The 131,772-nt window shown below is 41.6% G+C and overlaps 2 protein-coding genes across 12 annotated transcripts; one reads left to right on the top strand and one right to left on the bottom strand.

Annotated features, from left to right (window-relative positions):
- Positions 1–1,736: 1,736 nt before the first annotated feature.
- CKB (creatine kinase B) lies at positions 1,737–4,809 on the top strand. The gene is made up of 7 exons (XM_058567783.1): positions 1,737–1,962; positions 2,127–2,281; positions 2,355–2,487; positions 2,838–3,009; positions 3,783–3,906; positions 4,152–4,341; positions 4,424–4,809. Exons 1-7 carry the CDS (start codon positions 1,770–1,772, stop codon positions 4,600–4,602), a joined length of 1,146 nt encoding a protein of 381 aa, XP_058423766.1. The 5' UTR covers positions 1,737–1,769; the 3' UTR covers positions 4,603–4,809.
- Positions 4,810–18,073: 13,264 nt separating this feature from the next.
- Positions 18,074–128,726, bottom strand: MARK3 (microtubule affinity regulating kinase 3). 11 transcript variants are annotated; one of them, XM_058567774.1, is made up of 19 exons: positions 128,078–128,142; positions 121,599–121,713; positions 108,663–108,854; positions 85,682–85,735; positions 62,214–62,262; positions 59,349–59,414; positions 54,873–54,943; positions 49,647–49,703; positions 46,589–46,825; positions 46,295–46,414; positions 45,945–46,056; positions 45,520–45,632; positions 44,574–44,727; positions 40,275–40,492; positions 37,049–37,152; positions 27,978–28,235; positions 23,442–23,468; positions 22,032–22,076; positions 18,074–18,618 (listed from the first exon to the last, which is right to left on the bottom strand). In XM_058567774.1, exons 2-19 carry the CDS (start codon positions 121,599–121,601, stop codon positions 18,273–18,275), a joined length of 2,226 nt encoding a protein of 741 aa, XP_058423757.1. In that variant the 5' UTR covers positions 121,602–121,713; positions 128,078–128,142; the 3' UTR covers positions 18,074–18,272. The 11 variants fall into 11 exon arrangements, with proteins under 11 accessions (XP_058423757.1, XP_058423751.1, XP_058423758.1 ...); XM_058567768.1 differs by lacking the exon at positions 121,599–121,713 and having other exon boundaries at positions 128,078–128,726; XM_058567775.1 differs by lacking the exon at positions 121,599–121,713 and having other exon boundaries at positions 44,574–44,679; positions 128,078–128,726.
- Positions 128,727–131,772: the final 3,046 nt, after the last annotated feature.

The following is a 131,772-nucleotide window of genomic DNA, read 5'->3' as shown; positions in this document are numbered from 1 at the left end:
AGTGATTTTGTTAAATATACACATAGATAAGGGTTTCTGCCTTTCTTGCTTTATTCATGAAGCAACGTATGATGGACATTAACCACACAAGCTCCAATTAGCTCTTTGTAATAGCTGCATAATATTCCGCACCGGGTACATGCCTTCCTACCACCGCCAGTCTCCAAGTGATGGGCATCGCGTTATATCCAGGTTTGTTTTTCCCGCTGCACATCTCTCAGTCTGTCTGCAAAGAGAAATGCGACTGTCCTTTCTAGAGGCTGGATTCCTAGAAGTGGGACTGCTGGGTCATGGAGTCCGAACATCTTTAATTTTAGTAGATACTGCCAAATTACTTTCCAAAAAAGGATGTAGCAATTCACAGTTGCAGTGTGAATGCCTGTCTCCCCATATTCCAACCCATAGCCAACACTGGCTGGTGTCTGTCTTTTACATTTTTGCCAATCTGGGTGTGTTGGGGGTAGTGGAAGGTATAGTTATTGTTGTTTTAATTTGCAAGATTCTGATTTTTGATGAGTTTTTTTTTTAAAAACTCGCATATGCTTATTGTTTGTTAGCGTTTTCTCCCTTCTTTGCTAAGTCTCTGGGAACTGCCTTTGGGGGTAGAGTGGAGAGATGAACATGTCCCCTGCGGAGAGGGCCCCTGGCTAGGGTCTGGAGACTGAGACTGCGCACTCCCCAGCGACCTCTCTGGGCCATAGGGTTCTCTCATCTACCAGGAGGCGCTGGGCCCGGGGGTCTCTGGCTCGGATCCCCAGAGCCCAGGGACTTGCCCAAGGTCAAGGTACCGTGGGTGCCGGCGGGCTGGGCCGCAGCCAGTCTGTGCCTCCCGCGCGCCTTCGCTCTGCACCAACATCGCCCGGGAGATGGCTGCGGGCACCTTGAGGAAGGTCGGCGGCTCGGGGCCAGCTCGGACGGGGCTGGGGGCGGGGAGGTGGGGCATGGAGAGGCAGTACCTGCTGTGCAAGCCCAGGACGCTGTCGCCCGGCCCCTCGCCGCGGCCGCCGCGGGGACTGGCGGGACGAGGAAAGGCCGGAGCCGGGTGCAGACGAGCCTGGGCGTCCTCAAGTGCCGGGTGGCTCTCCTGCCTCAGTTTCCCGCCCAGAGGCAGTGGGGGTAGGGGGGGTAACTCCAGGATGTCCAAGGGCCTGAGGTTCTGATTTCGGGGTCCTGGGCGGGCGGCGGGCGGGGTAGGCTGTCTGCGCGGCGTCCCGGCGAGGAGACAGCTAGGGTGGGCTGCCTAGGGGGTTGTCGGGGGCTGCGGACGGCGGACAAAGCGGCGGCACCACCCCGCAGTGCAGGCCAATGGAATGAATGGGCTATAAATAGCGGCCAATGGGCGGCCCGCGTCGCGCCCCTTAAGAGCCGCGGGAGCGCGGAGCGGCCGCTGTTCGCCTGCGCCGCGCCCTGAGCCGCCGACGGAGAGAGCGCCCCTGCCTCCGCCCGGCCGCCCGGTGAGTGGGCCCTAGGGCCGCGCTCGGCGCGGGGCCGGGGGCGCTGTGCATGAAGGGGACGCGGGGTCCCCGGCGTCACGCGCTCCAGGAGCGCCGGGGCTCGCCGCCTTCCCGCGCGCGCCGGCTATGTCGGGGGTCCTGGGCAGTGCGGGCCCCCCTGCGCGCGCTGCGGACCCCGCTGACCTTGGCCGCATCCCAGGGTGGCCGGAGGCTGCGGCTGCCGGGCCCTGGGTGGTTTGCAGGTCTCCGGGAGGCTCGATGCGCCGGGTCCCCGCTGACCCCCGCGTCTCCCGCAGCCCGCCGCCCGCCGCCGCCATGCCCTTCTCCAACAGCCACAACACGCTAAAGCTGCGCTTCCCGGCCGAGGACGAGTTCCCCGACCTCAGCGGCCACAATAACCACATGGCCAAGGTGCTGACCCCCGAGTTGTACGCTGAGCTGCGCGCCAAGAGCACGCCGAGCGGCTTCACCCTGGACGACGTCATCCAGACCGGCGTGGACAACCCAGGTACGCGCACCCCAGACCCAGGGTCAGGGTGCCCGTGCCTTATCCGCAAGGCACCCCGGGGGCGAAAGTCCAGTGACCCCCGTTCCCGTGAGCAGCCGCAGGGTCCTTAGCTGCTCACTCAGGCCTGGCAGTGACGTCACTGTCTCCATTCCGCGCCCCCCCAGGCCACCCCTATATCATGACTGTGGGCTGCGTGGCGGGCGACGAGGAGTCGTACGACGTGTTCAAGGAGCTCTTTGACCCCATCATCGAGGACCGGCACGGCGGCTACAAGCCCAGCGACGAGCACAAGACCGACCTCAATCCCGACAACCTGCAGGTGCGGGGCGGCCCAGGGCAGCGGGGCGGGCTGGGGAGGGGTCTCCCGGCGCTCACCGCCGCTCGGCCCCCAGGGCGGCGACGACCTGGACCCCAACTACGTGCTGAGCTCGCGGGTGCGCACGGGCCGCAGCATCCGCGGCTTCTGCCTCCCCCCGCACTGCAGCCGCGGGGAGCGCCGAGCCATCGAGAAGCTCGCCGTGGAAGGTAGGGGTCGGCAGGCCAGGCGCCCCTCCTCGTCCCCGTCCCGGACCCCGTTCCAGTCCCCGCCCGGCTTGTTTACCAGTCACCCGAGCCGCCGCCGCCACCGCCGCGCTCTTATCTGCGCGCCGGGTTCGGTTTCCCGGAGGGCCAGAGGGACCGGCCCCGCGCCCACGGCGGCCCGGGACCCAGCGAGGGCCAGGGTCACCGCCTCTGGCCGCCGCCCGGACCGCGTGGACTGGGGTCCCACAGAGCCGGGTTGGCATGGGGAGGTGGGGCGGGTCCGTACCGCTGGGGTGGTGGGGGTGTGGGGTAGGGGCTTGGCCGCCTGTCCACCTGAGCGCGCCCCTCCGCAGCCCTGTCAAGTCTGGACGGCGACCTGACGGGCAGGTACTACGCGCTCAAGAGCATGACCGAGGCGGAGCAGCAGCAGCTTATCGACGACCACTTCCTCTTTGACAAGCCCGTGTCGCCCCTGCTCCTGGCCTCGGGCATGGCCCGCGACTGGCCAGACGCCCGCGGCATCTGGTGCGTGCCCCCTCCCGCGGGCCCCCCCCTTTACCGTCTCACTCCTCTCCCCTACCCTCCCCCCACGGAGGCCGAGGAGGAAGAGGGAGGGGCCTCGCTCCCGGTACAGGTTTTGGTGCCGCCCAGGCCTCCTCGAAGGTGACCTTGACCTGACCACGCAGGTGCGTAAAGGGATCCCGGCTGGTGGAGGCCTCAGCCTCTCGGGATCTTAGAGAGGGGGGTGACGGGTTCTATTGGCTTCTCTTCTCCACCCCGTCTTGGGAGCTGGAGCTTTTTGTTTTCTCCCTTTCTCACCCCGCTTCCCCGCCGGGACTCTGCCGGGTGCTGGGTGACGCAGATGCTTCCTCAAGTGGCGGCGGGGGTGGAGGGGGGGCGCTTACAGCCTCCTGCCCGCACTGTGTAGCGCGGGCTTCAGCACCTATATAGCGCTTCCCCGCCTCCGGGGGGCGCTGTCCTGGCTGCCCTTGCCGCTTACCTCCTAGGTGGGGACCTTGCCCCGTCCACCGCACTTGGGCCACACAGCACCTGACTGGCAGGCTGAGAAGCAGCTCACGGCTCTTTTTATACCCTGAGGTGTCCTGGCCTCTCTGCCTGCCCCTAGAATGTGGACTGGGCTGGGGTCCTAGCAGCAGCCCATGCTCCTGGGTACAGCTGGAATCAGAGCCTTAGGCACTTGGGAAGTTCTTCAGGTTTGGGGACCCCCTAAAGATTTTTTCTGGATGTGCCCTGAGACCACAGTCCAGGGAGGAAGCTTGATTGTGCTCCTCCTCCAGGCACAATGACAATAAGACCTTCTTGGTGTGGATCAATGAGGAGGACCACCTGCGGGTCATCTCCATGCAGAAGGGGGGCAACATGAAGGAGGTGTTCACCCGCTTCTGCAACGGCCTCACCCAGGTCAGGCCTGGTCACCCCCAATCCAGGCTGGCACCATAGGGGCTTGGTGCCAGGGAGGGGGCAGGGCAGGACCCCAGAGCTCAGGCAGGGATGTCGGTGCCCCATCTGTCTCCCTGGGGATCCCAGGTCTCAGTCACCTCCGGGTCCTGCCAGAGGGCTCCTGGGTCCCAGTCTCACCTTCTCCACTGGTCCCCTGGGGGTTTGTCTTAGCCAGGCCTCCCCTCTCACGCCTTCTCCACCTCCAGATTGAAACGCTCTTCAAGTCTAAGAACTATGAGTTCATGTGGAACCCTCACCTGGGCTACATCCTCACCTGCCCGTCCAACCTGGGCACAGGGCTGCGGGCAGGTGTCCACATCAAGCTGCCCCACCTGGGCAAGCATGAGAAGTTCCCTGAAGTGCTCAAGAGGCTGCGGCTTCAGAAGCGAGGCACAGGTGAGTGGAGCAGGGGCAGCAGGCAGTCCTCTTCCCTTGGGGCAGCCCCCTGCCAGCCCTGCTGACCTTCCTGTTTCCCCAGGTGGTGTGGACACAGCTGCCGTGGGTGGGGTCTTCGACGTCTCCAATGCAGACCGCCTGGGCTTCTCGGAGGTGGAGCTGGTGCAGATGGTGGTGGACGGCGTGAAGCTGCTCATTGAGATGGAGCAGCGGCTGGAGCAGGGCCAGGCCATCGATGACCTCGTGCCCGCCCAAAAGTGAAGTCCTGGCCTGCACCTGCCATCGCCACCAGCCCTGCTGCTTCCTAACTTATTGCCCGGGCAGTGCCCGCCATGCACCCCTGATGCTCACTGCCTGGCAGCTGAGCCTTTAGCCTCGCTGTAGAGACTTCCGTCACCCTTGGTAGAGTTTATTTTTGTGATGGCTAAGATGTTGCTGATGCTGAAATAAACTAGGGTTTTGGCCTGCCCTGAGTCTCTGAGTGGTACTTCCCCTTTCCAGGGGCAGCCCTGGGGAGACCAGCAGCCAGGCCACGGGGGCCTGAGTCCTGGGTCTGCCCTTTTTGCAAGATGGGATAGTAACCAGGAGGCCGTCACCCTGCTATGCCTGCCCAGTCCTATTCCATGACCTCCTCCTTGCCATCCTGTCTACTTGGCTTCCCTGCAGGCTTGGGGTGGGCTGGTGGAGGAGGGACAGGGAGAGGGAGGAGATCCAGGATGGAAGAGCCCCAATCTGAGCATCTAAGGGCATTTGGCCCTGGTGGGTGGAGCCTGTCACTTTGCTCAGCCCCATCCTGCTGCATGGGGGAGGTGTAATGGCTATAAGGGGGGCGGGGCCAGAAGCCCAGAAACTTGATACCTTTCCCGTCCTCCACTCTCCAAATCACACCCCCCACAAACCCCGTGCCACCGCCTCTCCTCCCCTCCCCAACACCTACTCTATCTCATAAATGATCTCTCCCCACAGCTTCCCTCTCTCTCAGCCTCCACTCAGGGTGAACTGTTCCCTCGCTGACCCCCAAGCCCAGCCCTCCAGTCCCTTCCAGGAAACCCAGGGGCCCTTTTGGTTTCCCCCCCTCACTTGCAGCCTCCTCTCCAGGGCCCTCAGGTGCCCCAGCCCCTTAGCCTCCCATGGTGTGTCCCCACCATAGGCTCCCCAGGCACGAGGGACGTTGGGGCTGTTCAGGGTGTGGTCTCCTTGGTCTAGGTCCCAGCCCAGCCCCCCAGCTGCCAGTCCCACCTGGCCTCTCACTCAGGGGCCCCACCACGGGTGGGCACCCTGAGGGACTCTGCCAGGGCTTGGGGAATGCAGGTGGGACCACTGAGCCAGCCAGGGGCCCAGCCTTGTCTTCCTTCTCCAGCTCAGCTCTGTGGACAGTCTGTGCTGCCACCTGCTGGCCAGAGCTGCCTCTGTCCTTCCACACCCCCACCCTCCAACAGGGTCTGGGGCGCCCCAACTCTTTGTGCTTTGGCCAGGCATGCCTTATCCTCCCAAAGCTACTCCATAACTGGAAGGAGAGATGCCAGGCATGGCCTCCATGCCCACCGCATTCTGCGCTGGGCAGTCTTGCCCACCAGAGATTGTGGATTAATGGACTCTCATGTCCCAGGGCTGGGGGCAGCTTGTTAACCCAGGACAAGCAGGTTAGGGGGTAGCAATGGAGTATGAACTGCAGGAGGTGCGTCCTGGCATTTGCCTCAGTGGCAGTCTAGGTCTGGGGAGCCTATCCAGGCAGTGTCCAGGCTGGGGAGCGCTCTAAGGAGCTTTTGCCAGGGGAGGGGCATGGGCCCAGAGGCTGGGCTGAGTGAACACCTGGGTGGGCTAGGCATAGTAGGAGACAAGGGCCCCTGGTGCACAAGGCTGGTGGAGTGGGGCGTCTCCACCCCCATCCTTTGGGTCCTAGGCTGGCACCCTGCCCCTGCCTCTGGGAGCCAGGGGCAGTTCCAGGCTTGCCCTTTTGCCTTGAAGGTCAGGCGAGGGGCACACATCAGGCAGGGCTGGAGGCTGGCTCACACGGTGGTGTGTAAACTGTAGAGTCTGGTGACTCAGGAGGAAGGGTTGTGATGAGCACAGGAAGTGTGCCCCTCTGGAAAGGCCTCGCCCTGCAGCAAGGGGAGGCTGAGGGTAGTGCAAAAGCAACGGCAGGAGCAGTGGGAAGCCCTCTCCAGCTAGTCCTGGAGCTGCCCAGTCTTGCTGTCACCATCATCTGAGGCTCTGCTGTGCCCTGTGAGCTGCACAGTTGACAGCACACGGGCTGGTCTACCTGTGCCCACCCCAAGGAATGTGCCCAAGCTCCCTCCAGCTGAAAGCCCTCACCACCCTTGGGCTGAGCCTGGGGGCACAGGGGATGGGCGACTGTCTCCACCCTGCCCTGAGGGGTGAACTGGCACCTGAGGGGCATGGTCAGGCAGGCACAACACTTCTTGATAGAGAATGTTTCAACACCCCTCACCGTGGGGACTGTCAGAACAGGGCACTCCCAGAAATACCAGTGGTCATGTCAAATGAGCTGAAATCGCAAATCGTGCTGTGCAGGCCTCGCAACACATCACTCAGGAAGACCTAGAACGTGCAGGGCTTGGCTGGGGATTTCTTCTGAGGCAGTAAAGCCACTCCCCTCAGAGCTGGAAAGGCAGAGGCAGGAGCCCCACCCTCGTCACCTGGCCCTCAGCTGTCTGAGGCACCTGGACCCAGCCACCTGGGCCTCTCAGGAACCTGGAGGGGCAAGTGCACTCCCCAGGGCCAGTGCGGGCCCTGCTCCCTGGGGCCCTGCGGGAGAAGCGTCTTTCACAGGGCTTAGAGCTACATCTGACTTCCTGGCTTGCACTCAAAACCACTGCCGCTCTCCTGGGCCACTTGCTTTTCTACCCATAGTTTTCCCTTTGCCTCAATTTTATTTCTTATTTTATCTTGCTGTATCGAATGCACTTTTTTTTTTTTTTGCTGAGGAAGACCGGCTCTGAGCTAAAATCTATTGCCAATCCTCCTCTTTTCCGCGCCCCCACCAAAGCCCCAGTAGATAGCTATACGTCATAGTTGCACATCCCTCTAGTTGCTGTATGTGGGACGCAACCTCAGCATGGCTGGAGAAGCGGTGCGACGGTGCGCGCCCGGGATCCAAACCTGGGCTGCTAGTAGCGGAGCGCGCGCACTTAACCGCTAAGCCATGGGGCCGGCCCCTTGAATGCAGTCTTGTAACCTGTGTTAGTTCTTTTTGTGACAAGGCAGGGCTTACTATACACTCAGTGGGGGCGTCTCTGCTCAGCAGTCCATAGACCCTTTGACCAGAGTCCCTACAACCTCCCCCTTTCCTCTGAATTCCAGAGATCTTTAAACAGGGTGAGTTTAATTTTCCTTGAAATCAGTCAAACATGGGCAATCTTAAGAAACGCCCCACCACATGGCAATATTGTGAGAACACACTTTTATTCGTTCACTGTCTCAGGTGATGTATACCCACCAGTAACACTGACAGTGTTCACATCTGCGATTCGGCCTTGGCCTGGTTGGAAATGATCCTGCAGCAGGTTTCTCAACTGCAGCACCACTGACACCCGGCGGGATGATTCTCTGGGGGGCATCCCAGGCCTCCAACCTCCAGATGCCAGCAGTATTATCCACTCCTCCTTATGACAACGGAAAACATCTCCAGACACTGCCAAATGTCCCCTGGGGGCCAAAATCACCCCCCACCCCTTTGAGAACCACTGCCCTACAGAAATAATTAAGACATACAATTACTTAGAATAGGGATGAACTGGTCAGGACTGCCAACAATAAAGGCTTGGTTTAAAAACCAGGACATCTCCTCCCTTGATGAGGCACCACGCAGGCATCCCCAACTGTGAAGAACTCAGTGAGATGGCGACATGCTTAAAAAAGCTGGAGTGTAAAAGCAGGTTATAAAACAGCTTGTCCTCTGAGATCCCACACACAACACGTATGGAAAAATCCCCGAGAACAGTAGTTAACTGTGGGCGGTCGGGGAACAGGTGATTTCCTTCTTTATACTTCCCAAATTTTCTGCAGTGAACATGTACTACTTATATAAAGCCAAAAAATAATTCTTTTTTTAAGTCGTGTTTTAAAAAAAATGCTCTAATGTGTTGCAGTCCGTGAGAGACCATTGAGGCTGCAGGACCTCACTGCCACCACCCCTCATTTGCTCTGCCCGAATCTCTCACCACTCTGGAGGCTTCCCCACAGACGGGGAAACTGAGGCAAAGAGAGGAGAGAGGACTGGCTCAGGGTCACCAGTGAGACCACCCAGTTCCAAGTCCTGGGCTCTTTTCACTGCTCTTTGACTTTTCAGAACATTCTAGATCTCCTATGTGCAGGACTCGCTTCTCTTAGCAGTAGCTGAGCAGGTGGCAGTTGCCTGGAAAGTCCCTTATTCTGCATTTCTATTTGGAGCCAACAGTGCCTATATGAAAGCCTCCTAAAGCCCCCTGGGGGCTGCACATTGTACTCACATTAATTTCCTTTTCCACAGGTAACAAAGAGAAACCATCTTTTTGGCAAGAAGTCATCTTTCCGGCTGTGACGTTTTGCAGCAGGGGACAGTTTGGAGAAGTGAGGCTTTTTACATGTGAACTGGATGACAAAAATCCTGGTTCCCATGTCTGGCTAGAGGCTTTCTGCAGGGATCCTTCACAGTGTCTGAACTCTTTCCACTTTTCTCTCCAAACCTGTCTTTGTGTAACTAGTTCTGCTTTGCTAAAGACACAGAGAAGTGAAGATGCTCTGCTTGGTTTCAGAAGTCCCAACTTGCACACCCTTCTGAGAGTTGGGGGCTTGTCGTAATTTAAGCCCTGACTTAACCTTAAGACCCAGAAAAGCTAAAAGCACTCCTTCCAGCTCCTCATGTTTCTGATGAATTTTGAGCAGAGACGGTTGCTTTCTCTCCCAGCAGCCATTTTCCCCTTCTGTTTTCGTTTTTGAGCAAAACCCTGGTTTTGAGCCTGGCACACAGCTGCCCAGTTAGAGGAGCATATTTCCAAGACGCCCTGACAGTAGCCGTGGCCATCTTGGGATGTGAGGACAAGGGCCACCCAAGCCCGACAGGCGGAACACCTGCCTGTGTGCAACCTGGTGCACACACGTGACGGCCAACACTACTTCTGACTTGGCGATGAGGACTGGGGCCGGGACCCTGCTCTGTTGTTCGCTAACCCTACCACAAAGTGAGGCCCGACTTGGTGCTCGCTGGTCTGCTTGGGGTCCTGCAGGGCCTGAAGGTGAATCTGTCCAGGAATTTAGTTGGAACTGAGACCAGTGGCTTTGTTTCCCCCCATGCCAATGTGCACTCAGGACAGCACACGCAAGACCAGAGACTGAGGGCAGGGGCACTGACACCTCCAGACTTGCTTTCGTTTGCTGTTTTGGTCTAACGTGGGGCTCCCTTCTGCATGTCTGCTCTCTGCTTTCCACGCTCCGTGCTGCCCACCCAAGGCCCAGAGCCCAGCCATACCCAAATCTCCAGGGAAGACCTTCCCGCCTGGCCTAGTCCTCCTTTTAGGAAGGATCTCAGTGCTCATCCATCACGCTCCTTGGGCTTTATCCTGTCACTCTCCCCTGTCACACAACTGTTTCACTGTAAATCTTCTGAGAATGCCAACTGTGGGGTCAGGCTTTGGGTCTTCCCTCATTCATCCCACCCCAAATGAACTGGGTACAGGTGGCCTGCGTTAACACGTGCCCAGGTTATTCCATAAATACACAATATAGCAAAACCCCCAAAACTTCTATTAAATTTTCACTAAAGTGAAAAGTCTAGTTTTGTCAATACTTTTTTTTTTTTTGGCAAGGAAGATCAGCCCTACGCTAACATCCATTACCAATCTTCCTCTTTTTTGCTGAGGAAGATTTGCCCTGAGCTAACATCTGTGCCCATCTTCCTCCATTTTGTATGTGGGATGCCGCCACAGCATGGCTTGATGAGCAGTGTGTAGGTCCACGCCCAGGATCCGAACCCGTGAACCCCGGGCCGCCGAAGCGGAGTGCATGAACTCAACCGCTATGCCACTAGGCCAGCCTCTTGTCAATACTTTTGACGCATCAACTGCCCAACACATTAAGTAGCACTTCAAATGCATTACATTTTCAAAAAGAAATAATAAAGGTGGTACATAAAAGTCCATACTTGAAATTGTTGACTCTGAGCCTGACAGGAGCCACCTGCCCTGCTGCACAAGTCATGGCAATAGTGCCTATCTTGGAGAGGAACTGCACAGAACAGAGGGAGGCCAGAGCTCTTGCCACTTCCTCCTCATTCTTTCTTGACACCAGAAAGGAGGATCCAGGTGCTGACTGCTTTTCTCCGTTCTCCTAGCCTCGAGGACATAGGATAACTCGACCTTGCTTTTCCAGCCCAGTTTCAGTGTTTTGGTTCAATTTATTAATGATATGATACTAGGAAATGCAACCCAACAATACGTGTCCTACACATTTGATGAAGTCAGGACAAAAAGATGTCCAGCATGGCCTTTCTGGGAAACAGGAACTCTCATCCACCACAGACAGGCTGGGTTGATATTTGACGAGACATCAGACAAGCCCACCAGGATTCTCCAGAGCTCAGAGAATGCAGAGAAAGGACCCAGGAACACAGGGCACTGGGGCAGCCAAGAAGAGAGGCCGGCTGGGCTGGGGCTGAGAGAGCGAGAACCTCGAGGACTGGAGGCAGCAGGTGACGGCTGAGCTGGGTGCTGAAGAGTGAGTAGAAGCTGGCCTGAGGACACGAGCCAAGGAGGGACCAGCCCAAGTAGCGCCCCAGAGTGCACAGTGCATTCGGGGCTAGTGGAGGGGTGCAGCTCCCGGTGTTGAGAAATGGCTCTCAAGGGCACTCTCTACCAAAGGACTTCTGGTGACACATTAATAAACATGGCTACATATGCTCCTACTTCCCAGCTTATTTCCATGCAAAACACGCCTGCTTTGAGAATGTATTCACACCAACCCACGCCTGCCGGCAGCTCCCTCCCGAGAGGGAGGGAGAGACAAGTCAGTGCAGACTTCACTCCGGAAGAAGCCGGCAAGCCAGGTGCCCCAGGCCAGGATGTTTCCTCTCTAGTCCCCAGGACCTGCCTTCCCAGTGCAGTGGAGTCTGTTTTGGTCTGGCAGCAGCAGAACTCTACCCTGAAGTCCGCCAGGTCACTCCCTAAATAAGTCCCCTTAACAGAACAGAGGTGCATTGTCTGAGACACGCTTTACTGTGATGGTAACAAGACAGAGCCTGTCCAGCAGCGCCATAGCCCCGTCACTGCCGCCACCACACTCCGAGTCTGAGACAGGATGGGCCCCTCTGTACCTGCCTTTGCAGGCACTACTCCTTCCTCTTCCACTGCGCAGACTACGGGGTGCTTCAGGCTGTCCCTGTCACCTTTACCTATCTGTCTCCTCCACCCACACCAGGCTTCCTGCTCAGCCTTGAGCCCCGGCATTCCTTCATGCAGCACTGGCCATATCAGGTTTTGAGACTGTGTCTGTACCCCTCTTCCTGTGAGACTGAGCTCCTGGAGAACACGGGTCTTACCTTGTTTATTTTTGGATCCCCAGAGTTCAGCACAGGGTCCTCTGCAGTAGCTTCCCCACCCTAACTCCCTCAAAATATGCAGTTCCATGAATGAACACACGAACAAACAACGATGAAAAAAGTCTTCATGTCTTGTCCTGAAACATCTGAAAAGAACTGGGTCAGTTTAACTTGGAGAAGCAGAATTCAGGGACGGAAGACAATTTTTATCTTCAAATACTTGAGCTTTGACTAGTTAAAGCTCCCGAGAGCAGGAGATAACCACCAGGGTGGTGTAAGAAGCTGATCTGCATCAGGAAAATGCAGAACCAGCCAAAACTCTTCCCCAGCTCCCTGGGGTGTGCACGTGTGTGAGCACCCTGGACTGCAGGTGCCTTAGCAGAAGCTAGAGAAGTTCCTGATGAGCAACTGTAGACTTTCCTTCTGGTGGAGGGATGAGTTCTACAGTGCTGGCTTAAAATAACACTTAGAGGTGGGTTAGGTGGGTGGGATGCAGATAGAGAGAGCAGGAAACTGCAAAAGGCACAGGCTGGGGGGAAGAGCTGCACTGTGATCAGTTGTCTCTTTTCTCAGTGACACCCCCATGATGCCTCCTATTTATCAACCCACTTGGTAAGAGGGTATTTCACCACAGCTAGAAACCATAGGAATGAATATCCAGGGAGCTGGAAAAGATGTGAGAACCTCAGAATTGGTAACCTATCAGCCCCACCACACACACAATAACAACAAAAAACAAAATAAACCAACAAAACAATCAAACTAAAGCCAACGGCAACATAAGTGCCGATGTGGCCTCCAGTTTCCCCAGCCTTCATCCTTAGAGATCCTTGGTCATCTTAGCAAGTGGTGGTCTACTCTCTGGCCCAAGGTGAGCCCGAGAACCAGCTTCCCTATCTCTGGTGGGAGACACGTGTGGGCTCCATGAACCAGGACTCCCACTCAGCACATCTCCCCTTCGGCTTGGTGCCCAAGACAGAGCACTCAGAGGTGAGGGCTAGTGTTAATACCAGCTGACTTCCTGATTAAACACCAGCTCACACACTGCTGTCAAGCCTCGGGCTGCTACTCTTTTAACAGACTGAAATCCAAACATTATGCTGACCATGTGACTCTTTGTGGTGTGGGAGAAAGATTAAGGTGTTAAGCCAAGTGTTTCAACTCCCAGTTCTCACATCTGATGGCAAATGTCATGTGATGCAGGACCTATTCCTGTACGTCCACAGCACTCACAGGGACTTGCACGGTCTATGCCTGACTTGAGCTGACTGACACAATATGGGCATCAGCTGTACAGGCAGCTCGATGAAGAGAAAAGCACACTGGCCCAACCTGGAAACTGTGGGCTTCATTCTCATCCCACCTCTGAGCCCTGTCTGTAATGGGAGACCAAGTAGGTTGGGCCACAAACCAAAACACAGCTTCCCAAAGCCAGTGCCTGTCTCGTCCTTGGCTGTCTGGGCTCAGGGCAGCTATGGGCAAACCTCAGCAACAGTTTTGACTGAAGCCACTAAAGCTGCCTTGCGCTCTCTAGGTTATCTCTCTCGCCTGCGCTTCAACATCATCACCATCATCACCATCACCACCATCATCATTATTAAATGAATACTTACTTTCTACTATGTACCAGGCACTATTCCAGGTACTTGGGATTCCAGAAAAAAAAGAGATGAAGATCCTTGCCCCATAGGGCTTACTATATTCTAGTAAGGGCAGGGAGGGTAGACATAAGAGACAAAATAAATTTGTAAATGATGTCGACTGCTGGTGTGATAAGAGCAGCAGATAGGAAAGGGCCGAGTTGGACAAGCAGGCCTGGGAGAGCTGGGTGCAATTTTAAATGTGATGGCCAGCGTAGGCCTCTTTGAGGAGGAGACATGAGCAAAAGCTTGGAGGAGGAGAGGGCACCATCAGCCTCCCTCTGTCTGCGCCCTTATACCAGACTCCCTGCTCTTTCTTGTCCTCAGGGAACACCAGCAAAGACTTGTGGCCAGGAAGGTAGCGGCACAGGCCTGTCAACTTTCCTAATAGCAGGCTCAGAGACCAGAGCTCTACACTTCAGAAATTGGGGGAATTTCCTTATTAAGTCTTTGCTGGGAGGGCAGTGTCCTCTCCTGAGAGCCAGACTCCACTGTTCAAGGAATTCTGTGCCCTGGGTAAGCTGGGAGGGGAGGAAGAGAAGGCTAGCTTACGTTCTTGTTTAAAAAGACGCATGCCTGTTTGAGCTGCCATATTTGCTAACATTTGCCAGGGGCCCTGCTCTGCACTTGCCGTCTGGTGGACTCTGCCAACAACCCAGAGTGAGATATTACTACTACCATGCTGACTTGATAGAGGAGGAAACCCAAGGTCACGAAGCTGGAGTATGGAAACCAGGCTGCTTCGGTCAAGGGCATACACCTCAACAACTAGGCAACTAGGCTGCCTAATTCACTTTTTTTTTTTTAATAATTTTATTTATTTTTTTAATTCTTTTCCCCCAAAGCCCCAATAGATAGTTGTATGTCATAGCTGCACATCCTTCTAGTTGCTGTATGTGGGACGCGGCCTCAGCATGGCCAGAGAAGCAGTGCGTAGGTGCGCACCCAGGATCCGAACCGGGCCGCCAGTAGTGGAGAGCACACACTCAACCACTAAGCCACGGGGCCGGCCCGCCTAATTCACTTCTAAAAACAGCTCCAACGTCTGGGTGAAGTGAACCTAAGAGGTCCTGCTTCAGAATGAAACCCACCGGACACCGGCCTTCACAGTCATCCAGACTCTGCTTCAGGAACTAGTGGGCGGAGCCTCAGCACCTGCGCTATAGCCGGGGGCTCACTTAATGGCAGAGTACTTTCTTATGAGTTCACTTAGGCATCCTTGCAGTGTCCACTCTGCTTCTGAAAGTTAGTCAAGTTTCTTAACAGTTTTCTGCACGGGTCTTCACTTTTAGAAATGAAAGGACGACCTGAGAGCCAGGTATGTCATTAAGGAACACTGTCTTGGTTCCTGTGATTTGCCTGATCCAGACGAGAGCAAAGTCAGCATAACTGGAACATCAACTTTATTTTCAGGAGTAGAACACCACTCTGGTTGTTGGGTAAATAAGACCAGCAGAACCGCCCCCACAGGTACTTTACCTCACCTCAGAGGAATTCCAGGGGAGTGGAACAGGAGAAAATGTGGCATGTGGCCTTGTCTTTCCATCTCAAGTGATTTTCAAGTACTCTAAAATAGTCCTTTTCTTTTTTTTTTGTGAGGAGGACCAGCCCTGAGCTAACATCCAATGCCAATCCTCCTCTTTTTTGCTGAGGAAGACTGGCCCTGGGCTAACATCCGTGCCCATCTTCCTCTACTTTATATGGGATGCCGCCACAGCATGGCTTGACAAGTGGTGCGTTGGTGCGCGCCCGGGATCCGAACCGGCGAACCCCGGGGCCGCTGCAGCGGAGCGTGCGCACTTAACCACTTGCGCCACCAGGCCGGCCCTAAAATAGTCCTTGTCAAAATTCATTGTACATAGAATAAAAATGCCATATCCTGAGAATATAGTATCTAAAGGAAGGGCATGGGCCCCTTAATAATAGATGAGATTTCATGTTTTAACCTCAGTAAAGGTAATACTAACTATGTTGCCACTAAAATCAAATCAATGTCAATTAGTAATAGAGCCTTTTAAATATGACCAACTCAGCTGACTTCTGTGGGTGAGTATTAATCTTACAGATACATACTCATTTCTCACTAGATCAGTAATGTATTAACATGCAGATACTGCTTATGACAAATAAGCAATTGAAAGTAATATGAACATTTGTGCCTGCATACGGATTAGCCATTTCATCAGGGCATGTGGTAAATTAATTTCTCTTAAAGGAGTTTACCTTCTAGTATTCAATTTGTCCTTGAGAAGATAAATATGAAAAAGAACTTAAAACGTGTCCTAGGCATAAAACGTGTCCTAGGCGTAAAGGTAAGAAGGAACCAGGCTGTAGCCACACCTTTATTTGGCAGAGCTCCCTTCATCTCTGCACTTCTGCAGGGCGATCATGGACAGGAACCCTTGCACACTGAGCTCTATTAGAGAAGTGCAGGCTGAAAGGAACTGGGTCTAGAGAAGGAAGAAAGATGCCTCAAGTGAAAGGCATTATTCCTACTATTATTTTTTAAATAAATGTTTGAAAGTTCCAGTTAGGTGAAAATGATGCGCTGTACTGTTAGGTCAAAGGGCATTTGCCCCAGCCATCCTCCCTGCCCCCAGGCTCTGGGCTGCAGGCCTGGCGCTCCTCCTGCCTCACTGCTCCTTTGCCCGCTCCATCTCTTCTCCCTGGCCTCGCCTCGCTGTGTTTGGGGGCTCAGTGCTGGTCCTTTCCTCTTCTCTGGTGAGCTTCTCTCCCAGCTTTAAATAGGAACCATCCACCTGTGGAGGGCTCCTGGGGTCTCTCCCCAGTCTCCATCTGGTGTCTAAAGGCATCTCAAACTCAACACATCCAAACCTGCTCCACACAGCCTGCTCCATTTCTACAGGCAGCAACCCCATCCTTTCTGCGGCTCAGGCCAAAATCACACAGTTGTTCTCGGCTTTTTCTCACTCACTGTACCCAATCCAAGAGCAAACGCAGCTGACTCTTGTTTCAAAGCATAATCCAGAATCCAATCACCATCTCACCAGGCCAGCATCACCTCTTGCCCAATTCCTGCCAACAGCCTCCCAATGGCTTTCCTGGCTTCTCCTTACTTCCTACAATGAATCTGCAACATAGCCGCTAGAGCAATTCTTTGAAAACCTGAGGCATTGTCACTCTTCTGTTCGAACTCCCCCAGTAGCTCCCATTTCAGAGTAAAAGACACGTCTGGGCAATGGCCTTCAAGGCCCAGTTGGTGTTCTGACTGCATCTCCCACAACTCCTGCTCCAGCATGCTGGTGCGCTCTGGCCTCAGGCCTCTGCCAGCCACTCTTCCCAGACATCTGTGTGGATGCCTCCCTTGCAGCCAAGTCTCTGCTCAAGCAACCCATCCCCACCCGTCACCCTATACAATACCTACTTGGCCCCAGGACCTCTGCAACGCCTTACCCCACTCTGTGACTTTTTCATGGCAGTTACTACTTTGTTCCATACTAGATACTTATTAGTGTTTACTGACAGCCATCCTATCAGAACAGAAGCTTCAAGAGGCTAGGGATCTCTGTTGGGTTCACTGATGTGTCCCAAACACCTAGAACAGTGCCCGGCCCTGGTAGACAAGAAGGATTTGTGACTGCTTGACCGTCTATCCAGACTTTCATACTCTGACCACCACCAACAAACCCAGAACCCAAACAGTATACCAATCAAGTGACAATTTCCCCATGAGATTAAAGTGTCAAACTGACTGACAGAGTTCATTACCCCCTCTATATAACCATGTAGGTGTTGGAAAAAAGCTGTAAGTCTGATTCATGTACTGAATCACAAAAAACAAGAGAGGAAAATTACATACTTCATGGAGAACAAACCCAGAACCGTCAAGACCTGGCGTTTCTCCACACAGGGGCATGCTGGGGCTCCTGAGGCTCAGGCTGCCAGCCACTCCCGATTCCCTTCCTTCTCAGGTCACCAGGAGGGCCGTCTTCTCCCTTTATTGCCTTTGGGGAAAAAAGATGCTAGTAATCACAAAATGCCAGGACCCACACTAAGGACACAGAGGCCCCAGGCCTTCATGCATTTTCCATTTGCTTGCGATCAAACTTGACGGTGGAGGCAAAAACATATACTTTTAGTCACTGCCTTAATCTGAGTCTTAAATACAGTATTAGGAGACAATGCAAGATTTTACTGAGAAAAAGTGAATTTTTAATTATCTTGTGCATCTACTTAGAAAAACACACACAAGCAAGGTTCACAACTATAAATTTAAACCTTTTGCACTAAAAAAACACAAAACAACAAACACAAAACCACAGGCATGAACTGTAAACCTGTATTAACTATCAACTATTCTTAAGGTTAATTCTTAGTAGTAATTCATTATTTTCCTCCTTGGCAATTTTAATGTTTTAGCACCAAATGATCTCCTGCAGAGGTACTTGTAACAACTCTGGCTGCCAGTGTCAGGAGATGCTTCCATATGCACTACTTCATACACACACAGTCCACTCTCACACCCACACAGACAGGAGGCACATGGAGATGGATGTCACACGCTGACTTTCAGGGTAATGGAAATAAGACAGAGGGCACACGTGTCACACATCTTTAATGTAGTGCATTCGTAGAAAAAAGGCCAGCTTTCGCTCCCAGGCGTGCTCTCATCCTTGTATTTTAATATCATGATTTAGAAGATGCAGACGTTATTGCCTAAATATTATTCTATACATTTCCATCAGTGTTCAGGAAAACACTTTAAAATGCTACTTAATTTACACCATAATTACTGGTTACAGCTTTAGCTCATTGGCAATTTTGGAAGCAATATTTTTGAAAGCTATGGATGTCCCTGATATCCGCTTAAACCGGACCCCGTTCAGAGACAGTCTTGGCAGCTTGCACACCTCCATCTCCCACTGCACGAGGTTCTCTGCATGCCCATCGCCGTGGACACAGAAGAGTAAGAAGCGCTCTCTCTGCTCATAGTCGCAGTTATTGGCGTCCAGCACTTTGCGGATTTCCCGCATCATGTCATTGGGATCCATGGAACTAGTGGTTTTCATGCTCCAGGTAAAGCGCAGGGAACGAGGTTTTGCCTCTTTGTTTTCATCCTTTTGCTCAGCAGATACGTTGCGACTGAAAAGCACAGTGGCAGGTTTATTTTTAATTGTACAGGAAAACCAACCTTTTCTACTCTAGCTAGTTTATAATTAACATCTTCAAAATAGCATAATAACCGATCTCCACATTTTTCCTACACAGGCTCACATTTGGTAACCTGTTCCTTTACTAAGAAGTATTCATCTATTTTCTCCCCCACCTCCCAAAATCATAAGCCACACACGCAAAAAATCTACTTGGCTGAGAAATCTTCACCAGCCCTCTGTACTCACTAAAATTAAGAAAATAACTTGTTAAATTTGTTAAACAGAATCCTTGGATATCAGGCAAAGTAGAGAGAGTTGATCACATCTCCAGGAGCCCAGCTCTCCCTCTCCAGGCTGACTGCAGGTGGCAAGGAGGCGTCAGGGCCCCTCGCAGACCCAGTTCAGCGGAGAGGGGTCAGCAGGCCAGCCTCCGACTCTGCTCAGCCTGGCTGCTTCTCCTCTACCAATTTTCCTTCTTAATTCAATTGATCATAACCTCCACTGTAACTGTTAACTCAGGATAACCAGTGACTCAACATAGTTTAAAATCACTTTCCCTGCAAACAGCCCCAGATGCTGAGTGCACAACTGGGTGGGGAGCGGGCTATTCTCTCAGTTCCCCCCACCCACATCGATATTTTTCCTTCTATTTTGTTAATTTAAACTTCTAATTTCACAGTTAAAAGGAATTCTTACATGACCTTGTCTTACTACTGAAATAGAAAAATGAAATGTTAAGGCTTATTTGCTACTGAGCACTGAAACCAGCAGTTTGAACGCAAACTGTATGGATTCACAAAATGGAAGCTCTTGTCCCAATATCCACGAGGAGGGGTCCTAGGCACGGTTCTCTCACAAACTCCAGAAAAGGCATCTACTATCTTACTGTTCCGAAGCATTTCATCATTATTTCTGCAAACTTATTTACATTCTCATGTGTGCATCTGGATGCTTCAATTAGGATGTTGAATGCCTAACAGTCTCATGCATTAAAAACACCCAGTACATATATGTTAAGGACACTTAATCCTGTGGCAAATTCATCAGGGCTGAAGGTGGGCTCTAGCTTTTACTACGCATATAGGTTTCCCTGTCACCAACCTGTTAGTAAAATATTCAATTTGGTTCACATCCACCAAAACTGACTGGAAGCTTCCTATGTATAAAATGCTGTGTTAGATACTAAACAGGTTACAAAAATGAGCAAAAGCTCTCAAACTAAGTTGGAGTGGGGGAAGGGAAGACTTAAGGGAACAGCAGCAGGACAGGAAAGGTATAGGCAGCCTGCTAGAGGGGTAGAGGAGGGAGGTGCGACCCAGCTAACAGGAGGAGTGCAAGTGAAATGCAGGGCAGGGTCATGCGGGATGAGGGCATCTGTGAAGAACTCTGAAGAGCCCATGGGATTTCAACAACACGATGGAGGTGGGGGAAGAGTTTCTGTGTGTTGAGCAGAGGGAACATCATAAGCAAAGGCAATGAGGTATAGAAAGTACAGAATGTGTTTAGGGCATAATCAAAGGTACAGACAGACTGGAACCGGGGGCAAAGTGTCACACCACGACAGCTGCTGGCATTACTGAGCACCTCTGTGTGCAAGCCAAGTGTACTTGATCCTTATCACACTAGGAGCTAGGTCCTATTACGGATGGGGAAACAAATTCAGGACAGCTAGAGCCTGCTCAAGGCCGAGATGGGCAGGCCCAGGGGTGGGAATGCTGCCTGACTCTCACCCCAACACACTGTCTCAACTGGTTGGGGGGGTGGGGTGCCAGGGAGCTGGGGCTGCTGAGGCTACAGAGGGGCTCGCATGAATGTGGCCAGTCAGGCAATGGGGCCACTGCAGCTTTTCATTCAGAAAAGTCCTAACGATTAGAGCTGTGCTTTAGAAAGACCACGAAGAGAGCAAATGGGTTAACAAGGACCTGAAACAGCATGGTGATGACTGGTATAAAAAAGGACACAAGTGGAAGAGATCTTGAACTATGACAGAGTCCTGAGCCTATGTGGTGACTCCCCCTGCTTCCAAATCCATGTACAATGACAGCTTATACAAAATTTAAAAGCAAAACACTTGGCTACATAATCATACTTTTTTTTTGGTGAGGAAGAGTGGCCCTGAACTAACACGTGTTGCCAATCTTCCTCTTTTCGCTTGAGGAAGAGTGGCCCTGAGCTAACACCCGTGCCCATCTTCCTTTATTTTGTATGTGGGTCACTGCCACAGCGTGGCTGGATGAGTGGTGTATGTTCACGCCTGGCATCTAAACCCACGAACCTGGGCCACCGAAGCGGAGCACGCCGAACATGATCACTATGCCACTGGGCCGGCCTCTACATAATTGTTGTTCTTTTTTTTTTTTTGTGAGGAAGATTAGCCCTGAGCTAACATCCATGCCAATCCTCCTCTTTTTGCTGAGGGAGACTGCCTGGCCCTGAGCTAACATCCGTGCCCATCTTCCTCCACTTTATGTGGGATGCCACCACAGCATGGCCTGACAAGTGGTGCGCCGGTGCGCGCTTGGGATCCGAACCCGGGTCGCCAGCAGCGGAGCACACGCACTTAACCACTAGCCCATGGGGCCAGCCCCTCTACATAATTGTTCTTAAAAAAAATCTAATTTGAAATATGAAAATTCTACTCAACATTCTGCTTTCACTCCTTGAGGCTAGAACCATTCTAAGAGTTATTGACGTGTACAGAGTGGTCCTACAGACTCCCAGACCTCATATTTCAGGTTGTTAGTGCCCACGTAGGAGAGATGTGTATTTTATTTTATTTATTTATTTTTTTTGTGAGGAAGATCAACCCTGAGCTAACATCCATGCTAATCCTCCTCTTTTTTTTGCTGAGGAAGACTGGTTCCGAGCTAACATCTATTGCCAATCCTCCTCCTTTTCTTCCCCCAAAGCCCCAGTAGATAGTTGTATGTCATAGTTGCACATCCTTCTAGTTGCTGTATGTGGGACGCGGCCTCAGCATGGCCAGAGAAGAGGTGCCTCGGTGTGTGTCCAGGATCCGAACCTGGGCCACCAGCAGCGGAGCGCGCGCACTTAACCGCTAAGCCACGCGGCCGGCCCGAGATGTGTATTTTAACATCCAAATACCAATGTAAAGCCCAGGTCAGGCTGGAATCAGGCAGGCTTTCACCAGTGGGCAGAAGTGAGACTCTGGCGCCCTCATGTGACCAGAGGGGCACAGTGTAGCTTGTGGGTCCAGGTGCACAAGGAGGCAGCAGCAGTGACACACAAACGCTCCTCAAACCACATAATGCTGACCTAACTAAGCAATCCTACATGGAAAGCAGGAATGTGATGCAGAACATTCAGAAAAGAGTGTTGCCTCTGCCACAGAAATGAGGTAAATACCTATAAAATATTTTAAGTAAAAATCATTTCCCTCACCTTGAGCCCTCATATCTCCCGTTCCTCTCATATTCAGTTGGAAGCCTCAACGAATAGAATGTAGAAGCACAGAGAAGTGGGAAAGAGAAAAGAAATCTTACATACCAGTACATGACCACCCATATACAAATAAAAACATCATAAAATGAAGAAGCACTTTTTGTTCAACAGATGAGCTTATTAAAACTCTTACTCTCACAGCTGTGACTTAACCAGCGACTATTCTCCATGTATCCACAAAGGCCATGCAGGAGGCTGGCTGCACACAACAGGTATTCCTGCTTAGCTCTAGAGTCTGAGCACACTCATGGCCTTTGAATGAAGGTATTCCGATGTTTTAAATCACTTCCCCAAAGTATAACGGGTTTCCAATTAAAGGAAATGAATTCTATCAGTTGAATTCTACATTCTACTATAAAATTTTCTGTCTAACGAAAAATTTGGGAACTGAGAAGATCAATTAAAAAATAATCATGGAGAGGAATTTCCCACAGGAAGAAAGCACTCTTCCCACAGTTTTTGATAAAGAGCTCATGTTAATAAAGCCCTTCACTGACCCAGTGATTTCATCAACACAAAAAACCGTAGCCTGGCCTTCCAGTGAGTTGAGAGGCACAGGCACAATGTGGCCTCAGTGGCAGATTTTCTGCCTCATGTGTGTGCATTCCAAGCCACTGAGCACCATTTTTGGTCTCTTGACTGCCAAAGTCCAAAAATATTCATCTGGTAGGAATAACATTTACTATAGTGATTTAAGTAAAAATAATGATATGCTTTCTTCAGTGGTTGGTAGAAAGTGGCTTTTAGACAGAATACTATTTACTCTTCCATTCTCTGAAAATACTAAAACATTTCTGCTACGTAGCTGTTCACATCTTAATTTCTGAAAAACCCAAACTGAATGAGGCTGTGTGAATGAATTTTATGCTTGTTTCAAGCATCAGAATATTAGCTAATTTCCCTGTCATTTTAAAGCCTTTTGCTAATTCAATCCTCTGTGAAATAAAAAATGACTAACACAATTACCACTTACCTTTCGAATGCTTGAGGCTAATCATTAATTGTACATTAATGTTACTGAACATCTCATTCTTCAAACAAAAGCATGCTAAGTGTTATTAGTATGAAGACAGAATTATTTGGATGCTAAATAATTCTACCAAAGAAAGAAAATGCACAGAGCATGCGCAGGCCTCTTGTTACATGGGTGCCAGAGTCCCTTTAAAAATGCCCAACAGAGTTAATCTATTTCTTTCCACAGTTTCCTTTCAAAGAAATAAGTATTTAGTTCTCAGCAGAAAGTTTAGTTTTTAAGGGAAAAAACAGGGCTAGAAAGCCAATCCTGATGTTAATTGCAGGAGCCATTTTGGGATGAGGATTGAAAAAAAAATGTGCATACATAAATCCTACCTTTTGATAAACCTGAATGACATGTTTCTAAAAGAAATTAAGTCAAAAAAAAAAAATTAACAAAAATGACTTGCACAAATTAAAGAGAAATTCTAGTCAATTATAGAGAAAAAGAAAAATAACAAATAAAACAGGGCTCCTCTTCTGTCTAATGAACAATGAAACAGTGACATTTGTTGAAAAAGTAAAATTATTGCAGGTAATTGAGTATGTGATCTTTTAACTAGAAACTCAACATCTTGTGTTAAAGAAATGACTTAAGTCATTCACAATGTACTAGTAATAAAAAAACATTTCTCAATTTTCTTCAGAATATCTTATGAACAAAAATCTTACCTTTTTATACAACATTAAAAATTCCATTATAAAATGTTTAACCATTAAGAGAATCATTACTTACTTCAGGAAGATGAGTTTAATATTAACAGAATGTCTGTCACAGGGGTATGATATAAATCACTTTTTAAGAAAAAACTAAGCTATTGGGGTTTAAAATGAAGTAGGCTTTTCAGAGTTTTAGATATCAAAATGAATGAAAATTAAATGACAAGATAATAAGGGGGGTTTCATTTTTGTTTTATGTAAAAACAGGAAGAGTTGTATTTAAAAGAAGTAACTCTATTCACTAAGAAAATTTAAGAAGATGCTAAGGTTGTACTCAACAGAATCTGACAAAAAAAAATTTCAAACTATGGATCAGGCTTGTATGATCATGCGATCAGCGTTCCTGGGCAAGTGCAGGCTGGGCCTGTCAAACTATTTCTAAAACCCAGTTCTGTTTGAACCCAGCAGGCACTCACAGGTATTTGCTGAGTGACTGACCGAATTAATGAATTCCTTGGATTCTTCTCCCTAATTGGGGATAACTTTGGCATTGCTTCAGATACTGAGCTGCCAACCACTTTCATAATCAGATCAAAAGTGGTACACAGCAGGGTTATGCACAGTAGAGAAGACCATGCATGTGAAAATATTTTGTAAATAATTAAGCACTACATAAAATATAAAGCAGTATTATTCAAAAGATTATTTTAGTCGAAAATCGATTAAAAGGTCTTGAAAACATATTTTCATTTTCGAGTTTTCTACCTGAGAAAAGTCAGGGTTTATTGGTCAAGTACCACAGGACTGTTTTTCTTAACTTTTCCTTCCAGAATCCCTTGAGGTATAAATGCGAGGAAGCTGCAGGACGAGGCCCTCGCACTCCACCTGGGGCCACATGGATGAATCTTGGGTGCACAGAGGCACCTGCATCTGTGCCAGGACTATTCTGCCTACAAGATATGAGCGACTCTGAGCAGGCCAGGGCGCTGGCCCCCGGAAGGGAAAGCCCCACTCCTTCTGACTGCAAAGGGCCTCCGAGCTCAAGCTCTCTAAGCCACAAATATCCAGGGCAGAGCTACAAGCAGTGCAGGTTTTCTGATGCCGGCCCTCTTCCCACCAAGTCATGGCAGGTCTCCTGTGTAGCATCTAAGTGCAAAACACCTGAGCCTTTCAGACACGAGAACTGTAATCCTAGCAATTATTGTTAGGGGAGGATAAGAAACTGACACAACAGCAAGGACTTTGTTTTTAAGAATTAACTGTCTATAACTGAAGGGAGACTACAGACCTCAGCCTGAAAACTTTAACAAATAGAAGACTATCTTTCTGTAAAAATTTAGCGATGGAAATTGCCTGGAAATTACAAAATAAGATGACACCCTAGAATTTTTGTTTTTTTGAAGATCTAATTGGTTTTATTAAGCAATTCATGATTCAGGGAGCACCCTATCTGACAAATAGAAGGGCATTCCCTAGAATTTTTGTTTCAACAAGAAACCTCGGTCTCCAATAAATCTAATTAGAAAATGAGGGAGGGGCCAGCCTGGTGGCACAAGTGGTTAGGTGCGCGCGCTCTGCTGTGGTGGCCTGGGGTTCGCAGGTTCGGATTCCAGGTGCACACGGACACACCGCTTGTCGAGCCATGCTGTGGTGGCGTCCCATATAAAGTGGAGGAAGATGGGCACAGATATTAGCCCAGGGCTGGCCTTCCTCAGCCAAAAAAGTGGAGGATTGGCAGATATTAGCTCAGAGCCGATCTTCCTCACACACACAAAAAATAAAATAAAAATAATTAAAAAAGAAAACGAGGGAAAAGGACTCCTGCCTGCAACAGTCCTTTACAGTGTTCTGCAGAGGAGCACAATGTAGTGGTTTCAAGGGCTTCTTCTGGAGTCACAGACCTGGCTCAGCACTTTTTTGCTATAGGATCCTGAACACGTGCCTTAATCTCTCTGAACCTCATCTCCAGTTTCTTCTATAAAACTGGGATAATATCTATTTCACAGGATAGACTGTGGAGATTAAATGAGTGTGTGAGAGAGAATGTGTGTATAGACACACACACAAATTTATATATGTAAAATGAGTATATCTATACCTATAAATCTATAAATGTCTATTTAACTTAGCATATACAGTAAGAATTCAATAAATGGCAGCTGATTTTTTTTTTATCACTGACAGTCAGTATCAAGATGACCAAAAAATGCTCACAAAGGAGGCAATTAGATAAACTCAAGAATTTTAGGGGCCGGCCCCGTGGCGTAGCAGTTAAGTGCACACGCTCCGCTGCTGGCAGCCCAGGTTCAGATCCCGGGCGCGCACCGACGCACCACTTGTCAGGCCATGCTGTGGCGGCGTCCCACATAAAGTGGAGGAAGATCGGCCGGGTGTTAGCTCAGGGCCAGTCTTCCTCAGCAAAAAGAGGAGGATCGGCATGGATGTTAGCTCAGGGCTGATCTCCCCACAAAAAAAAGAATTTCAATGATGTGCAACGTTTTATCTAAAGAGCCTGTTAAAGACCAAAGAATAAGGACACAAAACTGACTGTCTTATAACTAAAGCTCAGACAGAGCTGACTGCTGGACATCCCTTTTGTGCTCAGGGCTAAGAGAGCAAAACACCTGTCGACATTAAGCAGGATCAGGGAGGTAAACAGTCAGGTGAATGATACCTGGCTCTATCTGCTACCACCCAAGTTTCAGAAGCAGATTCCATTTCAGCCTAGTCCCTAAGAAAGGAGCTGGGGGACAGGGAGGCCTGGGATAGGCCATGGGATAACCCTGAAGGGAAGGAATGAATTCTTCTGGGAGTCACCAGACTTTTCTTGGATTGAACTCACTTTCTCTCTCACTGGTCATGAGTGGGTGCTGCAAACCTGGCAAGGCCCTTAGACCACTCCGTTCTTCTGCCCAGTCTGGAATGGGGTGTCTCAGCAAAGGGGCTGAGAAGAGAATAAGAAGGCAGACTGGAACCTTTCGACTCCTCTGACCTCTAGTCAATGCTGATAACAGATGCCCTCCCTAATATGGTATTCAATGTCCCAACAACAAACAGATCATCTGGGGAAAGTCAGTTTAATGTGACTCGTCTAAGTTTTAGATGATTGCTCTAAAATAAAATTACCAGAGGAATTAAGGGGACTGAAAAGTGGTATTTAGCTTACAGGTTAAATAACAAAGATGGCATGAAATAGAGCAGTAGGCTCATGGGCCAGAGGGAGTGCCGAGAAACAAAGAGGAGGGCATCATTCATTTTAGATTCTGAGAAGACCCTACTGTTGTTCTGGGAGTAAGATACAGAAGATGAAAAGAGGGTCTACAACAGACAAACCGGCAGGATACCTTGGACATGCTCATCCACAGGCTTAATTTCAAAGAATTCCTCTGGGAGTCCTAGAACTGCAGGGGCTCTCAGGTTTCCTGGGTGTGGTCCTGGCTAAAGATGCCTTTGGCTATTTGCTTATGGTGCAAAGTGGTATCTTTTCTTTTTTCTCTTGTAGCAGTCGATGTTTCTAGGCCTTTGCAATCTCCAAACTAGATTATGGAAATAAAGTTACCATACCTCAGGGACCTTTAGAGATTTCCCAAGGCCCAAAATGACAGCCTAATGGATACATGAAGGCTTTTATACACGATCAGATAATAGTTTCTTTCTGAGAATAAACCAGAGATTTTATCTCCAAAACTATACCATTTAAGAAAGTTACCTTGTTCTCACTATAACTTACTGAGACCAACAGAGAGAACAATTTCAAGATTTAGACTCTAAGAAACTCAGTGCTCCTCAATGACAATGAAATGAGAGAAGAGGAAATGTCTTTTTCCTCCGTGTCTGGGGATGATCACACGTTACAATGTCTTCCTCAGTGACTGCTTACAGAGCACCAGGCCTCCGCGTACACTGGATCTGGGGTTTTGCTAAACTGCAATTTACAATGCCATGTGGAGAGAAGTGTAATCAAAAGGAAGGATAATTAAAGAACAACCACCTCCCAAGTGCTAGAGAACTTTGAGTGTTGTGAAAATACTCTGAGCTCTGTAATTTCTATTCTAAGAGGTTTTCCAGTATAAAGTTAGATAAATAAACCAGAAAAACATGAGCTAAAGACAAAACGAACAGCATCCGGGCAGTGGCTTCACACAACAGAGAAGACATTTCTCCTTTTGCTCTCGTGTTTGCTCCAAACAACCGGCGCCACCTGGCACTTACCTCCTTGTGAGTTTTGAAGTTAATTTACTAAAAAGATTAGTAGAGCCTCGGCTTCGAGTTTGCGACAATGGTGTGGCTTCGTGGGACAGACTGGGCGAGGCTGGTGGGCCATTATATGTTGCAGTTCGCCGCTCCCGGGGCTGGCCATGGAAAGTGCTACGACTGGCAGTGCCTCTTGGGAAGCGGATTCGATCCGGGGTGGTGGCACTGCTAATACTGTGTGTTGAAGCAACTGGAGTTCTCTGATCAGACACAGCGCTATGAGATCAGAAAATAACAGATTCTTACACCTTTGTTCACAAAATCCTGGCTTTGCGGCAAACGTGGCAGACAAAAATTTACAATCACAATATACCTTTTATATTATATTCTCTCTCTCTAAAATATATTATATTATATTTTATATTATATATATATATTCTCCAGTTATATTATAACTGTAGAAAAGCAGTTATAATAAATCCAGATCCAAGGGGTATTTTACAGGACTTAGGAGCAAAAGGTAAGTTAAACGGGAAAGGGTACCAAAGGAATAGTATCTAATGAAGCAAAGCCTCATGGAGTTTAAGGGAAGAGTACATACATATTTCCTAGGACAAAATTAATGCAGGGAAATTCTAGGACAAAAAATGGCTAACTCAAGCTTTTTTCCTTTGCTTCCCTCTCAAATTGCTTACATGCAGAGAACCTTGCCAATATAAAAGAAATAAAAGGCTATGCAGGTGAAATTGAAGAAGAGGCAACTAAAAAGTTTTGGAAGCACACAAATGGCATAAGTATTATAAAATTCCACATGCTGAAAGCAACTTGGAGAGGAGGGGGAATTTCTTACACCCTTTGTAGTATGTAAAGGCATGAAGACACACACAAATGACCAAGAACACCATGAGACAGGATATGCTTAACTAAAACCACACACAGGAAGGACACTTTGTGGACAACTGTAACAAAATCTTGGCCTATAATCCACAGCACAAAATTAAGAAGCAGTGAGTACACATTAGTTTCACAAGGAATGTGCATTGTTCTTACATAGCCTTGAAGTTATCTGCTTCACTGTCTATTGGAGGTAACATCATCTTGGGGTGCCCAGAGGCTGACATGGACATCGACTTCAGATGTCTCAGCCGACAGGTGGAAGATGTGGTACAAACTGAGGCAGGGCTAGCTGCGTAAGCGAACATTTCTGTCAGGCTGGGAGGGGGTTTGGGTTCAGGCAAAGGCAGAAACAACAGTATGATGGACCAGTGACAAAGAGCAACCTGTTGTTTAAAGCACATACCTTCCTCCCCAAACCATCTCATTTTTGTCAAAGAACAAAAACTTCTTAAACTTGTTTTGGGGATTCTGGAGCAACTGCTAACCTGTAGCTGTTTTTTTTCAAACAGTAATTTAAAAAGTTTACTAGCTTTAAAGAAAAGAAAATAACATCTCACGTGTTTGATTATTTACACAAGAGGGACAATGTCTTCCGAGCTAGGTATAAAATAAAGCCCATCCTAAAAGAGATGTTGCCATTCAAATCAAACTCATAAAGTCAATCTATAATATAAGCACACTGTACTCTTAACCTGTTTCCAAAGCATACTGACATATTTTAAATGGACTAGTAAAATTATGGGTATAGTAACTAGTTATTTATCAAAGTATCCTACGTGTTGTTTAAATATAGTTGAGAATCTTCCTACTCAAAGGACATTTACTCCTGTATAAACAACAGTCAAAATTCCTAAGAGGTCAACAGAGTCCCCTTTTTCAAGGTGGGAAAAATAGCGAAAGCAAATTAGCTGTTTGTAGACAGAGAAACAGAGTGACAGAAGTGGCTGGAAGTCTGCAGTTTCACTTGGCACAGACAGCTACAGGACAAAACTACCTACGGAATCTCACCATGACCACGCTATTCCTTAATTCCAGCTCAGTCATCGTGTCCTTGGAATTCCAAAGGGGCAGTTTCTTTCCTTTAAGGATAATCAGGGATTTAGAATTCTGATCATACTCTTTCAGTGTCCTTCTTTCTGCAGAAATCCTTTCAAAGCCTGAAATCTAGAAACCATCAAGTTTTTTCCCTCATGCCCATATCCAGAGCAACTGTGACATCTTGTTGGTGTCAACTTCCTAACCTCCACTTCTACTCCCAGGGTCTTAGTGCAGAGCCTCATCTCTCTGACAGGCCCATTCTTCAGCACCTGTCTTCACTGGTCTCCTGGCCTTTACCCGGCCAATCTGCCCACCATACAGCTGTGAACTCCTAAAATATAAACCTGACCTTGTCACTCATTTGCTTATAACTTTTCAAAAGCACACTGAGACTTCAGGAAAAAGTTCAAACTTCTCACCTTGGCATCCAAGTCACATCCTCAGGCACCACCAGCCTGGCCCCTGCCATCTCTCCACGCTTTACTCTCTATTGTTACCTCACAAAACTCCACGTTCTGGCCCTCCTGACAATGTGCAGTCCCTTGGTCATGCATCAGGTCAAGAACTTTTGCAGGAGCTATTCTCTGTGCCTGGAGAGCCGGCATCTTTCTGTTTTCATCAAAATTCAACCCAGAAGTCATCCTGTCCACAAAGTCTTCCCTGATACCCTCTTGCATCAAGAGTTCATCACTTCCTCTTGTGTACTTAGCACATGCACTTGCTGCTGCACACCACACTGTATCATAGTGACCCTTCCCTGCTTGAGTGCCCTGAAGGCATGGCCTGCAATCTCATCAATGTGTTCCCAGTGCCAGCAGAAAGCCTTCAGACAGAGCAGGCACTCAATAAATGCTCACCCAACAGAAGGTAAGTTAATGAAGTGAGCCACTAGAATTCTGACAGTCCCAACATGAGGGAGATGGGTCTTTATAATATATTGCTCAAGAAGATCTGCTTGTCCCTGCACTTTTGTTTGGGAATTCTGCCCTCTGACTTGGAAGAGTGGCTCTAATATAGTCACAGAAGAACTGAAAACAAATGTCTCATAAAGATAAAAATAGATTCAGCTTTGTGTTTTTGCCACTCAGCATCTACTCTTTTCCTGTGGCAACAATACTTGGGAGAAGCAGGTTCCTGGGTTTAGATGTTGCTGATTCTACCCCAGACTTTCCCAGCTAATGACAAGTTTAGCACCAGGCATATGGCCAGAACCAGACCAACACAGACTGAGGAGATAACCCCAGGGCTTCTGTTTGGACAGAGCAGAGTGTGGGAAGTCAAGCGTGAGGCTGCCGAGCCCAACCAGGGAAGTACTACAGAGGAAGCAGAACAATGAGATGGACCCGGACTCTATCCCTGGACTTTTTTAGTTATAGGAACTCACAGATGACCTTTTTAATTTAGGCTTGTTTGGACTGGGTTTCTGTCACCTGCAACACAGACAGTCCTAACTGATTCAACTATGTGAAGAAATGCCTGGTTGTTCCCAATACATACATACAGACATACACATACATATATACACATAATTTTATTTTTTTAACAAGTTACAGATAAATACAACAGTCTTTTGTGCTCTATTATCTGTTCAAGGCATGTCAAAGGTCAACACACTTTATTCTCTGCCTAGCTGCTGACATTCTCTTGCCCAAACAAGGAGCAGGAATCAGTGGATGCATTAAGAAAAGCAGGGAAGAAGGGGAGGAAGAGTATTTGGCTTCTTCCCTGGAGAATATATGGTCTCAAAGACTCTGGAGAAGGAAAGGCTTTTAGTCAGGGTACCGAGCAAGGAGACATTCCACCTATTCCCCGCAAGGCACACTGCTCGCTGGTGGGACAGTGTAGATAAGATCTAAGAGGTATATAAGCAGGGCAAGACTATTGGGACAGACACTTTGCAGCAAAAAACTGACCCTCCTTCAAGTTACAGACCTTTCTAAAAAGGAAGTGTAAAGTGATATTTTCAATATAAATTATTAAATTTCTTGACATACTAACCTTAAAGGCAGTTAAATGAATTATTTCTTTAGAAATTTAATCCATGTGACATCATGAATTCCACAAAGCAAGCAATAAAACAGATTTTTTTTTGACTTCTACAGTAGGCCTAGGACATTGATTTAGGAAACAGCAAACTCAGTAACTGTTTGCTGAACTTCATGTTTGTACAATCAAACTCACAAAAATTCTATTTACAATACACAATCCCAACATTACAACTGGCTGCATATTCTGAAAGTTCATCAAGTTGGTTGTTGTGAAAGCTAGACAAAATTTTCTCTCCACCAAAGTGTTAAAAATGATGGTCCTATTTCATAGACTAGCCCACAACAATCTACATAAGCTGCACTACATTTTTAGTAGTTCTGGGTCTAAGGAAGAACCATTTTCTAAACCTTAACTTACAGAAATAGCAATGAGTTTCTTAGAATTCAAGTTGCATGAAGTTCCTATTAATCTTCCTAACTGCTTTATATTTATGTCTGATTATCTTTTTTATTTTTTAACTCTAATCCACTTATGGTTACTAAAGGACAGGTATTTTCAATTTGTTTGATATGACACCTATCCTATATCAGAACATTCTGATATGAAATGTTTTGGTTGCTGATTCAAAGCATACTCAGTGATTGGGCAAAAGCAGAATTAAAAATATAATCCAAAAGATACATGTGTTAATTGTGATCAAACCTTCTCGGCTCAATCCCTGTGTCTTGATGCAGGACACGTGGATAAATGGATAAAATAATAGAGCCACTTTACCATTTTAAAATTTTACCTATGATATCAAATACCTAAAATTTCTTTGAAAAGATTCTGTTGTGCTTTATTATAACAACATCACACTACTTCTTTGGGATTCCTCAAATCAATACATTTTCTTTTTTTTTTTTGGTGAGGGAGATCAGCCCTGAACTAATATCCGTGCTAATCCTCCTCTTTTTGCTGAGGAAGACCCGCTCTGAGCTAACATCTATTGCCAATCCTCCTCCTTTTTTTTTTTTTTTTCCTTCCCCAAAGCCCCAGTAGATTGTTGTATGTCATAGTTGCACATCCTTCTAGTTGCTGTATGTGGGACTCGGCCTCAGCATGGCCAGAGAAGCGGGGCGTCAGTGCGTGCCTGGGATCTGAACTCGGGCTGCCAGTAGCAGAGCGCGTGCACTTAACCGCTAAGCCATGGGGCCGGCCCTCAATACATTTTCAGTAGTCTCCTATAGATATCTAAAAGCATATGAAAAAGGAGGACAGAGCGTCTGTGTTATACGGCTTGGTTAGCAACATTAATAAATTGAGAGATTAGGTATAGTCAATGTAAACTAAGAAAATTCTTCACGGGGCTGGCCCGGTGGTTTAGTGGTTAAGTTCAGCACACTCCGCTTTGGCAGCTTGGGTTCGGGGTTTTGGATCCCAGGTGCGGACCTATACTACTCATCAGCCATGCTGAGGCAATGACTCATATATAAAACAAAGGAAGACTGGCACAGACGTTAGCTCAGGGCTAATCCTCCTCAAGCAAAAAAAAAAAAAGAGGAAGATTGGCAACAGATGTTAACTCACGGTGAATCTTCTTCACCAAAAAAAAAAAAGAAAGAAAGAAAAGAAAATTCTTCACATTCACATCTGAACAGTTTATTATAATAATGAAAGCTAATATTTGTTGAGCACTGTGTGTCAGTGTCTGTGCTAAGTGGTTTAAGACTCACTATAAACGTACATGATTTTGACAGAATTACACAACTGAAGATGTAATTACACTTTCTCCTGCCTATTAGTTAATGTTGGAATTGGGCAAGTTTCAGAGACTGCCATCAGAAGGAGGTAGAATAATTAAATCAGGAGGATTACAGCAGAAAGTAGGCTGGATTTCAGCATGTGTCGTTTCAAAACAGTCTTACTTAGAAAATTAGTCATGTGTGCTCCTGCCAATGCAACAATTTGCCAAAATCTATACCTCCCCCTATCCCAGACACCACTGACTAGCTTTATTTTTCACACAGCAGAGCTGACAAAACAGAAAGACTGCATTAGTAAGAATCAATAAATAAAATTAATTTTAAAATGAAAAAACTACTTAGTAAAAATCAATTATGGGGCCTGCGCGGTGGCGTAGTGGTTAAGTGCACGTGCTCTGCTGTGGCGGCCGGGGGTGCGCACTGACAAACCGCTTGCTAGGCCATGCTGTGGCGGTGTCCCAAATAAAGTAGAGGAGGATGGGCATGGATGTTAGCCCAAGGCCAATCTTCCTCAAGGAAAAAGGGGAAGATTGGCATTGGATGTTAGCTCAGAGCTAGTCCTCCTCACACACACACACACACACACACACAAAAAATCAATTATACTGCTGGTGGCAATATAGAGAATACATTTGGTGAGGCTTTTAAAACATCACCCCATGTTCAAAGTAGGATTTTGAAGATAGCTGAAGAAGGGCTTTTAAGATATGTAGCTTTTGGTTTAAACTTTCATACAGGTTTTATTAGTCATGATCATTCTCATGTTGGAATTCTATATAAACACTCATATATATAAGAAAAAGTTCAACATATTCAAGGCTAAAAATGGAAATTAATGTCCTTCTTTCAGAATTTAAAATAAATCCAGGCATCCTGTAGCTCACTAGTATTTTAGTCAAGGAATAAGATATGTATATGGAAGAAGAAAAAGCAACAATCTGCCTAAGAAGTCATCTATGCATCTAATTTATGACTCAAGCATCTATTTTAAGGATGAGAAAGTTGTCACACTTAGTGCCTTAACTGAAAGTAAAAAATATGACCACGAGTTTGGCACTCAAATCTCCAATAATTTTCCAGTTTTTCAATTCATTCATAAGATAGAAAGAAAAAGAAAATCTAGATATTATTACAATTATAGGCCCTGGTCTTATGTGGTTTGGCCCTGAGGCTCTGTTTGACTAAAGATAAAGACAACACTTTCAAAAGCAAAGTATTTAAATGATTGATCTAACAGAGGCAAAGGCCCAGGTCAGGATAAGGAGGAGTCAGCCCTAAGGAGGCAGATGTCTGCACTTAGAACATAGACAGCCCTAATGAGGAAGGTGTCTGCAGGTAGAAAATAGACAGGTAATGACTCCAAAGAAGTTAGAGAATTCTTAAAACCGTTTCCAAAGAGTGAATTGAATAATTGTAGGGAAGGAGAATTAGAAAAGCATGTGCTCTGGGGCTGGCCCGGTGGCAGAGTGGTTAAGTGTGCATGCTCCGCTGTGGCAGCCTGGGGTTCAGATCCCAGGCGTGCACTGACGCACCGCTTGTCAAGTCATGCTGTGGCGGCATCCCATATAAAGTGGAGGAAGATGGGCACAGATGTGAGCCCAAGGCCAGTCTTCCTCAGCAAAAAGAGGAGGATTGGTGACAGATGTTAGCTCAGGGCTGATCTTCCTCAAAAAAAAAAAAAGAAAGCAAGAAAAGCATGTGCTCGCACACACACAAACACAAAGCAGGGGAGCAGATAGCAGATCTTGGTCTTAACAGTTTTCTAAAAAGTCTGAGTCTGTACCTCAGAAAATCGCACATTCTAAGTTTAAAAGGAATCTGATAGTTCAACAATTTAGAAGAATTTGTAAAAAGTCATGAAACAAGATTTTTCTAGTTCTATAGACTAAAACCCATAACATATTAGAAACTTCTGTCTAATGAAATCTTCTACTAAATCACTTTGAACTAGAAGTAATTTGATAGATTTGAGAATGTAACTGTAATAAAGGAAAATTTACCAGAGAATAGACTACTTATTAAGGAATAAATATATCAATCATTACTTGTAAGCTATCTAGCCCAGTTGCTATACTCAAGTTATTAACAGTTTTTAATCATAAGGAAAAAGACAATGTTAAAACAATACACACACAGGAATCAGAAAAGAGAATACTGGAATATAAATATTTCTAAAAATTCAATGGATCATCAACATAATCTTACATAACAAGCTTTCACCTTCATATCAATTCAAACTTAAGTGGTCTGTGGAAAAGGGAAATGAGAGTCTGGTTTTCAAGGAAGAGGAGGAAAGAAGAATTTTTGCTTCAGGCTGTCATAGCAGTTAATGATCAAACATTTCATTTGACTAATGAAGTCTAAAGGAAACAGAAACCTTACAATGCAATTTCAGAAAGTAAATGTCAGAAAAAAAGAAAGAAACAATTTTGATGCTAGACATGGGAAGGTGACATGATCAAACAATGTTCAAGTCAAGAGGCCAAGGGACAATGAAAGATGATGTGAATTTATTTTATGATTTCTACTCCAGAACCTTATCTGCTCACTTTGACCTTATCTTACCACTATGAATTTAGTTTATACACTATTTCAAAAAGAAAGAAGATCCATGCTAGCCTGGGAAATTTGTTTTATACACAATATATCTAATTACTCTACCAATCCAACTTCTCTTTTTTCTCTTCCCCCAAACTAACTCTACCCCATGGTCTCTAGACTTACTTCATCACCTTAATCACACTTTTCTGACTCTACATATCTCTTATTTTGTAACCCCAAAAGTTGTTTGCATACGACTCACTCCTTATTGACATACTACTTTGTTAGAATTTTAAATCACATTTATCCTATGTATGCTTGCCTCTCTACCAGATTAAAATCATTCAGATGACTGCACTCTCCATTTCTTTGGGATTAAGTGTGTCTCTTTTAAGGTGGAGCCTGTGTTACTACTTGTCCACCTGGTCCCTCTGGCAAACTGCTGACCTGTAACTGAAGGCTCACCCACCTTACCTCGTGCTCTACATCCTCCAGAGGCGTGGCTCCCTGCCTCAGGTCCTTACCCTTCTCCCTTTCAGCCTTTGTTCAAGTTACTAATGTACACAAAATAATCTCCACTTCCCTATTCACTATTCGACAAGTAAAATATAGTTTACTATCTATCTCCTCTGGGAAAGCTCCCTGGTTTAACTCAATCCTTTCAATCATCATGCACAGCTAGCCAGGAGGATAAGCTCTGGATAATGAGAGAAATTTGGAATTCTAGCGTCTCATTAAAAATTTGCATTCAAATTTAACTTACCATTAGAGAATACTTACCATTATTATTTGAATTTTGATTATAAAAACTGAGAAATAACATGCTTCAATTTCTCTTGGGAAAAACAAATTTTCTTGGAAACAGGTGAAATTTCATACCTGTTTTCTTTGCCATTCTGAATTACTGAATGTCTATCAGTTGTAGTTCTTTCACTGCAAACATAAGTATTTCGCCGTGTCATTCCGCCAGATGCTGTATTACTCTATTAAAAAAAGGGCATTTTTGTCTTAAACTATTTAGTAATACAATGAGGAAAAAAAAAACCCTCATCTAAATAAACACAAATAGTCTTCAGATAAACCTACACTAAAATATCAATAGTATTGGCCAAAAGATCAGAAAAGGGAGTGGAGGCAGCAACCGCTGCCCTCTCTCTTGGCAGAAAGAATGAAAAATGGCTGTGGCAGAGGAATTCTGAAAAGTTGGCTGTAATAATCCAGAAAGTGATAACTCATGGATTACTTACTTATGAACACAAAGTAGGAAGACAGAGAGAGCAACTGTTTTTAAAAGCTAATACTTTCGGACCGGCCTGGTGGCACAAGCAGTTAAGTGTGCGCACTCCACTGCTGCGGCCCGGGGTTTCGCCGGTTTGGATCCCGGGCGCTCACCAACACACTGCTTGGCAAGCCATGCTGTGGCGGCGTCCCATATAAAGTGGAGGAAGATGGGCACGGATGTTAGCCCAGGGCCAGTCTTCCTCAGCAAAAAAAAGAAGAGGATTGGCAGACGTTAGCACAGGGCTTATCTCCTCACACACACACAAAAAAAGCTAATACTTTCAAAATAAAAAATTAAAAAGCAAGGATTATAAATATAAGGTAAATATAAATAAAATAAAAAGTAATAAAAATCAATATGAGTTAAAACTACAAAACTACTAGGAAAAAACATAGGGGTAAATCTGCATGACCCTGGATTTGACAAGAGATTCATAGATATGACACACCCAAAGCATGAGTAACAAAAGGAAAAAATAGATAAACTGGACTTTATCAAAATTAGAAACTTCTGGGCATCAAAGGACATCATTAAGAATGTGAAATGAGAACCTACAAAATAGGAGAAAATATTTGCAAATCATGTATTTGGTAAAGGTTTACTATCCAGAATATATAAAGAACTCTTATAACTCAACTACAAAATGACAACCCAATTTAAAAATGGGCAAAGGATTTGAATAGACATTTCTCCAAACAAGGCATACAAATGGCCAACAAGCACACGGAAAGATGCAAATTGACGAAATGCAAATCAAAATCACAATGAAGTATTTCACACCCACTAGGACAGTTGTAATAAAAAAGCAGAAAATAACAAGTATTGGCAAGGATGTGGAATATAGGACTCTCATATATGGTAGGAATGTAAAACGGTGCAGTAGCTGTATAAAACAGTTTGGCAGCCCCTTACAAAGTTAAACATAGAATTACCATATGACTCAGCAATTTCATTCCTAGATATATATCCAAGAGAAATGAAAACATAAGTCCACATAGAAACTTGTACACAAATGTTTATAGCAATATTATTCATTATAACCAAAAGGTAGAAACAATCTAAATGTCCATCAATAGACAGATAAACTGTGGCATATAAAAATGAATGAAGTACTGATACATACTACAACTTGGATGAACCTTGAAAATATTATGCTAAGTGAAAGAAGCCAGTCACAAAAGGCTGCATATTATATGAGTCCATTTATATAAAATATCCAGAATAGCAAATCCATCAAGAGAGAAAGCAGATTAGAGGTTGCCAGGTGATGGGAGAGGGGGGATTGGAGAGTCATTATTTAATGGGTATAGGGTGTTCTTCTGGGGTGTTGAAAAGTTTTGGAACCAGAGAGAGGTGGTGGTTGCACAACACTGTGAATGTACTAGAGGCCACTGAATAGTATGCCTCAAAATGGTTAACTATATGTCATGTGAATTTCACATCAATTTTTAAAAAGCTAATACTTTCAAAATTAAAAAGCAAGGAACAAAAGTCACAGCTAAGGAATTTTATCGGGTAAGAACAATTTTAAGCAAAGATAAAAGTAGCTATCTTTAATACAGCATGAGCAGACCATGTATAGGGAAACTCCTAAGACTAACAGGAAAAAATTATAATAATCTTACTTTTTTCCTTCATAAATAATCAAATATGGGTGACTGTTAATGCTTGGGATATATTTTCAAAAGGGTAGTGTGCAGATGAGTAGGGTGATAGGGATGGAAAGTTATGAAGGCAGAGAACAGGTCCTTACCTTCCTTTGGTAACTGTCAACCAATGGTAGAGGCTGAATTTAAATTGTAGGGCTATGGAATGACAATCCAATTTTATGGCATTAGGAAGCCCAAATAAAAAATCTTTCACACAGCATTTAGTCTGATAAAGCACAACGTCAGAGGATGGAGCAGACAAAACCCTCTGGGCTCCTTTATGAACTCTTATCCCCAGAATAGTCAAATGAAAGACTCCCAAAGGGAGCAGCAGACCTTCCACATGAGTTCCTCACTCTAGGATTTTTTTGGAGTGGGGGAGGGCTGTGTCATTGTCAACTTTGTAGGAAAAAATGTGGTTACAGAATATCCTTAAGATTGTTCATTATCTCCAAATTCTTTCTAAAATTGCTTTAGGAGTCCTAGGTCAGATAGAACACATTTCAATTCATGGAAAAGTTTCTGAAACTCAATGGATTCAATTTAATTTAACAAATACTACCTACTTACTGGGAAGATTTTGTTAAGGGTAGGGATTATGAGATGGATTCAGGTTAACACTGTAATTTTAGGCAGTTATCTAACTTTTCTTCATCTTAAAATTTACCGAAGACATGGAAAAGCACTTGGCACAGTCCCTGGCACATGGTATGGACTCAGTCAACATTTTTTATTGTTAGAGCCCTTTAAAGATGCAATGCAAACACCACATCCCTGGACCACAGGCAGTCAGACCTCCCAGTGCCCTGTACAGATTCTGTTAGGCTCCTGTCTACAGTCACCTGTCTGCATGGTCATCATTTGGTTTTATTTATTTCCTCTGTTAGACTATGAGGTCTTTCCATCCCTCAGTGCCTGACACAATCTAAAGCTCAGCAGATGTTTGTGGAATAACCAGAAATAGCCCTTGACATAAAAGATCTGATCACTTATCTAGTGGGATGGGGCTCTACAAGAAATACCTTCAAGGCAGTAACTGATCTCTACAGGTTGAGATTGGGCATGGTGGCCTAGTGGAGAGGGCATTCCAGACAGACGAGAACACAGGAGCAAAACGTCTGTCTCATTTCAACCCTACAATCCTAAGAATGCTCTACAGTTCAAAAACACTTACACTAGGGACAGTGGAGCTTTTCTTGCGTTCAGGAATATCCGCCTTATTGGGATTACTTGCATTCCCAAGCATGGGACTGGCTGGAGCAATTCCCTTTCCTCCAACAGCACTGCTGCTTGATTTCCGGGAGGGAATTCCGTCTTCTTTGAGGTCACTATCCGCAGTGCTGGTCTGACTCCTTTTCGGATATGCCACAACTGAAGGAATAGCTGGTCCAGCTAAAATAAAGAGTTCACTTTTTAAAAGTCAGAATATAGTTTTACATTTTATTCTGTGAAAATAAATATATTTTGTAAGATGACCTAAGATCACTATTCATCTAAGAAAATATAAAGACAGTAAAATCCTCTAAGATGTTTCCCATTCATGTATAATGTTCTCCCTGGGCAATGAATTCAATTTTGAAATTTTACTTATTAGTCCTTAACTTTCTAAAGTTTCTTTTATTATTAATAAGCTTGTACAGTTGTCCTTTGGAAATATCTTCAGGGACAGTTGTCCACTGGAAACATCTTCAGGGGGTGTTACTGTACAGATAACTAATCAAACTAACTTGATGCACACACATCATGCAGAATGAACTGCTTCACCTGGTACATCTGAGTGAATCACATCCTTTTTTGTACAAGAGATGCCTTCACCTTTTGGAACAGAACAGTACAGACTTATGGGCCTTTCTTTTGAAGTTTTATCTTGGATTTTTTTTAAAGCACTCATAATCTTCTAGATAAACAGGAATGTGAGTAGACAGGGAAAGGTGATACTAAGAGAGAGAGGAAAGCATGTTCCCCATGCAAGCAACAGGGAGGAAGTGGGCGGAGGCTCCCAGTCACACCCCAGGAGGGGTGTGCCTAGGGACATCCTGGGTGAACAATTAACTGCTGTCCTGCAATAAACCATCTGGAGACCCTGACAGTAGCACAGGAGATTCAGAATGCAAAGAATTTTGGAAACGAACAAGATTCACTATATAGGATGCCCAGTGGTAATCTTAAGGAATGGCACCAAATGCTCATCCTTTATTCTACAGAAGCGACTTTACATTTTAGGTCTAAAAGGGGGTAGGTGTGGGGTACAGAAAAGCTACTTCTTGGACAAAAATCTAAATGGTAAATCTATTTGGAACAGAGTTAAAAGTAAACAAGGGTTTGATTTTATTTATAGGATGAGAACAATTAACCTCTTAGTTTGGCAATTTTAACACATAAACCAAAGAATTAACCAAGTATAAAGTGATATTACCCTTAATGCTTATCTTTCTTCTTAATATCATGAGATGTCTAATAATATTCTGAACTTTTAGGATTACTATTGATTTACTTTGAAACTTTCATTTCTATTTAGAAAATACAAAATCTTTTAAGATTTGAGATTCTGAATAGAAATGGACATTGATATAATCCACTGACCTCATTCATTCAGACTGCCCCAGTTGTACTTGCATCATTTGTGTGTCTGTGTGTATTTAGTTCTACACACTTTTAATCACATATGCAGATTCTTGTGACCACCACCAGTCAAGACACAGAACAGTTTCATCCTCAAGGATCTTGTGGGCTACCCTTTCATGGCAATAGCCACCTGTCTTCCACTCCAACCCCTTTCCCTAAACCCTAGCAACCACCAATCTGCTCTCCATCTCTGTAATTCTGTCATTTCAAGAATGTTATATGAATGGAATCAACTTTATGTAGCCTTTTGAGATTTTTTTTTTTCCACTCAGCATAATTTCCTTGAGATTCATCCAAATTGTTGCATGTATCAATAGTCTGTTTCTTTTTATTGTGAGTAGTATTCCATGGTGTGGATGTATCACACAGAAATGTGATTTTTATGTACTAGTCAAATTTGTTAAGTCTTTTCTTTCATGGCTTTTAGTGTTTGGGGCCATAGTTAGAAAGACCTTCATTAGACCAAGTTAAAAGCAAATTATCTCATGTTTTCTTTTAATATTCCTGCGGCTTTATTTTTTTATATTCACATCTTCCTTCCAACTGGAATCCACCCTTGTATAAGATGTGAGAAAAATGGATGCAAATTTATTTGTTTTTTGATAACTACCAAATTGCCCTAGTACCACTTACTGATTAATAAACAAGTGTTTTTCACCTTTTTTTATATATATAAGACAAAGAACTCCTTGAAAATCTGATGAAGATCACCTTTCCTAGAAAAACATGTACACACATACAGGGGGTTCACATGAGACCCAAATTAAGAACCACAGATAAAAATTAAGTTGTGATTTTACAGAAGCAGACATATATAAATCATTGGCATTTAGAGGTAGGGAACAAGGAGAGAGATGAGAGGAGGTGGGAGGACAAGCTAAAAGCTGGTCTGGTTATAGGCTCATCTGCCTTCACTTGGTATCAAGTAGAAGTGCTTTACTAGACATAGTATTTAGAACCTATCCCATTTTTAGCACTTAAAACAACAGTGCCAGAGGCATAATCAGATCTTTCCTTTGCTGACCACACTACCTTCATCCCTCTAAAGAATAAAAAAGAATGTGGAATTGGGTCAGTGATTTTCTATGTACATGGATTTCTGGAAATATGCTTTTATGAACTTCTTTTTAATATTAGAGGCTCCAAGAAGGAGGGATAACTGTTATTATAAAAAGACTACTCCAAGAGGAAATGGGTGGGTTAGTGGACAGAGCCAAAGGAACGATCAGGAGTCCTGGCTTCTTTCCCAGGTGTTCTAATTTGTATGTAATCTCAGGAGACTTGGTGAGCTCTCCTATTCTTAATGATAAAATGGGGGTTTGGTGAGAGTATGACACCATGTCTAAAGCTCTTTTTAGCTCTAAAATTTTCTGAGCTGGGGAAAAAAGGCATCATCAATCCAGATGGAATCTATGTGCTTAAGGAAGAATTAACTTATTAAAGATAGACACTAGAGATATGAGAAAACTCCACTACCAGGTTTTTTTCTAGGATTTAGGAACAATTTCCATTAAACTAGGCAGTTTACAGCATTATGTAGGCACTTTGCCAATTGCCCTGCAGTCCACAAGGCACTGAAAACCCCTCCTTTTTAGCAATTAACATGAACACAAAAGAGACAGAGACCCAGATCAACACTTGATTTACCAATGCCATGAGCACAAATCCTGGCGTCAGAACAGGTTCTGAGCTCTCAGTTATAGCAGACATGTAGACAGTTTACTGACAGTATCAGTAAAACGTGCTTCAGCCCAAACCACATAGAGAGGTGGCATCAGCAGGAAGAGAAATGGAAACCGAGCACAGTGTCATCACTTTTGGTACAAAACCAAAGCTGTCCACACCTGGAATGCTCTGTGCAGTTCTAAGTGCCAAATCTCAAGATGAAAGAATGGAGGTGGACAATGTCCAGAGAAGGGAAATGACCTGAATAAGAGATAAATGGGTGTTCCACGTGAGGATGTATTTTTAAAACTTAGGACCAGGCCAACATAGATTTGGTTTCTTAATCCTAGAATTAAAGGAAATACCTGCACTATTAATATTCACAGTTACAGGCGAATAAACATACACACGCTAGAGTCTCTGGATTCCAATATATGGGGGTGCCCGGAAGACAGAATAACGTCAAGTTTGGTAAGCATACCAGTACTTTAGGGTCCTAAGTCTCATAAAAGATTCACCTCTATGTGAATCTTTGAGTGAATCTCTATGGTGAAAATTTTAAGTGTGAGAGTGTTTAGACATTCCAACAGCTAGAGTGTGGCTGAAAATGACACAGGTCAGAAATTCAAATCAATTAAGGCAAAACTGGGGTACTATACATTCTCCAGGGCTGTGCTGTCCAATGTGGTAGCCACTGGCAACATGTGGCTATATAAATTTAAAGTTAAACAAAACTGAAAATCATTTCCTCAGTACAAGTGCTCAATATCCACATGTGGTTAGTGGCTACTCTATTGGACAGCACAGATATAGAACATTTTCATCAACATAGAAAGTTCTACTAGACAGTGCTGTTCTAGAAAGTAAATTTGATGCAGAGATGGGGAAGAGAGTGAACAGAGAACTCGAGACTGAAGCAGGGGTTGCAGAGGAGCGAATGCTAAGGTTTCCACCCAGCTAAGCCTTACCCAGCAAAAGCCCAGTGAATGTACCAAGGAGATCAGAGCCTTGAGATAACCACGCTAGCACCTATAGGGCTGTTATGAAAGAAATGCCAAGAAGAGAAATCAAGGCAATCCCCAGCCCCTACAGGCCCTAAGCAAAAGGATGCTTTCCAACATTAGGAGGCCTCTTGTGTAAGGGGAGACTCCAAGTGAACACACTGGAATGGTCTCAAACTTACCATGGTCACTGTACCGCCTCTGCTTCTGGCTTGAAGAAACACTTCTCTGCACTTTGTGGTGAGGAGACTGGCCAGTACTGTTGTTGAGGTCACTGCTTGGCCTAACCTTAGCAAGTGAAAGATTGCTGCTAGAACTGGAATCACTAGCATCCAGCTAAGAGAAAATGAGAAAAACAGAGCAAACCACAACACGAACCCAAATAGTTTATTAGGAAACTAAACTTCTCATAACACACAAACCGCTCATAAACAGTTTATTTAGAGAGAAGAATTACAATGTACCAAAATGACAACCCTAAACTCAGGCAAAAGTATTTTTCTGACCACTGGAAAAACTCACAAAAGGATAGGTATTTATGATCTTCTTTATAGGCTTTTTCAAATAACTTAAAATGTTCTATTTACTTCATGTGATACCTGATATCATTTCTAAACTATTAATGACTATAGGTTAACTTATGAAAGCCAAGTTTGTGACAATAACCACCATTAAGTTTATTATCTTAGGGCCGGCCCGGTGGCGCAAGCAGTTAAGTGTGCATGTTCCACAGCGGCAGCCTGGGGTTCGCTGGTTCGGATCCCGGGTGCGCACCAACACACTGCTTGGCAAGGCATGCAGTGGTGGCATCCCATATAAAGTGGAGGAAGATGGGCATGGATGTTAGCCTAGGGCCAGTCTTCCTCAGCAAAAAAAGAGGAGGATTGGCAGATGTTAGCTCAGGGTTGATATTCCCCACCAAAAAAAAAAAAAAAAAAAAGTTTATCATCTTAGAGTTAAAATAGTGGCTCATAATGGTCATAGGAGTTAAATTTGTTATTTGTAGGTAAGTTAAAAAACAACGTACTACATGTTATACATATTTAAAAAATGAAAACTAAGAAAAGAGTTTACATAAACTGATAATTTACATAAAGGACATTTTAGCTTTTTCTCTATTACTCTTACCTCTGAAGATTTTCGCCCCAACAACAAATATGTAGCTGTGATTTCATCATATTTCATTTTACTAAGAGATTCTTGAATTTCTTCTTGTGAATATCCCATTCCTACCATAATATCTAAAAGAAGGGCATAATATAGTTTATGTGTTTCATTTGGGTAGGAAATCAGTGTTACAGGGTAAAATAGTTTCCTTTATTTGACCCCCAAAATTATACATTTTCTAACATAAATGGGCAGTTGGCTTATTTCTGAATTACTGACTGCTATTACAAGGAAACTGTAGGTTAAGTTCCTAAATATAACAAACAGATAGGCTGATTGATATAACATGTGTAACTTCTCATTATTCCCATTTTAGGCATATACATGAGTCAAAACAGAAATATGTTACTTGTACACATACAAGCATGCAGGCACAGAGTAATTACCTATTCTTTTCTGGTCTGAGATGTTTAGTTCTGGTTCAACAAATGGTTTAAGTTCATCTTCCTCATGCCCTGCATTGATCCACCTGTCCTTCATGATTTGCTGAAAGGTGAACTGTTCATTAGCAGCATAAAATAAAACATTCTGATAATCACAGAATACTTAGGAAAACTTATTTTCAACATTTCACTGATTATAAGTCAAAGGTAACTTAAAAAAATGTTTTTAATGTCTCAATTGCTGCTTAGAAAGCCTCAGGATAGTATTCAATATGTCATACAAACCAAGCAAAGTTCTAAAAATAGTTTAAAGACTCTTCAAAGTTGTCATTTATTTCCACATATGCAATTACCTCTAGAGTGCCTCGTTTTATTGGATTTAGCACCAGGAAACGTTTTAGAAGGTTTTCACAGTCTGTGGACATGTAGAAAGGGATTCTGTATTTCCCTCTTAACACTCTCTCTCTCAGTTCCTTTGGGGAAGTAGACAGGAAAGAAAATTAGTGAGTCAACTTTTAGGTTAAAAAAGAAACTCAAAAAACAGACTGAAACCCCTCATATTGATATAACATTAAAATATTAACCCTTATTGTTTTATAAAATTCTTTTAGCTTTTTGAAGAAGATGAATGCAACTGGTTCTTATACCTTTAGGTTCTGTCCATCAAAGGGGAGTGACCCACTGACTAGAGTGTAAAGAATGACACCGAGGCTCCACACGTCCACTTCTGGCCCATCGTATTTCTTGCCCTGGAAGAGCTCTGGGGCTGCGTACGGAGGACTGCCACAAAACGTATCCAGTTTACTGCCAACAGTAAATTCATTGCTAAAACCAAAGTCAGCTATTTTAATGTTCATATCAGCATCTAACAATAGATTTTCAGCCTAGAGGGAAAACATCAAGAAAAAAATGCAATTTAACCAAAATATAATTAGAACTGTGACAGAATTAGGCATTTCATAAAAGCTTCTTATAATGATAAAAAGCTGATAAATCCTAATGAACAAAATGAGAAAAAAACAAGAGAGAAATCAGAATTCCTAATTTTACACATTAATAACCAATAACAGACACAAGGTATAGATTAATTCTAGCACTAATTTAAACAACAAATGCCCACAATCAAAAAAACCTTTAAATAGCTCTTTGAATTAAGAATACTAAGGGGGGCCAGCCTGGTGGTGTAGTGGTTAAATTCATGCGCTCCACTTCAGCAGCCTAGCGTTTGCAGGTTCGGGTCCCAGGCACAGACCTGCACACTGCTCATCAAGACATGCTGTGGCGGCACCTCATATACAAAAAATGGAGGAAGATGGGCACAGATGTTAGCTCAGGGCTAATCTTCCGCAGCAAAGAGAGGAAGACTGGCAGCAGATGTTAGCTCAGGGCTGATCTTTCTCACCAAAAAATAAAAAAAAAGAATACTAAGGGGTTTTAAAAAAATGGATAGGAGCCGGCCCCGTGGCATAGCGGTTAAGTGTGCACGCTCCGCTGCTGGCAGCCTGGGTTCGGATCCCGAGCACACACCAAGGCACCACTTGTCAGGCCATGCTGTGGCGGCGTCCCATATAACGTGGAGGAAGATGGGCACAGATGTTAGCCCAGGGCCAGTCTTCCTCAGCAAAAAGAGGAGGACTGGCATGGATGTTAGCTCAGGGCTGATCTTCCTCAAAAAAAAAAAAAAGATAATCCCTGTAAGCAGATAGCCACATTTCACAAAAACTGCTAAATAGCTGTTTAATGGCTATTATTCAGTAGGGGAGAATCCTAAACCTCATTTGAGATACAAATCACAGTCATTTTCATTTATTTCAATAAACACTTACTACGTGGCAATTACACACCAGGTGTTATATTAGTGTCTGGATTATAATGACAAACAGGACAGACAGGGTCCTACCCTCAAGGAGCTCACAGTTTAGAAGGGGAGAGACAGAAAAATAAGCAGCTACACTCTCTGACCTAAGTGCTGTGGCAGAGGAGGTGTGGGGAGTTGGGGGGCCAGCACTGCAAGGTGCGGGATGATTTCCTAGAGGGGGTGAAATCGAAGCTGCTGCCTGGAGGTTTAGCTGACAGTAGTGGGTGAGTTGATGAAAGGTATTTCAGGCCGAATAAAGAGGCTGAAAACCCAGAAAGTGAGAGGATATGTTTTGCTCAAGAAAGTGCAAGACAGCTGTGGGAGAGAGATGCAGAGAGAGAGATGGCTGGGGATGTGGCCATGGCTGAATCACACTGGGCCAGTTGAATGACTTGTAGTCAGGGAATTTGAGTTTTCAACCTAACGGAAATGGGAAGCCACTGAAGAGTCATCTCAGCAGGGAAATGACAATCTTATTTGTGTTTGTAAAAGCCCATTCTGGTTGCAATACAGAAAACAGACATGGGAGGGAAAGGCAAAATTGGAAGCAGGGAAGACCAGGCAAGGAGCTAGTGTAGTAATCAAGTACGAGATGCTGGTAGTCTGGACTAGGATAGTGGTAATGGGGACAGAGCACATTTAAGAGATATTTAGGAACCAGTAGCAAAAGGACCTCGGGACTGAGTGGATGGCACAGCAGAGAAGAGAGAGGGACCTGAGGGACATCAACCACCAGAATGAGAAATGAATATTCACGTTTAGGAAGGAAGTGTTTAAGCTGTGAACTTGCTAAACCTGAGGTGCCTGGGGAACACTTACGCAAAGCTGTCCTTTTGTCAGCTGGATACTGCATTCTAGAAGAGAGCTCTGGCTGCGGGCATGGATTTAGGGGTCATCAACATATAGGCAGTCACTGCAGCTACTAGAGTGGATGTGAAAGTGACAAGGGGGGGTGAGGAGAGGCACAAGCAAATCGATGACAATTATGTGAGGAGAGAGAGGAAGTAAGGACCAAGTTAAGACAGAATCTAGACAATGTTTAGAGAAATACGGCTGTGAAGCTGAAGAGAGAAAAAGTGGGTATGGAAGGGGAGCTGAGGTGAAGAGGTTTTTTGGCAAAAGATGGTATAGACTTGAGCATATTTTTGTAAATGCTGTTGCTCGGAAGCCAGTAGAGAGAGGGTGGATGAAGAAACGGGAGATAGCAGGCAACAAACAGAGTGCAGCAGCCCCTGGCAGGAGACAGGACTCAGAACACAGTGGCAAGGTTGGCAGAGGCACCCCCACTGTCCTGTTAATAGGAGGAAAGTTCTGAGAGGTGAAGGATGGGTATAGGTACAGCTAAGTTTGTGGGCCTCCTGGGAAATTGAGGGAGTTTTTGCCTGGTGTTTCTATCTTCTCTGCGAAATAGGAAACTTTATCCTATGCCAAGAGTGAGGGCAGAGGTAGAGGACTGCGAAGTAGGTCTCAAATAGCCACCCCTGTTAACAGGAGAGAATGATGACTAGAGAGACAGAGAAGGGTGGGTGCCAGGCGGCCTTGAGGACACTGTCCAGTGAGAGCACATATTTTCAGAGGCCCCCATCTGTTTGGCGGTATGATGATTTTTCTGCAAAGACCAACTACAAGCTACCTTAACTGAAATGTAAAATACTTTAATAAATCTCATTTTTCTTTATTTTTAATGCTCTTTACCATAACTTAATTAAAAGGATTTAATTGTTAAAGGATTTATTTCTTTCTTATTTAATAACACGATCTAATCTGTGCCTCATCTGTGTCATGCCCACCGGGAGACTTGAACACACACAAATAGAACATACACTAGTAAGGACACCACGACTCACCTTGAGGTCTCTGTGAACAATCCGCTTCTGGTGGCAGTACTGGACTGCAGACACTATCTGGATAGGAGAGGTGCAAGGTTAATAGTCATCACTGGTGCAGATTCACAATTAGGATGAAAATACTTCATTAATGTTCACACATGCAAAATACTCAGTGAGCACTTGAATGTCTGTGTGGATCTCTGTAATTTTCTTTCTTTTTTTTTTGTGAGGAAGATCAGCCCTGAGCTAACATCCAATGCCAAGCCTCCTCTTTTTTGCTTAGGAAGACTGGCCCTGGGCTAACATCTATGCCCATCTTCCTCTACTTTATATGAGATGCCGCCACAGCATGGCTTGACAAGCAGTGCGTCAGTGCGCACCCGGGATCCAAACCTGCGAACCCCAGGCCGCTGAAGTGGAGCGTGAGCACTTAACCACTGTGCCACCAGGTGGCCCCCTCTATAATTTTCTTATGCTTTGAACTTTTCAATTTGGAGAAATTCAGGGGTAAAGGCAAGAAGAGAGAGGTGAGAATCTTCTTCCTGTTCTCTCTAGTTTTAAGTGGAAAGTCTCTTCTCGGGCCCTACCGCTGACATTCCCGTTATTTTTTAGTGTGGTGCCAGGGCCAAACAGATCACCAGGATCTAGAGGACACTGGTTGCCGCAGGGGCCCAGGATCTGATGGCTGTGGTGCAACCTTTCCATGCCCATGTAATCAACTCAAAACCAAAGTGGCAGTTATAGACTATCCATGGCCAGGTGTTCTTCTAGGTTGGATATCCTCTGTTAATTACTTCTCTTTCCAGTCAGTCTGCGCCCTACAACACTCTATTCCTTTTAGCTGATGTGGGTTCAAGGACAGCAGAAGTTACTTCACTTCTCTGAGGACCAGTTTATTCTTCCTTAAAACAGAAGAATGAATGTTGTAGTGTATGTGAACTACTAACCATGAAAACTATTATGTGCTCTATCAATACGGATCCCTCCTTTTTTTTTTTTTGTGAGGAAGATCAGCCCTGAGCTAACATCCATGCTAATCCTCCTCTTTTTGCTGAGGAAGACGGGCTCTGAGCTAACATCTATTGCCAATCCTCCTCGTTTTTTTTTTTTTCTCCCCAAAGCCCCAGTAGATAGTTGTATGTCATAGTTGCACATCCTTCTAGTTGCTGTTTGTGGGACGCGGCCTCAGCATGGCTGGAGAAGCAGTGCGTTGGTGCGCGCCCAGGATCCGAACCCGGGCCGCCAGTAGCGGAGCACACGCACTTAACCGCTAAGCCACGGGGCCGGCCCAAGGATCCCTCCTACTCTCAGCAAATGGTATGCTCTTATTACTATTTTTTTAAATAATTTTATTTATTTATTTTTCCTCCCAAAGCCCCAGTAGATAGTTGTATGTCATAGCTGCACATCCTTCTAGCTGCCGTATGTGGGATGCGGCCTCAGTGTGGCCAGAGAAGCGGTGCGTCGGTGTGTACCTGGGATCTGAACCCGGGCTGCCAGCAGCAGAGGGCGCGCACTTAACCGCTAAGCCATGGGGCCGGCCCGTGGTATGTTCTTATTTAGTCAACTTTTGATTATTCCTGTGATTAGCACTGTTAATTAAACAATTGTTTTGCTGAAATTTCACACTACTAGTCATTTTTTAAGTCTTCTTTTCTAATTATAAAATTTTTTATATGCTCACTATAGAAATTTTAGGAAATACAGAAAAGTATATACAAGTATATATGCCTGTATTACCACCAAAGAGAGATAACATCTCGTTATTTTGGCGTCTTTGCTTCTAGTCTTTTCCTTGGTATTATGCATATGTATTTAAATATACACAATTACATATATACAAAACTGGGGTTATAATGAAAATAACTGCTTTTTTCTCCAAAGCATCATCAACTTTTAATTGTAAGTCACAGGCACCCACCTACATCGGACGTAACTCAGAGAGGGCTGTTCTATCAGGCAATATTTTGGTTCAGAATAAGCAGCAAGGAGAAATTGGGCTAGGGTCAGGGTGGGATGATGCCAAAATCAGGGATTCACTAAGCAGCTTCATATTTTATAAATTAAATATTCAGAAGATCAGATCTACTCATACTCAATTGGAAAGGTACAAAAATTCCAATGCCAAAGTAAGGGTTTTACAGCATCTGTTACTTTGGATTATCGCTTATGGTGTTGTTCTATTTTGTCAACATGAAAACTGCGTAAGAGAAATAGCTTTGTTTTCCCCAAAGTAATATGTTTATTGCCTAAGGCAATAGGTAAATTTTATCCAAATTTCCTCTTTTTTTGCCCCTCATACTGAGATTTATAGGTTATTTTCAAATTCTGCTTTTGAATCAGATTTGACAATTTTCTAGCCTTTCTCAAAGAGATCAAAGAACTTCTCTTCTTTTACCTTCAAATAGCTCAAAGCTAACCTAATGCTACAATAACCTGAAAACATTCAACTTTAAATTACTGCTTTTTTGCATTCTGCTTTTAAGCTAAAAGTAGTTATTTCTAAAGAAGGTTGAGAACGTGGGTTTTCCAGATTAAACTATGAATGCAAGCCTAATTCACTTCTAGTCATACATGAAAGAACAGAGGCAGCAATATTACCAACCCACCAAGAAAGAGGTGAGGAAAGAAGATGGAACCATGAATCTACTCTCTTTCTTTGAAAAGAATAAGAGCTCAGCCAAAAAATTAAAACGATGTAAGTGGTAACTAGGATGAGAATGGGGAAGGAAGTGGGAAGAAGTAAAACCATCTGCTGATGAACATGGAGAGAAGGGCCTATTTTTGACAGAAAACAGATCATGCATACTGTACTTCGTGTGTGGCATATGTTCCTCTTTGTCATAAATAGGAAAACTTTTTATTTAGTCAAAGTTATGATGACATAAATTTTGGAAAGCATGGCAATTAGAAATGGAGAAAAATAGAAACACCAATATCATGCTCCATCCTTTCAGGTTTAAATAAGCTGTCTTGAGGAATGGGCTGGTCCCGTGGCTTAGCGGTTAAGTGTGCGCACTCCCCTGCTGGCGGCCCGGGTTCGGATCCCGGGTGCGCACAGACGCACCGCTTCTCCAGCCATACTGAGGCCACATCCCACATACAGCAACTAGAAGGAAATGCAGCTATGACATACAACTATCTACTGGGGCTTTGGGGGAAAAAATAAATAAAATTAAAATAAATAAATAAATAAATAAGCTGTCTTGAGGAAATACTATGGCAAGGAGAAAGGATTACGTTATTTGTAAGCACTGTAAATCAAGTCATTAATTGTAAAAGCACATAAACCATCTTTCCTAGACCAACTAATAGGTTCTTGCAAATAAAGGCTTCAGAATTTCTGCAGGGAATTTAAAATAAAAATCTGAGTAACTTCCTCAAGATTTAGGTTAGTAAATGTTCAAGTCCCCCTAACAAGTTGGGTCCTACCAGGAGGACGGGTGGAGACAGAAGTAGAGAGGAGTTACGGGTTTACATGCTAAACTTCTTCCCTGGAGAGGGTCCCGGCTCAAACCTGTTGCGGGCCAGCTCTAGGCTTTTCCTCATAGTCAATAAACCATATTTACATACACATTTGCAAGTCAGATTCATCTGAATGGGAGGGAATTTAAATTTTATGAGGCAAAAAAAATCTTGGCTTTTAGATGGCCAATTTACAAAAATTAAGAGTATAGTTATGGAGAGAGCCAACGAGACTTGGTTTTGTAATAAAAAGAAACTAGAGTTTCCTTCCATAGACCACAGAATAAAATGGTATCAGAACTGGAAAGAACTTCAGAATTCATCAAGTATAACATCATCTTTTTACAGCTATAAAAGCTGAGGATGAGAGAAGTTAAATGATAGCCAAAAGTTAGTTTCAACTTTGACATTATTTAAAGTTTTAATTACAAGTACCACTAGTATTTCTTAAGCTTTTAAATTAAATTTAAGCAACAGCAAAAGTTAAGAAACTTATAAATGAGTCCTTAACGGTAAACACTAGACTAAGCAAATCAAAAGACGCAATTGTTAAGAGAAATCTTGAAAATCAGCTAAAACTGCTTTTCCAAATATTGTGAAACCTTAAAGATGGCTGTCTATACCTCTACCTTGACAACCTTATATGTGAATAAAACAAAAATTTAAAAGTTCTGAGAGAAATGAAGCTGTATGACATTTAAATACAGAATTTATAACTATGGGATTACAGAGTCAATTTAAAAGTAATCAAGTACCTGCTCCTTCCCTTCATCTAAATTAGGTGTGGACAAATTATGCCCTGTAAGCTAAATCCAGCCCACCACTTGTTTTTGTAAATAAAGTTTTGTTGGAAAACAACCATGTGAGTACTTTCATTTACATATCGTCTACAGCTGCTTCTGTGTTACAACAGCAGAGTTAAATAGTTGAGACAGAGACTGTATGGCCCACAAAACCTAAAATATTTACTATCTGGCACGTTACAGAAAGAGTTTGCTGATTCCTAGTCTAAATAATTGCACAACATAATGATTAAGAATCTTGAGTTTCGGAGTCAGAGGACCTGGGTCTGAATCAATGACAGGCCTGCCACTTGCCCAACATCAAATTTCCGGCAAATTATTTAATCTTCCTGTGCCTCAGTTTCCTTATCTTTAGCAAATGGGCATTATTATAATCTTTAACTCACAAGGCCTCTGCAAGATTTACATTAATGTAGGTAAAGCACTTATCTCAATGTCTGACAGGTAATGATCAATCAATAAGTAGTAATTATTATCAATAAAGACAGGAGAGTTAAGTCACCTTTACGTTTAAAATGTGGTTATTAAAATGAGTGTTTCTTTAAAGAGCAGGGTAAAGAAAAAGCAAGAAGGTAAGTCATTAACAGATTAAGTTCTGTTTGGTTTCAGCTTATGTAAGACAAAACTAATAATGAATTTTGGGATTGTGACACTCTTCTTGCTAAAAACTCGGAAATGAATGCAATCACAGGTGTTTTGAAAGGCTCTAATTTTTTAAGGCTCAACTGTTAAACAGTAAGGTTAAGTGTGAGACTAAAATCCCAATCACAAAGCCAGAAATAGAACCAATGGTTGCTTCTAGCACAGTGCCTTAGGCATAAAAGGTACTTAATAAATTTTTGTTGAACTGAATGGCCAACCCCTGCACCATCTAATGGGCCTTATGACCATTTACAAAGGCAAACACTTGTTTGCCTCAGGGTTTAAGGGAGATAAATTTATTAAATTAATAAACTAAAGGTGTATTAATTCATACCTGTCTAAATTTAGCTCTTGCTTCTTTTTCCTTCATTCTTCCATGTGCAACCAAATAGTCAAACACTTCACCTATAATTGAGAGAAATAAAAGTAAGCAGAAGTCCTACTTCTGAGGATTAATTTTCCCATAAATTGATGATGTTTCACTTTTAGCAATGCTCTAATTTTTATTTTTAAATATAGATATGAAGATAAACAGAAAAAAGTGGAATTTGAACTAAACTAGCCTTAAGTTTAACTACAGGCAAAGTTCACCGATAAAATCTTTAAGAGAAAAGCCTTATAATTAAATTCTCCTATGTTTAAATTATACAACTTCTATTTTAAAAGGTGATGTTTTCCATATGCTTTAATCAAAACTTAGCAACAAAAATTGAAAGTTAAAATGGATGTTATTTGTATTAAAAGAGGATGTCTTCACTGTAGGATTATGAGAAATAAGCATTTCTTGAATATATTCATTCATTCAACAAATATTTATTGAGTGCCTACTAACTGCCAGGCACTGTTCTAGGCTATGGGGAAATACAGCAGTGAACAAAGCAAGGTCCCATTCCTTTAGAGTTTACATTCTAGTAGAGGAGATAGATAATAAACAAACAAATGAACTTAGTAGGTCAGATGATAAGAAGTACTACGGAGAAAAAGCAGAGGTAAGAAACAGGAAGTATGTGTGTGTAAGTGCCTTGCTGACTACCGTGAGGCAGTGGACAATGTAGTTATCTGGGAGAAAGATTCTAGGACAATGTAGTTATCTGGGAGAAAGATTCTAGGCAGAGAAAAGAGAAAGGAGGCCATATGGCTGGAGAAGCATGAACGAGGGGAAGGGAGGTAGTGGATAAGCACAGAGATAGGTAGGAGGGGTGAGGTCATGAAGAGTCCTGTAGGCTTTGGTAAGGACTCGGGCTTTGCTCTAAGTGAGAGGAGAAGCAGAGGAGAATATGAGACTGACCTCTTAAAAGGATTATTGTCTGCTAGACGGAGCAGAGGATTAGGATTGGGAAAGGGACAGGGAGACCAATTGGGAGCAGTGCAATAATCAAGACAGTGAGGGTGGCTGGGCCTACAGTGGGAAGTGGCTGTGGTGGGGAGAAGTGGGGGGATTCAGGACTCGGTGTGAAGACAAAGCCAATAGAACATGCTGGCGGACATCTAGGTGGTAGTTTACATAGTATTAATTCCTCAGGAAAAAGAGGTGACACTTCAGGAAATATATCAGTATTGCCAATTGCTTATCAATTTGGAGTAAAGAACCAACACCTCTGAAATCAACAGAAAAGAGTACTAATTTAGCAAATTAGATATAAAATGAATTTGAGAAAGAATCACGTCTATTTCACACAAATAAAGACTACTTCCATCAGCTTAGTGACAATACCTAACTAAAATATTTTGATACTTAAAAAAAGTTTAGTTTGAGAACATAATTTAAATATTTTTGAGGAAAAAGTCACTCTGAATTGTACATTAATATCTCTGACTTTTAAATTTTTAGCTCTAACTCTGAATAAATTTTTAAATAATGATGGGCATAAATATTTTCAAGTTATCACTTGAGTGCATAATAATCTTTTAAAAGGCATTACATATTGCTAACTTACAGTATACAATTCATTTAACTATGTGAATTATGAAGTTAAATGTCAACTCAGTAAAATGTCAGCATTTTCTAAGTGAATGACCTTTCTATTTGCAGAATAGTATACAATGTCAAAACAAGTGGTTAAAAAGTGAAAACAACTGAAGATGTGTGCGTATCATATGGAAAACAGTTTTGACTAAAAAAAAAATTAATGGATTAAACCCACAGTTGTAGAGTAACACAGATAAAGTCCAAGTCTGTCAACATAATTTAAAAATATTTTTATAAATTCAAATGCAATATAAACCTCTTAAAAGATTTTGGAATCATGAAGTCACACTCACAATTCCTAAGTTATAAATCAGGAATTTAACTTACAAATCAGGAATTCATCCCAGATCTCTTTTTTTTCCTTATTAAAAATGTATTAGCACTCAGATTAAGCAGCTGAACTGCAAATCTCTAAAGGCTATTTATTAGAGGAAAAAGAGCAAACAATGGCTCTCCTCACCCAGGTCAGGCACTGTGTGGGTTGATGGAAGGACACCGGCCAGACAGTTCAGAAAGCCCTTAGTTCTACTTCAGGTCCTGCCACTAACTAGCGATGGAACCACTGGCACTGAACAACTTTTCAGAGCTTTAGTTTCATCTGTTAAAATTAGGCAGTTGTCCTGGATGATTTCTAAGATTCTTTCCAATTCTAAAATTCTATGATTTTACCAAATTGAAAAATACCAGGCTGGGGAGAGAAGCAGGTAGTCAACTTAATGAAACTTTCGTTGTTCAAAATAGCAAACGTATCAACAATAAAACAGATGTCCTGGAGATTGACAGTGCTTTGTTGACTGATTAAAACAAACAGCCCAAGCCAATTAACCACCACCATCATTGATTAGTGCTGTTATAATGCTGAGCAATGGCACCGAGTCCTCAAATGAAGGCTGTGTTAGCAAGTCCACTAAAAGCTCAGAGACATATAACTTATCAGGTCACACTGCCAGCGAATAAGGGGCACTGGCTAGATTGACCCCACATCTGTGTTTTCCAAAAGCCATCCTCTTTCTACTAAAACCAGATGCTTCTCAGATGTTTTTGTCTCGCCCCTATATAAGAGCAATCTCTATGACCCTGTTACCTAAAATAGATGGGAAGAGAAAGCCATGACTGACTGACCAATCAGGAGAGACTATATGGTGTCAGAAGGCTGGGACTCCAGACCTGGCAGCATGACCACCCATTTCCCAGCCTCCATTTCCTCAAGGGTAAAAGCCCATCACTCGCTGCCTGACAACATCATGAAGTCATTGTAAAGGTCAAAGGAGATCAGGTAAGACAAAGCATTTGTGCACTGCGCAGGCTATACAAATGAAAAGGTTATGAACGTTATTCTGTAAGATGACTAGAAAGTATTAGAACTCCATACAGATTTCTGGTACTGGAATTAACCTTCAGCTCTTCCTACTCCTCCTCAATTGTGAATTAAATTCTCAAATCACACATTTAAAATATAAATCACACAACTAATAATGATTAGGAGTGCAAAAAAGCAGTGTCAGAAGTGAGCCTACTATAACTCATTCTTGCCCAAAACAGGTTTATAATCTTTTATTTAATAGTTAACTCACTACAGTGAGGCTGTGATTCAACTTTCTGTCTCCAGGTTTTGCAACCTGGATCAAAGTGCTAAAGATAAAAAAAAAAAACTCCATTGTAATCAAAATTATTTAAACTAAACTGTAGAGTTAAAAAGAATATGTTCCCAGTAATTTATAATTTCATAAATTCAGTTCAATTCTTATTTGTTGAGTATCTGCTACGTGCCAAGCACTGTGCTAGAGGTAGGGAACAAAGAGAGACTGGCAGGAAAGCTTCTGCCCTCCACAGACGATGAAACTCACATGCGGTCCAAAAACTACAAGCCTTGCCCAACCTCATCCCTAAAATGAAAATCTTTATAAAAAATAACAGCTATTCAGATTCATTTCAGAAAAATGTCTACATTTGTATAACCTTGTAAGCGAACAGTTACTAGCCCTTAATCTTTATTTTAAGGAAAATCTAACCATATGTACTGTAACCACCATTTCTGGCCTTGAGAAAGATGGACACCAATGATGTTAAAATCTGATAAAGAAAACTATCCAACATGCAGTACACATTTATTTCAAACAGGCTAATGCACTGATATATTTAAAAATCCAAGTACTTGGAACAAACAAAATGTGGTGTGTGTGTGTGTGTGTATATATATATATATATATATATATATATACACACACACACATATATAAGGAAATATTATTCAGCCTTAAAAAGGAAGGAAATTTTGACACATGCTACAACATGGATGAACTTCGAGGGCATTATGTCAAATGAAACAGGCAGTCACAAAAGGACAAATACCATATGATTCCACTCATATGAGATACCTAGAGTAGCCAAATTCATAGAGACAGCAAGCAGAATGGTGGTTGCCAGGGTCTGGGGGGAGGCGAAATAGCGAGTTATTGTTTAATGGAGGTAGAGTTTCAATTTGGGAAAATGAAAAAGTTCTGGAGATAGATGGTGGTAATGGTTACAAAACAATGTGAATGTACTTAATGCTATAGAACTGTACACTTGAAATGGTTAAAATGGTAAATTTTGTTATGTATATTTTACCACAATAAAAAAAATCCAAGTATTTGGATATCATTAGTCAATAATGCTAATAGTGAAACATTTCATAGCAACTCACAGAACTGCTAAGAGTCAGCTTTTCTGATTCTCATCCTTGTGTATTATGACTCTGGATGTTAAACGAAATCTTAACAGTTATCCACGTGGGTAGTGTGGCTGTGTATTCTTCAAAAGAGAAGAAAGAAAGAAAAACAATATATTTAAATTTCTTACCTCCACTCGCATACTCCATGATTAGGTAGAGTGTTTTGTCAGTTTCAATGACTTCGAATAACTTCACTGGGGGAGGAGAGAGGATACAGGAGAAAAAGAAACAAATGTCTGCATGCATATATCATGTACATATAAACTGTAACTATGAAAAGTAACTTTTCCTCTGTTAAAAATTTTGGATTTAGATTTTTGGCCCCCTAAAAAAATGCTTTTAGGAAATTTTATCATATATTACAATTACAAGAGAAAAGATTCTATAAAAGCATGGAATTCCATAAAAATAAAGATTATTTCTGGGTGCTCAAACTATCTAACTTCAGTATGCACTCAGCAGTCTAGTGAAGTGTGGCTATTCTCACTTCCTCTATCACTGTCCTATAATGTCTATATTGGCTAGTTGCCCTCCCAGCAGCTCATCCTTTGCACTCAGGAAAAGCGTTCTTATTTCGCATTCAACGTGTGGGAAATGCTCAGATCTCTCTATTCCCACAAGTCCAAATCCATTTGCTTGTCGTTATGGCTTTAAGGATATACATAATTCCCCTTGAGACTTCTGTTGCTTGGAAAACTTATCACAACTCTCAGAGAACAAGGTTCCTTTGTTATTATTTTGAAGCCAAAGATGGCAAGAAGTAGAAGGGATTATACTATAATTAATTGAAAAGAACTTTTTTAAAGAATTATTTTCAATGAGTCAGTGTGACTTCGATATAGCAGTCCCTTTTTACAGAGAGAAATAATATTTCTATTACTGGTAATTCATAAAACAGTAATGAATCAATCAGAAATATATATATTTTTAAATGAAAGTGAAGTAAATTTCTAAAGCTATCAAATCACTACTTTGCGTATCTACTTTATTTCGATAACATACTTTGAAATTAAATTTACCAAAGCGCAAGGGGGGGTGGGGTGGGAATGCTAGTCTCTTACATTTCTCTTGCTATTTTCTTTTCTTTTTTTTTTTCTTGTGAGGAAGATCAGCCCTGAGCTAACATTCACGCCAATCCTCCTCTTTTTGCCGAGGAAGACTGGCCCTGAGCTAACATCCGTGCCCATCTTCCTCCACTTTATGTGGGACCCCGCCACAGCATGGCCTGACAAGCGGTGTGTCAGTGCGTGCCCGGGATCTGAACCCAGGCTGCCAGCAGCAGGGCGTGTGCATTTAACTGCTATGCCACAGGGCCGGCCCCTCTCTTGCTATTTTCTGATGCTTTAATATAAAGTATTAGACCAAATAAAGTGCCTAACGTAGTATTTAAGATATGTTTGTTGAACTGATGTATAAAAGTATCATATCATTTCTAAGATGATATGTTCAGATTGTCAAGAAAAATCATTTAAAGAAATTTAAGGTACATATGCTGGTAAGCCATCAACATATAAATAAAACCTTTCTAAAATTCCAATGCAAATATTGGCTCTTTTGGAAAAACTATTTTAATCCAATAAAAATTTAAATTTTAGAAATTTAAATCTATTATCAAAGATATGTCATTTAGTAGTAAGTAGAGAGAACTCTAATCATGGTACAATTTAAGTAACTAAAAAACAAAATAAATATGTTTAAGTTAGCTAGTTCTAGGGAGTAGTGATACAATATTTTTTTGTTGAAAAGTTGGAATTTGAAATCTAGAGTTGGCTAGCTAACCCCAAAGGGCTGAAATAAACAGTGAAGAAAAGTTTTCTTCCTACTATTATATTTCATGTTATTTTTCTTTTCTCCAAATGTATCATTATTTCATTGATTCTAAGATGTATATTTTTTCATATTTTAACTAATATCATGACAATGGGATGATAGTTTAGTAGCATTTTTTTTCTTAGTAGTATGTAAAATAATAATGCTTTTTAAATGATGGTGGCTTAGATTTGATGAAACAAGGTACAAGTTTTTTCCCTCCTGTGGTTCCACTTTATTCTTCTATTCTTGTATCTCAAGAATTCTTGATAGGATATCCTTAATATCAAACATCACCCCTCCCATTTCCTAGAACTGATTTTGATAGTAAACTGATACAACTGGCAGTCTTAAGAGCTATTTCACTCTTGAAATAATATTTTTATTTATTTATTTACTGATAACATATAACTGACATACAATATTCTATTAGTTTCAGGTGTACATCATAGGAATAATATTTTTAGAATGTAGAAGCTATCACTGTGTAAAAAGGTAGTTATATTATTTAAAAAGCGCTCTATTATGATACATGTGGGATCAAAAGTTTTCATTGAGATGTATATATAACAGGGTCAGTATTAAGTAATTTGCATACTTTCATCTTATTCCGACAATTACGATAAGGGCAGGACCACGACGGTTCCCATCTTTAAATCCACTTCATCACACCTAGCAAAGAGCTATGCACACAGAGGACACACAAAACAAATCTGTGCTGTATAAAACAATTCATATCAAAATTCCATTAGATAGCAAGTATCCTATATCCTTTAAAATATGGTTCAATGTACAAGTATTTTCTTAGGAACACAGCCACAGCAAAAAGTGTTATACGTTTGAAAATCTTCACTCTGACTTACTATAATTCCCTTCTATCTACGAATTAAATACAATTATGATATTTTTCTAATACATTAAAAATTATAACCTGATTACAGATATTTCTACTGCATTAAAGCTTTAAATTTAAATGTTTAATACCTAAGCTTTTAACCTGTCTTTAGTAATTTCAAAAGGTTAATACATACGATCAACAATTTGTATATATATTTTATTAAAAGTGTACCTGGGCTGGGAGGAGGGAAGGAATCTCCTATCACTCCTGGAATATATGTTTAGCTTTATGACATACTTTCAAAAATGCATTTAGACCCAAAAGGATTGAAGAAAGCAGAAAGTACCTATGTTTGGATGATTTAAAATCTTCATTATTCTTACTTCTCTGAAGAGCTAAAAAAAAAACACACAATCCCCCCAACACAGGTTATTAAACATTATATTTCACTGTTACAATATAAATTTAAATTTTCTCTTAGATAACTGACTCACTGATAAAGTTTAGTAGTCCACATCTTAGACTAACATGGAAGTCTAGGTTAACTACGAAGTAGCTTTATAACCTAATACTAAATGCTTCAATTTTATCTTATGAAAAGCAGAGGTCCCAGAGGAGAGTGATACCACAATCTGAATTATATTTTGCTATCTTGAACACATAAGATCAAGTTTAGGCAAGAATAATTTGTGATTAAACTCACTCTGATTCAATATCTCCCCAGGGGTTCTAATTCCACAAATCAAAACCTGTAGAGTCCCAACAAACTACATCATGAATGTATTAGATTCATAATTCCAAGTAATTCTATGACAAGATTTTATTTTATTTTATTTATTTTTTGTTTTTGTGAGGAAGATCAGCGCTGAGCTAACATCCGTGCTAATCCTCCTCTTTTTTTGCTGAGGAAGACCGGCTCTGAGCTAACATCTATTGCCAATCCTCCTCCTTTTTTTCCCCCAAAGCCCCAGCAGATAGTTCTATGTCATAGTTGCACATCCTTCTAGTTGCTATATGTGGGACGTGGCCTCAGCATGGCTGGAGAAGCGGTGCGTCAGTGCACGCCTGGGATCCGAACCCGGGCTGCCAGTAGCGGGGCACATGCACTTAACCGCTAAGCCACGGGGCTGGCCCTACGACAAGATTTTAAATAAAACCACTTCAGGAAATCTTCACTGGAGAAGGTAGGTAATTTAGTATGGAGGTTGTGGTAGACTGTTACATTAATGGCCCTAAAGTATCCTGCCTCTCATTGGTTCTGTTCATACTTTAGTACTGGCTGTGTCACTTGCTTTGGCCAATGGGACCTTAGAAGCAAGCAGAGGCTGGGTAAAATGCTCATGCATTGGATGTTGCCATAATAGGAAGAAGCCAGTGTAACGAGCGGGGGGGGGGGGGGGGGGAGGGAGGGAGGGGGGACAAGGGGAGGGGGAGAGAGGGAGGGGGAGAGAGGAGGAGAGGGGGAGGGGGGAGGAGAGGGAGAGAGAAGGGGAGAGGGAGAGACGGGGGGGGGGGGGGGGAGAGAGGGGGGGGGGAGAGAGAGAGAGAGAGAGAGATGAAGCCACTGTTCCAACTGAGTGCAGCCCCCGCCAACTCACAAGCTGAATGCTGCCACACAAGTGAACTCAGGGGAGACCACGAGAAAAACTGCCCAGTCAAGACCAGCAGAGCTGCCCAGCCATCACAGAGAATAAGGAGAAATATTAAATTGTTGTTGTATAAACACATGCTGTGAATTCAGAGGAGGATCACAGCATTATAGCCTGGGCTAATGTGAGAAAATAACAGAATTTTAGAGGTCATCTTATCCAGCCCTCTTGCAAACAAGTGGGAACCAGAAACAGAGAGGAAAAGATCTTTCAAGGTCCTGCTATCTTTCTGTGGGCAATTTGGCCAGAACTAGGTTTCCCAACACCTAGTATACTTCCACCTACAGGAGGCAAGGGTGGGGAAGAGCTTTGGGAGATGAGGAGCAGCTGGCTATGTGGAAAGGAAGTTGGTGAGAAATCATGGAGCTCTCACCGCATTTGTCCTTGTCCATATGTCTAATCTGGAATTGAGTCAGCAGCTAACAACTGAGAGCATGGAGAGATGGACATGGACGTATCTGATCTACAAACAGAGCTCCGAACTTAAAAAGATGGAATCAGATGAATAACCTTCCTTTCTAGAATACTGGATCATCTCTAAAGGCAAGAGCACTCTTCTCTCCCACATAAATACCTCCTGTTGCTGTTGTGGTCATTCCCACATTTTATGTTCTGAGATGAGAAGACAGCCACCCTGACAACCATTCAGGCTTGAGTTCTTTCTTAGCTTCCCTCTGTCAAGCTAACACAGAAATCCTGTTTTCCAATCTGTTATAGCCGGATTTGTAGCTAGAATTTGAATCTCCCAGTTATTTCCACAGCTGCCAAATTAGAAAAGCTCCAAGTTGGATACCATACCAACAAAACTTACAACACTGCATTTAGAATGAAACCCTGACCATGGCCATGGTAGCCTCTCTTGCCCCTTCAACCACCCCGATTCCTCTCAGGTATTAGAACATACTAACCTTTTTACTTTCTAAAGAGTCTTTTTCTCCTCTCGATCCTTCAAATCTCAGGCAGATTCTCTAAAAACCTTATCTAAATAGGTCTTTTTCGTTTTACATCATAGCAGTCTGTTCATTTCTTCCCTAGAATGTGTTTCAAGTTGTGATGACATATTTTTGTGTACCTATATACCGTCACCTCTTCATCTACAAGGAGCACATCTGGTCTCCTTTCACTACTGTATGCTTGAAACCAAGCCTCGCACACAACAGAAACTCATTTCTTTGATAAATGCCTGCATCCAAGTACTAGCTAACAGGAAGTGTGGTTTAAGCCAGCTTCCTTAGCATTCTAGTGATCACACTGCTTTTAAATCCTGAGTAGCAGAATGCTTGTTGTCAGAGTTCTGCTGGCAGGAGAGCAGGTCAGATGAAGGCAATCATTTTTTTAAAATTCCTACTAGCAATGCAGCATTGAACAAGGTAATTAGAGCCAAAGAGCAGGAAAAAAATGGAATATTATAGGAATTCAAAGCAGGGAGAGCTCAATTCTGTCTGGGGTAGCAGGAACCATAGAGGTAACGACTTACCCAGGTCTAAAAAAGGATATCTACAGTTGAAAACAGGCTACGTGTGCTCTGTAAAGATATGGGGGTGTGGCCAATTAAGACTACTTAAGGAAGACCAAGTGATCCATCTGGCAGAGCAGTGTGTTTCCAAGTGTGGACTTCAGGACACTTGCATCAGAATCATTAGGGTGCTTATGCAAACTATAGGTTCCCGGGCCCTCCCTATCACTAAATTTGAAATGGGCCTCAAGATTCTTACTTTTCAACAAGCACCCCAGGTATGGTGGTTTTAAAATATGTTCATCAATTCTTTGACAATCCTCCCCTCAAAAGGTAGAACTTAATAGCCCTCCTTTTGAGCGTGGGCTGCCCTTAGTGACTTGCTTCTAACGAACAGAGTAAGGTAGAAGCGATGTAGAGGATTTCAGAGACTAACTAGGCAATAAAAGGCACTGTGGCTCCCTCCTTGCTCTCACAGATCACTTGTCTGCGTGTTGTGAGGACATTAAACACGTCGATGGACAAGCCCAGATGGCAAAGTTCTAAGGCCTCATGCCCACACTCTGTGAGGAACTGCATCTCTCGACAACAGCCAGGTGAGAGGGACCTTTTGGAAGTGAATCCGCAAGCCCCAATCAAATCTTTGGATGCCTGCAGCTGTGGCTCTTAACCAAAACCTCTTGAAAGTGCCTGAGCCAGAACCATCCAGCTAAGTCACTCCCAAACATATGACACTCAGAAACTGTGAGATAACAAATAGTTTTAAGTTGCTAAGTTTTGGTGTAATTTGTTAGAGAGCAGTAAATAACTAATACACTACAGACAACATATTACAGTTTGAGAACTCTCAAGTTTTAATAGCAGAGGTCATACCAAGGGATACGTTGTGAAAACACAGAGGAAAGGTAAATGGGACCAGACAGAGGGATGAGTAGCACAAGTTTAATTTAGTAGGCAGAAGGAGTAGCCGACGAGTCCCTAGTAGGGGAGTGTCAGGATATCACCAAAATAACTTGACATATTTACCTCTATCAGAAATATGTATCAAGTACAAATGAGTTAATAAACTCTATACCAATTTAATCAAAGAGGTGTGGAGGAAGCCAGAAGCTAACAGTTATAAAGTGTCTACTGTGTCTGAAGCACAGAGCTAGATGCTTCACATCTATGACAGTATCTAACTTAATTTTCACAACTCAGTCAAGTGACTATGATCATCTCCAATGTATAGGGAAGGAGGACTGAGGAAGTTAAGAAACTTGTCCAAGGACTCCCAGCTGGTAGGTGCTGGAGCCAGGTCTCCTGAGTTGTCTGACTCCAAAGTCCACACTCATCTCACACAGCCACCTTCAAAATTTACAAGTAAAATAATTGATAGATTACAAGATGCTGATATAGAAAACTCTAGGGCAACCGCTAGGCACTGGCACAGCACTTTTTAAGAAGTTGACAATTTGCATGTAAGTGATAAAAATGCCAGAGATTTCACATATTCGTATCAACTGCGAACTTGATGGCTGAAGATAGTTCAATTTGGATAGAAATAATTTATTGAAAAGAAAACATGAACTTCAAGGAAAGTCCCTAACTAGGATTATATAACATATTTTTAAAGTTTTGTTATTATAAAAGGACATTTAAATAAGAGAAATTCACCTATTACTATTATCTTAATTCAACTTATTTCTCTACACTCCCTTTCAATCAGATGCTAAACGCAGATGCTAGTTGTAAAACATAAAATGAAATAACACAGAAATGTATATAGTGAAAGAATTCTCTCCTCATTGATCAATCTGCATCCTGTACACACCTTAACACCTTTATGTCCCCTAGAAAGTGGTACACAGGAGGAGAACAAACATCTTCGAAGGCAAAGATTTGGGATCCTGGTGATCAGTATACCAAGGACACCAAACCTACAGCACCACAGAGAAAGAAATGTCCCAATAGCCAGGGCTTGGGATGTATAGGAATTATCTTTGGAAAAAAGACAATTTTACCAAGCAATATAAAAATAAAATGAGCACATAAAAGAGAGCACGGGGGGGGGGGGGGGAGTTACAGACATCAAACTATGATCTAAATCATCATGATGAAAGTGTTCAGACTCCCTTCTCCAGACATATGGGTATGAGACAGAAGAAACAGGCTAGAACATTGAGAGCCTGTGCTTTTTATGGCAGCTGTGAGGCAGGCTGAATGACAACTTAACGTGTTAGAAATAATGGAAGGGAATATAATGACCGCCCTCTATTTTAATAGGAAATAGCCATACTGTAAGTCCAAGATTAATGAATTATCTCTTGGATGAAGAGAAGGAGACACAGTTAAGAAATATTCAGGGGGTAAGGGAAAGGGAGGCTGAGTCGAAGCTGACACCCATGTTTGTGGATACGGCGCCACTCTGAGACAGAGAAGACACAACAGGTTGCAGTAAGGAATGACAGGGCAGGCTGAATCTGGTTCTGCACATGCCATGGGAAGAACAGTTAAGTGAGGATACTGAAAGCGCAGCTTGATATTTGGTATTTGGGTCTGAAGCTCAGGAAAGAAATCTGGGCTACAGATACATTCTATAGAATTATCAGCATAGAGATGGCAACTTTGGAAGGAAATGACACCACCTAACTGTGTAGGATGAAAAGACAAAACCAAAAAGGACAGATATTTCAGAGAGAAAAGAGCTCGGGTCCACAATGGAGACTCAGACAAGGCAGCCAGAGAGAGAAAACGAAATCCAGACACTGTAGTCTAATGCCTACCACAGACCTACACGTGTGGCCAGAAATCTCTATTTATAAACAGTTTGCCAGATCCTGGAGCGTCTTTGGGGTGCTTCATGAAGGAAAGAGGGAAGGATGATGTACCTGTTTTTCCTCATCACCAAATTCACCCTGCTCCTTTCTTCTTTGCAGACTTTTCAGGAGCAATCCTTTCAACTCCTTTAGCTATTTTACCTATTGTTTAACTACCTATGTCTAAAAAGTCGAAAATACTGCCTTCCTTGATTTTCCACTTCAGACACTGTCTTGTGGCTTTCTACTTTGGATTTAGCTTTCCTAAGCCCTTCCAAACACACACTTATGCTGCCTTCTCTATCCTCATGAGGTTCTATCACAGTTTTGGCTAAATAAATATTGTTTTTAATTTTTATTTACGAAAGTAGTACATATACATAGCTTTAAAAGTCAAACTGTGTAATTGAATGTCTCTCCCTTCACCCTCAATCCTTGTTCATAATGGCAAGCACTTTCAACTCTGGAATCTGCTGCCTTACTTCTAAACAGCATGCTTGTGTTACCGGTCAATGATTCTTTAGGCCCTCTCCTCCATTATTTATTAACTTCTTAATATGAGCAGTAAAAGTTTAGCTCTCTGACATCCTGTCCCCCACCTAATATCCCTTCCTTCCTTCCTCCTAATCAGTTATCATAATATTTGGCTAAATTATTCAGTTTACATTACGTAAATATTCTTTACAGCCACACTAGGAATGCATTTTCATTCTTTTTATTTATTTTTTAATGTTTTTGGTTTCCTCGGAGCTAATTTTGTACACTTATGTTTTCTATGTATCTCTCACTTTACTAATTCATCCTTAAACTTCGAGGCAGAAGTGTAAATTTCCTCTCAAATATTTTCAAATAATCAAGTAATCTTTTTGTTTTTCTTGTAGATATTCATAACTGGAGGCCTCTGTCCTGTTCTCAAGGCCTGCTATGTTGGATTTCCTGTTCTGGATCCTATGCTTTTCTCTTTCTTGGTATTCTCTCTTGTTGTGGTGAAATATATCCCACAAATAGCTCCTGAGGAAGGGTAAGTAAATGGTTAATTTTAAGATGTCACATGACTCAGAATGTTTCGATTCCGTCCTCACATTTGATTGATAGTTTGGCTGGGTAAAGAATTCTAAGTTAGAATCATTTTCTCGCAGAAAATCCCCCCATCTTTAATGAGAGATAATTGACATATAATCTTGTATAAGTTTAAGGTGTACAATCTGACAATTTGATACACATACATACTGTGAAATCTTTACCACAATAAGGCTAATTAACACATCCTTCACCTCACATAATTACCATTTTGTTGTTGTTATGGTGAAAACAATTAAGATTTATTTACTCTATTACAACTTTCAAGTACATAAGCCAGTATTGTTAACTGTAGTCACCCCGCTGTATATTAGAACAATCTACCTTATAACCAGAAGTTTGTACTCTTTGATCAACATCTCCCCATTTCTTCCACTCTCCAGCCCCTGGCAACCACCATCTACTCTCTGCTTCTATACGAGTTTGGTTTTCTAAGATTCCACATACGAATGATATCATACAATATTTGTCTTTCTCTGACTCATTGAACTTAGCATAATGTCCTCAAGGTTCATCCATGTTGTTGCAAATAGCAGGGTTTCCTTCTTTTTACCGCTGAATAACATTCTATTACGGGTGTGCACACATACATATATACATGCACACACACCCCACATTTTCTTTATCTACTCATCTGTCAATGGACACTTAGGTTATTTCCATGTCTTGGCTATTGCAAATAAGGCTATAATGAACATAGGGAGGTCGGATATCTCTCCAAGATAGAGACTTCATTTCCTATGAATATATACCCAGAAGTAGGACTGCTGGATCATATGGTAGCTCTATTTTTAATTTTTTGAGGAACCTCCATACTGTTTTCCACAGCAGCTGTGCCAATTTACATCCCCACCAACAATGCACAAGGAGTTCCCATTTCTCCACATCCTTGCTAGCATTTGTCTCGTCTTTTTGATAACAGGCATTCTAATAGGTGTGAGGTGATATCTCATTGTGGTTTTGATTTGCATTTCTCTGATGATTAGTAATGCTGAGCACCTTTCCATGTGCTTACTGGCTATTTGTATGTCTTCTTTGGAAAAATGTCTATTCAGATCCTTTGCCCATTTTTTAATTGGATTATTTGGTGGGGTTTTTTTGCTCTTGTGTTGTAGGAGTTCCTATATATTTTGGATATTAATCCCTTATCAGATATGTGATTTGCCAAATATTTTCTCCCACTCTGTAGGCTGCCTTTTCATTTTGCTTTTGTTGCTTGTGGTTTTGGTGTGACATCCAAAAAATCATTGCCAAGACCCATGTCTATGACTTTTCCCCCATCTCTTCTTCCAAGAGCTCTACTGTTTCAGGTCTTCCATTTAAGTCCTTAATCCATATTAAGTTTATTTTTGTGGGTTGTATAAGACAGGGGTCCAATTTCATTCTTTCGTATGTGAATAGTCAGTTGTTTCAGAATTTTAAAGGCCTTGATCCATTTTCTTCCAGTTTACAGTGATGTGGAATAGTATGATGCCATTCTGTTACAATCCTTTGTGACCTATTTTTTCCTCTTCCTTCTTGTTAACCTTGGATGTATTTAAATTTTAACGTACCACAGATTCAGTATCTGTGGTATATTAGCATTCAGTGCAGATATATTGTGCATCTTCTGTCATGTACTGCACTGGGCACTGAGCCTCTTAATCTGGAAATGCAGGTGCTACAGTTCTGGGAAATCACCTGCTGTTAGTCTTTGATAATTTCCCCTCCTATCCTCAGTTCTTGTTACAACGCCTCTTTATCACAAACTAGACCTCCTAGAGAGAGACTTCAATTTTATATCGTATCTTTCTTAATTTTCATCTCTTTGAATTTTTATACTACTTTCTAAGAGATTTCCTTGACTTTATTTTCCAACCCTTTAATTGAATTTCTTTCCGATACCATAAATTACCCCCTCCCCAATGGTCTTTTTCCAATGCATCATGTTCTTCTTACATGAACATAATGGTGGTGGTTGTACTGTCTTCCTCTTTTTTATATCTTTGAAAACACAAATTATTTTTTCTCTTTTTTTAAAAAAAAAGTAGTCTAAAATAGCTTCTGCAAGGCAAAGGAAACCATCAACAAAACGAAAAGGCAACCCACCAACTGGGAGAAAATATTTGCAAATCATATATCCGACAAGGGGTTAATCTCCAAAATATATAATCAACTCATACAACCCAACAAAAAAAAAAATAAACAACCCAATCAAAAAATAGGCAGAGGGTATGAACAGACATTTTTCCAAAGAAGATATACAGATGTCCAACAGGCACATGAAAAGATGTTCAACATCACCAATCATTAGGGAAATACAAATCAAAACTACAATGAGATTAACACCTTACACCTGTTAGAATCGCTATAATTACCAAGACAAAAAATAACCAATGTTGGCAAGAATGTGGGCACCCTCATACACTGCTGGTGGGAATGCAGGCTGGTGCAGCCCCTACGGAAAACAGTATGGAGATTTCTCAAAAAATTAAAAATAGAAATACCATACAATCCAGCTATCCCACTACTGGGTATCTATCCAAAGACCTTGAAAACAACAATCCAAAGAGATCTATGCATCCCTATGTTCACTGCAGCATTATTCACAATAGCCAAGACGTGGAAGCAACCAAGTGCCCATCAACTGATGAATGGATAAAGTGGTATATACATACACATACATACATATATATATAATAGAATACTACTCAGCCATACAAAAAGACAAAATTGTCCTATTTGCAACAACATGAATGGACCTTGAGGGTACTGTGCTAAGCGAAATAAGCCAGACAGAGAAAGACAAACACCACATAATTTCACTCATATGTGGAAGGTAAACAAACACACGGATAAAGAGAACAGATTAGTGGTTACCAGAGGGGAAGGAGGTTGGGGGGTGAGCAAAAGGGGTAAAGGGGCACATATATATGGTGACAGATAAAAATTAGACTATTGGTGGTGAGCACGATGCAGTCTATACAGAAATTGATAAATAATAATGTACACCTGAAATTTCATGATGTTATAAACCATTATGACCTCAATAAAATAAAAAAAAAGTAGTCTAGTTTCCTCTTCAGGTTTTTCTTTCTCTCTTTTTTTACTTCTGTTTGTTTCCATCTCTGGTTATCCTTAAATACCTGGAGATTCTTGGTTGTTCTTCCATGTTTAAGAGAGGCACCAAAATGCTGGACTGAGTGTTACGTAAGTGTGAGGGTTGGACCACAGGATGACTGGGCAGAGATTAATTAGCTTCACTGGAAGACACCCAAACGTCTGTATCTATATTTTGTTTAAGCCAATTTTCCCAGATGAGAATCCTCCAATCTCCTTTTCAGGCAATAAACAAGGGGCTAACAGAGTTTTGGAAGGCGAGCAAAGAAAGGGGATGGAGAAAGGATCTCATCACTGAGTGGGTCCCTGTTTTCAGTATGCAGTCCCCAGGTCTAGATGCTTTTTAATTCAACCTCTTCAGAAAACAAACAGCCCAGTTTCAACCGGGGCAGAGAGGGGGCAGTTGCCTGACTGGGCAGGCTGCAGGAGGTGATATGGGGCCCTTGTACAGATACTCAGTCAATCCTGTTTCCTGTTCTACTTGTACCTCCACCCACAAAAGGAGCCAGCAGAACTCATTCCTAAACTTTCTGAATCCCGTGGCATGACTCAGCAAGATTCTTGTTACTACCAGCCCACCACTGCCCCCTCTAACTCCTCCCCTTCGGGACTTGGTTTCAACTCACTCTGGTTTGCTAAGTCTACTATATATTATATTGCATTGTGTAGTATAGCGTTATATATATATACACACATGCGCACACACTAATTCATCCACGTGTTTTCCATCTGGCAAAACTAGGTTTAATTCTTTGTCAGCTACTCTTCTCTCTTATTTTTTTTTTTTGAGGAAGACTGGTCCTGAGCTAACAACTGTTGCCAATCTTCCTCCTTTTTTCCTTTTTTCTCCCTAAAGCCCCAGTAGATAGTTGTATATCATAGTTGTACATCCTTCTAGTTGCTCTATGTGGGGTGATGCCTCAGCATGGCTTGATGAGCGGTGCGTAGGTCCAAGCTCAGGATCCAAACCGGTGAACCCCAGGCCGAGAACTGGAGCTCGAGAACTTAACCACTATGCCACCGGGCAGACTCCCTCTTCTCTAGTACTTTTGACACTCCCTTTTTAATTCCTTTACCACTATTTAGTGAATGGGGGAAGGAACAAAGATAAATGTACTAATGTTTACCTGGAAGTCCTATATGCTAATACTTTTAATTTCCAATTTTTGAAAGGATATTATAAGTGAGATTGAACTATAGTTCTCTTCCCTGTTTCCAAAACATTTTGATAGCAGTGTTTCTGAATTTAAGAAAAGAATTTGGAAGTTTCCCTTCTTTCTTAAGTTCTGGAACAGCTGGACAGAAGTAGAACTATTTATTCACTGAAGGTTTGAAACAAGTCAATCATGAAATTCTGAGTCTGGCAATCTGAAGTGGGCAGCTGGTATTTTTACCACTTTCTCAATTTCTTCTTTTTTTAAAAATATTTATTTATTGTGTGTGTGTGTGTGTGTGACAGAGAGAGAGAGAGAGAGAGAGAGAGAGAGAGAGAGACAGAGAGAGAGAGACAGAGAGAGAGAGAGAGAGAGAGAGAGAGAGAGAGAGAGAGAGAGAGAGAGAGGAAGATCAGCCCTGAGCTAACATCCATGCCAATCCTCCTCTTTCTGCCGAGGAAGACTGGCCCTGGGCTAACATCCATGCCTATCTTCTTCCACGTTATATGGGACGCCGCCACAGCGTGGCCTGACAAGTGGTGTGTCGGTGCACGCCAGGGATCTGAACCCAGGCCGCCAGCAGCGGAGCGTGCGCACTTAACCGGTACGCCATGGGGCCAGCCCCTCTCAATTTCTTCTATAGTTACTGATGTATATGGATTCTTTTCTAAAGTTAATTTTTATAATGTATGTTTTCCTAGAAAATTATCCATTTCTTTAGGTTGGTTCTAATTTATATGCACAAAAGGTTCCCTTATAATAATTTTAATTCTCCTCTATCTGGTCTTTTCCCCACCCCTCATTTCATTCTCTGTCCTTTCCCTTCCTTTCCCCTGGATTAAGTCACTAGTGGTTTATCTATTTTATTGCCTCCCTTCTCACCCTCCCTCAAAAAAACCAAAGCTTTAGATTTATTATTTCTATTGTTTTTCAAATTCATTAACTTCTGCCTTTAATTTTATTAGTTCCTCACCTTATTGTTACTTCCTGAGATTTATTTTGTTCCCTTTTCTAACCTATTAGTTTAATATTTAATGTATTCATTGTCATTCTTTCTTGTTTAATAATGTGTTTAAGGCTACAAATTTTCTTGATAACCAAAAGCAGTATTCTATAGGTTCTGATACATAGTTTATTAGTGTTAATTTCTAGACATACTGCAATTTGGTTTGCATTCTCTCTCTTTTTTTTGTGAGGAAGATCAGCCCTGAGCTCACATCTGATGCCAATCCTCCTCTTTTTGCTGAGGAAGATTGGCCCTGGGCTAACATTCGTGCCCATCTTCCTCTATTTTATACAGGAAGCTGCCACAGCATGACTTGACAAGCGGTGCATCAGTGTATACCCGGGATCCGTACCCGTGAACCCCGGGCCACCGAAGCGGAGCGTGTGCACTTAACCGCTATGGCACCAGGCCGGCCCCTGCATTTTCTCTTTGATCCATGAATTCCGTGAGTGTGTTTTATTTATTTATTTATTTATTTATTTATTTTGTGAGGAAGATCGGCCCTGAACTAACATCTGCCAATCTTCCTCTTTTTTTGCTGAGGAAGACTGGCCCTAGGCTAACATCCATGCCCATCTTCCTCCACTTTATATGGGACGCCTGCCACAGCATGGCCTGACAAGCGGTGCGTCGGTGCGCGCCCAGGATCCGAACCCAGTGAACCCCGGGCCGCCGCAGCGGAGCGCACACACTTAACTGCTTGCACCACCGGGCCAGCCCCCTGTGAGTGTGTTTTAAGTCCTACATGTTTGTACTTTTTTCTTGTTTCTATTATTATTGCTCTTCATTCAGAAAATGTATCTGGAAAGATCGGTTAGTTAGGCTTATTAATCATATTAACAGGACCACCGCTTAAAGTTGTACAAGTTGTGTACTGCCCAACCCCAAGGAAATCATTTACCTTGTAGTCATCGCAGATTTGAATAGTTATTACAACAATTTCCTGGCACACAGCTGTAATGTATCCTGCTGTTGCAGTAACCCACATACAAAATAGAGGAAGAGTGGCACAGATGTTAGCACAGGGCGAATCTGCCTCAGCAAAAAAATAAATAAAATAAAATAAAATAAAAATTTAAAATATGAAAATAAATTTAAAATAACTGCCTTTAAAATAGCAACTGTTAAGTGAACCAGAATAACTACTTTTGCAGAACAAAGAGAGAGAGAGAGAGTATGTGTGTGTGTGCATGTGTATGTGCGCGCGCGCACGCGCGTGTGTATAGGGAGGTATGGAAATTCTGCACTGCAGATCAGTGGGGAAAGGAGACTAGGGAACAAGTTGTAACACATACAAAAAAACATGAAATTGGATCCCTACCGCACAATACACACAATTTCCAAGTGGATTAAAGATTATGAAAACTTTAAGACAATAGATAAGAATATCTTTAGGGCCCCAAGTAGGGAAGAATTTCTTTAAAAAGACACAAAAAGTACAAACCATATAAGAAAAGACTGATAAATTCAGGTGCATTAAAAATAAGAACCTCTTCATCAAAAGACAACATCAACAGAATGAAAGGATATACCATCAACTGGGAGAGGATATCTGCCACATACGTTAGTATCTAGAATATATAATCTCCTAAAATGATTAAGAAAAAAACATCCACTAGAAACTGAATAAAAGACTTGAGCAGGCACTTCACAGAAGAAACAAAAGCCAATTAAAAATATGAAAAGATGTAATGTAATACCTCATCAGTAATGAAGGAAATATAAATTAAAATTACAATGAAATATTATTTTTATACCTACCAGACTGGGAAGAATTAAAAGATCAGACAAAATCAAATTTTGATGAGGATGTCACATCACTTGACCGTTTTCTTATATGCTACCGGTGGGAATATAAATTAGCACAGCTGCTTTGAAAACAATTTGGCCTCCTCTAATGAAGGAGGACGTACATACTCTGTGAACCAATAATTTTACTACTGGATATATACCTTAAGAAACTCTTGCACAACTGCACCAGGACATATATAGGACAATTCACAGCAGCAACATTCGTAACACAAATAGCTATAAGCAACCCAAACATCTCTGAACCAGAGAATGGATAAATAAATTGTGGCCTATTCATATAACAGGATACTATATAATCATGAAAATCAGTATGGTAGTGAAAGTGAATTAGCTAGTCAACATGGAACATAATTTGGGCAAAAGAAAGCAAACAGGAGAAGAATACACATAATATAATTCCATTTATATAATAGTTAAAACCTTTACACTATATTGATGAGGGATCCATACATGGTAAAACTATAAAGACAATCAAGAAAGTAATAACACCAAATTCTTGTTAGTGGTTACCTGGTAGGTGGGAAATGAAGAAGGGGAATCAGGTTGAGGGGGCCACAATGTGATTGATTTTAAGGTATTGTTGATCCATTTCTTGAACCAAAAGGCTGTTCATTTCCTATACATATTTACACTGCAAACATGTAATATTCCTTTGTATGTAAAGCATTTAATAAAAATTAAAACTGCATTTTAAATAATTGCTCAGATTTAGCTGATTAATAAAATTAAGTAGTTTTTTAAAATTTAAAATAAGAGTGGCAGCAACATGGATTTTTATGATCAAATAATTCAAAGACAAATTCTTCCACTCCTCCAAACCCAAAGTTCTTGTGGTCAAGATTCTCGGAATCAGGGCAATATGAGGAAATATTAATTTAGTGTTAAAATAAATTTGGTACTTATAAAATAAGGAACAGATTTTGTTGGGTATCTACCACATGCAATGAGAACTTCAGTATGCTCCTTTGCTATCCTTCCAATATGGAAGGGGCTGGGCCCAATTTCTCCCAAGGGGACATGTTGGAAAAAGGCTATTTGAAGTCAGGGCTTTAGGTTCTAAGGCAAATTCAGTCGCTTTCTCACTGGATGACTGAAGGAGCTACAAAATCTTAGAAAGCTTCAGTCTGCCCATCTGTAAAATATAGATAAAAACAGCTACGCCACAGGGCTGCTGTAAGAAAGAGGCCACGAATGATGCAGGTAGTGTGCAAAGTCATTAAGAATTTGACCTCTAGAGTACACTACCTGGCCCCAGCCCGGCTCTAGCACTCACTGACTGGCGGAGTCTAGGTGATCTGACCTCCCTGGGCCTCTGGTACCTCCACAGTTACAGGAGCCTGACATGTAAAGGGCTTGGAACAGTACCTGGCACACAATAAGGACTTGATATGTGATTGTGATTCCGGCTGTTGTTGTTACTATGGTTCTCTCCCAAAGATATAATTTGTGCCCCATTTTCAATTCTCTGCAAATGGGGCCATGCTATGCTCTAAGTTAAACCTACTTAAAATATTTCGTTCTATGATGACTTATCTAAAATAGCATAATGAATCACTGGTACAATTAAAAATAAATTCTAATATTCTCAATTCACAATCTACTCTAAATATCAAGCTGTATTATTTCCTGCCAAAGTGAAAATAAGTCTGGCAATAAATTTAAAAGTTCCCCATAAAGCAGCAGCAACACTGAAGCCGTAGTTTCTTCTATTTCTATTACTGTTTTTGAAATCTAACAATAAAGAAATATACATGCATTTTTATTCTCAATATTTTAAATATATATAATCAAGAAGGATGTGTCTTAGATTTCATTTACCATACCCCGTTTGTATTAGTTTACCAGATCCATTACACTGATCTGAATGTAGATGCTAGATTGTAAATAAGTCAGAACTCTAATAATTACTTTTATTAATGGCCTGAACTGTTACAGTCAATATGGAAAAAGGAAGGTATTAAGAAATGAAAAGATGAACAGAGCTGTTCAATGAAAAAGATACCCCAAATGATTTGTGCTTCACCTGATGGGGAAGGGGAAGGAAAGAAGGCCAGAAATTAGGTATTGAGGCATTCCCAGGAAAAGAGTTCAAGAGAGGGAGGAAATATTCAGCAGTGGCAGTGGCAGCAGTCTGTAAGACTCAGAACACCGGGGGAAGGGGTCATCTTTGAAACACGTTACTTTTAGGAAGAGAAGAGAAATTAAGAAATTTTGAGAGGAACCAAAGGAAGTCTAGGAGCATTCTCACCTGGGCTGTGCACTTGGGATCCCTCTGCCTCACCCTATAGTCCCATCAAGCCAGGACCTCTTGGGGGTGGGAGTGGGGGAGCATTTTGAAGGAAACAAAGGCTTTTTTGAAGGCTTTTTTTTAACTCCACAGATGATTCTAATGCACAGCAAGGGTTGAAAAATGACTGGTTTAAGGAGGCTGAAGCAAAACTACCCCAAATAACCCAGTGCGGGTAGCAGTAAAAGTAATTACATTGTAGACCACATGAAAAGCATAAACTGGTTTTCTTTGCCTTCAAATTATACAGTTCTCTGATTTGTCCCACAACTAAGATTCCTTGGGATGCCAAAAAATGCCACTACTGTTACAGAGCTCTAAGCATTAACAGTGGGTCCAAAAAAAACACCGGCTTTAAAAAGAAAACAGACTGAGTGGGTGTAAGCAGGATTTCCCGACAAAATACCCTAATAAAAGGAATCTATACTCAATAATGCTTCAACAATCATTTGGCAACCTACTGTATATTTTGCATATACTTGAATTTAATGTTCATTCTTTTTTTTTTCAGTAATTTTGATTAAATTTTTTAAAACACAGAGATTTTCCCTTTCTCACTTAAAGTCTGGATTTAAGAGTGGTGCTTGAATCTTACTCATAAAATGCTTTACTACTGGGTCAGGAGGATCAACCAAAGGATGAATTCTCCATTGAAGGGCCTTGTCCCTGCCTTGTTAGATATTTTAATTGGATGAAGACATCCTTATCCAATCTGTACAGCACCAAACTAGAAGTGATAGCTAATACAAAGACTCATTCTTCAAAAATAGCCCAATAGACTGGAATTATAGCAGATAATTGATTAAATGCTCTTTAGCAGGAATCAAATTCAGGTAAGGACAAAAAAATCAATTCTAGGTATGGAATAAACTAGGCCTATGTTGAGGGCGATTCCTGTGGCTGGCCCAAGAGGCTATTTACTCTGGAGAAGGGACCACGAAGACCCAAAATAACTGGCTGTGTTTGAAGTGGTAGATTTAACCTTTATAGCTTCATATGGCAGAACAGAGAATAGAACAGAGAACAGTGTTGTAGAAGTTTCTAGAAGACAGATGTTAATGCAAACTAAAGAAAAAAAAAACCCTGTCTAATAATCAGAGGCCTCCAACACTGGAACAAGATGGCACAGAAAGGAGTGTGCCTCCATCCCTAGATGTGTTTAAAGTTGGCTAACTAACCAGCTATCATAAATATATATTTAAAAAATCGATTATTTCATTATATGTTACAAATTTCTTATTTTTAATTAAGTATTTCCAGTTAAAAAAAAGAGATTCCTGTTTAAATCAACTGTATCACAGTATGGTGACAATTAAGTTTCTGCCACTGAGAAGACTGACTTTTTTTTTTTAAGCTTTTTTCTTTCTTCCTTTTTTTTTTTGAGGAAGACTGGCCCTAACATCTGTTGCCAATCTTTCTCTTTTTCTTTTTTCTCCCCAAAGCCCCAGTACATAGTTGTATATCCTAGTTGTAGGTCCTTCTAGTTCTTCTATGTGGGATGCCACCTCAGCCTGATTTTGATGAGCGACGAGTAGGTCTGCGCCCAGGATCCAAACTGGCGAACCCCGGGCCCCCGAACCAGAATGCGTGAACTTAACTGCTACGCCACCGGGCTGGCCCCGAGACTGAATATTTCTAAGATAACAAAATTTTAGTCAGGAGAAGATTAGGGAATCACTGAAAACTTTATTACAGCCGACTGTTCCTTAAAAGAGCTGGGGCATTCAAGGCTCCTGGCATGGCCTGATCTAACTTCCGGCTCATCTTTCTCCAGCTCAGGGCCCTGCACTGCCCTGCACACTCACAGGCCTCTGTAGCCCATTGCTGCTGCTGCTGCTCCTCAGGCTATGAAAATCTTCCCACCAATACTTAAGTGAATACACCCATGTCAACACTGCAATGAGGACTGCAAAAGTCTTTCCATTCTTCATTACTTGGTGAAAAATATTTAGATCCTTCAAGGCCTAGGTAAAATTTTACTGCAAACCCACATGGGTGGGTTCACCCAGAGTCCGCTGCACTTATCTGACTCTTCAGACACAAAACAGAACTTGGTTCAGGAGGACAAGGATGTTTCTTAAATGAATTACTAAGAGGACACTCCTACTTTTCATTTGAAATCTACGTGTTCCCTGCAACACTATCTCCTTACCTTGTGTTTTAAAATGTAGGTTTTATCATTTTTCAGGTATGGTGAGCCAAGAGATCAGGAGGGGACTGCCACTGAAAGGATAGTTTGTTACTCACAGCTCCCAAGAAAAGTGGGCACGCAGCACCATGCAGGGCCACACAGGGAAGAACTAGGGTCAGTCAGAAGGCAGAAAAAGCAAAGGCAAAGCATGGTAAGGAGTCTTTATCATGGTTCCCACAAGAAAGATAAGGCCAGGCAGGGTAAGCAAGCTGAGGATTGGCTCATTTGAATAATTCCAGCAGGCTCCGGGGGATAAATGCATTCTCTAGTTGTCTGTTACCTAGCCCTGGGATGATAAGGGCAGAGGAATATTGCCTCCTGGAGTTTAAGAGCCAGATATATGAGGTGGTTTGGAGTATGGGCTCTGGATTAGTTGGTTAGCATATGAACAGGGTGCTCAAAGGGAAATAGTTTGCTATTTCTAGGAATTAGCTAGCCGTGGGAGGGGCAGTCTCTCCCAGGTCAGCAAGGCCCCAGATGCCAGAGCATCAAGAGTAGAGAAAAAAAGAAAATATAGTTAATACATCTTGCTTTATTTTTCTTCACAGCACTGACATGACATTATATATTTGTTTACTGCTGCCTGGCCACTAGGATATCAATTTCATGAAAACGGAAACTTCATTTGTTTCAATGTAATATCCATAGTGCTTAGAACAGTGCCTGGCATACAGCAGGTGTTTAATAACACGTGTTTGTTAAATGAATGAGGAAATAACTAAACAAACCTGCATAAAAACATGGCTTATACAACGTTTGTAAGGGGAGGTAAGGTACAAGGTCTTCTCTCAAGTACTTGAAATATTCCCCCAAACTTCAAACTGTTAACCAACTTCTTTGTAGCTACTACAAAGGAAAGCCTCAAGTTAGTTCTCATCCAATTTTTCATAAATCCTGAATTAAGGAAATTTAAATAATTACAGTAAGGTGGCATAATGGAATGGAAAGTGCCACATTTTGGAGTCAGACCAAAATTTACATCTTTGCTCTATCACTTACTAGCTGGAGAGCTTGACTACATCAACTTCTCAGTCTGTCTCCTCACCAGAAAATCAAGATGGTAATAATATACTCACGTAACAGAGTGTAAAGATGAAAAGATACCTATCAGACTAGCTAATGTGAAAAAGTTTAACGTTTTTATGTGTAAGAACATGGGACGCACATGCTCTAGTATCTAATGACAATGAATTCCTATGTAACTAATATACAATAGCGACCTTAGGACATTGCTTACCACAAGTGCTCTACTATCTGAACTGTGGCAAAAATGTTTTCATTTAGAGATCAACAATGCTTGACTCAATGCTAACTATACCTATGATAGAATGACTTCCCAAGAATCCACCACTTATTAATTAGGGGACTCTGGGTAGGTATCTCCCCGGCCTCTCTTTCTTGAATAATAGAACTTACCTCACGAAGTTGTAAAGATTAAATAAATGAACGCTATGGGATGAACTACGTTCCCCCAAAATTCATACGTTGAAACCGTGACCCATAATGTGATGGTATCGGGAGACGGGACATTTGGGAATTAAGTAGGTTTAGATGAGATCACGAGGGTAGGTTCTCATGATGGGATTGGTGCCCTTATGAGTAGAGACACCAGAGAGAGCGTGAGCACGCTCACTTCGCACATGCTTGCTCTCTCTGTCTCTCTGCCACATGTGAAGACACAGTGAGATGGAAGCCAGAAAGAGAGTTCTCACCAGAACCCGCCATGCTGGCACGCTGATCTTGGACTTTCCAGCATCTAGAACCGTGTGAAATAAATGTCTGTTGTTTAAGCGACCCAGTCTATAGTATTTTGTTATAGCAGCTTGAGCAAACTAATACAATCAGTGAATATACGTAATATGCTTATAAAAGTGCTCAGAATATACTAAATGCTCAAATATCAGCCGTTATCAGAAGTAGTCTACTGCGATTAAGCCCTACAAAAGAGACCTAGCCAGAACCTATCATTCAATTCTTAAGCTTTACTTACTTTCAGTGAGAGTAAAATTTTAAACAAACAAACAAAAAGCATCTTTCACCCACAAAAACCAAGCAAATAAAAAACTAATATTCAGCAGGACACACAATAATGGCAAACATTCAGTCCTTACCATGTGCCAGGTACTATTCTCAGCTCTTCTAAGGGCTTTTAAATGTTAAATTCTCACTACAGCCCTATGAGGTACTGTTATTATTGCCATTTTGCAAATGAGGAAACTAAGACCTAGGAGGTTAAGTGACTTGTCACACAGCTAGGCTGGGTTGAAGCCTGGGTTTGAATCCAGGCAGTCTGGCTTCACCATGTTCCTAACCACTACTCTATACTCCCTCTTGATGTTAACAGTCTACTCCAAGACTGAAAAGGAACATTAACAACTTTAGACGGGTTACACTTAGTGTACTGGACTGGCATGTCTTAATAAAGTCTAGTATTTTTGAATAGGTAAACACATTTAAAAAAAATGAGCCATGACTTGCTTCTTAATGACAGACTCAGACTTAATAAAACAAGACCCCGGAAGATTACCTGCATATAATCAAATCAAAGCTAAAAATGACTCTGTAAAACCAGGAGGAACACTAACTTTTTTGTTATTACTGTTGTTTTCAAAACCATTACAGGTATACAACATGATGAGAGTTCTTTAAAGGCTGACCTAAAAGACATCTATGAGCAGAAAACGTCTCAGGAATAACAGAAGTTGAGAAGTACCAAAACAATGGAGAAAAATATATCTCTTATTAGAATCTAACATTTATTAACTCAATGGCTAGAAAAATAAAAAGGAAAAATGAAAAACTTATCTGTGAAAATAACATCAGTTTGCAAATATGCAGTCAACTCAGGTTTACTTACATGCATTTATTAAATGTACCTGATTCAATGTGCAAGCCTGAATATTGTGAACATTTTGAAATTGACACTATTTTAACACTCGTGTTTAAACACTGCCTGAAGGAGCCAGTCCACATTTTTTGCAAGTTGCAGTACAAAAAGATTACATATGTTGATGGCAGAATGTTTCTTAAAGTGGATGTTAGCTTCTAAGGCAGTGCCCAAAGCTCCAGGACTTAAAATCACAATATAAAGAGAGCTGTTCCTGATGCAGGTGTGATACAATTGTGAATGGTGGTGAGGAAGAAAAAAGGCTGCAAGAACTACGACCCCAAAGGCAAAAGATGCCAGGCACACTCCACCCTGCTGCTACTTTTCCATGGAAAAGGAACTCAGTGAAAAAGAATTTGAAAGAAACATATATAGAATGCTTCTAATTTATAAGAAAAGAATACGAACTTATATACATGATTTAAAACAATGCCCTATAAAATGAAAACATTACACTTATCAAGTTAACTTGGACATATCTGGCTTTAGTATAAGTCTTTTGTGTATGCTTCATACTTGAACTACACCACAAACAAATCTTAAAGTCTTACCTATTAGACTATTACGTGCTAAAATTAATGCTGATGCAAATTTGCATAATCACACTATCAGGCTAACCAGACAATCTACCACATACTAAATTGATAATGACATGACAAACAGTAATCTGTAATAACAATAATAATAATAAAGTAGCAGCAATTAAAAACTATAACCAAAAATAATGAAAACAAGCAAGCAAGGAAGAAAAATTACAACCAACTCAAGACAATACTATGATAAAATTCTTCCTAGAAAACTGCTAGAATTCCAGGTATCTGCAAGTACACTTGAATAGTGGAAGATCTGTAACATATCAGAATATTGAACTAGAATCCTCAGTAAATTCTTTATATGCTAATTTTAGTTCTGAATACTAAATTTCAGTAACCCCTAATTTACTTATCAGTACGAAGTCCATAGATATATGAAGAAATGAAAGTTTATGGAAATGGATACAATTTCATCTTCAGAACAAAAGACTGGAATTTTTGGATCCTTCCATTGCCACCTTGAGAACCCTTAAGACTCACTATGTCCTGCAGAACCACTTGTTTAAATATCATTTTTAGTGCAAGATAAAGTCTATCTCCCTCACCATCTCACACACACACAGAGAGGGTTTCAAAATTACAACGATATAAATGGAAAATAACCATTAGGAACATACACACAGGGCATTATACTTATAATATCTTACATGTGCAGTGCTCTGCGGTTTACAAAACTCTTTTATATGCATTATATCTTTAATACATCCATCCTGAGAAGATGAAATTATCTCCATTTTAAAGATGACAAATCCGATGTCCAGAAAGTTAAGTGACTTAATTTTCTCAAGGTCAAGTTAGACATTCGGTTAAGTGGCAGAGCCAGGACTTAAATTCAGGACTTTCTGTTCCTAGTTCAAGGTCTTTGTACCCCCAACAAATCTAGAAATCAAATAAAGTACATAAAAAGGCTTTGCAAAACTAAAAAGAACTAGAAGATCTTATTATGAAGACCATTAATCATTTGATGACGAGCCAGTGAAATACCTCTGGCCTGGCCCTACCTGAGCAATTCAATCTCGCCTGTGGGCTAGTCATCAGGACTTTGAAAACAGGCCCAGGTGATTCTAACATGCCCCAGGGTTGAGAACTTCTGATCTATATCAGATGATAGAAATATCAACAGTGCACTACCAACATGTTTAACTATCATTCAGTTTTATTTTTATATTTTCCTCTTACATGAATTAATCATCACTCCTTAATTAGACGAAGTGGGACAGTTTAGCCAAAGTACTGACTTTAAAGATCTCAGTATTAGCTATAAGAAAGGTATATAACTCTGCTAATCACATGAAAACACGGCGTTCTGTCTTATTTTTAAAAACTCTATTCTAGGGCCGGTCCCGTGGCTTAGCGGTTAAGTGCGCACGCTCTGCTACTGGCGGCCCAGGTTTGGATCCCGGGTGCGCACCAACGCACTGCTTCTCCTGGCACGCTGAGGCTGCGTGCCACATACAGCAACTAGCAGGCTGTGCAACTATGACATACAACTATCTACTGGAGCTTTGGTGGGGGGGGGGACACTCTATTCTAGTCAATATTTAGAATATTCAATTTTAACGTACAGCCTCAGTCTGCGCTATTAAGAACATTTAAAAACCATTATCTTAAACTGAAGGAAAAAATCCAACAATACTACTTTTAAACAATACTACATTTAAGTTGCATTCATATGAGGACTAAAGTTTTACTGTACTAAACATAATAAATAAAAATTATAGTAGAGGTATTTAAGAAACAAATTAGATGGCAATTAGCACAGAAAATAATTTAAAAAATACTGGATACTGGACCAATCTTACCTTTTGTAGACTTGTTGGATTCAACTGAGTTTTGTCAATTATTTTTATTGCAACCTAGAAAAAAAAATTAACAAATATTCATGGATTTTAAGAATTTGGTAATTACAGACTAAGTGGTAATAGTTTTCTAAATGCCCAGACAGTGGCACTGTTAAAAAGCAAGCAAGTAAACAAACCTCAAAACCTAAAACTCAACTAGTTACAATGATATTTTATATTTTATAAATATTTTATAATAGAAAAGAGGGGCTTCATGCAAATAAGGGTGTTATTGTAACATTTTATATTTAAGTTAACTATAGACACTGGGAAAAAAATCCCCCACAACAGCCGCCCCCCCCAAAAAAGAGAGAGAGACTACACAAAACACTTCTAAAAACATATGGCAATGTAGCAAATCTATTCACTATTTACCGACACTTTAATTTTATCTGAATCTGAGACTCAAGGGCAGAAACTACAGCTTTTCTAGGTTTATATAGCCAAGAAAGGCTCCCAGAGTGTCTTGCACACAGTGGGACCTTGATAATTGAGTAAATACACAAACAAATAGGTTGTTGTTAAATATGAAAACTTTAAAAACATTTTATTAAAAAAATAAATTAAAAAGCCCTTTAGGGCCGGCCCCGTGGCTTAGCGCTTAAGTGCGCGCGCTCCGCTGCTGGAGGCCCGGGGTTCGGATCCTGGGCACACACCGACACACCGCTTCTCAGGCCATGCTGAGGCCACGTCCCACATACAGCAACTAGAAGGATGTGCAACTATGACATACAACTGCTACTGGGGCTTTGGGGGAAAAAAATAAAGAAATAAAATTATAAAAAAATAAATAAATAAATAAAATAAAAAGCCCTTTAGGGGGTTAAAGAAGGAAAAGGGACGAGTTCCAGACCAATCTGTAGGCTAACCAAGTGAAATGTACAGAGGCAATGAATGGGTCACCTGAGAGCCTTTGCTCAAAAAGGGGTGAGTACACCCTGGGCAGTCTAAAACAAGCCACTAAGATACAGAAAAAAGGAACTATAGTTTCTAGTTATATGCACTTCTTAGTTTAAACAAAGAAAAAAAAATCAGTTTTACTAATATTTACTAAGTGGACCTGCACCAGCATCCTCATCTAGTCGGTTCACCATTTTTCGCATACAAGTGATTTCTAAGAACTATGGACATCCAGAATGAGGGGATGGGAATGACAATAGGGGATGGAAGGGAACATAACTGAAGAGAGTGGCTTTGCCATGAACTGGGCAATGTAATTAACTCAGCTTTGTACCTGAGGTCCAGAACAACACATGATCTTGCCCCATACTGGCGAGGCTGTGTTTCCTCCTCTGCATCCTTCAGAACACAGATCCAATAAGAAGCACCACTGAAGAAAGGGACTATAGTCCAAGTCTGGGGAAAGCAGCTCAGAGATTCTCTGTGTCAACAGTTCTCAAACTTTTTGGTCCCCTTTATACTCTTGAAGATTACTGATGACCCAAAATGTGGGTTATATCTATCAATATTTACCACACTACAAGTGAAAACTGAGAAAGTGTAAAAATAAGTGCTGAATAATTCATTTCAACATAATATTCAACAAAATGGTGCTGGGAAAACTGGATATCCATATGCAAAAAAATGAAGTTGGACTCTTACCTAACATCATATACAAAAATTAGCTCAAAGTGGATCAGAGATCTAAATGTAAGATCTAAAACTATCAAACTCTTAGAAGAAAATATAGGGCAAAAACTTCATGACACTGGATTGACAATGATAACTTACATATGATACAAAAGGCACAGGCAACAAAAGAAAAAGATAAACAAATTGGACTTTGAAAATTTTTAAATTTTGTGCATCGAAAGATCATACCAACAGAATAAAAATGAAACCCACAGAATCAGAGAAAATATTTACAAATCATAGATCTGCTAAGAGATTAATATCCAGAATATAGACAGAACTCCTAAAACTCAACAACAAAAAAACAACCCAACTCAAAACTGGCCAAAAGACTTGAAGAGACATTTCTCCAAAGAAGATATACAAATGATTAGTAAGCACATGAAAAAGATGCTCAACATCACTTATCTTTAGGGAAATGCAAATCAAAACTACGAGATACCACTTCATACCCATCAGGACGGGCACTATAAAAAAAAAAATGAAAATAACAAGCCTTGGTGAGGATGTGGAGAAACTGGAACCCTTGTGCACTGTTAGTAGGAATGTAAAATGGTAATTTTTTCTCAAAAAATTAGAAATAGAATTACCACATGATTTCAGCAATTCCACCCAGAAGAATGGAAAGCAGGGACTTAAATAGATATTTGTACACCCATGTTCACAGCAGCATTACTCGTAATAGCTAACACATGGAAGCAACCCAAGTGTCCATCAAGGGATGCATGGATAAGCCTAATGTGGTATACCCATATAAGGGAATATTAGTCAGACTTAAAAAGGAAATTCTGTCACATGCTACAACATGGGTGAATCTAGGACACTATGCTATGTGAAATAAGCCAGTCACAAAAGGACAAATATTGTATGATTCCACTCACATGACGTACCCAGAGTTTTCAAAATCATAGAAACAGAAAAGTTGAATGGTGGTTGCCAGGGGCTGGGGGGAGGGGAGAATGGGGAGTTAGTGTTTAATGGGTACAGAGTTTCAGTTTCACAAGACGAAAAAAGTTGTGGAGATAGACAGTGGTGATGGTTGTACAACATTATGAATGTATTTAATACCACTGAAATATACACTTAAAAACCGTTAAGATGATACATTTTATGTTATGTGTATTTTATCACAATAAAAAGTTTGGAAAAAAGCCCATTACACATTAATATAAATAAATTTTTACAGAATTCTCATCTGTCTTTCTGTATTCAATCTGTTGTGTTATCACACGTCACGCAGCCTCTGGAAATTGTACTTCACGCTTGTGAGGATAGAAAAAGCAAATAATGTCTTAATAGCATTACAAAAATAGTTTTAACTTTGCAGACCGTCTCAAATGGTCTCAGAAAACCTCAAGGGGTCCCCATGCCTACTTCAAGAATTGCTGCACTATTCATATTAACACTTTTTTTAAAAAAACTTGCTTAACTTGGTCACAAGCCTCCATCTGCCCAAGTTATATGATTACTTCCTACGAACCTATTAACCTGCAGAGGAGCTACAGAAAGGGAAATGCTGCAGCAAGGCCTCCAGTGAGTCTCTCTGGAGTGAAAGGAACTCACCACCTCTTGCTCCCACCTTGGGAAGGAACAAAATCAGAATTGGAGGAGGAGCAGAGAGTTAATGAGTGTGTATGCTTGAAAAAAGCAAAGTCAGAATTCTAATTCTGGGTCGGCCCCGTGGCTTAGCGGTTAAGTGCGCGCACGCTACACTACTGGCAGCCCCGGTTCGGATCCCGGGCGCACACCGACGCACCGCTTCTCCGGCCATGCTGAGGCCGTGTCTCACATACAGCAACTAGAAGGATGTGCAACTATGACATACAACTATCTGCTGGGGCTTTCGGGGCGGGGGGGGGGGAAAGGAGGAGGATTGGCAATAGATGTTAGCTCAGAGCTGGTCTTCCTCAGCAAAAAGAGGAGGATTAGCATGGATGTTAGCTCAGGGCTGATCTTCCTCAAAAAAAATAAATAAATAAATAAAAGAGAAAGCTGGCAACATTTAAAAAAAAAGAATTCTAATTCTGTATTTGGAAAATATAAGTCTTGACAGAAATTATAGCAAATAAAGCAAAAGAACATATTGGCTACCGAAATATGCAAACAATGACCACCTTGTGCATATCTCAACTGGGGAGAAAGACATCTTACTCATTGTTACAGCCCTAGCACACTACCAGGTACACTAGAAGCATTCAATAAACACTTGCTGAGTTGATCTGAGGCCTTGAACACTCACATCAGTAACCACACACACATACATTAGAAATGGAGATAGAAGAGTGAAGTAGTACAGTTTCTGTGTTTTAACAAACAACACGGTTTTAAAAAATTACATCATTTCAAAGTTGAATGAATTAATTTTCTTCGAACTTTACTTTTATAATTTTATGTGGTACACGTGGATCTCCCAACTTCCAAAGAAACCTCTTAGACATACTATTCTTTTCTAGCCACCACTCTATTTTCTTCCTCCTTCTCATGGCCCAATTCATCAAATATGCTCCCTTTCCAGCTCCTCTTCCCTCTGATCTTCTGAGACCTGGCTTCTATTCTCATGACTGGACTCTTGATCACTAGTTTTTTCTGGTTCTGCTTAATATCTGCCTTCTAAAGATTCTATTCTGATTCTGTTCTTACACATTTTCAAGTACTGCTATTCAAATAGTGTCTAAAGCAAAAACAGGAGCTCAAAATACGTTGCATTCAGCTAAATCCATCTGTAGATGAGAGCCATTTTATCAAAATCAAGTGTCCTCAGAGTAAAACATTACCATTTAACATGATGTATATGTGTGTCAATGAAGCCTGAGGGGGAAGCTCCTAACCCACTCTTCCTTCCAGCTCCCTTCTGGAATGACTCATCTACAAAACAACCTTGACCCATAGACGGGGCCTGGAGGAGAGCTTAGATCTCAAGGTCACCAAAAGAGGTAACTGTTGGGCATTGCTAGGCGCCTCAGAAAGATGGCAACTACAGAGAGGACCACCCACTCATTCACAAGGCTGTGGAGTTTTGTTGGCTGGTGTGTGTGTGTGTGTGTGTGTGTGTGTGTGTGTGGCCAGCGGGGTGCACACAGCAAAAGCCTAGGGAGTTCACTAGGCAAGGAGAGGAGTGTCCCTGCCACTTGTGTAAAGTTCTGGGAAATTCCATTTAGTCACCCTGATGCCAGAAGCAAAGTGGAAAATTAAAAAATAGGGATAAAGAGAACACATACATTAGAAGGGCTTCTCCCAACATTCCTTGACTGAAAGGGCCCAACAAACCTATAGCAAATACCCACAGGAGAAAAATCCTTATCCCCCATTTCCTGTCAACTCACTACTGGTCAAAAGATCATAATACTCTGCTCCTGGCAGTTATTAAAGCATCCACAACCAATAAGGAGCAGGCAAAAAAAGATCCCAAATCCTTTAAGAGGAGGGAAAAAAATAAATAAATAAAATCTTTAAAAAAAAAAAAAAAAATCCTTTAAGAGGACACAGTAGCTGGAAGAATGGTCTATTAGTCAGCTCAGGCTGCCATAACAAAAAATACCATAGACTGTGTGGCTTAAACAGCAGAAATTCACTTTCTCACATTTTGGGAGATAATACGATAATAAAAAATAGCCTCGGGGCTGGCCCTGTGGCATAGTGGTTAAGTTCGTGAGCTCCGCTTTGGCGGCCCAAGGGTTCACAGGCTCGGATCCTGGGCATGGACCGACACATCGCTTGTCAAACCATGCTGTGGCAGTGTCCCACATAAACTAGAGGAAGATGGGCACAGACCTTAGCCCAGGGCTGATCTTCCTCACCAAAAAAAAAAAGAAAAAATAGCCTCAATTAAGTATCAAATGACAAATACAAGTGAGTTCTTTTGTAGTTCATGTGAGGGGAGAGATCCCTGGGAAGCTATGAAAATAAGTTGAGAAAAAAAACAATGAGCTTGAAAGAAAACCTGAGGCTAAAAGAAAACTGTAGTATAGAAACAGACAATATTTCAGAAACCAAAATAACCTTCAGCTGTGAAAAACTGGATAAAAACAAGATAGTAAATGCATCTAACATCCCCAAATCCATAGTAAATATGGGATAGATGCTTCCATGACAATAAGGAATGGGCAGTATTTTCACTAAAGAGCTAAATCAGATGAATTTTATGACTGGTGCTTGTGTTTTTAAAGATATGATTTTGGTGTCTACTTCTGATTAGCTCATGGTCTAAAAATTAAGAATCATCCTAGAGAGAAGGGTCTCGTCTAAACTGGACTTATACCACAATTCATTCTATTTAAAGACTTGATTAGAAACTGTTCTCTAGCTGTACATAGTATATACCTTGGTTATAATTCATTAATCTAATTTATCTGTTCAGTAAAAATCCCATTCTTCCAATGAATGCATAAATTTTCTTGTGTATCCTTTATGTTCCCAATATCCTTGTGATATAAGTGCATGATACAGATTACCTCCCTTCTTTCGGGGAATTCTTTCCACTATATAATTCCACCTCATCTCTATTCTTACCCCAAGGATAGCAGTTAAAATGGTCTCTTAACATAATACATAACTCTTTATCTTATACTGACTCAGAATGAACTAAGTCTCCGAATCACCAATACCACTTCCTGCAACACTCTGGGTTTTCTTTAGTGGTCTTAGTTACCTCAATAGGCAAGACACATCACATGTCCATCAAAGGGCAAGAGAATGCTGACAGAAATAAAGATTTTAGCTTTGAGTGGGCTGAGAACAGTACCAAGTGATAAAAATACAATAATAAATAGACTAGAGATTTTAAGTTTCCTTCTATCTATTAGGAATATTATACTGTAATAAACTTACAAGAAAACCAACTTTCTAGTAAAAATTCACTTAGTTTTTTACCATATGACCCAGCAATCTGACTCCTGGTTAATTATCCTAGAGAAATTAAAATTTATGTTCACATGAGAACCTGTACAAGAATGCTTATGCAGTTCTATTCATAACTGCCAAATAATGGAAACAACTCAAATGTCCTTCAGCAGGGGAATGAAAAAAACTGCGCTCCAGCCATACCATGGTATACAGTCATGCACTGCTTAATGACATGGACACATTCTGAGCAATGCATCATTAGGTGATTTCGTTGTTGTGCGAACACCGTAGCATGTACCTACACAAACCCAGATGGTATAGCCTACTGTATACTAAGGCTATATGGCACTAATCTTATGGGACCCCCATGGTATATGTGGTCCACTGCTGATGGAAGAAGCTACCAACATATACAATAACTTGGATGAATCTCAAAGGCATTATGCTGAGTGAGAAGTTGTTAATTTCAAAAGGTTACATATTATATGATCCCACTTACTTGGATGAAGAACAGACATGTGGTTGCAGGAGGTTATGTTGGAGGAGGGGGCAACCATCAAGAGATCACAAGGGAGTTTTCTGAAGTAATGGGACTGTTCTGTATCTCAATTATGGTGGCGGTAACATAAGTCTATAAAATGTGTTAAAATCCATAGAATTATATGCCAAAAGAAAAAATGATGTATAATTTAAAAAATAACATCAACTTCCTTAATTTTGATGTCCAAAATGAGAATGAGTTCAAAAGGTGCTCGGATACAAGATGTTATACAAATGTTATAGCCTTCCCATGTATTCACAACAGCTAGGGAAAAAATCCCACTCACAATAGCAACAAAAATTATAAAATACCTTGATGTGAACTTAACAAGAATTATGCAAAACGCAGACAAAGGCAATTACCAATCTTGAAAAAAAACTGAGACATATTTCATATTCCTGGATAGAAAGATGTGGCTGGCATTATTAAAATAGCAAATTTCCCCCAAATCAGCTTATAAATTCAATTAATTCCAATCAAAACTAATCTAATCAAAATTCCAGTAAGGTTATTTTTAGAACATGGCAACTTGATTCTAAAATTTATCTGACTTGGGCCGGCCCCGTGGCTTAGCGGTTGAGTGTGCACACTCTGCTGCTGGCTGCCTGCGTTCGGATCCTGGGCGCACACCAACACACCGCTTCTCCAGCCATGCTGAGGCTGCGTCCCACATGCAGCAACTAGAAGGATGTGCAGCTATGACATACTACTATCTACTGGGGCTTTGGGGGGAAAATAAATAAATAAATAAAATCTAGAAATAAAAAAAAAAAAAACTAAAATTCATCTGACTGAGTAAATGGCAAGAAGAGCCATGAAATTTTTGAAAAATAAGAATAATCAGTAGGGACTTTAGGTACCTACTCCAAAAAAAAATCAAAATGTACGATCAAAAGCTACAGTAATAAAAAGACCACAGTATAGGTACAAGACTAAATTTAAATAAATCAGAGAAACAAAAGGACATATATGGGAATTTAGTATGTGATAAAGCAGGTATCTTCAATCAGCGGGAAAGAACAGATCATCCTGGGACAAGTGGTAATCCACATGAAAAAAATAAAAATTCCTATACCTCATACTAATCCCTCAAAATATATATATCAAATAAATTAAGTATTCAAATGTGACCCATAGGAGTATATGCAGAAAACACAAAATCATTTTAAAAATCTTCAAAGTAAACCTTTCTTACCAAGACAGAAACCATGATCAGACGTGAAACCCAGACAACTCAGACTGATGTCTGAAACACATAAACGGTTTAAATCATTAAGATTTAAAAGAGAAAAGAAAAGACAAATGGATAAAGGATATAAACAGGACACATTTTAAAAAGAAAATATAAATGACTAAAATACATGAAAATACTATTAACCTAAGTAGTTATCAGGAAAAAGCATGGTTTTTTTTTTAATACCATTTTTCATTCATCAGACAAAAATTATCTACAGTGTTAGCAAGGGTATAGAAAAATGGACACTGGGGGCTGGGCCCGATGGCGTAGTGGCTAACCTCGTGCACTCCACCTCAGTGGCCCGGAATTCACGAGTTCAGATCCTGGGCACAGACCTAAACACCACGCATCAACCCATGCTGTTATGGCAACCCACATACAAAATAGAGGAAGACTGGCACAGATGTTAGCTCAGGGCCAATCTTCCTCACCAAAAAATAAATTAATTAATAAGAATAAAAGAAAAATGGACACTCATTCATTTTGGTAGGATAATAAAGTAGTATGACATTTTCTCAAAACCAATTTAGCAGTACCTATTACAATGTCAAATATTCATTCCCTTTGACCCAGGATTTCCACTTCTAGGAATTTATCCTATAGAAACACTCTATTTTATTTTTTTAATTTTTATTTATTTATTTTTTTCCCCCAAAGCCCCAGTCATAGTATGTCATAGTTGCACAGCCTTCTAGTTGCTGTATGTGGGATGCGGCCTCAGCATGGCTGGAGAAGTGGTGCGTCGGTGCGCGCCCGGGATCCGAACCTGGGCCACCAGCAGCGGAGCGTGCGCACTTAACCGCTAAGCCACAGGGCCGGCCCAGAAACACTCTTAACAAGAGCACAGAGAATCATGTTAAAGAATGTTCACTGCAAATGTTTGTAATACCAAAAATTCAGAAACCACCCAACGCCCAATGACAGGGGATAGACTATGGTGCCAGCACACACTGGAAGATGACATTCAATTAAACAGAACGTGAGGATCTATGAGCAAGCACTAAGATCCAGACGTGGTCAAGTATGTTGCTAAGAAAAATTACCCTTATGTCTCATGAGTTCTTTTTTGTTAAAATAAACAAAAAGTTAACGTCTATATAAAAAACTATGGGAATCAACACCAAACTGCTGAAAGTAATCCTCTTTGAGGACAGAAATTTCAAGAAACTTTTACTTTCTACATAACGAACTTCTATAATGTTTGTATTTTATATGATTCTGGGTAATAACTACAACAGGAAAAAAAAAGAAAAATGGTTTTGTTCAAAGTTTAAAAAAACTGAAAAAAATTTAAATTTAGCCACTATCTAGTCAGAATCAAGCATTTCTGGAGAGAGAAGCAACTAGATGTAAACACCACATGCCAGACTCCAGCCATGTACGTTAAGTCAAAGAGGAGAGGCTCTGTTTGTCCCACTCCTCTTCTAACCTACCATCTCTGCCCACCGGCCAAGTAACCACCTGAGATTGGTGGAAACTAAACTCAGAGGTTTTATTTCTTATTTCAACGAGCTTTGATCAAGGACATCAAGGAAAGCTCAAAGATTTTAAAATATGAAGAAATTCTTCAAGAAATATCCAACTCAATTAAGAAAAGCAACATAGGGATTATAGGTATTTTAGAGGGAGAAAGGAGTAGACAGTTTGTTCAAAGAAATAATAGCTGAGAACTTCCCAAATCTGGGAAAGGAACTAGAGTTATAAGTACATGAAGCCAATAGAACTCCTAATTACATCAATGCAAAAAGACCTTCTCCAAGGCATATACTATTACAACTGGCAAAAGTCAATGACGAAGAAAAAATATTAACGGCAGCAAGGCAAAAGAAAATAACCTACAAAGGAACCCCTACCAGGCTTTCAGCAGATCTCTCAGCAGAAACCTTATAGGCTAGAAGAGAATGGAATGATACCTTCAAAATAATGAAAGACAAAAGCTTTCAGCCAAGCATACTCTATCCAGTGAAACTATCCTTCAGATACGATGGAGAAATAAAAGCTTTCCCAGATAAACAAAAGCTGAGGGGGTTCATCGCCACTAGGCCTGCCTTAGAAGAAATGCTGAAAGGAGCCCTCCCACCTGAAACTAAAAAGCAAAAGTTTACAAAACCTTGAGCAAGGAGATAAAGATACAGAATCAGAAAACCGCAGCTCTATATCAGACCAGGTTAGTAAATACTTAATTATAACATAAAAAGACAAGGGGAAGGAAAGGATCAAAAATAACTGTCAACACTTCAATTTAGTCACAAACTCACAACAAAGAAAAGAACAATTTGCGACAACAATAACTTAGAAGGGGAAGAGGAAAGAGATGGAACCTGCTTAGGCTAATGGAAATAAGAGGCTATGAGAAAATGGACTATCATCTAGGAGATCTTTTATACACACCTCATGGCAACCACTAAACAAAAAATCAGAGCAGAGCCACAAATCATAAATAAGAAAAAACCATCATAGAAAACCACCAAACTGCAATGGCAGTCAGAAATATAACGGAAAAGAAACAACGGAAATATAGAACAACTGGAAAACAAGAGATAAAATGGCAACATTAAGCCCTCATATATCAATAACCACTCTGAATGTAGACAAATGGAATTCTCCAATCAAAAGACACAGAGTGGCTGGATGGATTAAACAACAAGATCCAACAGGGGCCACCCTGATGGCATAGTGGTTAGGTTCGCACACTCAGCTTTGGCGGCCCAGGGTTTGCCAGTTTGGATCCTGGGCATGGACCTACGCGGCGCTCATCAAGCCATGCTGAGGCGGCGTCCGACACAGAGCAACTAGAAGGATGTACAACTATGACATACCACTATCTACTAGGTCTCTGGGGAGAGAAAAAGGAGAAAGATTGGCAACAGATGTTAGCTCAGGGCCAATCTTCCTCAAAACAAACAAACAAACAAAAAAACCACAGACACACCGAGACCCAACAATCTGCTGCCTCCAAGAAACACATCTCAGCTCTAAAGACAAACACAGGCTGAGAGTGAAGGGATGGAAGACGATACTCCAAGAAAATGGCAAGCAAAAGAAAGCAGATGCTGCCATGCTTATATCAGACAAAACAGACTTCAAGATAAAAAAAGGCAATGACAGACAAAGAGGAGCAGTATATAATGAGAAAATGGACATTCCACCAAGAGGACATAACACTTATGAACATATATGCACCTAACACAGGAGCACCAAAATATATAAAGTAACTACTAATAGACCTAAAAGGAGAAATTGACAGAAACACACTAATAGTAGGGGACATCAACACCCCACTTACATCAATGGATAGATCATCCAGACAGAAAGTCCATAAGGAAATGGTGGCCTTAAATGAAATACAGACCAGATGGACTTAACAGATATATATAGAACATTCCATCCGAAAACAAGAAAATATACATTCTTCTCAAGTGCACATGGAACACTCTCAAAGATAAACCATATGTTGGGAAACAAGGCAAGCCTCAATAAATTTAAGAAGACTGAAATCATATCAAGCATCTTTTCCAACCACAGAGCTATGAAACTAGAAATCAACTCCAAGAAAAAAGCTAGGAAAGTCACAAATATGTGAAGACTAAAAAACATGCTACAGAACAACCAATAGATTAATGAAGAAATCCAAGGAGAAATCAAAAAATACCTGGAGACAAACAAAAATGAAAACACAACATACCAACTCTTATGGGATGCAGCAAAAGCAGTTCTAAGAGGGAAATTTATAGCAATACAGGCCTACCTCAACAAACAAGAAAATACTCAAATAAGTAATCTTAAACTCCACCTAACAAAACTAGAAAAAGTCCAAAGTCAGCACAAGGAGGAAAATAATAAAAATTAGAGCAGAAATAAATGAAATTGAAACAAACAAAAAAACACACTAGAAAGGATCAATGAAACAAAGAGCTGGTTCTTTGAGAAGATAAACAGAACTGACAAATCTTTAGCCAGCCTCACTAAGAAAGAAAGAGAGAAGGTTCAAATAAAAATTAGAAATGAAAAAGGAGAAATTATAATGATACCACAGAAATACAAAGGATTATAAGAAAATACTATGAAAAACTATATGCCAACAAATTGGACAACCTAGAAGAAATGGATAAATTCTTAGCCTCATACAACCTCGCAAAACTCAATCAAGAAGAAATAACAAATCTGAATAGATCAATCACAAGTAAAGAGATTGAAACAGTAATCAAAAACCTCCCGGAGTGACGTCAGCATCATGGCGGAGTGAGCTTTCCCGTGAACTCTTCCCCCGACAAGATACAACAAAAGCAACAGCCACAAACCAACAACGCAATCCCAGACAGTGAAAACCTAGAGCGGAGGGATCCACACTGCCGCACATCTGAGAGCGGAACGTGCCAGGCCCCCGGAGGAAGTGGGGAGAGGTAAGGAGAACTCCGCTCCCTCCCCATCAGATCAGCGATCCCGGTCCGCGCGGCTCCCAGAGAGGGGGGAGGGGCGGCCCTCGGCGGGGAAACCGTGACTCTTCGGACTCTCTCAGCCAGTGGGAAACTCCCGCACAGAGGACTCAGAGGAGCCACAGCGCTACCATCAACATCTGAGCACCCCAGAGAGCAGATAAAGAGGGGCAAACGAGAAGCCTCCCATGTCAGGGACCCAGAGGGCAAAAGAGAGAGCTCCCCCCTCCCCGCAACCCAGAGTCTGCAGCTCGACCAGACGAGACCTAGCGATCCGAGGCAGACCTGATCAAACGACTGGACCCGTGGATCGCAGTGGGGAAAAAAAAAAACAAAACTGTGGATCACAGCAGAAAAACCGGGGCAGAGCGCAGGGGGCTTAGACTACACAGCCCTTTACCACCAGACAGTGGCGGCAGGTGGAAATTGTAACCAGAGACTTCTAGGATGAGGAAAAACAAAACCAACACAGGAACCACAATGCAAAAATATATGAAATCACCAGACCAGAAACAAAATGACAAGCACCCAGAAATCAACCCCGAAGACACAGAAATCCATAAACTAAATGACAGAGATTTCAAAATAGCTATCATAAAAACACTCAACGAAATACGAGACAACACAGACAAACAATTCAATGAGATTAGGAGTTTCTTCACAAAAGAGATTGAAATCATAAAGAAAAACCAATCAGTGCTGATGGAGATGAAGAACACAATGGAGGAGATAAAGGAGAATCTGGAATCTTTAAAGAACAGAGCTGACAATATGGAGGAAAGAATTAGTACTTTAGAGAATAGGAATACAGATATACTCCAGATGGAAGAAGAGAGAGAACTAAGACTAAAAAGAAATGAAGAAAGACTCTGAGAAATATCTGACTCTATTAGAAAATGTAACATAAGAATTATAGGTATTCCTGAGGGAGAGGAGAGGGAAAGAGGAACAGAGAGCCTATTCAAGGAAATAATAGCTGAAAATTTCCCAAATCTGGGGAAGGAGCAGGAAATACCAGTAAGCGAAGCCAACAGGACACCTATATATATTAACAGATAAAGGCCTTCACCACGACACCTAGTGGTAAGGCTAGCCAGGGTCAACGACAAAGAAACAATATTAAGGGCAGCTAGACAAAAACAAAAAATAACGTACAAAGGAACTCCCATCAGGCTCTCAGCGGATTTCTCAACAGAAACTTTTTAGGCTAGAAGAGACTGGAATGATATATTCAAAATACTGAAAGACAAAAACTTTCAGCCAAGAATACTCTATCCAGCAAAAATATCCTTCAAATATGATGGAGAAATAGTAACTCTCCCAGATAAACAAAAGCTAAGGGAGTTCATGGCCACGAGGCCCCCACTACAAGAAAAACTCAAGAAGGCCCTCAGGCCTGAAAAAAAGAAGAGAAAGGGAACACAAAGCTTGGAGGAAGGAGAAAAGTAGGTAGACAAAATCAGAGAAATAGTAGATCTTTACCGGAATAGGTTAGCAACCACTTAAATACTAAACTCAAAGATCAAAGGAAGAAATTCACCAAAAATAAATTTAACCTCATCACTGTAAACACACAGCCACAACACAAGATAGAATAAGGTATAACAAGAGCAACTTAGAAGGGGAAGAGGAAAGTGACTGAATTGACTTAGTATAAGGAAATAGGAGGCTATCAGATAATGGACTATCTCATACACAAGATTTTTTGCCCAAACCTCAAGGTAACCACTAAACAAATAATCAAAGCAAAACCACATATGATAAACAAAGAGAAAACTAGAAGAATCATAAGACAGAACAACCAAACTGAATTGGCAGTCCAAAACAAATGGGACAAGAAACAAAGGAAATGCAAAAGAACCAGAAAATAAGTGACAAAACAGCAACATTAAGCCCTTATATATCAATAATTACCCTAAATGTAAATGGATTGAACTCTCCAGTCAAAAGATACAGAGTGGCAGGATGGATTAAAAAGCAAGACCCAACAATATGCTGCCTTCAGGAAACACATCTTAGCACTAAAGACAAGCACAGGCTCAGAGTGAAAGGATGGAAGACAATACTCCAAGCTAATGGCAAACAAAAGAAAGCAGGTGTTGCCATACTCATATCAGACAAAGTAGACTTCAAGATAAAACAGGTTAAGAAAGACAAAGAAGGGAAATATATAATGATAAAAGAGACACTACATCAAGAAGACATATCACTTATAAATATATATGCACCCAACATAGGAGCACCAATGTACATAAAGCAACTATTAACAAACCTAAAAGGAGAAATCAACAACACCACAATAATAGTAGGGGATCTTAACACCCCACTTACAGCAATGGACAGATCATCCAGACAAAAAGTTAATAAAGAAATATTAGACTTAAATGAAAAACTGGACGAGATGGACCTAGTAGACATATACAGAGCACTCCATCCAAAAACAGCTGACTACACATTCTTCTCAAGCACGCATGGAACATTCTCTAGGATAGACCATATGTTGGGAAACAAAGCAAGCCTCAATAAATTTAAGAAGATTGAAATCATAACAAGCATCTTTTCAGACCATAAGGCTATGAAACTGGAAATGAACCAGGAAAAAAAAACTGGGAAAGTGACAAAAATGTGGAGATTAAACAACATGCTACTGAACAACCAATGGATCATTGATGAAATTAAAGGAGAAATCAAAAACTATCTGGAAACAAACGAAAATGATAACATGCCATATCAAACCATATGGGACGCAGCAAAAGCAGTCCTGAGAGGGAAACTCATAGCGATACAAGCCCACCTTAACAAACAAGAAAAAGCCCTAATAGGCAACCTTAAATTACACCTAACAGAACTAGAAAAAGAAGAACAAACAAAGCCCAAAGCCAGCAGAAGGAGAGAAATAATAAAAATCAGAGCAGAAATAAATGATATTGAGACCAAAAAAACAGTAGAAAAGATTAATGAAACAAAGAGTTGGTTCTTCGAGAAGATAAACAAAATTGACAAACCCTTAGCCAGGCTTACTAAGAAAAAAAGAGAAAAGGCTCAAGTAAATAAAATTAGAAATGAAAGAGGAGAAATTACAATGGATACCAGGGAAATACAGAGGATTATAAGAGAATACTATGAGAAATTATATGCCAACAAATTGGACAATCTAGAAGAAATGGATAAATTCTTAGACTTATACAACCTCCCAAAATTGAACCAAGAAGAAATGGAGAATCTGAATAGACCAATAACAAGTAAAGAGATTGAAATAGTAATCAAAAACCTCCCAAAAAATAAAAGTCCAGGACCAGATGGCTTCTCCAGTGAATTTTACCAAACATTCAAAGAAGATTTAATACCCATCCTCCTCAAACTATTCCAAAAAGTAGAGGAAGATGGAACACTTCCTAAATCATTCTACGAGGCCAACATCACCCTGATACCAAAACCAGACAAAGACAATACAAAGAAAGAAAATTACAGGCCAATATCGCTGATGAACATTGATGCAAAAATCCTCAACAAAATATTGGCAAACCGAATACAACAATACATTAAAAAGATCATACACCATGATCAAGTGGGATTTATACCAGAGACGCAGGGATGGTTCAACATCCGCAAATCAATCAACATGATACATCACATCAACAAAACAAAGAATAAAAACCACATGATCGTCTCAATAGACGCAGAGAAGGCATTTGACAAGATACAACATCCATTTATGATAAAAACTCTCAATAAAATGGGAATAGAAGGAAAGTACCTCAACATAATAAAGGCCATATATGACAAACCCACAGCTAACATCATACTCAACGGGGAAAGACTGAAAGCCATTCCTCTGAGAACAGGAACGAGGCAGGGCTGCCCACTCTCACCACTCCTGTTCAACATAGTACTGGAGGTTTTGGCCAGAGCAATTAGGCAAGAAAAAGGAATAAAAGGAATCCAAATAGGTAATGAAGAAGTGAAACTCTCACTATTTGCAGATGACATGATTGTATATATAGAAAACCCTAAAGAATCTGTTGGAAAACTATTAGAAACAATCAACAACTACAGCAAAGTTGCAGGGTACAAAATTAATCTACAAAAATCAGTTGCATTTCTATATGCTAATAATGAACTAACAGAAAGAGAGCTCAAAAAGATAATACCATTTACAATTGCATCAAAAAGAATAAAATACCTAGGAATAAATCTTACCAAGGAGGTGAAGGACCTATACAATGAGAACTACAAGACATTATTGAGGGAAATCCACGATGACATAAAGAAATGGAAAGAGATCCCATGCACGTGGATTGGAAGAATAAACATAGTTAAAATGTCTATATTACCTAAAGCAATCTACAGATTCAATGCAATCCCAATCAGAATCCCAATGACATTCTTCACAGAAATAGAAAAAAGAATACTAAAATTTATATGGGGCAACAAAAGACCCCGAATAGCTAAAGAAATCCTAAAGAAAAAGAACAAAGCAGGAGGCATCACAATTCCTGACTTCAAAACATACTACAAAGCAATAGTAATCAAAACACCATGGTACTGGTACAAAAACAGACACACAGATCAATGGAACAGATTTGAAAGCCCAGAAATAAAACCACACATATACGGACAGCTAATTTTCGACAAAGGTGCTAAGAACATGCACTGGAGAAAGGAAAGTCTCTTCAATAAATGGTGTTGGGAAAACTGGACATCCACATGCAAAAGAATGAAAGTGGACCATGTGCTATCGCCATTCACAAAAATTAACTCAAAATGGATCAAAGACCTGAAGGTGAGACCTGAAACTATAAAACTCATAGAAGAAAATATAGGCAACACACTATTTGACGTTGGTTTTAAAGGAATCTTTTCGGATGACATGCCTACCCAGACTAGGGAAACTAAAGAAAAAATAAACAAGTGGGACTTTATCAAATTAAAGAGCTTTTATAAGACAAATGAAACCAGAATCAAGATGAACAAACAACCAACCAGCTGGGAGAGAATATTTGCAAAACATACATCTGACAAGGGGTTGATCTCCATAATATATAAAGAACTCACACAATTGAACAACAAAAAAACAAACAACCCGATCAAAAAATGGGCAGAGGAAATGAACAGACACTTCTCCAAGGAAGATATACAGATGGCCAATAGGCACATGAAAAGATGCTCAACATCACTAATCATCAGGGAAATGCAAATCAAAACAACACTAAGATACCACCTCACGCCTGTTAGAATGGCTATAATCACAAAGACAAAAAACAACAAATGTTGGAGAGGACGTGGAGAAACAGGAACCCTCATACACAGCTGGTGGGAATGCAAATTGGTGCAGCCTCTATGGAAAACGGTATGGAGATTCCTCAAAGAATTAAAAATAGAGATGCCCTACGATCCAGCCATCCCACTACTGGGAATCTATCCAACGCACCTGAAATCAACAACCCAAAGAGGCTTATGCACCCCTATGTTCATTGCAGCATTATTCACCATAGCCAAGAAGTGGAAGCAACCTAAGTGTCCCATGACTGACGATTGGATTAAGAAAATGTGGTATATATATACAATGGAATACTACTCAGCCATAAAAAAAGACAAAATCGTCCCATTTGCAACAACATGGATGGGCCTGGAGCATATTACGTTAAGTGAAATAAGCCAGAAAGAGAAAGACAAACACTGTATGATCTCACTCATATGTGGAATATAAACCAACACATGGACAGAGAAAACTGGACTGTGGTTACCAGGGCAGTGGGGGTGGGGGGGTGGGCACAAGGGGTGAAGGGAGTCATATATGTGGTGCTGGACAAACAAAAATGTACAACCCAAAATTTCACCATGTTAGAAACCATTAAAACATCAATAAAGGGGGGAAAAAAAAAAAAAAAACCTCCCAAAAAACAAAAGTCCAGGACCAGATGGCTTCTCTGGAGAATTCTACCAAACATCCAAAGAAGATTTAATACCTATCCTTCTCAAACTATTCCAAAAAATTGAAGAAGATGGAATACTTCCTAATTCATTCCATGAGGCCAACATTACCCTGATACCAAAATCTGAGGATAACACAAAGAAAGAAAATTACAGGCCAATACTGCTGATGAACACAGATGCAAAAATCCTCAACAAAATATTAGCAAACCGAATACAGCAATACATTAAAAGGATCATACACCATGATCAAGTGGGATTTACACCACGGACACAGGGATGGTTGAACATCTGCATATCAATCAATGTGATATACCACATTAAACAAATGAGGAATAAAAATCACATGATCATCTCAACAAATGTAGACAAATCATCTGACAAGATCCAGCACTCATTTATGATAAAAACTTTCAATAAAATGGGTATAGAATGAAAGGACTTTAACACAATAAAGGCCATATATGACAAACCCACAGCCAACATCATACTTAATGAAAAACTGAAAGCCATCCCTCTGAGAACAGGAACAAGACAATGGTGCCCATTCTCGCCACTCCTATTCAACATAGTACTGGAGGTTTTAGCCAGAGCAATTAGGCAAGAAAAAGAAATAAAAGGTATCCCAATAGGAAAGGAAGAAGTGAAACTCTCACTGTTTGTGGACAACATGGTTCTATATATAGAAAACCCTAAAGAATCCACCAGAAAGCTAATAGAAACAATCAACAACTATAGCAAAGTTACAGGGTACAAAATCAACTTACAAAAATCAGTTGCATTTCTATACACTAATAACAAACTAGCAGCAAGAAAAGTCAAGATACAATCCCACTTACAATCACAGCAGAAAGAATAAAATATCTAGGAATAAATTTAACCAAGAAGGTGAAAGACCTATACACTGAAAACTATAAGACATTGAAAGAAATCAAAGAAGATATAAAAAAAATGGAAAGATATTCCATGCTCAGGGATTGGAAGAATAAACATGGTTAAAATGTCCACACTACCTAAAGCAATCTACAGATTCAATGCAATCCCAATCAGAATCCCAATGACATTCTACACAGAAATAGAACAAAGAATCCTAAAATTTATATGGAACAACAAAGGACATCCGAATAGCCAAAGCAATCCTGAGAAAAAAGAACAAAGCTGGAAGCATCACAACCCCTGACTTCAAAATATACTACAAAGCTATAGTAATCAAAATAGCATGGTACTGGCACAAAAACAGACACACAGATCAATGGAACAGAACTGAAAGCCCAGAAATAAAACCACACATCTATGGAGAGCTATCTTTGACAAAGGAGTCAAGAACATACAACGGAGAAAGGAAAGTCTCTTCATAAATGGTGCTGGGAAAACTGGACAGCCACATGCAGACGAATGAAAGTAGACCATTATCTTACACCATACACAAAAACTAACTCAAAATGGATTAAAGACCTGAATCTAAGACCTGAAATGATAAAACTCCTAGAAGAAAATGTACTCAGTTCACTCTTTGACATTGGTCTTAAGAGCATCTTTTCAAATACCATGTCTACGCAGGCAAGGGAAACAAAAGAAAAAGCAAACAAATGGGACTATATCACACTAAAGAGCTTCTGCAAGGCAAAGGAAACCATCAACAAAACAAAAAGACAACCCACCAAGTGGAAGAAAATATTTGCAAATCATATATCCAACAAAGGGTTAATTTCCAAAATATATAAAGAACTCATATAACTCAACAACAGAAAAACCAACAACCCAATCAAAAAATGGGCAGAGGATATGAACCGACATTTTTCCAAAGAAGATATACAGATGGCCAATAGGCACATGAAAAGATGTTCAACATGACTAATCATCAGGGAAATGTAAATCAAAACTACACTAAAATACCTTTCACCCATTAGAATGGCTATAATTGCCAAGACAAAAAGTAACAAATGTTGGAGAGGATGTGAAGAAAAGGGAACTCTCATACACTGCTGGTGGGAATGCAAACTGGTGCAGGCCCTATGAAAAACAATATGGAGACATCTCGAAAAATTAAAAATAGAAATACCATACAACCCAGCCATCGTACTACTGGGTATTTATCCAAAGAACATGAAATCAACAATCCAAAGAGATCTATGCACCCCTATGTTCATTGCAGCATTATTCACAATAGCCAAGACATGGAAGCAACCCAAGTGTCCTTCAATTGATGAATGGATAAAGAATATGTGTGTGCGTGTGTGTATATATATATATATATATGGAACAACAAAGGACCTCCGAATAGCCAAAGCAATCCTGAGAAAAAAGAACAAAGCTGGAAGCATCACAACCCCTGACTTCAAAATATACTACAAAGCTATAGTAATCAAAATAGCATGGTACTGGCACAAAAACAGACACACAGATCAATGGAACAGAACTGAAAGCCCAGAAATAAAACCACACATCTATGGAGATATATATATATACACACACACACACACACACACATACATATACACAATGGAATACTACTCAGCCATATAAAAAGACAAAATTGTCCCATTCGCAACAACATGGTTGGACCATGAGGGTATTACATTAAGTGAAATAAGCCAGACAGAGAAAGACAAACACCGTATGACTTCACTCATATGTGGAAGATAAACAAACACATGGATAAAGAGAACAGAACAGTGGTTACTAGAGGGGAAGAGGGTGGGGAGGGTGGGCGAGAGGGGTAAAAGGGCACATATATATGGTGACAGATGAAAACTAGACTATTGGCGGTGAGTGTGATGCAGTCTATACAGAAACTGATATATGATAATGTACACCTGAAACTATACAATATTATAAACCAATATGACCTCAATAAAATAAATAAACAAACAAACGTTAGCATAGACAAGTGCTCCCCAACTTTCATCAGGTCCTAGCAAACGGAGAAAATGAGAATATTTGAATATTTTTAGGGCACAATGCAGTAAATACAGGCTGCTTGCTGACAGAATGACTGGCCCAGGGTCCTGCTTCAGCAGCCCCGGGCATGGTGGGCTGCAGGCATCTATATAGGCACATCTGTAACAGCATCTTGGCACACATATCAGGAGGCTCTGGTACAGGGAAAGCATTTCTTTAAAAAGCTTCCTTCAAAAGTATCATTACATTCATTCAACAAATATTAAATACCTAATACGTACTTAATTATTAACAAATTAATTAACCAATTAACAACGAATATTAGGTACCTAATATGTGCCACACACTGTGTTAAGTACTGACATCTAACCTACAGCCTAAAGGGGGAAGACAGGTAAATAAGCAATACCAATTTAATGTAAAATGAGCTATCTAAGGGAAGTACCAGGATTTTTTGTGTATGTATTCGAGGAAGATTAGCCCTGAGCTAACATCTGTTGCCAAGCCTCCTCTTTTTGCTGAGGAAGACTGGCCCTGGGCTAACATCCGCACCCACGTTCCTCTACTTTATACGGGTCATCGCCACAGCATGGCTTAACAAGCAGTGTGCTGGCCTGCGCCCGGGATCTGAACCTGCGAACCCTGGGCCGCCCAAGTGGAGCGAGCGAACTTAACTGCTACACCACCGGGGAGGCCCTGAAGTAGCAGGATTTTTAATATGAGTCCCATGCCTGGGGAAAGGGAGTCTGTCAATGATTACCTCCCAGAAGACGTGATCCCTATACAAAAGGGTGAAGTGTATTTCAGGCAGAGGAACAACAGGTACAAAGACCTAAATGCAAGAAACTATGTCAAAGAAGCTAAAGAGGTTCTGTACTGCACAAGCAGAATGCGAAGAAGGAGTTAATTCAGTAGTGTTAATGGAAGTATTTTTGATAAATACGGAATGTGGCTGAACAGAAAGCCAATATCACAAAAGTTAGGAAAGCATGTGCCTTCCTGCACAATAATCTATCAAACACAAGCTATGAGAAAAGTATTTGGGGAGATGAAGACATTTCTTGAGGATAAATCTATAAAAACAGACAACACTAGTGATTTGTAAGTACCAAGAGCTTATACATGAAGTTCAAAACAATTTTTACTGTGGTGGCAGATGTTTACTACTGAAAAAGAACACTATCCATTTTGTGAGGCAAAAGATTATTCAAACACTCAATATAATATTTATAACTAAAGAAATGAGAAAGCAAAAGAACTCCCAGATAATTAACATATAAGTTTCTTGTTCTTAAAAAAAAAAAAAAAAAAAGGTTAATTAACTTAGAAGCTCAAATATATATATTCTCTTCTTCTCTCTTACGTGGAACTAAACACAGCAAGTGTCATAACAGAAATTAAGCATAATTTGTATTTTACCTCTCTGCCTGTAAGGATGTGTCTTGCCAATTTCACTTTTGCAAAATTCCCCTTGCCGATTGTTTTCAACAGTCTGTAGTTTCCGATGTGAGGTTGTTCATCTGCACAGGAAGCTATAGAGTTCCTACACCGAGCTCCAGAGCGCCCAGTGCGAGAGGTAACTTCTTGCCGCCCATCTCCATGTGACGTGTGCTACAATATAACATACAACAAAGATAAGGAAATGAGCGAACACATAGTACTTGCCAAGTTTTAAGAGCCTGTAGTTGAAGAAACAAAACATTACTGCTTTAATTTTAATTTTTTTTTTTTTTTGTGAGGAGATCAGCCCTGAGCTAACATCCGCCAATCCTCCTCTTTTTTTTTTTTTTTTGCTGAGGAAGACGGCCCTGGGCTAACATCGGTGCCCATCTTCCTCCACTTTATATGGGACGCCGCCACAGCATGGCCTACCAAGCAGCGCGTCGGTGCGCGCCCGGGATCCGAACCAGCGAACCCCGGGCCGCCGCAGCGGAGCGCGCGCACTTAACCGCTTGCGCCACCGGGCCGGTCCCCATTTTAATCTTGATCCTAATGCATCTAGTACTTTAAAGGAATCTGCCCACATGATATAAATTTATAGGGAAAACAAGAGAGTACTTAGAAGAAAAATATCAAGTGTTGACATTCACCTGGGTGTTCAGAAAGAAATGAGCTATTTTCTTTCTTTCTTTTTTTTTTTTTTAAAGATTTTATTTATTTATTTTTTTCCCTCAAAGCCCCAGTAGATAGTTGTATGTCATAGCTGCACATCCTTCTAGTTGCTGTATGTGGGACGTGGCCTGAGCATGGCAGGAGAAGGGGCGCCTGGGCGCCCGGGATCCGAACCCGGGCCGCCAGCAGCAGAGTGCTAGCACTTAACCGCCAAGCCATGGGGCCGGCCCTGAGCTATTTTCTATACGTGGCTGTAACATAAAATAGGAGTAACAGGACTGCCTTACAGTCAAAAAGAATTTCACTTTTCCATACGCTATTAAATGCACTGGCACGTCGGATCCTTACCACACCCCGTGAAGCAGGCAGAAGAGCTGATATCACCATTCACCAAAGGAGGAAACTCGTGTGCTTTATTCACAGCCACATCACTAGTGAGAAATCCAAAGAGGATGTGGATTCCCAGTTTCTTTCTACACTACACTGCTAATAGTAATTCAAAACAATGTGTTTAAAGAAACAGCCAGACTGTGTGGCCCTTGATAAGTATTTGTTGAATAGATGAATATGCTCCATAAAGGTAAAACAAAATCATATACGCCTCTAACCATACTAAATACAAAGGTACGAGTTACAAACGCCTGATGTGCACCATTCTGTATGTACAAGCACCCAGTTGCCTAGTGCTTCCTCTTTCCCCGCACATGCTCAAAGGACACTGTGCCCCACTGCCTACCTCTCATGGCTGCGAACTCCTGCTCCAGGAAGGCTTCTCACTCTCACAGCACTCAGACACTTTCAACCTCTTTCATTTCTCTTTTCTCACGTTTTGTCCAGGAAAATGTCCCTTCTTTCCCATGCTCTCTCTCTACCTATAGGTCCACACAAGCCTGATTCCAGCTGATAAACATAAGAAACTACTTTGTAATGCACTCACATCAAGAAGAAAGAAAAACAAGTATTTTAAAATGAAAGCTTAAGAATTTGTGCCATCAAGCAACCTCTGAAGCCCTGCCCTTTTCAGAATTTCCATGTTAATCTCCATCTACTTTTTCGTATTACTCTATTTCTCCTTCATGTACAAGATTTTTGGATAAGTTCTCTTCTGCTTTATTCAGTTATCACGTAATACTGCACTGCAAACAACAATTTCTATGTTTTTACTGTAAACGTATATTTTAGGTAAAACACGACTAGTTACAAATCTAAGCAACTTGTAACATTGTTCCTATAACAAAAGGATTCTAATTTCCAAATGAGAACTTTGGAAAAGCAGCCTATTTATAAATGAGGACTTGTTGACTGAAGAAAAGACTAAAACAACAACTAAGTTAGGACGCTAAGGCTTTACAAAAAACAGGTACACTTCGTTGTACACAAGATGTGCTGTTGTAATGCAAATTTTGTAGCTCAGCTGGAGTACGGTTTTAAAAAAATTCTGGTGACCATATTTGTTATATATCTATTTCCAAACTAGATTTAAGTTTCATGAAAACAGGGACAGTAATTTATTATTCTTTAGATCTTAAAACAGTAGTCAGCCCATAATAGGTACTCATAAATATTAGAACGACTAAATAAAAGATATCAAAATACTAACCATTATAGTCTTCAGATGGTTAAATTACAGGAAATTTCTCTTTTCTATCTTCTGAATTTCTTCTATTCATTCATTCAAATATTTACCAAGTGATAATACATAATAGATTTTATATAAATACCCGCTAGACACTGTTTTGGGTGTTGGAAAAAGAGCAGTGCATAAAACAAAGCCCCCGTCCCCATGAGGTATGTGTCAAGTGGTTTTACTATTTCTGCAATGAAAATCTAGTAATTAAAATTATATTAGTATCCAAAATTTTGGTTAAAAGAGCTTTTGGAATGTAAACATACATTTTCTATTTTACATGTTTTATAAATTCAGTTTTTCATGAATTAGGTTTTCTAGAGGCACAAATAGACAAAATATTCACTTTTGTGCAAATCAACTGTCTTCTACTGCATATAAAATAAAAATAGTAGAAGAATCTTAAGATTCATAGGTATGCCACGTTTATACCTTTGCTTACTCCCCAATGTACCTATAATAAAAGACTAACTCTTTAGTACTACATCCACTAGCATGTAACCTTCAAGAGGATGAGGGTATTTTTGTCTGTTTTGTTCATTATCAGAAATTCTCAAAACTTGGAACAGTGTTTGGTACATAGGAGTGGTGCAACACATTGTTTTTGAATGAATGTTAAACGAATTCAAGGCCCTCTCGGATCTAATCCTTTCCTCCTCCCCACTATTCTCTAGCATGATCCTGTTCCCTCAGTTTGAGCACTCTTTCTTCTCTTCAAACCTAAGAAAACCCTACTCCTTCCCTTATGTTTGGATCATTTGTCACCATCTCTATGAACTCTTCCATGACTCTCCCTGTTTCCCATCAGAATTTCTTTTCCTTTGGGCTCCAGAGATACTTTGCATGTATCTATCTCTATTATGCCACTTTGTTGTAGACAATATTACTATCCCTCATACATGCTCTTTTGCTTCTGAGTTAGTGGAGCATTAATCTGACTGCAGAGAAACTCACTTGCTTCACTTGAGGTTAGGCATAGCCATGTGCCTAAGTTTGGCCAATGAGTTGCAAGTGAAAGTGACATGTCATTCCCAGGCTAAAGCATTTAATCGCCAGTGCTTGACTCCAGCCCTGTCTTCTGCTCTTCCTGAACCCTGAGGATTGTCCAAAGATGGAGGGCCACAGGACCAAATTGGCCTGGACATGTAGATCAGTCTTCATAGAGCCAGTGAGCCCTCAGGCAAAATTTGTGTGAACAAGGATTTTTTACTGGGTTAAACCACTAAGATTCTGGTCATTTGTACCACCACAGCATAACACAACCTAACCGACTACAAACTTATGCAAACAATCATAATACAAAGCAGAAAGAAACTTGTATTTTCCCCATTATATTATAAACTCATACAGCAGATTGAAATATCTGATGTTTGTTAAATTCCAATAGGGTTAAACTTAGCATACTTAGTTTGATGTTTCCTTACATAAAGTGCCTAAATTTAAAAATCTGATGTGTGGGGCTGGCCTCGTGGCTTAGTGGTTAAGTGCATGTGCTCCACTACTGGCGGCTCGGGTTCGGATCCCGGGCACGCACCGATGCACTGCTTGTCTGGCCATGCTAAGGCGGCGTCCCACATACAGCAACTAGCAGGATGTGCAGCTATGACATACAACTATCTACCGGGGCTTTGGGGAGAAAAAGGGGGGGAAAAAAAAGGAGGCGGATTGGCGATAGATGTTAGCTCAGGGCCGGTCTTCCTCAGCAAAAAGAGGAGGATTGGCATGGATGTTAGCTCAGGGTTGATCTTCCTCAAAGATAAATAAATAAATAAATAAATAAATAAAATAAAATAAAAATCTGATATGTTTAACTTAAAAAAATTCTCTCAAAACAAAAGGAAATTAAATTGACTTCAGCTTCTACTTGGCCTTCATTTAATTTTTCCCATGCATTCATCATTGGCCCTAAAAAAGAAAAAGTTTCCTATTCCTATATCATAGCACTCAATGTCAATACTAAACATTTTAACAAATAATTTTTAATTCTTGTATTGTTAGCCAATTATTTCATGCATGGAATTTTGTTTTCCCTAAGGAGTCAATAAACAACATGAGGACAATTTAAAAAAAGTTACATAATTCTTCGGTAGCCATTTTATGACATTTTGTGGCAGCTGTAAGCACTTAGCAGGTACTCCAAGTTGTTGAATTTAATTCTTCAATATTAAAGGAGTCCTGATCCTTCTCCCTCCCATGGAATTCAGCTGATACCACCATGAAAACTAGAATATGTACACTGCTACTGAAAATAATGCAGAATCAAGCCAAAGAAAGATTATTAACAAATTCATAAAGCATTCATTATCAAACTAAAACTTCTCTTTAATGCAAAACATTTAAGTTGCTAGGTAATATTATTAGGGAATGGAGTAAACACTGTAGTTATCAACTTAATATCCATTCCTCCCTTCTTTATTTCCAAGAGAAGCTGGATGTATGTTTGGGGAAGTGACATGGCCAGCTAAACTCCTGTTTTCCCAAACTTCCCTGCAGCAAGAGGTAGCATATGGATTAGTTCTGGACAGTTCTCATTAGTGAAAATCTACTGGGGGGTTCTGGGAAAACCTTCTATTTCTCATAAAGGGGGACAGATACACTAGTACAGCCCCTTTCTCCTTTCTCCTGCCTTGAATGCAACCATAATAGCTAGAGCTATATGAGATATCCTACAAGCCATAGGTCTCAAACATGAGAGAAAAGACAAAAATATTTTTAAAAACCACGAGCTCCAATATTATTGAACTGCTGAACCAAAGCTAGACGCTGCCTAGATTTCTTTCGTGAGAAAAACAAACCCCTATTTAGTCAAGCCATCATGTTAGGTTTTATTACTTTCAGCCAAAGCACTATTAACTGTTACAGAGGCCATATCAATACTAATGTAAGAAACAATAAGAAAAATGAATGGGGAATGCACTCCATTTTATGTATTACATAGTAGTTCTTCTTAAAAAATCTGTCCATATATAAGAGCCACAGAATATAAATCATATAACCAGAAGACACAAATGAGAATATACTTTAGACACACATATACCAAAAAAGAAATAAAAAATTTTTTTTAACATAATAAATAGGGTACCAGGTTTGCCCTTGTATCTATCTGGTAAAGCAACAACCTGAAATTTTAGAAGCTACTTAAGAAATCAGGCTTAAAAGTTTATAACTTTACACTATGTTTCAAACCTTCCTGAATAGAGCTAGGTCCCTTCTGTAAAACACAAGACATGCCCACACACCCTTTCTAATCCTTAAAATAACAAGCCACCTCCTTAACACATGGGCAGGTTTTTCAAACGTAAAAAAATCTACAAAGCTAAATTGCAACAATAAAGGGCTGTCCCCCAGTATTTTGTATAAGGCTGCCTATTATCACTACCATTATTTAATATAATACTAGACGTCATGGACAATACTTTAAGAAAAAGTTAAAAGATATGAGAATTGGAAAGAAAGAGATAAAAAGGGGGCCGGCCCCATGGTGTAGTGGTTAAGTGTGCATGCTCCGCTGCTGGTGGCCCGGGTTTGGATCCCAGGAGCACGCAACAACGCACGTTTGTCAGGCCATGCTGTGGTGGAGTCCCACATAAAGTGGAGGAAGATCGGCACGGATGTTAGCTCAGGGCCAGTCTGCCTCAGCAAAGAGAGGACGATTGGCATGGATGTTAGCTCAGGGCTAATCTCCCTCACAAAAAAAAAAAAAAGAGAGAGAGAGATAAAAAGGTCATTATTTGTAGATGATATGATGCACGTACAAACCAAAAGAATCAGAAATACCACTGGAACTCATCAGCGAGTCTGGCAAGATACAAGACCAACCTATAACATTTCTCTACACCAGTAGTGACCTACCACAAAATTTAATTAAAAATAACCATTCATAATAGCAACAAAAACTATCAAGTAGGTAGAAATTAATTAAAAAATATAAGAGCTCTCTGGAGAAAGCTCTAAATTTTTAATATAAGATACTCTGAATCAATGGAAATTCCATGCTCTTGGATAGATGATATTATAAATTCTACCCAAATTAATCTACAAGTTCAATCTAATCTCAATTAAAATTTCCAGCCAGTAGTTTTTGAGTAATTTTAAACTTACTCTGAAGTTTACATAGACGAATAGTTGTCAGGTCAGCCTTGAAAAAGAAGAGTTTAAAAAACAAAAAAGCTCAGAAACAAAAAGTGATCAAGGTTAACACAACCAATAATAAGACATATCTCTATCATGTACTCTTCTAATAGCACGCACTGAGAGGGACACAACATCTTTTCTGTGGCATTCCTGCCAAAAACATATAAGCTTAATCTAACTGTGAGAAAACATCAGACAAACGTAAATGGTGAGATCTTTGATTGGATCTTAGAACAGAAAAAGAACCCTGGAGAAAAACTTTTGCAATTTTTATTTAAGTCTAAAATTATTTCAAAATAAAAAGTTCGATACATAGATTCATAGATTAAGATATACCACACAGCCCTAGTAATTAAAAAGAAGAGAAAACCTGTGGGGTATTGGCTGAACAGAAAAACAGACCAATGAAACAGAATACAAAGCTAAAAGACATGAATATACAGGAACATAAAATACAATGAAAGCAGCCCTATAAACCAGTGGGGAAAGGAAGGACTGTTGAGTACGATGCAGTGGGAAAACCAGTTCACTATATCAGCCTATGGAGAAAAATAAAACTGGATCCCTACCTAAAACCATATGCAAAGACAGGCTATGTCTATGGGCCGGCCCCACGGCTTAGCAGTTAAGTGCGAGCGCTCCGCTGCTGGCGGCCCGGGGTTCAGATCCCGGGTGCGCACCGACGCACCGCTTCTCTGGCCACGCTGAGGCCGAGTCCCACATACAGCAACTAGAAGGATGTGCAACTATGACATACAACTATCTACTGGGGCTTTGGGGGAAATAAATAAATAAATAAAATTATAAAAAAAAAAAAGGCAGGCTATGTCTAGAGGGATTAAAAATCTACATGTGAAAGGCAAAATGATAAAAGGTTAACATATGACATGTAAGAGAATATCCTTGTAACCCAGCTATTTAAGTACAACTTCAAAAGCACAAACATAAGGCAAAAGTTTATGTTGGTTATACCAAAATTAAGGATTTCTGTTCAATGAAAGGCATTACAGAAAGATGACAGAAGATATGTGCAATGTCTAAAACCTATATTAGATTAATATCTCGAAAATCAAGGAACACCTAAGAATCAACAAGAAAAACACAACAACCCAATAGAAAAATGGACAGAGGAAAAACAGCAATTTACCGGGGCCGGCCCTGTGGCGTAGCGGCTAAGCGTGCGCGCTCCGCTGCTGGCAGTCCGGGTTCCGATCCCAGGCGTGCACCGACACACCACTTGTCAGGCCATGCTGTGGCGGCGTCCCATATAAAGTGGAGGAAGATGGGCACAGATGTTAGCCCAGGGCCGGTCTTCCTTAGCAAAAAGAGGAGGACTGGCATGGATGTTAGCTCAAGGCTGATCTTCCTCACAAAAAAAAAACCCCAGCAATTTACAGAATGCCTCAAAGGCCATGGACTATATAGAGATACTAAAAATTATAGAGAAATACAAGTTAACAATGAGGTATCACATTACACCTATTAGGCTGGCAAAAAATTAGAAAGTTGGATAATGCTAAATGTTGGCAGGAACCAGGGATACAAAAACCCCTGTGCGCTACGGGTAGGAGTGTGGGGCTAATGCAGCTATCCAGAAGAGCAACCTGGCACTATCTGGTATTTCCTGTGACCCAGCAAGCCCACTCGTAGCTACACATCCCCAAGAAATTCTTACACAATTTCCATAAGAGAACACGCATGAAGATATTCACTGTAATATTTTTTTGTGGTGGCAGAGAGTTGGAGGCAACCTAAATGTCTACTCCCTGTAAGCAGATAGGTAAAATGTGGTAGATGCATACCACAGAGTGCTATACAGATTAGATGCACAGATGAGGCATATGCAATATTTACATTAAGTACCAAACATATACTTTGTAAGAATATATATATATATACACAACAACATACTAAACACGTTAAAATGGTAACCTCTTGGGGGGAATAAGGGAAATGACATATGGGGATTAACAGGAATAAATAAAACAAGAGAATAGAATGGCCTCACACTGACCAAAGATAACGTGACTTTTTGCAGCTGAGTTTATAAAAACGTTTCTAAGAATATGAACAATAGGAAAAGGTAACTATTACAGTTCACGTCCATAAATTCAATCAAATTGGTTTCACTTTTAATAAAATCCTTATTATTGGTATAGCAGGTGAACCATCATAAGACTGAAATACACTGAAAAATAATCTACTTGTCTAATCCGCAGAACTGCAAAGCACAAATAAATATCGCTAAAGAAAACTTTGACTCAGTAGCTTTTGACCAGTTAACTATATGCCAAGCACCTATTAAGTGCCAGGCACTACAAGGGGATAAAAGAAAAAGAAAAGTATGGTGCCAAACCTTTAAGGCCTTCATGGTCTCGCTGGGAAGCTACCATGGGGAACAATAACTGAAACAAGGGGCAATCTCTGTCCCATGAGAACATCAGAGAGTAAATACTCTAAGTGCTGTCCAAGAGATATAATGTAAGCTACATATGTAATTTTCAATTTTCTAGTAGCAACATTTAAAAAACATAAAAAGAAACAGGTTAAATTAATTTTAATAATATTTTATTTAACCCAATATATTCCCAAATATTTCAATACATAATATAAAAAGATTAAGACTTTACATTCTTTTTTTCATACTGTCTTTGATATCTGGCATATATTTCATACTTACAGAACATCTTAATTCAGTCTAGCTACATTTCAAGTGCTCAGTAGCCACACATGGCTAGTAGCTACTCTGCTGGATAAGGCAGCTCTAAGCACTCAGAGGATATGATCACATTTGGGTGAGATGAAGAAAATAAAGTGTCCTAGAGGTGCAGGGATGGAGTTTTTGAAGGATAAGTAGTAGAGCTCTAATGGGAGATGAAAGCCATTCCAAGCCAGGCACTAGCACAAGGAAAGCTAAGAAAGCTTGAGGGACAGGGGAAAGACCCCCCCTTAACCTGCAAGTCTAGCCAGCTTCATCTCTTATAACCCTCTCAGTTCATGTGTCAACACTGAAAAAAAAATGGCTTTAGTTTCTTGACATCATGATTGCTGGCAATTTCTTATCTTTATGCTCTTGACTAGGCTTGTCCCTTCTGCCTTGCTCCCCCTTCAACCCCAACTTTTTTTTTTTAATAATTTTTTATTTATTTATTTTTTTCCCCCAAAGCCCCAGTAGATAGTTGTATGTCGTAGTTGCACATTCTTCTAGTTGCTGTATGTGGGACGCAGTCTCAGCATGGCCGGAGAAGCGGTGCGTCGGTGGAACCCGGGATCCGAACCTGGGCCGCCAGCAGTGGAGCGCACACACTTAACGGCTAAGCCATGGGGCCGGCCCCCAACTCTTAACTTAGTAATTTCTACACTAAAGTACAGTCATGGGCCACATAACAACGTTTTGTTCAATGACGAACCACATATATGACAGTGGTTCCATAAGATTAGTACCATACAACCTAGGTGTATAGTAGGCTATACCATCTAGGTTCATGTAAGTGCACTCTATGATGTTCGCACAAGGAAAAAATTGCCTAATGACACATTTCTCAGAATGTATCCCTATCGTTAAGCGACATATGACTGTACTTGACTATGAACTCCTTGTGGACAAGAACCGTTTCATCTCTGTATCCTCAGTACACAGGACCTGGCAACCAGCAGGTGTGAAACTGCTGGATGAACAAATAGCCAAGGAGAACTATCTGGCTAGAGTTTTAAGCTCATATAGGTGAGCAGTTAGAAATAACAAAGCTAGGAAGGTGGGTCAAGAACTTTGAATACTAAACCAAAGACTTTAGATTATCCAGTTTTTTAGAATAACATTGCAAACATCTATCTTTTTGTTGTTGTTGGGAAAGATTCTCCCCGAGCTAACATCTGTTGCAATCTTCCTCTCTCTTTTTTTTCCCTCCCCAAAGCTCCAGTACATAGTTGTATATTCTAGTTGTAAGTCCTTCTAGTTCTTCTACGTGAGCTGCTGCCACAGCATGGCTACTGACAGATGGGTGGTGCGGTTCCGTGCCCAGGAACCAAACCTGGGCCACCAAAGTGGAGCACACAGTCTCTGAACTTTAACCACTAGGCCATCAGGGCTGGCTCTGCAAAAGCTATCTTAAGAGGGAATTAACATTTACAGAACCCCCATCATGTGGAATAAACTGAGCCAAGTACTTTATAGGTATTAGTTTCTTTAATCACAACAATGCTGAGTAGATAGTGTTATTCCCTTTTGATAAATAAAAAAGATATAATGAACAGCATGGTGACTATAGTTATTAATACCGTATTGTATATTTGAAAGTTGCTAGGAGAGGGGCTCTTAAAATTCTCATCACAAGAAAAAAAATTTGTAACTATATGTATTGACGGATGTTAACTATTAACTAGACTTATAGTGGTGATCATTTACAATACATACAAATATCATATCATTATGTTGTACATCTGAAACTAATATGTTATGTCAATCATATCTCAATTAAAAAGTTTTTTAATTTAAAAAAAATTTAATTTAATTTTAAAAAGATGAGGCACAGACAAGTGAATTAACTTGCCCACGGTTAAGTTACTTATATTTGAAGACGAGTTTCAAACGCCAAGTGTGTTAACTCCAAATCCCAATTTCTCCTTTTATGTTTTGTTGTTGTTTCTTTTTGTTGCTGCACACCTTGTCCACTCTATCTCAGAAGTGTCTTCAGAATCTCTCCCTCAACCACAGTCTTAAGCTCCCATCTTTATCTCTCACTTCCAAGCCCAGACTTTCTCCATCAAGCCTCCCTTTAATAAAACTGCCTGAGGTTTTAAAAAAGGAGAAAGAAGGCAACCTCACTGGAATGAACTACAGAGGGGAGAGGCTGAGGACATGGGGATAGAGATGAGAGGACCAGTAAACAGACCATTAACATTAATGATGGCTAACATTTATCTATTACTTATTATCTGTCAGGCACCGTTCTAAATGCTTTATCCATATTGTCTCCTTTATTTATTTATTTATTTACTTACTTTTGTGAGGAAGATCAGCCCTGAGCTAACATCCACGCCAATGCTCCTCTTTTTGCTGAGCAAGACTTGTCCTGGGCTAACATCCGTGCCTATCTTCCTCTACCTTTTATGGGACACCGTCACAGCATGGCCTGACAAGCGGTGCATTGGTGCGCGCCCGGGACCCGAACCCAGGCCACCAGCAGCGGAGCGTGCCCACTTAGCCACTATGCCACGGGGCCGGCCCCCATATTGTCTCATTTAATCACTTATTCAACCAATATTTATTTATTGGTCACCTGTAATAAATGACGAGCATGTTCTAGGTATCTGGTCAGTAAACAAAACAAATATTCCTGTTCTCATGAAGCTTTCATTATACCAAAGCAAACTGACAAAACACAACAGACATAAGAAATATGTAAATTATACAGTATGTTAGAAGGCAATAAAAGCAACAGAAAAAAGAAAAACTAGATCAGGGTTAGGGAGATAGGGAGGGCCACAGGTGGTCACAGTAAGCCTCACTGAGGTGATGTTTGAAAAGAAGAGGTGAGAGAGCCATGTGACTACCTGGAAGAAGAGTGTTCAGACAAAGAGAAAAGCCAATGCCAGGGCCCTGGTGTGTTCAAAGAACAGCAAGAAGACACCTAGGTCTATGAGTGTAGTCAGTGAGGAGAGGTAGGAGATGAGGACAAAGAGATAAGGGAGGCCAGAGCATAGAAGGCCTTATCCTTTTAACAGCCCTATGAGGTCATTACTGGTACCAATCTCATTTTATAGATCAAGTAACTGGGGCACAAAGAAGTTAAATAACTTGTCCAAGGTCACACAATAAAATACTAGGTCAGATTATAAACCCAAAGAGTTACTATTATAGTGGTTTGAAAACATGACCCAAAGTCCTTGACATATCTCCCATTACAAGGTAAGGTCCATGTCCCTTCTGCTTGAATCTGGATGCTTGTGACTGCTTTAACCAAGAGAAAATGGCAGAAGTGATACTACGTGACTTCTGAGGCTAGGTCATAAAAGGCAGTCAGCTTCTGTCTTTGCTGAAACAGTGAGCCACCTTGGAATAAGTCTGATCACACTGAGGCCTCCATGCTGGAGAGGCCTGTGTAGCCACTCTGGCTGAGTCTCAGCTGAGCCCAGACTTCTTACCATACCTGCCAAGGCGCCAGATATGTGAGTGAAGACACAGTCTAGGATGTGCATCTTCCAGGCCAGCTTTCAAATCCCCCTAGCCTTTCAAAATCTCCCAAATTGAAGTCCCAGACATAGTAGAGCAGAGATAAGCCATTCCTGTCTGAATTCCTCACACACAATCTGTGAGCACAATAAAACGGTTGTTGTTTTACAGTACTAAGTTGTGGAGTAGGTTGCTCCACAGCAATAATAAGTAGAACAATAAGCAGTAGAACAATACAATAAGCAGGAAATAAATGTTAAAAACCTGAACTAAATTAACAGAAACGGAAAAAGAAATTGGAATACATTACCATGGTATGTGGAAGGTTCTTTATCCTTGACTATCTTTAACGTCTAGATGGCAACCTTCTTTTAAGAGAAAACATAAGCTCCTTTATCTATTCCACTAGTAAAGCTAATACATGCCTATGGGAAGACAAGAGGAGACAGTATGTGAACAAAATGCTATCAAAAACACTTCAAACACCTTCAACAGCAAAAGCTCCTTGTGCCAGTTTAAATTATTCTTCTGGATAAAGAATAAGTCTAAGGGCAGAAGGCTGAGTTAGCAAACGGTTCTAGATCTACTCCTCTCCAGGATTCTCATCCTAGAATCTGCTACTGTACTCAATGAAGTCATAAAGATACTGACTGCATAAAGAATGAGATTATATAAAATTCTGGAATAAAAATCTCTGGTTTCAGCTTAGTCAACTTTCATATTAAATTCTACCAATACAGATTTTCATGTAAAATGTCCATAACACAAACCCCACAATATTTAACCTCCACCCAAAAGAAAGTGCCTAACTATTAGCAAGAAATACAAACAAAACACCTTCTCCTTGGTTCAAGCTTCAACTCTGAACACCAAGATCCCATGTAACCCACAGAAACAATGCCTCATCCAGTCTACATAACATTACTATAAGACTAACCATGGCTGAGCAGCTCAGGTGGCTAAACTAGAGCGCAGTGCTAAAGAATTCTAGCTTGAAGAAAAAGTTGGACTCCCCCAAAAAAGTTCTTTTCTTCCAGTGCTAACTTCCACCCTCCCAATTACTGTACGGGCAGGTGCAGATGGGTCAGCACAAACCCCTTATTGCTACTTGCAGATCAACTCCAAGTACATTCTTTAAATTCTTGTGTAAGACAACATTAAGGCTGGGAGATTCCCAGGGAAGAGATTTGTTTTCTCCTTCAGGTTTAATTTGAAAGTCTAAAATGAATGTAAAGGGGGCCGGCCCCACGGCCTAGTGGTTAAGTTTGGCGTGCTCCACTTTGGTGGCCCAGGATTCAGTTTCCAGTCATGGACCTACACCACTTGTCAGAGGCCATGTGGTGGTGGTGACCCACATACAAAATAGAGCAAGACTGGCAGAGATGTTAGCTCAGGGTGAATCTTCCTCAAGCAAAAAGAGGAAGATTGGCAATGGATATTAACTCAGGGCAATTCTTCCTCAGCAAAACAAAAAAAGGATGTGAAACAACTGAATTTCCACCTTAGTCCTCCAAGTGATGATCAGAAGGGGCCACATTCCCTGACTCTTACTTCCAGCTTGGGGACAAATTCCAGGGATAAAATCTGTCTATATCTTAGAATCTAGAACAATTCTCTTTGAAGTTAAAGATAACAGGTACTATTAATTTATATTAAACTGTGTATAAGCCTCTTATAAGTAATTACAGTGTAAATAATCATGTGCTACATAAACAATGAAAATGACCAATTTTCTACTAACTGCAAATTTCCACCTTCACCTAATTTACATACGGAAAAAACAAGAACGACCCTCAAATTGAAGTCTATAAGATCTTTTCCCTGACCCAATAAAAAATATTAATTCTTCAGAGATCAACTTTTTCTTAAAGGCTCAAAGAGGTTGCTTCAATAGACAGTTGTGCTTGGAAGTTAAAAAGCAGATGAAATGAAATTATACTACATATTTTAAATGAAATGTTATATAAAGTACTTAGTACTGTTGCCTGATATATAGTATAAGTGATCAACAAATGGTAACTATTTTTATTCTCCATAACCACACTTCCTTACAAAGAACCAATTTTATAAACTCATGGAACCTGAAAATTATTGAATCTACTGGCAATCGCTCTTCTACAGTCACAATACAATCTAAAGGAATATATAGTTTAGCTGGTAAGCCTTCACTGAATACTAAAGCAGCAATTCTTAGTGTGGTCCCTGGATATGCAGCATCAATATCACCTGGGCACTTGTTAGAAAGGCAAACTCTAGGGCCCCAATGGCAGAATCAAGGTCTAGTGGCGGGGTCCAGCTATCAGCGCTTTAACAAGCCCTTGGTGATTCTGGTGTTTGCTTCAGTTTGAGAGTTTACAAACTGGTTTCATAGAGCTCAGGGTGCTTTGTTCTGCAGGCACTGGGAACTCCTAAAAAACAGGAGCGATACGCTTCCTAGGTATACCCTGTATGGCACCCAAGCAGAGTGTCATACACAGAGTAAGCGCTCCAACTTGAACAAGTTAATAATAGTCTCATGTAATCAATAGCTGGCTAGACAATACACCATCAGTTTATCTATTTCACAGAGATAAGAAATTCTGATGGGGGCCGGCCCTGTGGCTTAGCAGTTAAGTGCACGCGCTCTGCTACCGGCGGCCCGGGTTCGGATCCCGGGCGCGCACCGACGCACTGCTTCTCCGGTCACGCTGAGGCCGCGTCCCACATACAGCAACTAGAAGGATGTGCAGCTATGACATACAACTATCTACTGGGGCTTTGGGGAAAAAAAGGAGGAGGACTGGCAATAGATGTTAGCTCAGAGCCGGTCTTCCTCAGCAAAAAGAGGAGGATTAGCATGGATGTTAGCTCAGGGCTGATCTTCCTCACAAAAAAAAAAAGCAAGAAATTCTGATGACTGTTTGTATTAACTAATAAGTAAGTACATGGTGCACACACACTAGAAGCTGTTAAATAAATGGCAAAGCCCTGGTGCCTCTGGTACTTTGACCAATAACCCAGGCTTACAAAGTGTCATATGCTTTGAAATTTAAGTGAAAAATACATTTCTAACTTTATCAGTATATAAACAGGATTTGTCCATGGCTCTATACAAGTCAACCATGGAACATAAACTAAAATGCATACTTTTTTGTTGCCTTTATAAAGCATCATATTTCACATACTAGCCAACTATAACATATGGACCCTTGAGCAGAGTGTTAAAAAATTAGACAACTAAGGAAATTCGAACAGTGACTGGATATTTAAGAATTTATAACAAAGGGATTATGATTACATTTTTAAAAAGAGACTTTATCTCTTCCAAAAGCTTTAGAGATGAAATGATATGATGGGGAGAGAACAAATGAAATAAGACTGGCCACTGAGCTGTGGAGTACGTGGGGGCTATCTATATACCAGCGTTTCTCAACCCTGGCACTACTGACATTCTGGAGCAGATAGTTCTTTGTTGAGGGGAGGAGGGGGTGCTGTCCTGTGTACTGTAAAATGTTTAGCAGCATTCCTGGCCAGTAGCAACTCTCTTCAGTTGTGATAAAATGTCTCTGGACATTGTCAAATGTCCACTCGGGGGCAAAACTGTCAGCGGTGGAGAACCATCAATAAATACTTATTAAATTCTCTCTACTTGTTTGAAATTTTCTATAAAATAAAACTTGAAAAAATATTGTGTTAATTATACTCTGTGTATTGGCACAACCATACCTCCCTAGTCGAATAATCAGTACATAAGCTTTTGAGAAACAGCCTGGTACAAAAAAGCGGAGGGAACTGAGTTGGAGATCTGGGGCCTAGGAGAAGCTCTGCAATAGTGGTCAAAAGCAGCTACTGTCACCTCTCTGAGCCTCAGCAACCTTATTAGGTCAGATTGTTTGACTAGTCCTTTTGAGTCATAAAATGATTTGAGAACAGTATATCAGACCCATCAGCTAAAGGTGGATATTCACATTTGGATATCAAACAAATGAAAACAGAGCAGTGTAGGGCCGGCCCCGTGGCTTAGCAGTTAAGTGCGCGTGCTCTGCTGCTGGCAGCCCAGGTTCGGATCCCGGCGCGCACCCACGCACCGCTTCTCCGGCCACGCTGAGGCCGCGTCCCACATACAGCAACTAGAAGGACGTGCAACTATGACATACAACTATCTACTGGGGCTTTGGGGGAAAAATAAATAAATAAAATTAAAAAAAAAAATAAAAACACCCACTATCAAATATTCATTAAAAAAAAAGAAAACAGAGCAGTGTACTAGGATGAAGCTAATATTCCTGTTGCAAATTATCTGCCTTTTATTATTCTTGATCTACAAGCAACATGCTTATCACAATTATATATCATTATTTAAAATTTAAGTAAGATTCCTAGGGTAAGCAAAATGGAAAGTCTTTTTACAACATAGAAAGACAAAGCTGTTATAGTCATAATAGCCAAAAGGTCCATCAACTGGTGAATGGATTAAAAAAACCATGGTACAACCAAACAATGAACTACTGACTACTTAGCAATAAAAAGGAATGAACTACTGATACACACACAATCATCAATAAATCTCAAAAGTATGATGCTAAGTGAAAGATGCCAGACACAAGATTATATATGATTCGTTTCCAATTATATAACATTCTAGAAAAGGTAAAACTATAGGGACAGATAACAGATCAGTGGTTGCTAGGGGAAGGGAGAGAGGATTGACTGGTAAAGGGGCCACAAGGGACCTTTTCGAGCAATGAAAATGTTCTATATCTTGACTGTGATGATGTCAAAACTCATCAAACTGTACACTTCAAGAGTCTATGTTCTATCTCAATAAACTTGACCTTAACAAAAGAGTTGCTGAACAGACTGAGAGCTCCCATTCATTCTTGTACCCTCACCACACAACTGGCAGGAAGTCTAATACCTAGTTCAGTAATGATAGGTAAATAATACGGTATATGCCAAATGTGTAACACTGACACAAGGGCATCACACTGTGAAAGACATGCAACTACTCCCAGAACATGCCAATACCAGGGTTAAAAATGGAATAGGGCATGGTGAATTAATGCAATGAAGTGCCACAAACCTCTGATTTTAACAGTCAAAAATTCCATTTTAAATACATTCCATGAGAATAAAGGCACACTCCATACCCTACGTTGTTTTTAAAGAATAAAGTTAGTAATTTCTAATGACACACAAAAAGATTACAATGTTAATTCAACAAATTCTCCAGAGAACAAGGTAAAGACCCATTGGTGTAAATCCTTTATTATTACAAATCCGCTATGACTGTTTTTAGCTTCAGTTTATTTAGGGAGTATGGAGCTCCTGCTCTGGTTCAAGATTTTGCTTCTCTGAATGAAAGTCAATGATCAAAGCTAAGCAATTCACTTTTTTGCTTGCTCTACTCTACAGGACAGTCAAAGAACAGGAAAACGACAGGTCAGAAATAGGTTCTTCAAAAAGTCTATAAGAAAATGAGTTGGCTGACTCACCTAGTCTACAATTTTCTATTACTCACTCTTTACGTAATTTTCTAGCCCATCTGAGGTAAAGGCACATACAGCACTGTACTACTTACTGACCACGTTAAAGAGCATTAAGTACTATACATCAATTTACTATAAGGATGCTTTAGACCAAGGCTTACATAAACACATTAAATCACCTAATAACTATCCAGCAAACAAGTGGCATTTTGAAGATTAAAATGAAGGTATTTGATACCACTAGCCCACAATGTCTCAGGCCGTCACTGAAAGCATGAAAACAGGCAGAGCAAGGAAGTTTTTCCTAAGTGATGGCATTTTCTTGCCAGGAATTACCTCATAACATTTATAATGAAAAGGCAGTGAAGTTTCTTTACAAGTTACTTTCTACATGTTTTACAGAAGATAACTCACAGCTAGATTGGAACAGTTCTGAACCTAGTGCTAGAGAAGAGTTAAGAAAGCACTTGGACAGTCAATATTTCTCCAATGGAATTTCTACTACATGTTTTCATTCCCTAAAAATGCTGTTCCTGGCCTTTTTGAAAGGTTTACATGAACAAAATCAAAGGTTCCTTTTAAAGAATCATAGGATGTGAGCGCTGGAAGGGACCTAAGAGCTCATCTAAGCCAACCTCTTTTCAGGAAGGAGGAAAGCTAAGCCAGAGCGTGTGTCCCTCAACTAGGCAGCGAGTGGCAGGGCAGCCTTACTACACGTCTTCCTTTCAAAAATGCTTAACTGACTCCTTCAAAATAGATTCGTACAGAACGAAGCTACTCTTCAATGAAGTTTGCGCTCTCTCAGAGAACTTCTCTTCTGAATAGCTTCGGAGTTCCGTCTAAGGGGCCGCAAAGACTCCTCAGTGGGCACTTAGTTTTAGTGACTGTCATTTTAAAGAACGAGGCATAAAGGACAGTCCACTTGACCCAATCACTTTTAATCAGCACCACGAACATGTTTTTAATCTCACAACCTCTCAAGAGCTGCCTGCCCAACTCAGAAGGAGAGTTTGGTGCAATAAGCACTAAACACTGCACAGCTCGGGCACACAACCCCACTGCGCGGCACCCCAGAGCCCCAAACACTGATAGCAACGCCGCGACCCGCAGGCTCTGTTCACAAACCAGACCCGGCGCAACCCCGCATGCACGTCCCCGGCCCGCACCGGCGGCCGGACGGCTGCCCCCTCCAAGAAACGGTCCCCCCAGGCGCCTCCGGCCTGCCCACTACCTTCAGAGTGCTCGGGGCTGGGGGACCCGACTGCAAAGGCTGCTGTCGTGCTCCGCCCGGGGAGTCCACGCGAACGCCCAGGCTACTTACGTTCTCAGTGTCTCGTTCATTCACCGTGGGCAGCGGAGTCCTAGTGGACATCTTACTTCCCTCACTTGTGCACAACGCGAGAGTGAAACAACGGCGGCCCTGGGGCCGGCACGGCGGCGTCGAGCGCCGGCGGTCCTGGAGCGCCGCCTCGGGAGGGCGGCTCCCCTCCCCCACGGCCGTCTAGATTCCGGGCCGGGCCCGGGCCGTCCCCCGGCGGGTCCCGGGGCTCATGCTCCCCCGGCCCCGGCGGCCGCGCCGAGGAGCCCCGCGGGCGGCGGTGGCGGGGCCCGGGCGGCGGCGGCAGGCTGCGGGTCGGCCCGCCGGCGTCCCCGAGCCTCAGGGCGCCCCGCGGGCCCGGACCGCCTGGCCTTCTCCTCTGCTCCCGCCCGTCGCGCCGCGGATTTCAACGCCGGGGCCTCCACAGAGCGCCGCTGGAGGCCCCTGAAGAGGAGGAGGATGTGGAGGAGGTGGAGCGCAAGACAGGCCGCCGCGGGCTGCGGGCGCCGACCATGGAGGGGGCTGCGGAGGCGGCGCCTGCGCCCGGCTACTCTTCTCCCTCTGGCTCGCTTTCAGCCTCAGCCTCCGCCCGGTAACAAGCGCCGCCGCCGCCTCTCCCGGCACCTCAGAGCCTCACAGACCCAAGATGGCCGCCCCTCGGCTTCCTCTGCTGCCTCCGGATGCCGGAAGTGACGGCACCCCGCCTCCCGGAGTTCGGCCAATCAGCGCAGCCCGAGGAAGCCGGCCCAGCTGTTGTTGCTAGGGGCGACTCGGTCCAGTCCGGGGCCAAGGGGGCGGAGCCCAGGGCCCGGAAGGGATGGCTAGTCGCCCCCGAAGGCCGGGTTGGCTGGATCCCAGCGTTCCGGGCTCGCGGACGCTTCCGAAAAAGCCGGCAAACGGCCCTGGGCGGCGGCCTGAGTCCCACTGCTGGGTTGGCATTATACAGTGTTGATCGAGCGCCTGCTCAGGTGTGCACAACCTGAGGTGGCATGCCCGAGACCGCGCTGCACCGAATCCAGCCACGGCAGCAATTATAGGGTCGGGGCTGCGGGGAGGCCGGGTTCCTGTATCATTGACAGTGACCCGGGAGTTGAGGACTCAGTCACCCTTCCTGCCTCCGGCTCTGAGCAGCCGGGGGCTGGACTCGGCATCCCGAAGGCAGCAAGCGTGTCCTGCCCTTGAGGAGCTCGCCGTTAGGAGGGAGATGGACTGGGACCCAGCTAAATGCCATCCGGAAGGAAGAGTGCTATAAGGAGGCTTGGAGGGGCGAGGCAAAGCTCTAGAAACCCCCAGGGACCAGTTCCTAAATGCCCATAGTTCATTTATAACAAGGCTCTTCTTACTTATCCAGCAGCATGTAGCTGCTGGAGGATTGGAAGCATCCCTGGGTCCTAGCCTAGGGCCAAGTTAAGTGGACGCTTGCAGCCTGGGACACTGGAAATGCTACCTTCCCTGGAAGGCTTCCTTGTCCACTCTCCTCTGCATATGTCCGATGGTCCTACCCAGAGCCTGTCCATTGGTGCAGGATTCTGAGGAAGGAGAGCAGTACGTGCTAGAGTAACGTGAACTGTTACTGAGAGTCTACTTTGTGGGTACATTACATTTGTTACCTCATTTAAGCCTCATGGTAAGATGGGCAAACACACCTTGTTATCTAGTCTAGACAGGTGACAGCAAATTGACCAAAGTACCCAAGTTGGTTAGCCACAGAGCTGGGATTTGAACCATATCCTAAAACTTCCGTAACAAATAAGGCCTTGCAGTGGGTATGTCTTGCTTTTCTTTTTCTATTTTTATTTTTTTCCCTTTTGATCCCCCAGCATATGAACCGTCTTGTTACAGCTGGGACAGTTCCTGCTCTGTGAGACATATATGTCTTTAAACACCAGAATCATTCCCAGAGAGCGCAGATACTCCCAACATAAAAACATGTGAGGACTGAGATGTTTCTATCTCACCCTCTCAGGCAAGTGTTCACTGGGCCAAGGGCAGGCCTGTTTAAAATGTTACTTTCTTTGTCCCTCTCTAGCCAAGCAGAGGTGGTTGAATTCTTATTAGTTAAATGTGTGCTTCACACAGTTCAACTGAAATGTGGGTGAGCACAAGACTGTGAGAGTCCCAGCGGGGGCATTTATCCCAACATGGAGGATTGGGTCAGGGCTTCCTGGAAGAGAGGTGTTTATGCTGAGTCTAAAAGCATAAGTAGAGTTAGCCAGGTAAGGATGGGTGGGAAGGCATTCCAAGCAGAAGGACAGCCTGTACAGGGGCACAGAGATGAGGAAGAACACGGTGGGTTTGGGTAAATGTCAAGAGAGCAAGAGGTCAGCCTGGAGGGGTAGGCAGTAGCCAGGCCAAGTTTGGACATAGCATGGCATGCGATTCTGCATCCTGATGACAGGAATGTCAACTAGGTTACCTGGGAAAACACCCAGAGGACCCACAAAAGGGTTTTAGCCTTGGGCAGGAGCTGAGAGAAAGCGTTTGGACGATTCAGAACATTCCATATTGGCCATAAGTAGCTAGGGGATGAAGTTTCTGCCTAGATGCTTCTCTCACTGAAGCAACACATTAAATAATGAGTCAGTGAGTGCCAAAAGGTAGGAAATGAGGCTGACTGGTTTTTTAATTCAAGATGCTTCTGGTTTTCAGAAAGGCTAGAATTAAAGAAACATTTTGAACTTTTCCTTGCACTTATGTCAAATGACATCATGGTACTATAAGGAGCTGGAAATGGGAGGCAAGGCATGTGTGTCACAAGCAAAAAAAGGAGGAGGAGAAGAACAAGGAGAAAAGAAGGGGAAATAAAAGCAAAGCGTTGTTCTGTCTGTAGGACCTTCTGTGGCCCAGAATTATGTACATCTATGGATCTATGGTCTGGAAGGAACAGAAGGGCAAGATGTGGAAGTCGTTCTTTGACTGCCTTCTGTCCTTTTTCATATTCCTTGTTTCCTGTCTTCATATTAAAATAGGTTCTCTCTCAGTCTCCTTAAACTGAAAAGATGTAGCTAGATATGCCATGCTGTGTATGTGCATAGATAGTTCTTACTTTCATGTCAAGAAAAAAAGGTCATCATGAGACATCAGAAGCAGAAGATAATCTAGTCCTACCTTTGCTGCTGTACGACAGAAGAGGAACTGAGCCTCAAAGAGGTGAAGTAACTTGTCTGAAGTTGCACATAATGAGCAGCAGACCAGAATGGGGCCCACATCTCCCAAGCTCCAGATCCATGTCCTTTCTCCATAGCTAGTGTAGGCACATGGTGGGGAGATCTGTTCAGTATCCCACCCCACTCCAGCATCAGAAGGAAAGAATCTTTGAGTACCTGTACTAGCCCCGAGACTGCTCTCCTCCAGACTTCTTATGCAAGAAAAATAAGCACCCATTTGTTTAAGCTATGCCAATTGGGTTGTCTGTTACTTGCAGCTCAGTGCATTCCTAACCAATACCACCATCTCAAGTGGTCAGATCTCCTGACCCCAGGGCCTGTGCTCTCTGCAACAGAGGGTGTGGGACCTGCTGGGACCCAGGAGCCATTCCTCAGTGTGTGTGTTGTAGTGCTTGTGTAATTGACAGACAACAGACAGAGGGCTGAGCACTGAGAATAAACAAAGCCACAGAGAGGAGAAGAGAAGGAACGTGATAATTGTGGGACACCTGAGGTCATCATGCCTAGAGGCAGGGGAAAAGTTGGGGCTGG

This window comes from Diceros bicornis, chromosome 24, assembly GCF_020826845.1.
Source record: "Diceros bicornis minor isolate mBicDic1 chromosome 24, mDicBic1.mat.cur, whole genome shotgun sequence".
Classification (NCBI taxonomy): domain Eukaryota; kingdom Metazoa; phylum Chordata; class Mammalia; order Perissodactyla; family Rhinocerotidae; genus Diceros; species Diceros bicornis.
The sequence above is the reverse complement of the archived record's forward strand: the minus strand, read 5'-3'. Positions and strand labels throughout refer to the sequence as shown.

Excerpts from the sequence above, each read along its gene's own strand:
- CKB (XM_058567783.1), top strand. The coding sequence starts at position 1,770 with ATGCCCTTCTCCAACAGCCACAACACGCTAAAGCTGCGCTTCCCGGCC. Across the intron at positions 2,488-2,837 it reads CGAGAAGCTCGCCGTGGAAG|CCCTGTCAAGTCTGGACGGC; the intron begins GTAGGGGTCGGC and ends GCCCCTCCGCAG. Across the intron at positions 4,342-4,423 it reads GCTTCAGAAGCGAGGCACAG|GTGGTGTGGACACAGCTGCC; the intron begins GTGAGTGGAGCA and ends CTGTTTCCCCAG.
- MARK3 (XM_058567768.1), bottom strand. The coding sequence starts at position 128,128 with ATGTCCACTAGGACTCCGCTGCCCACGGTGAATGAACGAGACACTGAG. Across the intron at positions 40,493-44,573 it reads GAGGCGGTACAGTGACCATG|CTGGACCAGCTATTCCTTCA; the intron begins GTAAGTTTGAGA and ends TCTTTATTTTAG. Across the intron at positions 28,236-37,048 it reads CAGAATGGCAAAGAAAACAG|CGCTGTGTCTGATCAGAGAA; the intron begins GTATGAAATTTC and ends CTGATCTCATAG.